At 48.1% G+C, this 143,820-nt stretch overlaps 1 protein-coding gene across 1 annotated transcript; it reads right to left on the reverse strand.

Moving 5' to 3' along the window:
• Nucleotides 1-4,153: 4,153 nt before the first annotated feature.
• SYNDIG1 (synapse differentiation inducing 1) lies at nucleotides 4,154-77,797 on the reverse strand. The gene is made up of 4 exons (XM_054195555.1): nucleotides 77,687-77,797; nucleotides 63,418-63,987; nucleotides 51,299-51,436; nucleotides 4,154-4,455 (listed from the first exon to the last, which is right to left on the reverse strand). Exons 2-4 carry the CDS (start codon nucleotides 63,895-63,897, stop codon nucleotides 4,297-4,299), a joined length of 777 nt encoding a protein of 258 aa, XP_054051530.1. The 5' UTR covers nucleotides 63,898-63,987; nucleotides 77,687-77,797; the 3' UTR covers nucleotides 4,154-4,296.
• Between the last annotated feature and the right edge of the window lie 66,023 nt (nucleotides 77,798-143,820).

Genomic DNA, 143,820 nt, shown 5'->3' on the forward strand with positions numbered 1-143,820 from the left:
TTATGCTGCCAGAGATGCTGCAGCGGGCCATGCCAACATCACTTAAGAGTGATGGAAGAGGCAGGTCCTTGTCCAGCTCCTGGCTGACCCACAGTGCTGGGTAAATACCCATGTGGCAGATATTCAGCAAACTGGACACATACTAAGGCATGAAAGCTATCAACGGGAACTTTATCCCCACTTTAGGCTGCAGTGAGGCCCAGGTCTACCTGCCCAGGACGCAAGCCCCCTTTAGGTCCCCTGCTCACCCCCCTGTCCTGCCACGCCAAGTGCCAGCCCCATGTCGCGTGGTGGGTTGCTCCAGCGTGCGTAGCATAGAGGTACATCCTCAATTTTCTGCCAGGTGATGCTCTCAGAGGTGCTCTTGCTAGGCAGGTGTTTCCCACAGCACTGCTCCTGTTTACTGTCCCTTGGGGGTCCCTGGAGACATGCAGGCCTCCATTCCCCAGTTTGGGATGCTATTTTTAAGTGTAGGTGCAACAGCCTCCGTGGCATTTTTAAGGCTGCCCATCTGGGAAAGTTTCTTCTAGCTCCAGAGATGGCTTTTACCTCTCAGGTCAATATTCAGCCTGCAGAGCCATCATCAAAAACCATAAGGCAGACCCCTGAACCACAAGATTGGTTTTAAAATGACATTATTATTATTGTTGGGCATGTATAAGGACCTTAGTCTCTGTATTTGCTTTCTAACTTTTTGACCTGCAGGTTAAATTCAGAGCGGGGCTGGGAAATATTAGGTCTTTTTTTTTTTTTTTTTTTTAAAATGAAAAATCTGAGTTTATTATTCAATACCAAAGCTCAGGCTTTAAGAGAGAGTGCTAATTACCCACAAATCATGCTGACATAAGGGAAGAGCACGTTACGCATGGCAGCCCGCTTCCTTGACTGCGTGATTCTTTGGGCTGATCTGTGTGCCAGCGACAAAGCACAAGAGCCCGTGGTGAAAGCCAGGTCCTAAGTGGAATGTCTTACCTTGCCCAGATTTGAGCTCACGGAGCACCTGAGTGTTGCAAAAGTGAGTGGGTGTGCTCACTGCACATCTCGCATGCTGCGAGGGCCTTCACACAGGGGTAGGGTGGTGGTGTCCTCGGAGTGCTAACTTGAATCCCAACCATCGTTCTCCTTTCTTGTGATGAAACTCACCCAAACACACTTAAATCTGCGTTATTTAGCAAATGGATTGTTCACGTGTGGTGCTCAGCTTTGGGGTCTTGGCCCCTAAAGACTCCCGAGGTGGCGATGGATAACAGGAGCGCGTTTTTCCCAGTCTGGATGTCACCCATGGGCTGAGTGACACAAGCTCTGCTGGCAAAGCATGGGGCCTTTGCTGCGAGTTGATCCATCCCGTTGACACCTAGCTCCCAAGGACCTCCAGCCATGGATATCGCCGAGCCACCTGACTAGCACAGGAGTCACCACGTGGAAGGGCTACGTCTCTGCCCCCTAACAGTGGGAGACCTTGGCCTGGCTGCTGAGGAGCACGAGGCAGAGGGAGATACCCGCATGTGAACGCAGAGGACCAGCCAGCTCTCCTGAAGCTCTCAGGACCCTGAAGGGCTCCTGTGCGGCACCTCAGATGAGACAGCCACGGCGGTGCTGCTGGGAGTGCAGCTGAGGGCACTGTGTCCCATGCTGCTGCACCTCCTTTCACCCCCAGTCTTTGTGCTTATTTTAGAATAAATACAAATGGGGAAAGGCCCAGATGGAAATATCTTAATTTAAGTTAAACGAATAATCAGTGTTTCCACTTCTTGTCTTTGCTTGGGGCTTTCCTAGCCTTAGGTACAGGCTTTCCTAGCCTCAGGCAAGGTTTTCTCTGAGACAAGGTGTTACTACGTAGTGAACTGAGGCAAAATAAGCACTGGACTGAGCTATGTGTTTGACATTAGTCCAGGCTTAGCGTACACGACATTGTTGTCATCCAAGTCTAGCAACACTTCACCCTTAAAAACAGCCAAGAAAGAAACTTCCCGTTCTTCCTGAAAGGGAAGAATAGTTTGAACTGGGACAAACGTGAACGAAAGTGGACACAGCCACCTGATTTCCAGGGGGAAGCGAGGCAAGAACTGCAACACGCATCCCAGGTTGGTTTATAAAGACATGACGCACTGCTTTGGAGAGCCCGCTGTAAGCACCGTAGCTGGAAACCCTGTGCATCCTCCTGGAAGAATAAGGAGGCAGCAAATTGTGCCCTTGTCCCTCACCTGCCCAAATCCAGATACTGCCCACTGGGGCAAATACAGAGTGGGGACTCTAACTTGCCCACTCACTGCTGCCTTGCTTCAAAGGGAAGGGGCCTCCATAGCAGCTGCTAGGAAAAAAGTTGAAGGAGAAGAACTACAGAGTCGACTTTACCTTAATAGGGTAACCTGGCCAAAGACCTGTATTTACTGGGCCCTCAGCTTTAGCGGTGGCTGAGAACTGATGAAGATGACTATGGGTTGCGGGTCTCTAGGCTTGCTTTGAAGCCCAACAAATCAATGCAAAAAAAAAAATTGTCAGTGACTGCAACAGGTTTTGGGGTCCAGCTACAGTATGGGATGGTCCATGTGGGTCCTTCTCCAGGCAGCTGAACTCAGGGTCCTGGGGCAATTTTCTGTCAGTCTAACGCTTCACATCTGTCCAAAGAAAGTGTCACACGGAGCATCAGCAGCTGTATACCACGTGTTTTAATAAACCATATAACTAGCAGAAAAATAGTTTTGGATGTGTTTGTCCTCCTCCCCGCCTCAACCCCGCCAAAATAAAAAAAAAAGCAAGTTAAAACCAAAATAATGCCAACCCCAAAACAGAAGAAAAAAAAATGTCCCAGAGCAAAGCTGACACACAATACAGAGTTGGAAAAAAAGGTCTTTGATGACATTCGTGGCTAAAGAAATTGTGTTTGTAAAACACAAGGTGGTGAATAATAAAATGCTTATTGTTTTGAGCAGTTTCTCTCTCTCTCTGTGTATATATATGTAGATACATATATATCTATGCTGATACACCCTTGGTGGGATGAAATGGTACATCTGTAAGGCAAAAAAAATGAAAGGGTGACGGTGGGGAAGGAGTAAAGAAGAAAATAAATGTATCGTTTCAGTCAGCGAAGTAAGGACAATGCTCCATTCCCTTACAACATACCATTGCACTGCTCATCGAGGGACACGCTTGTCTCTCCATGGCTATGCTGTGTCCCTGCTCCATGGATGAGCTGTGAGCTTGTAATCCGAGTGGTCTCCTTCACTGCTCCGTGTATGAGCAGTACCTCAGAAATGTATGAAGCATTCCTTCCCCTGGTTAATTCCCATGCTTTCCCACGATTTTTAATTTAAAATTGATTAGTATTTCAGTTTGCGTTTCTTTTTTTTTCCCCCCAGGTTTCTTGCATTGACTGCTACGCGGGTCTCCACGGTAAGGCGGAGCAACGCCGATGAGCAAAACGCCACAGGAATGTGCCATTGTCACGATGTGACTGGATGGAGGAATTCTTTTTACAGCGGATCCCATGCTACTTCGACCTCACACTCAGTCTGCGGAGCCAAGTCATGCAGTAACCTCAGCTGTTCTGCACTGGGTGGGCCTGTGGGTCACATCTTAATCCAAAAACAAGGATAGGAAAGAAAAAATATTTTTTATTTCCTTTTCTCCTTCCATGGAAACCTGCCCACACAAGAAGAGTAGGCAATACCATTCTGCGCTGAGGTCTCTGTTTCACTCTCAGGCAAATGAGTCCTGCATTCGAAAAAAAGAAAACATATTCTTCCTTCTGTTGTTATATTGCTCTTTCAGAGAACCAGCCACTGTCCGTGCTTTCCCAGATCTCAGTGCCGTGCTTAACGAGCAAACTAAGCACAAGCTCATGCTGGCTGAAAAATTCAGGTGACCAAGAAAGTATTAAGAGAACAGCTCAGTTTGCCAGCTCCTTGTAAACACCGTATTGCAAAGAAGGCAAAGGCAAAACACCCCTCTCCACACCTCCCCCAGCTGCCTTCCTTCTGGTTTTGGTTTTGTTTTTTTTCTCTCTCTCTCACTTTCCTTTTTCTTTCTCTCTTTCACTCTTTCTCTCCTTCTTTCTTTCTTGTACGGGGGTTCGTGAAGAGAAGCAAGACTTGTGCATCACAAACGATGGAACTATCCCCACCCCAGCCAGCTTCCCACCCTACGATAACGCACAAGCCCATCTTATCCTGTACCTGCCCCCAGAAGGTGTTTGTTTGTCTCTTGATCTTTTTGGAAAATCATGCAGTCTGATCTGCTGGGGAGTTCTGCAGTGCAGGCGCCGGGTGGCTGGTTCTCCCCCTTTCCTGAGGCTCATAAGTGATTGTTTTTGGACAGATAGGCAATGAGAGCCACAGCCACCCCAACGTAGATGCCAGTTCCGATTGTGATGGACAGGACAGCCAGGAAGAGTGCTCGCCGGGAGCTGGAGCTTGCATGGTGGAAGTCCCCCTTGGCTACTGCTTTGTTTGTCTGCAAGATACACAACAATAACAACAACACAACATGTTTATTTGTTTCACCTGGAAATGAAGATGTGATGCTCATTTCTTGGCTGAAACATGATCCTGGGATATGACAGTAAATTGGAAATCAGATAATTTTTTAGTTGAATGAGGTTATTTGCACAATTAGGATGAAGATGAAACCAGCAGTATGTCAAGTGGTACTTTTAAGTGCCTTTAAGCCTATACATATCCTAGGATTTAATGCTATGCATCGTGATGACTTCTGAGATGGCTCAGCCTCCCCTGAGAAGGCGGATAGATGGGCTGCGAGACAAGGGTCTGCAGTGCCCCCTCCAGACACAGCTACAGTCCCGCTTCTGTGAGGTGGCTGGATTCCAACCTGGCTGGGAAAGGTAACAAGGGAAAAGCCCTTTAAATGTCCCACTTGCACAAAAATGTTCTTCCAAGTCAGGTGAAATGTTCGATCTGCTCTTACCTGGACAAGGACAAGAGACGCTGAATTTTCCCTTCCATTGCGGTCCTTTTGAGCATACTAGCTAGGTGGAATGACTGGTCCAGGTTCACCACCTCAGAGAGGCCAGACACCACCAGTTACCTTGCACCCACCTCAGGCCCAAGCTTTAGTGCAGGACAAACACCTAGGAAACCAGAGCTAGTAGAGACTCTCTCAGCCTTGATTCAGATGAACACTTATGCATACGAGTAGGGCAGTTCCCTTGATTATCAGAGGGGTGACCCACATGCTTAGTGAGGCACCTGGTGTTGGACCCATGGTCTTCTCTCTTGCGGGGTGGTGCATTCAGATGGATGTGTCAGCTGGAGGAGGAGCTTCCATTTTGATGGTGTTAACAATGGCTTTTGTGTCTCTTGCTATGGTTCTTAGTAGCTCAAAAGACTAATCCAAAGCTCTGGTAATTGTATCACATCTTCTACATAGTTTTGAGTACCCAAGCAGGTGCCTTGAATTCAACATGATCACCTGGAGTTCCCAACGTTATATACAAGGCATTTAGGCTTGAGCACAATGAACCTCCTGAAGTTACAGCTTGTTAGTACAGCTGTCAATGATGAACACAGAAAGCAGATTCACAGCTGAGTGGGGATTGTCTCCTGTGATGATCCCACAGTCACACTGGCATCAGCAGGATGGCCACTGCAGAAAGCTGCACCTGGAGTTTGAGAAGTATTCAAATATCAGTTCTTCTAACACACCTTCCAGGCACCTTTGCTCCCAGGAGGCAAGACAAAACAAAATGGCTGTTCAAAACAGGCCAAGGAAAGCTAAAATTGGACAGGACTGATGTCCCCATTGACAAGACCACTCAATGCCATTACAGTGGATCTCAGTCTTGCAGCGTGATGAAAGGAGGACATCATTGTTATAGACCATGGTGTGATATCAGCAGGGTCACCTGGCAGCCAGTAACAGATCTGTCACCTACAAGAAAGGTATATGCTTCTCGTAGAGGCATATGAGCTCCATAAGTTCTGAGACAGCCTTTGTTCCCTCGTTGCGAGCGAGGAATTCGTAATGCTTTAATTGTATTTCTCCACAAATGCTCAATTTGCTGGGACACTTTCGCTTCAGTGTCATCTATTGCTCTATTTTTGTCTTTTTTTTTTTTTTTTACTGTCTTGCTACTCAGAGCAATTTACAGAAGCCAAATGACAAGCTTCCATGCTGAAAAAAAGGCTTCTGGCCTTTCTGTCAATGACTTTATTAGGAGAACCGTCTCTTCTCATTCATCAACCTAATTTTTTAAGCATAATGCCTTCTAAATGTTTCAGGCAGAAACAATGTCAAACAATACATATTAGAAGAGAGAGAGACTAGGCTGCAGGCAGGAGGAAAATGATCATTTCAAAGCAGCAATATATAAACAACTCCCAGGTTTACATCTACTGTCATGCCCTTTAGTTTAGAGGGGGAAGGCATCCGACTCACGTTGCAAAGGATGTTCAGCCAGACCTCTCACCAGAGTGACCAGGGATTTAATGAGCTTCTTGTCTGGGACCTCCAAACACTCAAAAGAAAAGCCCTTTCCAGAAAAATGCCAGGGGCTTTGTGCATCGTGGACATATTTGTTGGGGTCGCTTGAAAGTCTTGGCATGGAAAGCGGAGAAAGCTTTAGAAAGAGTTGGTCGTTCAGCGCTCTTCAAGGATTTTCTTTAAGCATCTGCTACCCATCACAGCGTTAATAAAAGGCTTGAGCTGAGAGGCTCCTGTTCACCGAAGTTAAGTCGGACTTGGCAAGCAAAGGTAAATGCACAGCACTGAAGCTATCTGAGCTTTTGGATAAACTGAGGTAAACAGTTTCAACCCCAAAATGGAGGGAAAGTTTGAAAATGCTGGAGCATTTCAATTTGACATTTCTGAAATGTCGTGTTATGTTATGGAAAATCCTGCAACATTCTGGGTTGACCTCTTTTAAGTGAAACTTTGCACAGCTTCAAACCAGGTTTTTTTTCACTGAAAAATAGATGGAAACTCAAAGGGAAAAGAAACCATTAACCAAAATGTCAAATGATCTGAAAACTTGACAGCATGTCTTGATTGGATTCAATAAAAGAAGTCGGATCTACCCAAAATGATGTGTTGAGTGACCCAAAGGGATTCAGAAGGCTGATCTGTCAAGCACTAATAGGCTTTTTTCTGATAGGATCTTCAACCTAGCGAAAAATGTGCTCACAAAGACCAGCTTTTTTTCTTGATGAGCTCTTCGACGACAGCCCTGATCTTTGTGAAGGGATTGGAACCTATGGTGAAAATCCAGCTTCTCACTAAAATGTTCAGCCCAGCCCAAACCAGGTGTCTTGTATTAGTCACGTGCTGACATAGAGTTGCTGAATTTTGCAGTATTATGATATATGATATGATATAGGTTGATTTTGCTTGGGGAACAGGCCTCCGCTGTCACAGAAGTTCTAGTTTCCAACAAATTACCTAACCTGAGTGTGGTTTGCTTTTTTTTTTTTTTTTAACCTAATGCATATTTTGTGATCTGGCAAAATCAAATCCCTCCTCTATCAAATTCTGAATGTAGAATGCATTGGTAAGAGCACATAGGAAGGACAATCCTATATTCCTCCTTTATTCCATTCAGAAAGGTTTCCATTGAGACGGAGAAATCATCAACACAGGAACCATCCTCCATCAGCGTAAGACTAGTCTGAAAGGATTTGCTTATCACTAGGAAAATTCTTTGTTGCCCTTCCCCAATTAGCAAAACCATCCCATTACTCCCCAATGTCACTGTATGCAAATTACAGCATTTCTGCAGGTTTAAGCTAAACAGATCTCGAAAATTGTTACTGCACAAAATGCAGTTGAGGCCAATTTTAAAAGGTTAGCATCTGGCAACTAACAAGCAGTTTTCCTTTAATTTTTTTTTTTTTAAACGGGGAGCAGATCTTTGGTATCTCTGTGAAGTTTGAGGGAGTCCCTTGGTTTTGGTACCCATCCAACAGCTTATGACCCAGCCCACTTGACACCTGACCACGGAGAAGTGACAACCTGTTTGGGGGCTTCCATGCTAGGGACGCCTGTGTTCTAGCAAACTCCAGGTGGGAAATGAGGACAAGAAATGTCTTGTGTAGTTCAGAGAGCCCAGTCGGACCCAGTCTCACCAGCTTTTCCTTGATGTTGTAGAAAAGGTGAAAATAACGGTCATTAAACCTAAAAAGAAACCAAGACATCTAAATGCAGACAGTGGTCAGGCTGTTCACTTGCCTTCACAGCGTCTGTACCTCATGTACTGTTAGCTGAACGACAAAACTTGTCTACTTAGAAGGACTGGCCACCTAAGCATACAATCGAACACTGCAGACAGACAAGCAGATGCAGCGATTCAAGTTTCCGGAGCCCAAATCGGTGCAAGTACAGAGAACGATATCTGTTGTGGACCCCTCTTGGGAATTGCTGCCAGCCACAACACTGGCACCTCAGGCATCGAAACAAACTGAGTCTTCCTTTTCGATACATGTTTTTGGGTCAAATGATAAATGCTTTCACAATTCCACTGTGGTTAAAATTAATCATAGAATCGCAGAATGGTTCGGGTTGGAAGGCACCTTAAAGATCATCTAGTTCCAAGCCCCCTGCCATGGGCAGGGACACCTCCCACCAGACCAGGCTGCTCAAAGCCCCATCCAGCCTGGCCTTGAACACCTCCAGGGATGGGGCATCCACAACTTCCCTGGGCAACCTGTTCCTCAGAAAAAAGGAAAAAAAGAATCCATTTTAGCTATTTTTTTTTTAATAATGTATTTCAGGTAAAAATATTGAGTAAGGAAAACACCCCATCGAATTTTGGCTAAAAATGAGGTCAGATTTATGTTGTGCTGGTCTGCACACTAGTGCAAGGCTGGTGCTGTCTCCACTTTCCCTAAACAGCCCCATCCTGGGTGGCCACAGTGCCTGTGGTGGACGTGCTCTGTGCAGCCCTGGGTGCCACAGGCGCCCCAATCTACGCAGAAGCCTCGCCTGCGACGACAAACCTCTGCATCCATCCAGGTTGTTTCTGCTCAGTCAGAGGTGGGGATGGGGTAACGTGCGCCACCAGGGCCCCGGCCAAGCCCCTGGGGCTGATGTGACAAATGGTACAAAGACACCGCTTGTCCAGCCGTTCATACCCAGCCTGGAAACGGATTTCGGTGAGCTCCTCTTCGCAGACTCGGCTCTGGACTCACTGAAGCGATATTTGCTTGTGTTACTTCTTTGCCCTGAAAAGCAAAGCCCCAGCTATGAATGTCACTGGGCTGAATACTTAGCTGGTATTGACTAGCCCGTCGTGCTTGACTCTGGAGGGTAATGCAGCCAGGACTGGGGCAAGAATGAAGATCCAAAGGCCCTACTAACAAAGGGCTTAATTCACTACAGCCTCTTCAAGCTAAGTGCCTTAACTTAAGTAGTAAGTAATACAAACAGCTATTCTAACGGGCTTAAAAGTGGCTGCGGTAGTAAGCACTCTCCCTAATCAAAATTATATTATATCCGTGGAGTTTTACGGTACCTCTATCCATTCACTTCTTCCCTTCCCTGGCAAGACTGTGACTGGCAGCCAGATGATTGATGAACCAATTTAATGCAGTCTTTGGGCAGCAGCGGGACCAACAGGTCCGATAAACAGAGCGGGGGACAAGTGCAAGACATGGGATGAATGATGAGTGGGGGATAATTCATCACACAGCACCAGGCAAGTTCCCTCACTGCACAGCCAGATGAGAGACTTTTCTTGCAAAGGGTTTGTATCCCTGGACTGCCCCTGCCTCTTGTTTCCCCCTTGGTCTGTGTCTTCTGGATGCCCAGGTATGACTATCAACTTGCCAGCCACTGGCGCAGGTTGTGACGAAGGCTGGGTAGTCCAAAATGAAAACAGGGGCTCGAGCTAATACCAGCCCCCACCAATCCTCTCTGTAGAGGCTTTGGAAGTAAGCCAGGGGAGTGGGGAGGGTCAGGGGAAGAAGGGGTAAGGAGATCTGGAAGGTTTATCTTACTTTGTTTAACTAACAAAATGAATGTCCTGTTGTTTAGAAACATTTTCGAGGAACTTCCCTGGAGTTTCCATTTGAGCTTCTGCAAAACATATTCATCATGTCTCTGGGCTGCATGTTTTATAGGCTGAGAGAAGATGAATACTGTACCTCCACAGCTGCAAGGCCAAAGAATTCTGCTACATCCCATAGTGACTCATATATCATATGGACAAAATACTTTCTGGTACGCTGTAGCTGGAAACAGGAAACACATTGATCACAATTATTAATCCTGTCTCATCTCTCTGAGGCTGGAGAGCAGGAACGGCTCCATGTAGGAGGAGAAGAGGGTGTCCTGACCCCTTTGGTCGGGTGATGGGAGGATTTCTTTTCCCTTCATGGGAAGAAATGGCCAGCAGGGAACAGGGATGCACAGGCTCCATGCAGCCACTGGCCAGACCCTGAGTCTTACTTCTTCTAGTGCCATGCAAAAAGACGCTACAGAATGAGGAGCAACTCATAAAGAAAATGCTTTTGCTCCCGTATCTTCTCCTATATTTCTTCTAGTCAAAGGCTCTGGCTACTCTTTTTAACTTGCCCAACTTGCACTTCTGGTGATCTCAAATTTCTGGGCAATATCTTCCACCTTCAGGCTTACACCACTTATTTTCACTGATGGTGAGAAAAAGACTCTAAAGTCTTTGCTAAAGATAAAGATGGGAAAAGAGTGAAGTCAGGATTTGTCTCTGAACCATGAATGACAGCAGGGAGGTGCCAGTTGGCAGGGGAAAGCATGGGGCTGGTAGACATCCAGCGCAGGGGCTGGGATGTGGGAGGAGATTTTTCAGTCCTGAGGAGAGCATCAAAGGGACTATGGAGTCCCATCAAACAGCTCCACAGGCAGAAATGGTAATCTAAATAAGTGACAAATTGTGTTTTTCTCTGTCAGCATTTGCAAATTCCATTGTGCCCATACTGTAATAAAAACTTCAGCCTGTGGCAACTTGCCTTTCAGATACTGAAGAGCTCCTCTGGAGGTTTCCATCATTTTGGCCCAGGAAATGGACACGAAGCTCAACCAACCATTCCCTGTTTGGAACTTGCTGTGGAAGCAGTGGGGAGCAGGCATCACCTGAAAGGCAGGCACTCCTAAACAGATACACAAATCTCCGGCACTCAGTGCTGCACTTAATCTCTGCTGATGCTGAAGTTTCTTTTCCTCTTCAAAGGCAGGCATCCAACCTAGTCTAAACTAGCCTTCTGACTGCAGTGTCCAAAACCAATTGCTGGATCATCTTCAGGAAATTCCCGTCCACAGTCCAGCGTTGATAGCTAGAGACTAGATAACTTGCTTGGGATTGGTGTCTTTCCTTCAGTGAGGGATCTACACCGTCAACCCCACCCTGAGCATTTAGAAGATAAAATGTGTAAGATCTTGACCATATCCTGCTCTCTCACTGTCTGGTAGCACTGAGATCCAGTTGGGATGGCTGAGAAGGACCTCGAAACAGCAAACGCCTGGCTCACATGGAACTTCGCCTGTGGCAATGCTGAGATACTCTGAGTACTTGGGTAGCAGTGACAAAAGGATGATCCAGGGATGTCACCAGAGTTTCATTAGCACACGGGAAGGGGATAAACTGACATACGCAGCTGCTGCTGCAGCTTTTCTCCAGGCTTTGCCAGATGTCCTAAGTGCTGTGCTATGCCTCAGAGTGACAAAACAAAATCCGGGGTGAAAACTTGCCCCTGAAAGATTTCCCTCAAGAATGAATCCTCATTCTAGTAACTAGGCTGTTGCCCTCAGTGGCCAGAGCACAACACCGTGCAATGTGAGTGCACGACAGCGGACACTTGCTGCTTCCCGTTAGCAGCCCCCCTGACCTGCCTCACCCCTTCCTTTGCCATGACTGCTCAGCAAGGCAATGGAACAAACAACAGGCTCGTTGCAATGGAGACAAGAACGGCCACCTGCATGCGGGCGGTGACAAGGACAGCCTGCTGACCATCCTGTGTCTGAAGTAGTATCTTGCATTGCACTTCAAGGACAAGCGTAGTTTAACCAAACGTTCCTCCAGCAAGCCCTTCAAGTGGCGTTTCCTTCTTTGAGAGCATCACCTTCTTCGCTCTGCCACAGTATAGGAGCTTCCAGCCTGTCCAAAATCCCACCAAACTCCTGAATGGGGATGTGTCAGATGAAAACAAGTGGCCCGAGTAAAGGGATTTCTACTGCCACCAAATTAAATGATGCTGTGTTCGTGGACGGAGATATACTGGGAACAATATTTGTTCCTGGGAACCCATGAAAGGCTCAGGAGAAGAGAATGTGAATGGGGAGAAGAGGGTGTAAATGGAGACCAGCAGGAGTCTGCCTCTTCTGCGCCATCGATTTTCATAACAACTGGGTTTGAGCCATCGGATCATTTTGGTATCAATGTTTTCTGCTGGAATTTGAAAATATGATGTAGGCGAGGACATGATGCAGCCCCTGGCTGGTGCTGCCTGTGGCGTTTGATTGTGTATTCAAGTGCAGATAAAACTATAAATGTCCGTGTGAGATTTCGGCACTTGGAAAAACAAGAGCATAATAATGAGAACAGCAGGCGTAAAAGGCCTGAATGAGCAGAATGCAGAGAGATGTTTTTAGACAAGCTCCACAGCAACAGCAGTTCATTCGATTGCGCTTGAGAGAATGAGACCTCAGCCTGTGATACGAGGGCAATTCTGTTTTCATGGCGTATACAGGAATTTGGATGTTTATGGTAAAGAAGATGATTTCCCCCCCTTCTGCTTTGCTTCTAGCCCTGAAGCAGATGTTGCCATTTTGTGATGAAAGGGAAGAAAATTTGGGAAAGGTGACATGCAGTGAAGCCTTGTTTACACACACACGGACATGAGCCCACACAGACTTATACATGGCCGACGTGTCTTTGTGTCCACACACACAGACATATACATGATCTGCGTAGAGGCTGGATGCAGCTACCTACATACCGCTTAAGTTCATCAACCAATTTTTAGTGACCAATTCAGTCCTTCCTTTATTTTTCCTGTTTAGATGGCTGTTTGTTTATTCTTTGTTTGAAGACACAGAGTTTAAAATGTGAGCATTACTCAGGAAGGGAAATCTGGAAGTGATTCCTAGTTTTCAGGTTCCATTTTGTGAGCGGCGAGCAGTTGCCCTCAGCTCAGGGGACATCACAAGGTACTTTTTGCCCATAGTGCCCCTACCCCTGTCGCAAGATCTGGATTGGGACTGACTGGACAGTGCCACAGATGAGTTTGTATTTTGAGAGTGTCAGAGTCTCCTGATATGGCATCTGGTGCGTGGTCAGCAACAGAGGTCACCAAGAGGCTGTAGAGTCTCAGTTCTTGGACATATTCAAAACCCCACTGGACATGGTCCTGAGCAACCTGCTCTACCTGACACCGTTTGAGCAGGGAGGATGGTCTAAATGATCTCCAGAGGTCACTTCCAACCTCAACCATTCTGTGATGCTATGATTTTGTGAAGACTTCACAGTTGTACAAAGCTGTGCAATGTGTTATTCAGCTGTCAATTTCCTTATACACAAATACGCCTGGAGAAGTTCCTCTCTGTTTCACAGGCAAAAGCAGGGCTTTTAAAGCCCTGTGATGACTTCGTTAGGGCTCCGCTGAAGGACCTGCTGGAGGTAGGTTCCTGAATTTGGAAAAAGCTGCATTCATACCTTTCTACCTCTGTCTTGTTATATAAGGTTGGTGTACAGAGTGGATTCCCTCTGTCCACTTTCAACCCCACTGCTCCTTGACCCTCCAGCTCCATTTGTATCAAGGTGCAGTGAGTGGTCCCAACCTGGGTAGTAGTGGATCTCAGACCTTACCTTTGGGACCTTTTCCGTCCATGAGGATGGCCACATGACTCCACACCAAGCCATGTGGGTATGTGTCTCATGTGGAGCAGTGGCATCAATCCCCAGCTCCAAGTTGGGGGCTCATCATTTTGGCTCAATTTTCTATGCCTTGGGGGGTATGAACAGGCCATTATCCAGTATCTTTCCAATTTGAAATGTCCATAGTACTAATCGAGAGGGACATTGTGATGCACCAGCTCTGTGACATTTGTGGTGACCTGTCTTTTTTTTGCTTTGGTTGCTTCTGTCTACCTCTGGTCCTGTTCCTCATTTGCGATGGGAAGAAGGCCATGTACTTTACATTCACTGTAGTGGCCCTAGTCTCTCTTCCCTCCAACATGAGTCACACAGCAGGGGAAAGGGTAGAAGATGTTCCATCTTCTATTGGATAGAGAAGATATTCTCCATCCCTCATGCCTAGCCCATGCTGTAAGACAGACATCCTACCCAGACACCCACCAGCATCTACTAATGCCAGCAACACCTCTGCACAGGCCAAAGAAACTGTAGGGCATGCCCATCTCTTGACTCAACTCCATACCCAGCAGAGGAGCACTCAACAAGATCTCATTTTTTACTACAGGGCAAGTTCATCGCCTGATCTGAAACAATTCATTTGTATTTGTCACCATTTCTGTTGGCATGGAAATGGAAGGTCTAACCTTGTATTAAGCTGTCAACACCCTGAAATGACTATTCTGTCTTTCCTATGACTCAGCGTCTGCAAGACAAGAACTCCATGTTCTCCAGCAATAACACATCGCAGTGTTGCCATGCCAGCAGATACCAGTCCCTAATTTCTTGTGTATAGAAGTCCTCTCTCCTGCAACTACAGTACTCCCAGGCACACGGTCCTCTGTTTCAATTGTGCAATGGCTTGCATGTGTGGGGAGTCTATCAAAGGGCTTTATCTCAGCCCTTGCTCTTCCCCTGTAGACTTCTTCCCCTTTGATCTCCTGTAACTCAGTTCTGCTTCGCTTGTTGCTCCTCTGCTCCTGGTTCACTGTCTCTTTCTTCTACCCAAACAGCCACCCTGCTTTTGCATTTTGTGGACATTATCTCCACCCTTTAAAATGTGTGCAAGCTGTCTAAAGGGTGGAAGGTGTGGTTTGTTGCACTCTTATGCTCAGTGTTTCAGCAGGAAAAGAGCTCTCTGCAAGAGCTGGGGCGTGGGTGTAGAGAAGACATCCAGGCAGCAGCACTACCTTCCCAGGGGCGGACAGCTGGAAGGAGCCCAGCAGCAGCCAGAGTGAGCTGGAAAGGCTTTGCTCATCCTTCTGCTGCACGGTGAGCAGGGCAGAACATTGGTGAGAGATCAGGGGAGCTTTCCAGAAGAGCTGCTGCTGAGGAGTGACTCACCTGCCTGAGCACTGACAGCAGCCTCTCCCAACCCAACTGGTCTGCTGGCGACACAAAAAAACCAGCGAGACCCCAGACCTGCGGTGTCTTAAGCAGAAGAGTAAGTAAAGAAGCCCTGCAGGTCTTGAAGCACAGAGCTGCTGGTTTCACCTCTGTGATGGCAAGAACATCCTGCTAACGTGCCTTCATCGTGCCTGAGTCAGCTCTTGTTCCTGCCCTCAGGAAGAAAGCAAAGAGCCTTGAGATGCGTATCCCCAAGGATTCTCTAGCTTTGGTACTCTCCATTCTTCCAGCATCTTACTAACGCCTGCAATAACCACCCCATAATATTGTTTTCTCGCTGCAGGCTTGCTCCCTGAATCTCCTAGTGCCATATCAAGAGAAAGGAGCAGGCTGGAGGAGTGCTGCAGCAATTCTTACATTGGCGTGCTGGGACCATTTTATTTTTGATTCATTGGGCCCCCAGTCAGAATATGTGCTGCTTTGATGATAACGGGTGGAAGGAAGAGGCCATCTCAAAGGTCTCTTCTCCCTTTAACAAACTGCTCCACGGGGGTAGGGTTCTTCCTCAGTGGAAACCCGTAAGCATACAAACATAAGTCCTGATTGTCCAACAGGGAGAGCACAGATTGCTAATAAGGATACTTCTTAGCGGCTCTGAGGGGTCATCAACAACCTGGCCAAGTTTTCTAATATCAAATTATTCCAGAGTGTACAAACAAGAACGCGAAGTCTGCTTCTTTTCTCTTTCCTTCTCCTCCATTCTGTTGCCTACCTACAACGAATACCTCCGCTCCGCGCGATTTAATTGGCGTTGCTGTGTCTGCCAAAAGTAATGAAAAACGAAAACCAAAAGCCAGTTGGCTTGGCCAGCAGCAGGCGAGTCGAGCTCGACCAGCGGCTGCTGCAGAGGGCAGGTCCCCGTCAGCGGGAGGGGGGTGTATGTGTGTGCCTGTCCCCGTCCGCCCCTCCTGAGCCCAGCGGGACCGCTGCGGAGGGGCAGGGAGTGCACAAGCACATTCGCCGCGGGAGGACGTGACCCGTACGCCACGCGCTTTCTGTGAAGAGGGTTAAAAGCCTCGGCAGGACGCCCTGGTTGAACAGAGGAGTCGTTCTGTGAAATGCAAACCTCGGGAGTCAGGGCGGGCTCCCTTTGATTGGAAAGGATTTTTTTCTTCTTGCTCTCCAGTCCCCTCCCTTGAAGGCGCTAGGAGCAGAGTGTGCCACTCTGGGCATCTGTCAGGATGACAGCCACGGTGGAGAAAACCCCTTTCACATGTAAGTCCTTTTAGTTTGGCCATCTCGTGTCCAGGACTACTCCATGCCATACAGGTGGGCAGGGGAATGTTGTAAGCCTGCCTTTGCTTTTCCTGCAAAACCCAGTTGAAAACCCATCGCGCCTGTTAAATGCGCCACTTTTCGTGGGAGGGATGAGGGTGCCACACTACTGCAGCGTGAGATGCCATCTGCCAGCTGAGCTGCTGATGGCACACGAGCTGGTGCCCTTTGCCTGTCCCAGCTTGCAGTAGGGAATGCCGAGGGACAGCAGTGAGCCGATGGGCTCTGCCTGGGCCTGGGGTGGGCTAGGGACCAGTGGGCCTCGGCATCTGACAGCCACATGGCTTGAATTGACTCGCACCAGGGTTTTCCCAAGAGCTCAGCCAGCCGGGGACAGAGGGACAGTGCGGGCAAAGCCAGGCTGTCGTTAAAACCTGCCTCCTAGGTGGGTCCCCGAGGAAGAGTGAAAAAGACGTCATCTGCCCCTGGGGACCAAGTCTTCAGAACTCGCTCAGAGCGATATCACCCATCTGGTGAGGGGAGGTGAGGAGCAACAGACCCGTCTCGTTCACGCAGCAGCAGTTTTACCCGAAAGGATACGGGAGAGGATGGGCCAGCTCCAGAGGTGGGAGCAAGAGAGCAGGGTGAAAGTCTGGATGCAGATACAGACCGGGTGGATGGTTAAACATCTTCCACACTGCAACAGCGGAGCTGCAAAAGGAGGGCTGCGCTATCCTGGGCCGGTATCTCTGTTGCCAGAGAAGAATCTCAGAAGAATCTGAAGAATCTCAGAAGAATCTGATTCAGAATCTGAATCTCAGAAGAATCTCAATCTCAGAAGATTTCAGCAGGAAGTCATTCACACGGGGAAGGGGTTTGGTAATTAATTATTTCAGAGCTTGCTCGCTCTCCTCTCCTCCCTCTCCTTCTCTCTTCTCTCTCTCTTTCATCTCTCTGCCCCGCTGGGCTAATACATGCTTCTTGATGGAAGTACATCCTTTTCGAAAACATTCCAATAAAATATTCATGAACAACCGTTATTTGCTCAGTGCTAAATGACTTCATGATAGCTGTGCAGTCAGAGGTCTAAAGCAACTGTCTACCAAGGTGACCGGTGCTCCCCCACTGTCTCCTTTTGCTCCCTCTCTGTGTCTGTCTTGCTTTTTCTAAGCTGTAAACCCTTGGGAACGGGCGCATGCATTTTTCTTATAATTTCCAAGGTGTTAGCTTTGATTTGTAGAGCACCTAGCACAATAGGGATCCTTGTCCTGGACAAGTGCTGGTGGCAGTAAAAAAGATACTGATGTTATCAAGAGCATGCTGGCCACACTAAGTTAGTTGCCCACGCTTTTCTCCTCCACTAGAAAACAGGACAAGGCCAAGCTCCAACCCTTTTTGGAGCAGGATACAAATGTTATTACAGGGTGCTCTCCAAGCCTTTGTTCCCTTTCAGTTCAGAGACGAGGTTCTCATAGTAGCAAGGATGCTAACTGCAAAAACGCTCTGAGTATGAGGTAGGATACATTGCGCTTTTGCTTACGTTTCGCTCTCCCGGTACAGAAAAGCTGCCTGCAGATGGAGGAAATATTTCTTTCTAGTGTAATTGCAGGTAGAGCTAGTCCTGCTCAGTGGAGTTACCTTGTGGTTCCTGGTGCAAACAGCAGCACCATATGCAAAACTTCCAGAGATGGGAAATCACTCTCACAGGGCGCAGCTCCACCGCTCCTGATGGGAGTGGGTGCTGCATCGCTTCGTCCCTGCCTCCCTCAGCAAATGTCTCTGTGACATTTCAAAACTCCAGCTGAGACAGATTTAAGACGTGCTCTGTGGTGTCTGCATGCTGGAGGGTGAACAGCAGTTGAGAGAATTTTCCACTTGAAGGAACCCTTTCAGGGGATGTGGGCAAATATGTCCCACAGGCTGGTACTGGGTAAAATGAGGGACTTAAGTGTCCAGAGACATCTGCGGTGATGAGGAAGGACTGGAGTACCAGGAAACAGGAGATTTTGAAGCCATAAGGCCTCCTAACATCTCTGGAAGTGGTTGTGGAACAGCCACGACTGTTTGCAATTTTGGCAGCAGGACAGATTGCTAGTGGTGTGCACACCACTAGAGATGCCTTGGTCTGTGTTGGACTCCGGAGTGGGCTGGACGTGACTCCTACCTCTCCACTGTGCTGCTTCCCCTCTTGGGCAGGATGGCAGATTAAAATTTCCCTTCTGCAGTTCAGTGTTAGGTAACCTGGCAAAGAGCCCTGGGCAGGGGAATCACAGAATGGTTCAGGTTGGAAGGTTAAAGATCCTCTAGTTCCAACCCCCCTGCCATGGGCAGGGACACCTCCCACTAGACCAGGCTGCTCAAAGCCCCATCCAGCCTGGCCTTGAACACTTCCAGGGATGGGGCAACCACAACTTCCCTGGGCAACCTGTTCCAGTGCCTCACCACCCTCACAGGAAAGAACTTCTTCCTGATATCCAATCTAAATTGACCCTCTTTCAGCTTGAAACCATTACCCCATGTCCTATCATTACACTCCTTGATAAAGAGTCCCTCCCCATCCTTCCTGTAGACCCCCTTTAGGTACTGGAAGGCCGCTATAAGGTCTCCCCGGAGCCTTCACTTCTCCAGGAAAGGAGACCGGTGACAGCAGCCTCCAGAAAAAAATATTCTGCAGAGCTGTCTCTTCAGTGCCTAACACAAAGGGGTCCTAAGCCCAGTGGCGAGATATCAGTGAGGTCAGGTCCTCACTGCCAGCAGATGACTTTCATGTGCCCGTCCTTGGCCCAGGTACACAAGGATGATGAGGGGCCACCAGCTGATTTGATGGGAAATGAACACTCACAGTCAAGCAGGGGCTGCCCTGCTCGCTCCCGAGGAGGGAGACACGTGTCTGCGAATGTGGTTTCCCTGCACAGTGCAGGAAGAACTGGATAATGGAGCACAGCATTGTGCTTCGGGGCACATCTTTGCAAGGAAGGAAATTTGGTCTGTCTCCCAGCGCTGTGTCCTCAGTCAGAGCCACCAAAATCCCTCGCTCAAGTTCTTTGGTGCTTTTAACTCAGGCTGGCTGCTGGAGCTGCCGAACTATCCATGGGAGGCTGCTAACAACATTGCTATTGTTTCTTCTCCTGAGAAGGTCCGGGGGGGACAATATGTTCCCCAGGTGGGAAAGACACACCTGGAGGTTCACCTAAGTGGAGCACAAAGGACTGGAGGAAGTGCTCTTCAGGCTCCTGGATAGGAGACTCGGCCCCAGACAAGGCCAGGGATGTAGCGATCAAGGTTCGTACAATAATGTGTTCTGGTGGATGAAAAACTGGAGGAGATATGGGGCGTGCAGGACCTTCACAGGGAATGAGAGAACACACGCATGGGTTTGTGGATCAGGCAGGCAGCACAGGGACATTGCTGAGGTGTTCACTGAGTGATGAGTGATGACCAGGGCACTTTTAACCCCACATATGTACCAAAGCAGCGGAGCTGTTTTCTGGCACATGGAGGTGGGCACTTCCCTGGCCATCACCACTTTTGGGCTGGACAGTGTGTGAACTGTGAACCAGCTGAGACACAGGCAGTTACATCGCTCCACAGAAAGAAAAACATCAGTATTGAAAATAGGAGAAGCTATATCACCAGGCTGGAATGAGTCCCCTTTCAAATGAGCCCTTCGCTAGGGAGAAAGAGTGGTTTTATTATTTGCAAGCTTATGGCTTGAAGTAAAGCACCAGGTCACGACAGCAATTTCCTGTGTGTTTCAGTTGCCATCACTGCTGTTGGAGCAATTAGGCTGAGTCACTTCAGTGCTCTTTAAAAATCGTCTTGCTTTCTCTTTAACTTCATGTGAGGGAGATCTAAGGTTCTGGCCCTTGCCCACCGTGAGGAAAGTAATGAAAGGGATATCTACAGCAATTTGAGCCTACCTTACTCTCTGCTTTCAGATTCCCAGTGCTTTTGGAGAGCCTTAAATTATTTCCAGAGTAAAACACTGTCTTTCTGAAACACTGGAGTGCTAGGGCAAGGGCATATCTTCTCAGACAGTTCTTTGCTTTGTTTCTCCCTCTCTCTTTGGTCCCGAAAGGTTTCGATTTTGCAGAAATGCCATTGGGAGGGTAAAGCAAGGGAGCTGTGCTTATTTGAGTGGAACAGGGCTGATTTACATCCACCATTGCGTTGCCTCCCTGCTTTTCATGCAGCAGCAACTGGCAGCCCTATGGCATCATGGCCCTGCACACAAGTCGGATGGAGGGGTGAATTTACATCACCAGTCTCACAGCCTTGGAGGGATGGTTGCTTTTTGATACTTGCCAGCAACAGGGCTTGTGAGGTCTACTGAGTGTCTCCAAGCGGGGTCCTGAGCTCAGGCCCTTTCGCCAAGAAGTCCTGTTCAGTTCTGGCTTTCCTGGGGTCTGATATGAAGCTAGGTGAAATGGATGGGACGCTTCCCAGTAGATTGAGAAACTTGGAACAGGATCCTTGGAGAAGCTCTTCAAATCTGAATCCTTAGAGAAAACCTTTAGATCTGAATTCCTTTGTAGGTTTGTGCCCGTTTGGGGGCCAGCTCTTTTGATATCTCCCAGCTTTGGTCTGGAAAATCACTGTTTAATCTGGCTGGGGTGGCAGAAAGGAGCTGGCTGAGCATACATAGCTCAGCCATGTATGCTCATATCATACAAATGATAATCCTCTTGAATCTGTCCACGTGTGACTTCTTACAGCCTGGGATTATATGTTGATGAGAATGCCTTTGGTCTTCAGCTCTAATGGCAATTTCTTCCATCTTCAGTTCAGCTGGTCCTTTCTATCACTGGATTTCCTACTTCAGCAACTGCAAAGGCAGACTGACTAAGTCCATTGCAGACAAGAGTATCGCTCAATATTCCCCTTTCTGCAAAAGAAGCGCTTTCCTTTCAAGGTAGCAAGAGCAGTGTGAAGCTTATCCATGATTGAGCCTTGCTGATTATTCCAACAGGATATACCACTTCATGTCACAAGGATATTCACCTAGGGGTAGCATTTCTCATGCCCAACTTCTTTCTTTACTTCCATTAATGTTATACTGTGATTTATTGTTGTGTTTCCAATTTCCAATAAAAATTCTGAAGTTTTCAAATGCCTTGCCGAAAGAACAGAGATGTCTGGGAGAACACGGCTAGGGGGGGCTAGGGAGAACACCTGACACATTCACATGAACACCTCTACCGGGCTGGAAGGGTTCATTCACAAGGAAATCTCTTACTGAGCCCCAGAGAGCTCTTTTTTCTGTAGCGTACGGGCATATGAGGTAGGACATGCACGTGGTATTGCCACGGATAGGAAGCAAGGCGGAGGGATGCCTGCAGCAATGCAGCACAAAAGCTGAAATGCATAGTCCACATGCATCATGGACTATGTGCCACAAGGTCCTGTTAGCACTTAGAAAACAAATATATATTTAAAAGGGAATGTAATAGCTATAGAAAATTGGACATGGGCACTGCTGAAATGATTGAAATCCAAGCAAACAAGGGTATGAAGATGTGTGTAAACCCAAAAGAGGTAGGTGACAGTAGTGACATTTATGGCCCAGGGTCCCCCCCACTGGCATCCCTGTCCCTCTTGCACTAGGTACTCCGCAGAGCAGAGAGATTCTCCTTCCTTGGAGCCCTCCCTATCAACAGCCATCAGTTTAATTTTGCTGCAGTAAAGCCAGGAGGGAGCTCATGCCTGAACTTCCGAGGGCAGGAGCCATTCACATTTGGAAGAAGGCTCTGGGGTTATCCAGATCTGTTGCAAACCTTTTTTTCTTTGGGATGCTAGCACACCCAACGTGGCCTGATGGCAGATGAAAGGTGACCCAGGTTTAGTAAGATAATTAGAGAAGCTAATTTTCAAACAATGTGCACTGAAATGTGCCACTCTTGACGTTGGATAAAACATCCGTAGTCACATTCTGCACCGATGCAAGTCTGTGAGCTTATAACGAGATTTAAGTTAAACAGGGAAACTTGTTGTATAAGAAAAGAAGCTATTCTCTCAGGGCTGCCATCCTAAAGCTGAATGGAAAAACATCATTTGCCACGCGTTGGAGGATGGGGATGGACTGTTTATTGAAACCTACTGAACAGCCAAAGTATGGCCACTAATACCTGGCAATATTTACATATATGTTGTGGTTTAACCCCAGCCAGCAGCTACGCCGAATATTCGCAAAATCAGGACTTGTTCATATGTTTTATTAACTGACTGTTACCACCATTCTGTGGCTGGCTGAAAGTGAGGACCGTTTCTGCAGCTTGGACGTATAGACTGACCACCGCGTAGAAACCAGTTTTAAAAGCAGCAATTTTTTAAGAAGAGAAGAGAGCTCACGATTCAAATTATGGCGAGTGGATGGAATGTCAATAATTTGTTTTATCTTTTCTTTCCCCCCAGTTTTTACAAAATATGTGCATTTGTATAGTTGTGGCTTTCAAGGGTAGAAGGCATTTTTAACCAGTGCTGAGCTTCCAGCGGCAGAATAACTGCGTCTCATAGAGTACTGAATTCAGGCCAGTTACACACCAGAGTAATGCTAGGAATATTCCCAGGGTCTGTGTCTTAATTAAGGGTCTCAGTTTTTATATTTACTGGCACCACATTGAAATGAATAATGTATCTATGGAAAGAAAGAACAGTTTAGATCCCTCTAAGTGTCTTGAAGTGAGTGGATGCGTGACAGATGTATCAGCAGCATAAAACAGTGTCACCGTAAATAGTGGGCAATAGCTTTAGTAATACGGCTGCTTAATAATACGTATTGGTTTCCTTCTTGAAAAGGATATAGTTATTCAAGTTGCAACCGCTGCTAAAATTTTTCATTATTCTAATTGGCTTATTAATTCCGGGCAAGTTCTTTTCTAGCTTATGAAGGGCCAGAGCACAACATGTACTTTTCTTTACATGCTACAGGAGCACAGGTGCAAGAAGCAAGAAAGCTCTTGGAAGGGTTCCCCAGGGTCGAAGCATACATAATCTGCCAGCTTTCAATGTTCCTGCCATTAAAAATAATGCTAAATAACCACAGTAATAACGTATTTTTTGCATGCCGGGTGCTGCAAGATTGCTGAGGAATATAAAGGAAGTGGCATTTTGGGAAGATGCACGCCCTCCTCCTCTCTCACCGAGTCAGGCTTTTCATCAGCTTCTGAGCGCGGGGCCGCATGACAGCTACGAAGTCATGCGTCGGCAGCACAGCCTACCCAAGGGGAGCCAGCCTGAGCAGCCGGGACATATGCCTGCAAACCAAAATCATGTGAAGGCCCTCCAAGGAAATTCAGGGATGCATAGGCTAGAAATCAAGGCTGATATCCTGATGTGAGAAGCAGAGTCTTTTTCTGTTACCAGCGGTTCTGCTTCTGAAATCGGATGGACGAGTCAATATGGTGGATGGCTGGCAGTTAATGCGTTGGATAATGGGCTTGAACCCAAAGATGTTTTTTCTGCCGCACCGGGATACCTGTCTAGCAGTAGTAGAAAGGTGGGTGACTGAAGAGCAGCCTATTCACGTCAGTGTGGAAAATCTGTTAGACTGAGATCTCTTCCCTGAGCAGACCCGGGTTTATCTGTCACCATACGCCAAACCGGGATATCACTCCCTGCAAGTAAAGAGTGGAAAGGAGAGATTGGGAATCTTGCCGACAGACATCCCGCTAACTTGTTGGTTGTCTCGTGCTGTTGACTCCGCTCTTCTGGGACAAACAGGGACTGAAGCGGAGCCTCCGGGAGGAGAAGAGCCACCAAGAAGGAGAAGTCAAGGATGTTCCCTGAAGACGGAGCATGCATTTATAGCAATCATTCAGGAGGTCAGTGACACTTCCCCTTCACACGCAGATGGTTAGGATAGCATTGATATTTTCATTTTACACATAGCTGCTTATCTGGGAGTTGAACAGTGTCAAATGCAGAGAGGACAGAGGTGCTAATTGCTTATGCCAGTCAATATTTTAGCAAAGGAGAGAGAAAGTGAAAGAGAAGGGGGGTGAGAGAGAGGGAGAAACAAATCAGTTTACAAACCGTAGCATTGGGGAAGTACTCTGTAATTGCAGGAGACTGAAAAAAATAAAAAAGCCCTGCTGCAATTAAGGGCCCAGAATAAATAGCAGGAGAACACAAGCAGCTCTCTTTGGCACCCCTTAACTTCTCTGGAATTTGAAATGTATTGTCATTTGTATGTCGTATCCAAAAATCTCCTACCAGCCAATTCAACAGTATGGGAAGGTCTTCACTCACGCAGTGGACTAGCAAGGGTGCTTTGATCCAGAAAAGCACTGAGCATTTGGTCAACTCTGACTTCTACCCTGCCCTACAGCAACCTTCTCAAACCCATGGGAGTGCTACCACTGAGTCTGTCTCACCAACCCCCGTGGCAGAGGGTGTCATTCTTCCCTTGCCTCGAAGGCATCTGAAGACAGAGGACAGAAAAGCAGAGTCACGTGTGGAGCTGGGTAAGAGCACACAGGCAAGAAGAGGGAAAATGCAGTGATGACAAACTGCTCTAAGAACCTTCCACTGACCAGCAAGAGACTCAGGCACCATCAAATAAGGGCAACAGGGGCCAGAACCCCAATGGTCTGCACCTGTAATAGTATTAGAAAGTCCTTGTTAATACTCTGGCAGTGCAACTTGGCTGCTCACAGTTGAAGATAGAAAAGTCCTTGGTGTGGTTTTGGTTGTGCCAGATATCATTGTCCCAGATGACGCCTCTGCATGGTGAAGGAGTTAGAGCAGAACGAGACCCCTCACAATGTTCATCTTTGACACACTGACCTTGATGGCAGGTAAGAGAGCAGAACGGGCATAGACAATTCCTGCCCACAGACTTCAGCGCCAGAGAACAGCCCTGGGCACATCCAATTTATTAGCAAGGATGTAGTCAGTGCGGTCTAATCCACTGCTTCCCACTTCACTGGATCATGGGCCAGCGTTTCTGAGAAAACGTCACGCCAGGCTCAACAGTTTGGTCATCACTGGCCTTGTGGGCAGAGTGACCTGGGAGACCCAGGACGCGGTTTGCACTCCAGCTTCAGCAACCACTTCACAGTTTTAAGCCTAACTCCCTTCAGCTCTTCCTGCACTTGACTCTTGAGGCTGTGCCAAGGGACACGTCCAACCTTTGCTTGACTTGACTGCTAGGGGACACCTTGGGTGCATGCAAACCTACGTGCACTTGGACACACGCACATATGTATATATATGTAAAATATCTGACGTAAATAAAATCACTGTAAATCAGACGTCAGGACTGGAAAGAGTTCAAAACCCTTTGAACCAAGTTTTGAGTGAGGATCACTCTTGTTTTTAGGGAAGAAATTACAGTTTTCCTGCCATTGTCAGCTGATCTCTGTGCTGAGCGTGGGGGTGGCATTCGTGTTTCGCAAACGGGCCTGGGCTATTTGCATGGAGCTGCAGCTCTTCTCACTGCTGTTAAGCTGCCTTTGAAACTTTCTGAAACAGTTTTTTTACACCCACCCACACAGAGAATGACACACTCCCAGGGCTGTTCGGGGAACTTAGCAACACACTTCTGCTGGGAAGCCACACAGGCGGCAGCAGCCTGATGGGGGACACCTCTTGATGCCTGCACCAGCTCTTCCCGCAAACTTCCCCGAGACAACTGCAAGGATGATAACGCGCCTTGTCAGGGCCTCAAAACCCAGGACCTATCCTGTACGCAGCGCACAGAGGGAGCAAAATCTCAGGTTGCACAGTGGAACCTTGGGTCCCAGCCTTGAGATGGGTGGCCTGCTCTTGCTCTGGTTGGTGTTTGGACACAAATGGGTGGAAATGGCAGCTCCTCAGAGCCAGGGTACTTGGTGACAAGGCACAGCTACAGCTGGGAGAGGATACAAATGTGGTAAAGGACCAGCCCAAACTGCACTGGAGTTTGTCCATGTCTTTGGTGCGCAATGCTACCTCTGCTTGCTGCAGGGGATGGTGGAGGGTTTCTTGAGCTCCTTTCATACACACAGAGATTAGGAGATGCTTCTGCAGGAGGTGAAGCACTTTCCCCAGGCTCTCCTCTGGCATCCCCTCCCCCAGTCTGTACAGCTGGCGGGGTGAGTGCCTGCCTCTTCCAAGCTGCAGCTCCCCATGACCTCTGCTGGTGCTCCCCTAGCTTCCCCACTGCTACAAACAGAGACCTGAAGAGTCCCAAGGACAAGACACCTCCAGGTAAGTTTGATTCTGTGGTTCCATCTTATGAAACAAAGCCCAAATGGTGTTCAGGCTGCTTTTTCGGTACCCAAGAACCCGAGTGAGGAATGTAGTGCTCTCATTTCATACGTGTTGATCTGAACCCTTGGAAATCCCATCTCTAACGCTGCCAGGCTTGGAGGAGAGACCACTCTTTGAGATACAAAGAAGCTGGAGACCACTGCTTTCTCCATCAGCAGTACTGCTGTCCCTCAGCCGGTCTGAACCAGGAAAAACTAAGAGCCTGCATAACATGAAAGAACAGAGACAACAAGTGAGGCAAGGCTCCCCGATACCTGGTCTCCAGCAGTGGGAAACAACTGATGCCCCCTGGGAAGTGTAAAAGGGCAGGGCAAAGACATCGCGCTATTTCCCTTAAACAGTCCTCTAGCCTTCAAGGGAGGTTGCCATGGAACAGGAGTGATTTAGAGATCTCAGATCCCTTCGTTCATTTTGTTCCTTTGTTCATTTCTTTCTGCAGGGAAGATCTCAGCAGAACCACCAGCCTGGCCAATATAGTCACTGACGGATCTTAAATATTAATAAACATATCTGCCTTCTGTAATTTGAAGCAGCGTTCCAGATAGGGGTGCTGCACCAGCAGCTGTTCGCTTGCACGATCTGGTTGAAGAGGACGCGCATGTCAAAAGGGGGACGTGCAGAATGCAGGATTTGCAAAAGAGGAGGATGAAAATAGCTGCGGCTGCTAGCGGAGCTCGCGCTAAAAGTGCTCCTGTTGTAAGTGGATAAGTTGCAATGGAGGAAATAGCTGTCAGCTGGCATAGATCTGTAGCCCCAACAGCCCAGAAATACAGAGCCCTGAGGGGGAATTCGTCATAGCCCTTTCTTCACCAGTAAACTTGCAAGGCAGAAGCTTAGATTTACAGAAGCAAACAGCAGGGCCCGGCTGGGAATTTTCTCTCAACGTGTTTCATGTTTGTTTGCCTGTATATGGAATTTGACAGAGCACGACTGCTGTCTGTGAAGATTTTCCTGAGGACGTGTAAAAAAGTGCCGAGAAAAAGGAAAATGCTTGAGTTCCAATACTCTGCTGCAGTGCTGCTCCAAGACAGCTGCAGTTTGCCTGCCAAATGTCTCCCTCTCATCTGAGGACCAGCGTCCCCACTGGGTCTGCCTCTCCACCATGATGCACCATGGCCAGGAAGCCCCGGGATGCTCCCGCAGGGAATCCTGTCAACACTCAAGAACATGAATATAAGGCAGGAGAGTAATTCCGTATGGAGACATGTAGCTGTTTAGCTGCAAACGTGGGTTTTCTTTTGTTTTGCTTTTGCCTCGTGCATTCTCACCGAAGTGACTTTTCTTGTTGTTGAACTCTTTTTTTGCAGGGAGCTAGAAGAAACAAAAAAAAAAAAAAAAAGAAAAAAAATCTCTGCTTTTGGACGAGCTGTCCAACCCTTTTTGATGGCCGTAAATATATCAACACAGCCTGCTGGTATGAATTGATAACTATTCTTAGTCATTCAGCATGGGTTTACTGAATATTAAGAAACCCACACAACAAACAGTTTTCCTCCTGCTGGAGGAAACTACTTTTTATTTTCAGAGTATAGGGGGCTAATATAATAAAGCACCAAATGAGTAAACGCTGCTCCAAAAATACACAGTCTTGAACTCAGCAATCCTACAAAAGCGGTTAGCTCACCCTCTAGGAAAGTCACCAAAATAGTACATTATGTACAGTTTCCATATGACATCAGACCAAGCGAACACGAGCAAGTTAGAAATGCGACAATGGCCAATTTGGTGAGATTACCTTCACCAATCAAAGGACACAAAACCTGCAGGAAGAAGCGAGACACAGAGTCCCAGGCGAAGATGAACACTGTACTCGAAAGCAAGGGAATCAAAGAAAGTCTGACTGTGTAGATGGCACAAAGAGCAGCTCACAGATAACAAGAATAATTCAGGGGGAACCAGCCCGGAGTCCTGATCAGAAACAGAGTGTACGCCTTAAGTTGAAAACTAAACCCTGTAGTCTTAAATGCACTTTTTTTTATGGCAGATGGAGAACTGTCACCCGGCAAGGCAGGGTCTCCAGAACTGCAAGCTGATTTTTAATAATCAGACCCACCTCTTTTCCGTCTCTTCATGGAAAGCGTCAGAAGTTCAGAACTGGAATTTCGTCCTAAGGAACACTTTTGAAGTCTGGGAATACCTGTCAGGATGGAAAATTACTATTTTGCTCCAGTTGATGGAGAAACTCCTCCCACTACTGGTGGGAGGAGGCGGGCACCAGGTCTTTACTGCAAACTCTCCCCTGGTCCTTGAAGAAACGGGCTGCTTTTCAGTCCCACCCCCCTGCCTCTGTGGCTTGAAAGAGTGCTGGCATTATGCTTTCTAACAAAGTTGCGTGCCAATCTTTACAGGAGTAGCAGCCCGCCCCAGGATTTGTAAATAGGCCAGTTTGGAAAAGGCTGCAAGTGCACCAGTTATCAAGTAGCCAGTAAACTAATTCAAGACCGAGAGAGATTGCTGCTGTGTGAAATTAAACATTATTACGCTTTTTTTTTTCTTTTTTCTGAAATTAGTTACAGAGCACAGAGCAGAGGCGTGTTAATAAATCAGTTCCACTGTATAGCAAACCAGCATCGGAGAGGATTTTAGCAAAACCACTGATAAGCTTGTAGAAATCTTAAGCTCTGCCTTCTTGACTGTTCGTCTAACTCTTCTCCATCCTCTGCCCAGGAAAAGTGATACTGCAGTTCCCCCTCTTTACCTCTAGAAAGCTTTTCCTGAAGCTGAACCCAGACCCACCTGGCTGCAACCTAGGACTGAGGGTTTTTAGCCATCCTGGACTGGATGTGGAGAAGAGTTTGTTTCCTCCTTGTTTGCACCTGCCTTTCACACACTTGGAGAGCGTTCCTGCATTTCTCCCTGTTCACTCCTTCTCCAGACTTTTTCTCCGCTCTGATCTACAGCAGCAAGGAGTCTTAGCTGGCATTCAGGAGCTGGTAATACTGCCACACACTGAAAATGTCGGCAACAGCAAGAAGGAAGGGCTGGCACAGGCAGAGATAATAATATGTACTATGCTGAATTTTATGTCAGGACCAGAAGGCTCTTTATTACATGATTTTCTTCTTTACAGCTCCCAACAGAGCAGCAAATGCGTATATTAGACTGTAAACCTCTACAATGCAATCTATGTAAATCACAAATATAAAGCCATGTAATGTTCCCTCACGGTGATCCAACATCAGCATCATCAGCACTGTCGAGGCCAAAGGGGACCCATTATTGCCTCTACTGGCATGTCTTTGCTAGCAGAGATAACAGAAAGGACTTCTCCCTTGCTGTGGTTGCACACCGCAACCCAAGTGGCCCAGACAGCCGCTGTTGGCTAAGGGACCAGCAGCTCATTTTGTCACAGAGATGCTGGCATGAAAGCCACAGCTAACCCACAGGGGCTGTGCAAACAAATCCCTGCAAAGTCATCCCGAGAAGTTCCTCTGTTGTCTCCCGCTGGAGGTACCTGGGAGCTGGAGGCCAAGCTGAGCCAAGCCCTGGAGAGTGGGGACCCCAAATGCTTGCATAACAGCTGGTCAGTGGCTACTGCTTGGAAATTTCCACGTGGTCAGGAGAAAATGGAAGGTATTCAGTGAAAGGGATTTTCTGGGATGGGATGGGATGGGACATAGCCAGTGGAAGGGACCAGGGATACCTCTGGGCACAGCCATTCCCAATCGAAGGAGACCTACTCAAGAAATTTTACATGGCGAACAAAGGAAGCGCCAAGCCAAGTGTTACCCTTGACTTGAGGGAGAATCATGGCGAAATGGGTTTAACGACCCCAGAGGACATGCCTTTCCTCCTACCTGGAGTTTTGCACCAGAAATGAGTTCCCTGCTCCTAACCTGTGCACAAACTGACCAGCGCTCCTATGTCAACACCACCATGGAGCAGCAGACGGTGGAGCTTTTCACTGCGCCACTGGCTTTCCCTCCGAGGTGGTAGATCATCATAACCTAATCTTGAGTTTGAGGGAGGGGGACCCTAAGCTGACCTTCAGCCCATTTCTTGCCCACTTTCCCACCTGGGGCTTGAAAGAAGGTATGAAGGAGGCAAAACAGCGGTACACGTAACCATTGCATGGGAATGCTTGCAATCCAGGACACAGGTGGCATTTTTCCAATGTTAGGGGTGTTTGTGCCTCTTGCAGCGCCTGCAGGGAAGCTGCCCGCAGACAAGCTTCCGTTTCACGCTCGCCTCTGAGGAAGAGGATTCACCTACTGTGAAGGATGCTGTTTGAACGCGTTTCACTAGAGGAAAACCGGCTTGTGAACCCATCGGCAGCCCTGGCTGCCGAAATGATCAGTGGCACATAATTTCACGTTAAGAGGCATTTGCCTCCTGGGGACCGTGTTAATGGAGTCCGACTGGGTGTTGATTTGGTTATCCTTCGCGGCTAGGTATACAGAGATCATTTTCCACCAGCAGGCAGGCTGTATGCTAATGATCCTCCCCCGCAGGGGCTCAGAGGCAGCAAGCTCTCACAGAGATCCCTGCCACGGAGAGCTAACGGGAGAAGCCAGGGCGTCCCTGTGGGGCAGGCGCAGCGGCAGTGTGGCTGTCCCCACCGCTCGTGTTACAGAGGGAAGGCTTAGCCCATGCCCACCTGCTGCTGGGGCCACAGCAGAAGTGATCCTGGGAGCTGGGGGGATGAACTCGTCAAGCGTCCCGAGAGCAGAATAGATGCAGCTCTTCCGAGATGTATTAGGCTTTCGCGTGCTGTCCTGTGGATAATGGTTTCCAGTGGGTTCTCATGACGTTAGAGGACACGCGTGGCCCGACAACAAGGGAGTTGAAAAGGCAACCGCCCAAATGGACGCACTGGCAGTTGCTGGTGTATTCTGATGTACAGATGCTGTATTGACAGCTTCTGCAAAAATGCTCTCGGGGCCAGAAGACCTAGGCTTGCAGTCAGTAGGGACAGCAGAGATGTCAGGACAGCCGTAATGAGTGCGTGAGGAGGAGAGGCAGGGAGTGCGGCTGGCTTGTGTGTGATTTCAGCTCCTACCCCCGAGGCACTGGTGCGATGCATCTGCTGAATAAATACACCCCTCGCCCGTACCGCGCTTAGGAGGCCCAGACGTGAACCGGTATGCCACAACCCCGTAGCCCTGAAGGATGGTCCCTGCCCCACAGGAAGGCAGTGATTTGACGTGCGCCTCTCAGCCTTGTCTCTGGGGCATCAGGGTCCAGGTATGCCAGGTTCTGTACAAAGGTGTGATAACAGACCCTTTCTCCTCCACCAGCTTTAGTTTCAAGGCCTGCCTCTCGCACGCTGGATTTCCAGCAGATCGCCTTTCTTTCTAGCAGCTGTATTTTTGACTCTTCAACCTGAGGCCTTTCCAGTCACAGATTCCCCCTGTTCCGGGATGCTCTGGAGCTTTCTTGTTCCCGGTGAGTCGAACCGGTAGCTCATGAAAACCAGTAGCTCCGAAAATTAAACCACTAAATCTAAAAGGAAGTCACCAAAAGCGACACATGACAAAACATTTGTGGGAAGCGATGTAAACAAGAAGACACGGAGGGGGAATGGGTAGGGGTGGAAACAAGCTCTTTCCCTGTGGAAAGGGTCTTCCACCCCGGAAAGGTGAAACCAGTTTCGGCCCCATTTGACGCCACATGGCATTGACTTTATTCGCATTGACATCACGGTCTGTGGTCTCAGACCCAGGGTGATACACACAACTGACTAAAGAATATCTTCATACTCCCCATTCTTTAAGGGAACATTGTGTCTGTCTCTAACGTGGTTTTCTTATTTACCATTCTAAATAACAACCCGGTGGTGGCAGACAGATGGGCAAGATGAACTTAAAGGTCTTTGCCATGCCTAATGTCTATGATTTTATGAGTCATTTCAGTCAGAAAAAGAGGAGATGAAATGTTTGAATGGAGCTGAAAAGACATGACATCATGGTTCTGTTTCCTTCCTTTGGAATTAGTAATAAACTGAATTATGCTCAGCCACTTATCATTAACAAAAAATCTTTAACTTGCTTTCTCCAAAATATGTTTCCCCTCTCTCCTAAATCAATTCACCGGAGAAAAGAGGCTTGCTCTTGTATACGCAAAGCAGAACAATTTGGTCTTTGAGCAAGTAATAGGATTTCAGGCATCACAAACGAATCAGCAATGTCTCAGCCATATGTACACCCAAACAGCAACTGAAATATTTAACTGCGGCCTTTAGCAGCACTTTCTGTTCTGGCTGCTTAGTTGAACATCCTGTCCTGCTGGGCTGGCGAAAATGCCCTGGTGAGATCCGCTTGGCATGGCTATTTATGCCTTTCAGAGTGCTGCTCTCGCTACCTTATTTCATTTTAAGGTGAGAAGTCAGGATTTTCCTCAGCGGACTTTATGGCACAGTGAAACATAATTTCACATGAAGTGGTATTCACCCGCAAAGGGGCCTGAGCTGTTCAGGAGCCTTTCAGGGACAGGGGCTCACCCCGCTCCCAGCACGTGCCTCTCCTTTCTCCACCTCCTTGGAGCACAGGAGCCCTTCCTCCCAGCACAGCCTGCTCCCTCCAGACACCTCCAAACCTCAGCCCTGCTCCAGGTGTTCGCTGCAGAAAGGGAGGATCACAACCTGCCAAGAGTGGTGGAAGGAGGAGCGTTGACCATCTTCTGCTTCTCCCACGCTCTGACGCTGGTTGGAGCACTGCCTGGGTTACAAGAAGGGCTTTGAGACAAAGACACAGCAGCAGGCGATGGCAACCAGCTGTGACCTGCGGTTTCACCTGGAAATGCTTGCTGTGACACTACAGGGATACTGGAGAACAATTCACCTCCTCTTGAAAGCCTACCCCTTCACTCCTGACAGCTCAGTGACCCTTGAAACTTTACATAAGGAGAGGGGCGATGGTGCCTTCCACCATAAGCACAGGTTGCGTTAGTTGATTTGCCCCTTTTGCAGTGATTAAAATGCTGGCAATGAGGAAAGAGCTTTGCAGATCGTGTCAAGGTTGCTGCTTTGATTTTTCCTCTCTGCTTGTCTCCCAAAACAGGCTCCATGGTTCTGCTACACACGTGGTGCAGAGAATAAATATAAATAGTTACTATATATAAACACAATATTTGCTTCTGTAGCTGCAGGGCTGATAAACCAACCCCAGAGATGTCATACCTAAGCATTACCTCTTGCCTAGACTTCTTGTCTACCTTACGTTGTCAGAGCTTCCTCATCAAATTGGACAGAAATCCTTTCCCCACACATGGCCAGATTTCCCTTTTTCTCCTTAAGAGAAGTCTCCCTTTGTCCTTGCTGCTTTGCAGCACTCACACCAACGCCATTCACTCCCTTCCAGCGCTGCCCCTTGTCCATTAGTTGTTGCACAGCCTGGCCCCATCTCCTCCAGGTTTCCTACCACAAACTCTCCCACTCAAGCTAAAAGGGCAGTTTGTTCTCGGGTGTTCACAAGCTCAGGCTAAAGGTAAAAAAGCAGACACCGAGACACCAAACTCTGCAAGGCATCATGTTAATCTACCTCTGTGACCGAGATCAAGTATGAGGATATGCCAAAATGGCAATAGAGCAAGCAGATCTCTTGCCTACAAGGAGTGATGGCCATTTGCTCCTGTTGCTGAATAACTCTTCCGAACTATTCATGGCCAAGCAGGTTTCAGGTCTTATGATGTGTATCATCTTGTACAAGCCCAGACATTACAACTCACCTTACCTGTACCCTCTACACACAGGAATGCCTTCCCAAATCAGTGGTCCATGTCTCCAGGAGACCTCAAGCTCCATATATAATTTCTTCAGTCTCTGCAAATGTGGAAGTGTGAGTACCTGTTGTCGGGGCTTTGAGTGCAGCAACGGGCTCTGCAATCGGGTGCTGTGGGACCGGTCCCTGTGATGACAAGGACATTGCCCTGCCTTATTTGTCACCCCTGGCTCCCTCTACCCCTTCCCTTGTGGAGTGGCCCTGATCTTGCTGCTCCCTGATGCCTCTGAGCAAGGCAGACACTGAGAAACTATTTTCATGGGATGAATGGAAATTTGTGTGGAAAAAAGGGTGTTATATAGACTACTGAAGTTTTATCCTGACATTCGTTTACGCCTACAGTGTCAGTTTGAGGTTATTCTCTGTACCGAGCCTAGTATAATTCCCTGCTCCATCTGCTCACCCTAAAATGGAAGCTCTGGGATCCCTAACTTGGATACCTGGGAAAGATATGAACCAGACAACATTTCCGTCTCTGTTCTGCAAAATAAATACCCGGCAGGGTATCTAGTCATCACCGCTTGTAGTAGCACCACTGCCTTCCATCTCCCGGTTCTCTCCTGAGTAATCACACAGTCACCCAGTGCAAAAGCGGTTGTCCCCAGCAACCCACGCAGCGGTACAGAGCCACGTCCCCTGCGGGAGCAGGGAAACCACGCGTCCTCCTGACCGTTACAACAAACGTCCCCAGACCGGACACCTAATAGGACAAGCAGCTCGCGTATTTGCCAGGGTTTACGCATGGTGGCATTTCTTCATTTTACCCCGACCCTCATCATGGCAATTGGTAGGAAGAATAATCTTACTTGCTTTGCTAACAGCTGCGAGCACATACGGTGAAGATTCCAGGTTGGTGAGGTATGGGCTGGTAGATTAAAAGAGAAGCTGAACATACTGGAAGGGTGATTTAATGCCGACAATGCTGTCACCACCCTGTGCTCCTACTGGAGATAGCAGATGATGCGCATTCTGCCAAAGAGATTTCACAGAGGTTGTGGTTTTCCTTTGCACACAGCTATGACAGCAATCTCTCAGCTTAATTAGCAATTGCCGAAATATGTCACACGTGGTAGGAGGTAAATTATTTTGGCCTTATCAAATCATTTCCAACATGCTGTTTCCTTTGTGGTCACAAAAATATTACAGCCTCAAATCCGCAAGGGAGCTGTTACAGAGAGGGGGGAAAGTTTTTGTGATAATAGCAGGGCTCTGTAACAAAAGAGTGAATGCAGGGCAAGAGGAACCTCTGCTGCTCCAGGTTTCACTGTGACGTTGCTCACTGGGAGATAGTCTAGATCTGGCTGACTCCCCAAAATGAGTGGAATCAGCTATTTCCCGCAAATCACGTTATGGCAAACAGTAAGTCAACATAATCTTCACACATATCCTATTTCAAAACCAAAACAGAGCCTCCCCAGCTCCAACCGCGGATGCACGTCTGATCTGCGACATTGAGAGAAGTTCAGATTCCCACCGCTTGACCCTTTTTTTCCTAAAGGCATCCTGAATTTATAGGCTTGATGCCAAACCTTTAACATCTAAAGCCAGAAACCTCAGATATGACTCTGGTGGCTGCATCAGCAAGCCTGGCCTCTACAGAGGAGACGGACGTTTCTCTTCCTTCCCACTGTTCACCCTCTTGGATTTTTTAAGAACTGGCTTGGACTTGTGGTTGTTGCGCTCCCACGAAAGACCTGTTCGAATGCCTTCATTGCCTTTGCTGTGCAGGAACCTTCCTGAATCCCTGCTGAACACCAGACTGACTCTTTCCTCCCTCTTTTCTAGAGGGCCCTCTCTGATGTGCCAGGTCACCAGAGACAACAAAAATTTTCATCTTCAGTGGGTTTGCTTTCGCTGCTTTTTGCCCGCGAAGCGGCTAATGAATACAAGGTTGCTTTTTCAACGCTGATGAGTAACTCGGCAGCTTGAATCCCACTGGCTTTCAATGGGATCTGTGTTGCCGTGTTTCTGTGGGGTTTAAAGATAAGCAGGGAGGTCCCTGGCACCAAAGGACACGTGCTGGTCTCAGCACTGCAAAGCGGCACGCTGCCATCGATGTGCCCTGCCATGCCTACTCCTCAGAGGGCTCCTCAGCTCCACCGGCTTGGTCTGCTCATTTGCCTTCCTGTGTGCAGTACATGGCGGAAGGCGGATTTATTTCCCCTCTGACACAGCCACACTCTGGTGTTCCCCTTCCAGCTCTTCCAGCGCTGTCATTTATACAGTTCTCACCCACCAACCCCAGCGGCATTCGGGATGGCACAAGAGGAAAGTTAAGTTCAAGTTACAGATTGGCAGGGGTATAACTACGCCCAGCAGGACACAGTTTTCTCTTTCAAGCTAATTGTAGCAGAGCATGCCAATATATTTGTGCTTCCTGCAGGACAGATTACTCCCTTCTACGCATTCTGTTATATCTGGGAAGATCTTTCCTGGTACAAAGGACATTGATACTAAGCCTGCATTCCAGGGATAGGGCTGCCTGAAGTGTGCTGCTTTAATGAAAACAGTATAACTTCTGCTTGTAATTAATCCCTAATGGGTTTTGGAGATTGGATCGTTCATTTATCCTGGGCCACAATAAATGGGAAATTTCCAATTCAAGGAGCGCCGGACCCAAGGGGCAGAGAGGGCAACACCAAAGTGTGCAGAGCCTGCTGGCAAGGATAGCAGCAGAGAGACCAACCGTAGCATGGCCAGAGTGTTTTAGGCACGGTCCACTTCCAAAGCCGTCCTGTAGATGCCCCTCCTTTTTTCTTCTGCAAATGAAGAGGAAGCAAGATGGAGGCTCGACCCTTTTTGAGGCAAAGCTGTACCACAAGCCGCCTCCGTTGCCAAATCTAGCAGAGGCACAGGCAGCCTTCAAAGGTACTTACTGCTGCTTTACGTACTGACACATAAAGAAACACAACTGAAACCTGTGCCATTATTAAATGCATTAGAGGTCGGATCACCATACAAATTTCAGGAGAGTACAGGTACTTCCAAGAGTGAGCAGGTGCTGTTGTTGTGGTATTCCTACCACAGCTTGTTCCCGCTACCAGAAAGACCGATGTTCCCTCTCAGCCTGTTGGCACAACTGCTTGATGAGGTAAGGAAACCTACAGCAGTAATGAACATTGGAGAAATTTTACTCAGCTCCCTTTTCTTGAAGGCTGGAAGTGGTCATCTGACCAAGCATGAGGAGTCCTGGGTACTCAGTGGTTATGGAGTCAAGCGACGCTAGAGAAAGGCATCATCCGCAGAGACCTGCATCATCAGGAGGTGCAGGAATGCTCTTATAACCTTTCCAAAACGAAGGCCTTTCTGCTCCTGAGACCCCAGTCGCCTCAATGAAGGGGAGCTTCTGTAAAGCCCCGGTTAAACATGGTGTGGATGGAGCAAGGGCTGAGTTGGGTCGTGTGTTCACACAGGAGTACAGGAACCCCGAACTGAGACACTCATCCCATGCCACAACGCAAAGTTACTCCTTGAGTTTACCTTGGATTTTGCTTAAATGCCACTTTGTTCTTCTCTGTTTTCAACATTTCTGCTAAGCAACTTGAAGAAACGTACAGAGAACATGGCAGTTCATGATGAAAAACCAGGCAAACAATGTTACCAGCTCCCCAGGCTGAATCCAACACCCTGAAATACTTTGAGATTCCTTGCTGTTAATAAAGAAATGAAGGGGAACTAATGTTGCTCATTCCTTTTCCAGAGTGCTTACATGGCGCTGGAAACCTCTATAATGATCTGTTTTCCAATCAGCAGATATATAAAGTGTGTATTATGGTTTTGTTGTTATTACACAACACAGAAGTTATTAGAAATGGGGGAGGGAGTCATAAGGCATCACTTCTGTGACACAATTAGAATCAGAATATCTGAAGTCTTGAAACAAGGTTGAAAGGGGGAAAAAATGCTAAAGTGCTTTAGCGTTTTAGCATCACAGAACAGAGTGAGATACGGAATACGAGCCAATGGCCATGTGATTTAAATATTCGTTTTCATTATGGGAATACTGAAAGCCCTGGGAAATGAAGAAATTTGCTTTCACCACAATTTAGGAATATCCACTGACTGTCGCAGAACAAGGCGATCTTCACCTGGAAGGAAGGAAAGCTTCCAAATAGAAGTGAGGCATCTGGAAGACACATCAGGAAAGACCCAGATGATGATCAGGGTGAGTCCAGCTCAAGCTGCACGAGCCTGTCGCAGCTGTGGTTCAAACTGAGACCGGGTGGATGCACTACAACTTTAGCAAATAAAATTTGGACAGTCTTTGGACCAATGCTGTGGCAAGGTCCCATAAGGTCACTGAAGTTATTGCTTTACAATAGCTTCTGTGTAAGTGCAAGCTCCTAATTAATTGCTTAATTAGTTGTAGTCTGTAGAAACCTGCTTAGAACAATGCCATCTGTGCGACAAGGTCAAGGAATGGGGACACATTTGACACAATTACTGAGTGTGGTGTCTTGAATGGAATCCAGAAATCCCAGGCTGGGACAATTACTATTTAAATTAGTTCAAAGGCCCACATGTCTCTGGACATCAAATCCCATTTCCTGGGGTATCACACCTGGGAGGATTTGGAAGTTACTCTGTCTGCCATTATCAGGCCAAGGAGCACCTTCAGCTTTTGTAGCACGTCCTCACCGTAGCGAAGCGCTGGGGGCAGCTACCAGGCTCTGAACTGTGGACAGGGAATTCTCCACCAACTTTTGGTCCCCATTGCAAAGAGAGGACATGATTCCTTCCAGAGATCCCCCATCAGATCACTGAGCAACAAAAAGTCCAAATCCCAGTGAAAGGTGGCACCCTGAACAGATCTGGGAAGAAAAGATTTGGTCTTTCCTGCTCCCACCATCACATTTCTACGCCTCTTGCAAGAGAGAGTAGCTGTAAGGAGAGGTCCCTCATGGTGACAGACCTCACGATGCTGGGGTGGACACTAACATCCACTGGCCGTCTTCGGCTCTGGGGCCTGAAGATTCTGGGCAAGAGCTGGTTTGAATTGCATCCTTTCTGCTGGACTTGATGGCAAAGTACTCACTCCAAGGAAGGCAGGATGAAGAACAGGGTTGAGCAGGGATTGCCAAATCCATCTCTGCTTTCTGGTGCTGTAACCCCTCTTCTTTCATCTCTGGCCTTGCCCATCCTCTTGGAGGAAGCCGAGTCCCTCTGTGAACATGCATGGACTTGGATTCACCCAAGCAACCCTGACTCTTTCACGCTTCTTGGAAATAATACAAGAAATGTCATTCATAATTCATTGCTCATCGTGCCCCATAATGAGTGTATTTTAATACTAAACTGGCAAGGGGGAAGGGAGAAGAAAGATTTTCACTATATGAAAAAGTGAGTGGGTTTTTTCGCCCCAAGCACATAAAATACTGCATTAGTTTTATTACCAACAGTACATTAAGATTATGTGTCTTGATAGGTACATTTTAATGCCCTGCCTACCTCTGTGGATACAGCTGGAGGCAAAGCATCCGGCAAACGCTATTGTTCAGATTAGGAAACAGCGTTTGGGAACAATGCAATAATATTAGATAATTAACTAATCTTTCACTTCTTAGAGAAAGATTTCAACCATTTCAGGCATAAGTGAAACAAGGGCTGCAAACAGTGTGCCACTGGTAAGAGGTAGGGTTGAGACTGCTACAGATGGAGGCCAGAGCTATTGGAGGAGGAGAGTACCTGTATGTCTGTATGCCCTCGGCAGCCCCAATTTCTAGTGGCTGCCTCAGGGAGACTGTTCCTGCTGGGCTCAATATTTTGTCCCGAGCCATGGGAACAAAGTGCAATCTCTCCATCTGCTTTAATGGGACAGGCTTGTTTCTTGTCGGTCTTGCCGCCTCTCAAGCTTTTTGGCCGGCACAGAGCTTAGCTTTACAGAGGTCCCCCTGGGCGCTGCCACTACCAACAGAAAACCTATCTTTTACCACGCTGCCTTCCAGGGGTCCCACGGTATGCCTTCTTTATATGTTTTAGTTTTCGCTCCACGAGACCCTTGCGCTCAGTGGGGAAGTCTGTCGGCTCACTGCCGGGACAGCCCTAGCAGCCGTTTGCTCCGGAGGAAAAGCTCAGCACGTAACCGCCCGGGGGGGGGTGCACGCTGCTCAGGCACAACGGCGGAAAACAGAGAGCCTTCTCCCTTCCGATCTCAGATATCGTACCCGTTTACACTACAGCTGCGTTCCTTTCCCAGGTTCTGCCTTGCAGTGGGTCCTGAGACGCATCTGTTTTGATACAGCGGGTAATCCGGTATTTATTTTAGGCTGAAGGGTATCGTCATTGCTGGAGAAAATGCAGTGCCCCGTTCTAGGCGCAAGCTGCACAGCTGCAGGTAGGTCCCAGTCCCTTCCTTTTCAGCTGGTTCTTGTCGTTCATCCCAAATACGTAAAAACTTCATTTCTTTTCTGCTGCTGGGAAGTCAGACAATTCAATGAGGAGTTGCAATTGTTTGGCAGGCATCTTTGGGTGCCTAGATCACTAGACTCAAGCCTTCACTTCAAAGTATTTTTCTGCAGCCCGTTTGAAAGAGATCTGTAGATTTTAATCAGAAGTGATCAATTCACTTTTTGTTGTGCGTCCAAACAAAGCAGTAATTGAGTAGCCCTCACCAGAACAGCTGCTGAGAGATAGCACGCCGTATATTCACGATTCGAATATAGCCCTGGGTCTCTGGTGCATGATGTTGATCGCTGAGATGAAGAAAAAAAAAATACCTGGGTATTCTGCAGGCCGATAAAAGGTTAACCTTAAGTCTCTGCTGTTGAAAACATCCATTCATTTGCTGCTGCATACATTAAACTTCAGATGTGTGTGCCGCCTCTCATTTGTTTTTGTTTCGGTTGCTGTCACAGCGTGAGATGAAAGAAAGGTCTGGTACATAAACAGCACCCAAAGAACTACTCTAGAGACACACGCTGTTCTCCTTGCCACAGGGGAATTCAAGGGAGGTCATTTACCACCTTGGATGTGAGGAGCCAGGCTTTTGAATCAGACACTGAGGCAGCATCCAAAGCTTTTCGGCTTTTCTGACAACTGCAGCAGACACCAGGATGGCCAGGTCGGGGGCACCACGTGCCATTCCCAGATCTGCAATGGGCCTCTTCTTTTTTCATGCCTCTCTCAGCAAGGCGACCTGCTAGGGAGGTGCAAAATCATGTGCCCTGGTTTTGCCCTTGGACTGGGAGCATGCTCCTTCTGTGTCCTCTCCTGGAATATAATACCGCCTGGACATTCCACCTTTGCAGATCTGAAAAATCAAGTACTTAGCTGGGGCACGTGAGGATTTCTGACAAAAGCCCCTCCATATGCCTGCTAACAATTCTAACTCCGTGCATCCTTGCCGTCTAAGCTAAAAAACACCAAAAAAACCACTGCCTAAGACTAAAAAGTTGTTTAAACTTAGTGAGAACCGCCAAAATGTCAGGGGGCCCGAGCCCCCTGATCAATTGATGTGGAAGATATCCTGCCCTTCAGATGCCCACACCAGACTGGCCTCCGGGTGATTTTGTGACTACTGCAGACACGCCAAGCTTAGTGGCAGCCGCGCAAATAACCTGTTGAAGGCCCATCATTCTGCGCTGAAACAATCCTCGCTGTCTCGTAAACCTGTGAAATAATGAGCCAATAGATGAGCAACAAAAAGTAACAGCAGGATGAAAAGAGGAGGCCAGGAAGGAATAACGTTTTATACCCTTGGAGCATGGCAGTATCGATACGTCCCTGGGCTCTGGCTGGCTCAGCATGATGCGCAAGGCATAAATGTCTGGCACAGAACGATTCATGTACAAAGTTTGCCATTGTTCAGGATGTTCTTGCTAATAAAAGAGACCCCTCACCTCCTCAAACATTTTGAATTGGTCTCTCTTCCGTCCCAAAACTTCCTTGTAATGAAACACCTGCATAATGTATTAAACTCTCCAGGGAATGTTATTTGCGAGCTACCTTTCCAATTATTTAAAATTAGCTTAAGGACTAAAGCAATCAGGCCATTCATTAATCTAATCCCTTTTTGTAGCTGTAGTTCGTGAATTGGAAATGCGACCACAAGATCAAAAAGACAAAGAGGAATGAAGAGGAAATTATACAAGACACTTATAAAGTCCCCTGGCCCAAGACCTCACCCATGAACTCAGCAGCTGCTGACACACAACGTACTCTAAATGTCCGTTTTCTTGCATGCACAAACACCTCTGTTCTCAGGAGGTGTCTACCCTGAAGGGAAAAGTCGGCAGGAGGAAAGCCTACAGGCGCTCCAACCGCCGGCTGGGAGCCAGCTCCCACCTGGGAAGCAGAGAATTAGAGGTGCTGGTAGGTAATGAACCCCCCCTTCAGAGCGGCTCTCATGGCCTGAGGCAGACCCTGAGGAATCAAAGGGCTGCGAGACATCCTCTGCCACTCCTCCGGGACTGGGCTTTCCCTCTCCTCTGAAAGCAGCAGAAGTTGCAGACCCTAAATACACCAAACCACGTGACAAGCTTATTGCAAAGTCAAGGGATATCACCCAAATGTCCCTAACCGGGGGCCAGGGACATCCATTTCGGAGATGCTCTTCCAAGAACAAGAGACCCAGCGCTCTCACACAGCGACGTGTGTTCCTGGCTATCTCAGCAGGTAGTTTCTCTCTGTACCACGTTGAGAACAGCAGCCATGTTATTTTATGCCGGCACAGGCTGTGCTGTTCAGCATTTGCCTCCATCCTCTGCCCGGCAAATCTGCCATCTGCCTGACGGGAGCAAGGGGAGGAGTGTGGACAGGCAGCCAGCAGCCACCTTCCGCAGACCAGCCCTCGTGAGTGCAGCCCTGGCCGTGCCCTGGCCGTGCCCGTGCTCCGCACGCCCCATGGGGTCAGCTGGCCTGGGGCATTCTCCTCCCGGCTTTTGCCTTTCACTCTGAGCCCACACAGAGACACTCGCTGACAAGGGAGAGCTCCAGCCCCACACAAAGCTGCCCGAGTTAGGAAAGAGGTTATCATACCAACCTATTCGGTGCCCATAGCTGGAACCACCTGCCTCATGGACACGTTCACGTGAGCCACAGTGGCAGAGGAAGTCCCTTGCGGTATTCATGCAATCTTACATTTAATCCTTCTTAACAGGGGAAATCTCTAACACGCCTTTCTTCAAGCAAGACCTGCCTGGAGGAGGAGTCAGCTGGCCCTACCCAAGCAATCGCACGCCACGCTGCGCTCCCAAATTAACTCTGGTCATCACAGCCTCTCTCCCGGTCTCAGTTTCCCCATCCTCGATGCACTTTGTTCCTCCTCATAAAGGCTGAGGGATCCTCAGTCTCGCTACTGGGCAGACTGGGTGCCTGAGCCCAGGTATTGGAGGGATCGACGTTGCACAGATGTCTATATATGTGCTTATGTGTGCATAGACAGGTAGGGAGGGAGGTAGGTAGGTAGATAGGTGGATGGATGGATGGATGGATGGATGGATGGACGGACAGGTATTCAAGGGGACATCCATCCTGCCCAGAGAGAGAGAGAGGAGGAGGATGAGGCTGCTGGTGATGTCTACATTTGTTGTGTGCTCTTTCTGTGACCTGTATGGCCATCCATGCATATATGTAAATGTGTGATACACGTGGTGTATGCATGTGCTCTGTCTGTGTGTGCCTGCCGGGAGGGCACCTTCAGCCTTGCTGCTGGTTGGACCTGGGGGCACGGAGTGGCAGCAGCTTCGGCCCTCTCGGGCTGCTGGATCTGCCATGACATATTTTCCTGTAACATACTCTACCTCTGTGTCTAATGAAAGGGCATGGTCAGCAGTTTACTGGGCTTGTGTCTGTTGCTGATGGACCGACTCATGCTGCTTAGCCCAGGGGGACCAGTGTGCCCAGCACTGCTCCCTGCCCTGGCGCAGACCCACCTCCAGGTTAGCATCAGCCGTGTCTACAGACCTGCCAAGGGCAGGATGCCAGGGGCACACACAGGCAGCCCCTGCCCCAACCCCAACGTGGACAAAGGGGTGAAAGCCACCAGCTAAAAGCAATCAGTGCAGGCCATGCTCCTCAGACCTAGACTCGAGTACCGATGCAAGTCAAAGCACAAGATATGTACGTCTGAAGAGCCATATGCAAGTACAAGACAGCTGTCTTGTGGTAGCTAAAATTATGGTGTCATTCGATGATCTTGAAGTGCTTATCCTTGCAAGCGCTGTGTTTTAACAGGAGTGCACACATACGCACTCATACAGAGAGACAGTTTGCAAGCAGAGCTGTACGAGCAGTTTGCAAGCAATGTTTGCCCCACGTTTCCGCATACAAAACCTTGTTTTCAGTGGTTTCAACCTCTTGCCAAATTTCAGGCCTGAAATCTAACAAGCCAGTCCTCCACAGCTATTCTTGTGTTATGAATGTGGCTGGAAGAACTCAGCTCTTTCTTAAGGTGATCCCTGAGGGAAAGTCCCAGAGCGTACAGCTCATCCCGGCGAGAAGTTAAGTCCTGTGACACAAGGGTCTGAGAGCCATAGGCACGTAGGGGTGAAGTCATGGACTGCCACAGCATCGGTCAGAGGACCTGTCCCTCTGTGTGAGTCCCTGGCTTGGTCCTCTCCTTGGTAAGACAGAGTTGGCTAACCAGATCTTCCACACAGAAGTTGAGTAAAGGGGGAACAATTCCCACCAGCTGAAGAGCCGGCATGCCAAGAAATAGTATATATTAACTAAACAGAATCTATATTCATCAGCTATTAAGACTGAAACAGACTCAGAGGAACCCAGAAGTCATGGTGTCCGCCATCTACCTTGCAACCGGGACACAGGCTGGTGAGCGACGGACCTCCCAGGGCCGGGGTTCTCACGCAAGGACAGCGGCCATACCGTCAGCCCTTGGCCACCTCAGCAAGACATTGGCGCAGAGCTCTGCTGGGATGAGTTCTGCCATAGAAGTTCCTTAGCAGCTCCACGTGAGGAGGAACTAATTTTGACTTATCTTGACTCATTCCTGACACCAGGGAGTTTAATTGTCTGGAGGTTTTGTTCATAACCTTTTACAGCTCAGAGCCTACGAAACATCATCAGAAGGGTGCCTGTATGTGCCTCCTCTCACAGAGCCAGACCAAGACCGCAGAGGTTTGCTTTTTAAGTGATCAGCCCAGACCGCTCAAGGCTTTGCGTAGCCCCAGGACACAGCCGGTACCCTGCAGCCCAGCTGCGTGACCCGAAGCACCAGCCCAGCTTCAACTCAGGGATTGTGTGATTTGGTATCCTGGTCCCAGACAGCAAAAAAAAAAAAAAAAAAAGGACTTATTCATATTATATTTAAGGAGGTTAAAGCTTATCTTCTTTTGACAGTCAAGCCTTCTGTCCAAGTGCTACTTAGTCCAAGAAACGATGCAATGCTGAAAAATCCAAAACCTCTCTTGAAAATGCAAAAGCCCCCTGTCTGCTCTGGTGGCATTGCTTTAGCAAGGCTGACCAGCACATCCTGCAAGCATACAGCTTGGCCTGTTACTGCACATATAACAAGTACAAAAAGATAGTCCAGGTTTTTGTTTTCGCTTGTGCCTTTTCATCTCAAACACAAAGGATTGCAGCATCACCCGTGCAAACCTGCGCTCATGGCTGTGGGTGTCAACCCTTTTATAGCCTATCATATTCTGTTTTCTGATGGAGAAATGTGGGGCAGGGAGGAAAAAACCAGGGTGGGCTGGTAGAGCGGGGAAAGATCTTACCAGCCCCACCAGCCAGTTTGGCAGAGTGTGGCACGTCACGCCGCTGTCCCGTCTCACGGTTTTCCCAGTTGACGTGGGGACTATGAGCCACATTTCTAAGGAATAAACAACAGGTAACACCTGGCTCTTATTTCCCTGTCCTTTTCAGCAGCGTCTAGATGTCAAAATCTGGCGCGGAAAGTGAACAAAGAAAGTGAAACAAAGAAAGTGAAATACGTTCGCGTGTGCTGAGCACCTGATCTCTGGTCTCTGATAAAGGTTAAGTTCATGCTGTCTTCTCCCTCCCAGCGGGGAAACAAACTTTATCTCTCTCTTCAACCCAGCGACCACTGAAATGTGTCAAAATACACTTTTTTTTCAAAGCCCCTACCTCTGAAACCTGGATAGAAAGCAACCAAACGGTTCGGAAGTTATCACGAGGAAGGACAAGCTACCCCTTCGCCTGGCCGCGTATGCCTGGCGTCTGTATGAAAAACTGGAGAAAATCCTTCTACCCGGCGCGCAGTCCCTACTTTTCTTCAAAGATAATCCGAGCGATGGTATTTGGAGCTGCGCCCACTCAGGCAATCCACGGGCCGGGGAAATAATGACAGAGGTGCCCGTGCCTCGATCGCCATGAGAGGGAGGTAATTAGGGCACGGAGCGAGCGCAGCGGACGGGATGCGATTGCTCCTGGCGGGGAGGAAAGCGGGTTCGGAGGCTTTTTTAAGCACCTAAGCATGCCGAGAAGTGTCCAGTGGGATTTTTCAGGTGCACGTCTATGCCAGCCCGACACAGCTCCGTGGAGGTTGCACAGAAGATGGATAAAGGTGCTGTAAATACTCCTGTTTCTGTCCAACCCAGCTCGCGTCTCTCGGACGCTTTGGTGGGGACTTACCCGGGGGTGAAGGGCTCCACAAGACCACCCGCGTCCCACGGGAGAGCGGGTACAAAGTGAAGCTCCTTCACACCAGCACAGACTTAGGTGTCTGAAAATTAATTTCTTTTTACGTGAGGGAAAGAAATGTGTGCCGCGGTATTGCTCTCCTTCCTAAAAATAAATGCAGGGAGAAAAAGAGGATTCAGACAAAAAGACCTTGCAGGATAATCAACCCCCACCAAGCAGAAATCCTGACAGGCCCTGATAAATTGTCTGATAGGTTTAACAGTTTTGACAAGACATAGAGATTTTTTTTTTTAACTTATTTCTCTGACTTAGGAAGCTTCGGACTTGCCTGCAACCTGCAAAGCTAAAAGCTTCTGTAAAAATGTAAACTGAAGTACCTGCACGACTCCAGAGGGTGGAGATTTACAAGTAAATAAACACAATGAGGGTTTTTTTTGATCAGACCCCATTTGTGGAGGAGAATTTTATGGTGAAAGGCATAAAACATTTACATTTTCCTCTGCAAAGGCTTCCCTGCAAACTGTAGAAAACCCCCTCTGACTGAGCCCTTCGGACTCGGCTATAAGCTGTTACGAAAGCAATTAATCCCCAAAATTGCCAGCGTAAAAACTTGCCCCCTGTGTAGAAAAGTGCAAAATTAGCCAACAAACACTGTCTGCTGTTAAAAAATCGGCGTACTCAGAGATGTTACCCCTCCTGAGAAGTTACCCTAAAGCGGCGGCCTCCGGACATGTCACCTGAATGGCTCATGTCCGCAAAGCCCCCCGCAGCTCATCTGTGACGCCTCAGGTGAGACGGGGACCTGGACACGACTTGGAGTGACGCCAGCGTGACCAGGAGGACGCTTTGTGCCTGTGAGGCAAACGGGAGTCGCATCCCGATCTCGCGGTGCGAAGAAGCAGGCGCGATGGGAGATGGGGATACGTGGCGGGAGAACACGGCCCCGTCCCTGGCAGGATGGGAAGATCACTGGGCGATGCCTTGCTCGTGAAAATCGGGTATCTCAATGGAAAGGAGCTGCTTCTGCTCTCACGGAGTGAATTTCTGAATCCACTGCCCCTCCCTGCTGGCTCAGCTGAACCTGATGCACATCTTCGTTTCCACCACGCCGGCGGACCCTGCACAGCTGCATCGTTCGATACAGATGGCCTCCAAGAAGCCCTAAGTCAGCAGCACATTGGCAAGAGCTTTGGTGGAAAAACAAAGTCCCACACAGAGCAGAAGCGGCCCCTGCAAGGAAGCATGCTGCTTTTACGGAAAAAAATAATCTTTCTATTTGTAAAGAGCATCTCTGAAACCTTACAACCTTGATCCTTGTATAATTCTTTTTGCACCATGACATAGACATACGCAGCGCAAACGCGCTGCCAGGTGCTGCAGGAATAAACTGAGGGCGCCTGTCCCTTCGCGCTGAGCTGCACTGAAAATATATCTCCTGCAAATCTGGCCTTCCTCTGTAAATGCATTGCACACATAAAGGAGACCAGTTGGGTTTTTTTTTTTAAAAAGTTCACCACCAGTGCTAAATTCTGGCACAAAGAAGCACTCCACCACCTTTGAAGTTCCTACGTGGTACAATTTTTTCCCAGACTGGGCCTTTTTAGTAGAACTACACAGGAGACTTTTGGAAACGTGACATTTTCAAGAGCTCAACTAACTGCAAAAAAAGTTTTGAATACCAAGTGCCGAGTTTTGATATTTAGTTGGAGTTCTGACTTTTGATGAAGGATGGGGAATGTTAGACTGTTAGGGAAGGGGGAACGGGGAAGGTGAGAATGTTAGAGTACCTTTTTGTATTAACATATCTCAAGTTTTAATCAGGAGTTTAAGATAGAAAACCTATATAAATAGAAATCACATGCTAATAGGACGCAATGTTTTACTACCTCACATATAAAACGTAATTCTAAATGGTTTATGCTCCAAAGTATGAGTCGACACCACTGTCGGTATTAGCTAGGCGCGGATTTCGGTGGTTCATATCAGTTATTTTAGCCAGTTCCCAGCCAGAGAAGGTTTTGGCCTCAATTTGAGCGTAATTGCTCCACTGGAAAATGCCAATTTGTTGGACGTGGAGTTTCGTAGAAGTGCCAGTTTCAGTGAAGGCTGGTGGTTTCTCGGGGCAGTGGTGGACCTGCTGGAGGGGAAGGCAGGCCGAGAAGGTACCTGCCCGGGAAGTCGGGGAGCGGACAGACTGACGCGCCTGTGCTGGACTGGGATGAGCAGGGACTTGAACATCTTTCTGTAAGAGACTTGGGAAAGGAATTCTCAGCTGAGTCAGCTGCTGGAGAGAGTTAAGAGGAGAGACGGGAGGAAAGGAGCATGCAGGGGTGGCATTATTAGTACCATTTTTTAGTCGGGGGTGGGGGGGGGGGGGGAAGAAAAAAATTCTGCTTCCAATGCAAAAAAGAAAAGCAGAATTCAAAATTCCTCAGAAACGCAGTCCTTCCTCCAGCTGGATTTAGCCACAGCTTGCCTTGGTGAACCCAAGAGGTCAATTAACGAAGATTAATTTACTGCCTCTCAACCTAATAAAAGCGAAGCACCTGCCTGACCTTCCTTGCTGGCGGCTCCCACTTTTAGGCAGCACGTTCAGCAGTTCCCCATCGTTATGCTAAACCAAACCAACACCTGAGTTTCCATTTTCCAGGGCCTAAAGCCTTCAGCAAAATATCATCATCTTTTGCTGCCTTTGTGTCACCTTTTCCACCTTCCTTAGGCTCCTGTCAAGGCAGTAGGGTCTTACGGATTCATGCCGGTCCCTCGGATCAGTTCGCAGCTACTGTGGATGCCCTGTCCTTCCTACGCCGGCTCCCAGCACACTTAGCTTCTCAGCTGTACTGCTTTTTTACTACTTAATTATGTTGTTTGTTTTGCCTTTATTGGACTGTGCTGTGCTTTCATTGCGTAGATAAAACCGGCCAGCAAACCCCAGGCCTCCTGAAGGAACGCTACCCCACGGGAAATTAATGAACGCACTGTTTTCCCCAGCACAGAGGAAACACGCTGCTAATGGTGACAAACTTCAACCCCTCCTTGGCTGCAGCACTGGTGAAAAGTCCTGCCTAGTCTGTGTGTAGGAAGACACGTGGCCATTGAACCTGCTGATGAATAGCTCTGCCGGAAGGACCCAATGGCAGGATACTAAAGCGCATGCAGCTCCCACCCAGTGCTTTACTTTTTGCTGTCATCATCATCATCAGGCAAATCCCTTGACCCAAACTTGAGAAATCAACAGCACTCTAACAAGGAAACCTGTGATTTGCCACTGGACGGACTTTAATTGTCTCAGAGGCTTCCGAGTTCAATGACAGACACTTCATTTAAGGCAAAAAATAGTAGTGCTGTACCTTTTCCTTTCATATTGAAGACTAGGATTCTTCAGATCCGAAGTGCCTGCTCTGGCTTGACAAATAGCCAGCGCTGGCAGGTGTTCAGAGCAGGCAGATTAGAAAGACAGGCGAGAGGGTGAATGATTCTGGTGCTGTGGAATACAGACTGTAGTTTGCAATAGGGATTGCTACCACCAGTATATAGAAATATAAGTGAACTTCTCCTTGCAGTCGCTGATGAGACTTCCAGTGTGACTCCTTTTCTGTCACGTTACTCTATCTGTCATGCTGGGAAACTCAATAATTACTCTGCAGGCACTTACGAAGGCATACTTGTCGAAACAAATGATAGGGCACGAGGTAATTGTTAGGCACAGGCTGGAAACCAGAAAACCCGTCTCATGAAGGAAACAAACCAAAGCACTGTCACTTTTCTGGTAAGAAATATTTCCATATTGAAATTGGACAGGAAGAACAGACTAAGCAATTTTTCAGGGGGAAAGGAAATGGTTCCTGGAAAGCAGAGTTGCTTCTGCAGAACAGAAATGATTTTTCTGCTCCTGGAAGGCTATTGGTCTGCTTTTATGGATGATCAGCTTAGGAAGCAATAGATCAGTTTTTCCCAGTGGGAAATCCAAATGTTTGAGATAGCAGGGGTGTTTTCCACTCAAAAGTCATGTCCACTGAAAACCCCTAGCTGGACATTCCGTAAACTGGTATGGAACCTGACCAGTGTCAACTAAAACCTAAAAGAGTTTGTAAGACTCCTCCCTCAGCAAAGTGTCTCACAAGACAACCACCACTATCACAGAGACATATCAAAGTGGGCAACACACTACCCTGTTTAACCACCTCCCACTACCCTGGAGAGCATCTTGCACACATTTGGGTCTTGGTGAACTTTCCTTTCCAGTGTGGGGTGATGGCTGGTCCGTGGATGCAAAGCTCTGAATTAGCAGGAGATGTTTTAACATTACCTCATGAGACAGGTAAAAGGCAGCAATTCCCAAAGGCCAGAAGCAACAGAGCATGGAGAACACAGTGAGGCCGAGATGATCTCTTGGTGGCATCATCAGGAAATTGTCTTCACTTTCGGTGTCACTTGAGTAATCGCTCTGGAATAGCAAGGGAGAGAGAGAAATGTAGAGGTGCTGGTTAATGATATCACTCTTTCTCCTCTGCCATGGGCCAAGGTGGTGATTGTCCACCCATAAAACTCCACCCAGTCATGCCAGGGCAATCCCTCAACATCAATACTCCAGCACTCATGGTAGAAGGCTTCTGGTGACCCACCCTGGGGTCTCTACCATGCAGAGGTCTCTATGTGGGACTAGCTCTGAGGGCACTTGTACCCTATTCATCAGGACCCGTGCACCCATTCCGATATGATGTGGCCCCACAGCGACGGGAACACAGGAGTTAGCCTGCCCTCCTGCAGCGTCCACACCAGCCAGTGGTGTCCTCCAGGAGGACTTCAGGATTGGGACTGTGGCCATGGCACATCTCCATCTCTGCCCCGCTGAAAGGCTCACCAGGGCACTAACCCCCTGTTTTAGCAGCACCCCGAGGGGAGGCTGAGACCTTATGTCTGCACCGAAATCAAACAGGAGAGCAGTGGGAGCACAGCTCAGAGGCAGGGTTATCTCTGCAAGTCGCAGGTTGGGACTGCAACCAACGCCTGGGGAAGCCACCGCAGCCAATGTCACAAACTCAGCACTCTTTCTCTCCTACTGCATGCTCAGCTCTGGCTATCAGGTGTCCTCCATACAAACACCAGGAGAATCTCCATCCACTGACTATGTCACAGACTCCATCACTTTTGCGGGAACTTGAAAGTGAGAAATGAGAAATGACAAGAGATTTTGGAAATCACTGCAGGGAGCTGCAAAGGGCCCATTTTACACGTTCATCTTTCATGAATGAAAGAAAGTGACTCTCCAGCCAGATGAACCAGGGTCAACCTGAGTGAGCTGGCACTTCGGAAACGTAATGTCACACATCTATGCAGAAGGACCTGTAAACATTAGGTGCTCTGCATCTCCCAACTCAAATGCCAGTCTTCTGAAAGGTCACTGCTCAGGTGGCCAGGAGAATGTCAGCCAGACACTACCCAATGGGGATAAGGTGACAAATGTGCAAACCAAGGAACTAAGGCAGCAAAAGCTGAGAGAGAAAAAAAGTATGAGTTGCTCCAGCAGCAATGGGATGCTGCCATATTTACAGTGTGTAGGCAGAAGCACCTGAAACTGAAAGAAGGTAGATTTAGGTCAGATATTAGGAAGAAATTCTTTACTGTGAGGGCGGTGAGACACTGGAACAAGTTGCCCAGGGAAGTTGTGGGTGCCCCATCCCTCAAAGTGTCCAAGGCCAGACCAAAACCATTCAACCCAAGCCATTCTATGATTCTATGATTCTATGATACTCTGTTCATCAGCAGAGCAAAGATCCCGAATCCAGTTACTCCAGGCTTTTTGTTGAGTTGGTAAAGACACAATTGAGTTACCCTCTTTGAAAACAGCTCTTCTGCCAGTCAGACAACATCATTGTCTTCATGATGCTAGAAAAATCTTAGGATGAAATAAGGCAAAATACATCCTGATGCAGCTGCAACCACCTAAGTGACAAGAGACAGGAGGATCATGGGTTCCCAAGGAACAGCAGCAGCTGACAGTCTCTTCAGGACGCTGGGGGATTCACTCCTCGTCAGACATGGCATCTGGTTCCAGAGGTTTCCACTGCAATTGCACAGCCACTCCTAACCACAATGCACAGCCAATATTTACAGAAGGCAGCGCCTTTCCACTGCAAGTCAGGCTCTGTCTTGGAGACGCATCTCTGAGCTTTAACGTGAAAGATATGGAATCTCAGCAAGCTCCACAGTCCTTCCCCTTGCCGAGTGAGCTGCGCTCTCTGCAGCCCGTGTGAGGTGCTGCTGCGAGAACAGATACCTGTGCGAATGGCCCTGCAGCAGAACTGACACATCTCTGAAACTGTTGGGCACACAGTGGGGATTTCCTGCCTCGAATGGGTCCTTTGTCGCAAAAGTGGTTATTACAATGGCAACAACCCTCCACATCCTCACTGACTACTGCTGTGTGCCCCTTGCCGACACACTTGGAGGTCGGCTGAGAAGGCAGCGCAGGATAAAGCAATCTCAGTCTCAGTTCATCCGCAACCTTTTATGAGGAAGAGGGTCCCTTCCCTTCCCTTCCCTTCCCTTCCCTTCCCTTCCCTTCCCTTCCCTTCCCTTCCCTTCCCTTCCCTTCCCTTCCCTTCCCTTCCCTTCCCTTCCCTTCCCTTCCCTTCCCTTCCCTTCCCTTCCCTTCCCCCCAGTTAATATGGGAAAATGACATGAAGACAACGGCCTGTTTCCCCAGAGGACTAGGTGACACCATCAGAGGGAAGGCTTTCACTGGGTGAACCATCTGGGACACCCCCCCACAAGCTCTTTGTCTTATTTACGCATGTTTTTTCAACGGCGCACGTCTCCGCAGCCCTAAAATGCATTAGGCACAAGCGATGTGGGCAGGACATAAACTGGATTTCTGCAGAAACTGTGGACGTGACAAGGGATGAAGAGGAGAAATTAACTTTGTTGGGAGAAAGGAGGTGTCTACTTCCCAGACACAGAGCGCGTGGGATTTCGCAGCAGCTGGAATTTGAGTGCTGGACAATTGAACAGGAAACCTTGACCTCGGTGTTCAAGGGGGCTGCTTCTGACACTAACCAAATGACCTCCACAAGCAGTCAGCCTTGATTGTAACCACAAACGTGGCCACCCTGGAGACAGACAGGGTGAAGCTGAAACGTCGATGAATTTCAGTCCGTGAAATTCAACTAGCTGCTTCAGTCAATAGTAATGCTTCCTCAGCAAACGGGTGCAGAGGGGAGGGGAGAGACAAGAGGATATTTAAGAAGGGATACTGCATCACGTAGACACCTCATTCCTGAAAGGACCATGGCTTGGGAGAAGGAATCACCTGGCACAGAGCAAGGCTGGCTGTAGACAGAGCTGCGTGCAGGGTGCGTGCCCTGGACGGTGTTTCACGAGGCAGCGACCCTGAGAAAACCACCGGGCCAGAGTGTCCAGTCGAGAGCAAGCTGAAAATAAACCTCTTCCGTGATGGACCACAGGAGGAGAGAACACGATCCACAGAGAGGGAAGGAAGGGTACGGTACTACAGACACGTACGTACTGGGTCCAGTTCTGGTACTGCTACTTCCCCAGTATGGTGGTGAAATCAGGAATCAAAAGGCAGGTACGTACGTCGCGCCACAAAAAATCAGCTACACGGGAAGAAAGCAGAGAATCCAACTTCACTTGTAAGATAAATTTAAGATGCAATTTCATCACAGTCCGTAAGTGCCTGCATGAGTAGATAATTTCCGATCAGAGACAGGCTCTTTCATTTGGCAGAAAAGCAGAAGAGACCCCAGCAACTGAAAGCAGAACAGATGAAGAGCAGACACAAGGTGCAAATTTTTAACAGCGATGGTGATGACACTTTTCTGCAGTTGTAATGGATTTTCTATTGCACAAAGCCCTTTCTTAAATTGAGGCTTGCTATCCCTAAAAGCTATGTGCTTTACCGCATTATGAGTGAACAGAGGCTCTGCAGACAGCCTGCCGCGGGCTGCCTGTGACATACTGGAGGCTGGACTTGATGGTCACATCGTCCCTTCCAGTATCAAAATGGTAGGCACACTGGAGAAGTCAGACAACGTCTGCCGTGAACCACAGCTGCCAGCAACCTCTGATGGATATTCAGGAAACAGCCCTTTTGGCATTACTCCTTTTTTTTTTTTTCCTTCAAAGCAACCAATCCAGCAACACGCAGGCGCTGCACACGAACCTAATTTCTGGTGTGGCCCTGTGGGACCAGCTTCAAATCCAGATGCTCCAGTGGTCTGTTTTTGACAAAGACGGACGCATGGTGCAGCTGTCAGATAATACGTGCTCTGCTTCCCTCCACACAGTGCCTGTTTCAGTAATGCAGTTAAACACGATGCCCTATTCTGACCGAGCACTCTGCAGCCCTTTCCTCTTCTGCCAGCAGCCTGAGTTCCCCCAAAACGCAGCAGATGGCGAGGGCAGCGCGCCGGATGGTCGCTCTCCCGCCAAGGGCTGTAGTTCATCACCGCTCTGCCTTGACACACTTACTCCTCACTGCGCCGCATCTGGCTGATGCTTACTTAAGAGGTGATGTCTCTAAAACCTGTTGCTGCCACGGATTCTTTGCCCTGGCGACGTATTATTTATTTAATTTTTTTTTTTTGGCCTATTCATTTCTTTTTACCATTTTGAGTTTTGCAATCGCTCCCCTTCAGTTTTAAAGGTATTTAAATGATCCATAATCCACTAACCCTGACCTGGACCAAGCTCCTCTTGTTTCCCCAACTCCCAGGCTAAATTGCCTTGTCAGTCGAGCAGCCAGCCCTCTAGAATGGGCTCACAGAGGTCTCTCCTTGCTTGGGAAGCTTTTCATATATAACCTTGCAAAATCAAAACGCACCAGGGGAAAAAAACCCTGGATGCAGCTGTCCAAGCCCATTCTTCCCCCCTGTCCCCCTGAATTTTGATCACCTCCCTTGTGACGTTTTCAGCCCCAGTTACTCATCAGTAACTCGCATTCAACACCTTGTCACTGGAAGGGGATTACTGCAGACAGCAATTAACACATCCATAGTAAAACGGGCCAGCTGCCACAGTCTCCTAAATCACGCTCTTTCTCTGGGAGAGCAGTAATCACAGCCATAAAGTAAATATCCCTAATCTCTGTGTGAGCGACAGGGGCTCCCAGCAACCCTGGGCAGTCATGGGGAAGGCACATGTGGGTCGCGGCACGCTCGTGCCTTTGCAGGTGGGCCAGCGGCCACCACAGAGAAGCGGCTCGCGGCAGCTTACGCTGTCAGCTGGTGAGATGGGCGAAGCTGCCGTGAATGCAGTGCACTTCATCGATATTATTCTTCGTGGCACGGGGGCACCACTTTAGGGCCTCCACTCAGGTAGAGGAAGATCTCCACAGTCTGCAGACACAGGTGCCTGCCAGGAGGAGAGCAGGTGGTCCCTGCAGAGCAGATGGTCTCAGCACTGCCTGTTGAGGAAGACTAGGGAGAGGCCCCTCTTCAATGAGTCACTTCAGCAGGAAGAGTAGCAGTACACAGCCAAAACTGGGGGGGGGGGTGACCCTTCATGATTGTCCTCTTTTGGCGTTAGAGCCGACACAGCTTCCTTTGTGGTCCAGTCCTCAAAGTGTGCCCCATCCCCACCTTCCGCAAACGACAGCATGGAGCTCATCCAGAGCTCACGCCGCTGACGGGCTGGAGCCCCGGGACCTCCCTGCGTAGTGTCAGTCTGACAACCCAGGGAGGTGATGATGAGAAAGGGAATCGCTCTGGGCCCTGGCTGCTATTAACAAGATTCATAGAAGGACGCTTGGAGGCTGCTGAAGGTGATTTCCCAGCCATGCGCCCTTCACCTAGGGCTGGCTAATAAAGGTTAATATCCCTTGGCAGGGCTCAGTGTCTCCAGACTCCAGTGGCTTCTCCTTTAAGGGGGGAAAATAAATCAAATGCAAATGAAGTGTAATCACTCTTTAAACCTGTTAATAATGTGCCTGTGAAGGAATCCAGGGACATAAAGCGTGTCCTCTGGGGTCCATAGGTCCAGTAGTCCATTGAGCTCTGTGCTCTGCCTTTGACAGCAGCAGCAGGACACGACATAAACCTGGACACTTTGCAGCCCACCCCCTGTGCTCCCCCAGCACCCACAATGGTTTTGTAAGACATAGTAGAAAGAAAAGCTTTGCCAGTTCCTTTTAATGTCTGCTTACGGATTCCTCATCCATGAATCTGCCTAATCCCTTTCGAGCTTGCTGATCCACCACAACCTCTTCTGGCAGCAAGTCACCAAGCGTTCACCACTCCGTGTGTGAAGAACGATTTTCTGTTATCTGTGTCAAGTCAATCTCTTGCTAGCTCCCTCAAGTGTCCCTTGCTTCTAACATTTCAGGTTTGGCAAACAGCAGGTCTGCATTCAGCTCGCCCTTTACCTTCACAGTCTTGTGCAACTGGCTCGTACACCACCCCTTGGCCACCTTCTCTACAAAACAGAGAGTCACAACTTTCTTCACCGTTCCTCGTAAGGAGGCTGCTACTTCCTCTTGATCATTTTCTTTGCCCTTTTCTATCTCCACTAGGTCCTCAAGAAGTGGGGACCACAATCGTCCAACCTGTTTGAGAAAGTGGGTTGCACTGAGCTTCAATACAGCGGCAAAATGCTGCCAGTGCTCTGTCTTGTTCTCAAAACTGTTCTTCAAGATATGCAACATTTTTGTGACTGATTGGCTTGCCCTGCACGCTGGTCTGTGGGACTTCACAGCACTGACAATGATTTCTCTGCAGTCTCTTTCCTGAGTTGTAGCTCAGTTACAAGCTCAGCATTGAGTTTACGTGGATTAGATTATTTTTCCATAAATGTACTAGTTTCCATTTATTTACATTGAAACGCATCTGACACCATTCTGCCAGACAGTTTTGTGCAGTCTTTCCAGAGCTGTTTTCCACTGGCATGCCATCTGAGTACCCAAGAGAAATTAACAATACACAAATTTGGACGAGTCTAAGTTTCCAGACACAGGTGCCCAAATGCCTCCATCTCTCCCTGTGACCTTACCCCATGTCCCTGTATTCTTCTGAGCATGTGCCACAGGACACAAGAAACCAAAATGGCATTCCCAGATCCACAACACATCCCCAGGAGAGCTTGGGCAAGACATTTATTGCACCATTTTCTTCAGTTCCTCAGGTGCAGAATGGAGAAAATACCGTTTTCCCACCTCACAAGAGCACTGCAACGACCATTGAATTCATTAGTGAAAACAAGGTGTGAGACCCTGAAGGGAAATGGCCATAAAAGCAAATACCATGCAAGACCTGCCTCAGATGTCATCCATGCTACAGCCGCCCCTGTCTGTGCCAGATTGCCTCTTTGCTGATGCCACAGAGCTCTCTGGAAGGGGAACCCCACCATGTTCAGCTCCTCAGGAGGTGTCCAAACATGCTTTCAGGATACTACTTCCAGGGGAAGCTCTGGACAGAGCAGCTCAGCTCTTCAGGCTGAGAGAGTTGGGGTTGTTCAGCCTGGAGAAGAGAAGACTCCGGGGAGACTTTATAGTGGCCTTCCGCTACCTAAAAGGGGGCTACAGGAGAGATGGGGAGGGGCTGTTTGCAAGGGCATGCGGTGATAGGATGAGTTTTAAACTGAAAGAGAGGAGATTTAGATTAGATATCAGGAAGAAATTCTTCACTGTGAGGGTGGTGAGGCACTGGAAGAGGTTGCCCAGAGAAGCTGTGGATGCCCCATCCCTAGAAGTGTTCAAGGCCAGGCTGGATGGGGCTTTGAGCAGCCTGGTCTAGTGGGAGGTGTCCCTGCCCATGGCAGGGGGGTTGGAACTAGATGATCTTTAAGGTCTCTTCCAATTTTACCCATCCTGTGATTCTCAGCACATGGCAGGACAGTCCGAGCCTGTGCAAGCTGGGCACATGGAGAAAAAGCACGCATGTTGTGGGGCTCGACGTGCACAAACCCCCTCCAGAGACTTCTCTTTACATTGCAGAAAAGACATGGCCTGGAGGTGCTTGGGAACGTTGAGAAGAGGAATTAGGTGGAACAGGACATGGCTTAGGATCCACCTTCTGTCTCCACACTTTTATGCTCGCGTCAAAGGGATGACTTTCACAGCAGCATCCAGCAATTGGTAGGGAAAAAAAAAGAAGGAAGGTTTAGCTTGAAAGCACTACATTTCCTTTTTTCTTTCACTCCCCAGAACATTCTGTTTATTTCATTTTCAGAGACTGTTTCAGACATGGCTGGGAAAGAGAAAAAGGGGTTTAAGAGAGAGCTCAGATGTATTCTTTTATGCGACACATATGAATAATTTAATTTGCTGCCATCAATAGCTTGCGTTTCTGTAAATAAGCCATCTATCTAGGGGTTAGGAGGAAAACTAGCAGGAGTGTAATATGACAAATGATGTTGCTGGATAAAAGATGGCACTGCATTTACACATGAACTCTAACGGGAGGGTGTTGCAGCTAGCGCCTCATGTAATATTTCACTGCCGTCGCATTTGACAAGTCGTCTGTCCATTAGTTCTGGCGTAAAGAACTCATATGATATTTATAAGCATTCCAGAGATACCTAAATAGGGAATCATTTCATTTCAGGGATGGGCACCGAAAAGAGAAGTTTAAAGCTTTGACAGAACGTACAGCCTTCTGCTTTCGTGCCTGGTAATTGCTGGAGCAAAGTGGGGCTGTATATGCTAATGAGAGCTGTTTCGGAAATGTTTTCGCCTCCAGACAATTATGATTTTCATAGGCAGTCTGAATAACATTGCATCAGGACCTGAAAAAAAACCAAACCACTAGTAAAAAATAAAAAATAAAGAAGTTAAACATGGCCACGTAGTTACAGCGATGTGCAGGACCCTCGCTTAGGTTGTCTCCTGCTCCTCTGCTAGATCTTCCAGGTTCTTCAGAGTCCCTGGGCTTGGGGAGGGAAGAAGGTGCCTCCTTCTAGACATTGGTGAGTTGGATAGACCCATCCTGAAGGGGAGGAGAGCAGCAGCCCCTACAGTTTGGCTGGGTCAGCTCTTCAAACCAAACCCAAATTGCCGTCAGTCAAAATAGATGGTGTTCTTCAGAAACTCTATCCACAGCAAAGTTTTCTGCAGGAAAACAACCACCTTTCTGGCTATCAAGAGCCAAATTCTCTTCAAAAACGAAACCCTGGCAGAAACACACTGACCAGCAGGGTCCATAAAAGCTGCTTCTCTCTGAGTGTGTCCCTGGACTTCCGCAAGGACTGCATGGACAGGACTGCTACAAAGGGGTGCGTTAGATTTTTCTGCATTTCTAAGAAACTAAATATCCAGTCATGAAACCCCCTAGGCAGGTGCTTTGCAATGACACAGGCAGTACCAGGGCGATGTGGGAGAGGCCAGAAAGGAAACAACTCACAACCCCGAGGTTGTTCTGTCTCCCAGAAGGCATTTTACAGAGATGCCCCAGTTGGGAATCCTCTTGCTTTGCCCTGTGGAGAACAGGCGGTAGCCCCCAGTTTTCAAGAGACAACAGCTCTTCTGCGCAGAGCTCCCCTCTTTGCTATGTTTGCAAAAAGGGGCTATTTTTAGAGTTTTTCTCCCAGAAAGAAGTGCCAAAGCAGATAACGTTCCGACAAAAACCCCTTACAAGAACTGAGCCCTGATCTGCTCTCATACTATGCAGCTCCCATCCCTTGATGAGCTGTGGCATGACAGTCAATGTGGCAACGTACTCAGCAACGTGCTGTGCACCCTCGATGGCAGAAGCAAATCCTTCACGGTTCTCACAGTGGGGAAGCAAAACCTTGCACCTCTGCTGCGTCATCCTCTCTCACTGTTCTCCTTTTAACTTCTGCTCCCTTTCCACCCCACTTCGGGTCTATTAGTAATTTAAAAAAAGCATTTGCTTCTTGTCAGTAACCAGTGGGGGGAAAAAAAAAAGCTTTCCAGCAGGCCAGACTCGTGCTGTGTGATTCAGGTGCTGTTGTTCTCATTTGGACAGATAGGCAGGTTTTTGTGTAGTTAATAATCTGGCGTGGTTCATTCCCCTACTCACTGCCTGCTGTCCTCAACTACTTTTCTTCCATTCCCAGAGTCTCAACACGTGAAGCTATGTCTCCAGTGAACTGTACTAGCCAAGCCCAGGAGGCCCTCATGCGTCTGGCCACATAGATACAGCATCTGTTCAGATGGGAACCAGAAGAGCACAAGGCAGCAGTCACCTTTTTTTGCTGGTCTTGTGCCATCAAACGCATCTCTCCCCTCCTCTCCTCCCCGTTTTTCTGCGCGCTACCGGATGCACCCACAGAGTCTGGACCTTCTGGGATGCTGCCAGTTACTCCCTATGCTGACATTCCTTGTGCTAACTGCAGTTGCTCAGCGGGTTGGTTCTTTGGGTCTGGTTCGTGGAGGAGCGTGAAAATCACAGCGCTGCAAAGGGCTGGCCAAGTAGCGCAACGATGGAGACTGATACTGGGCTAGAAACAGAGGCTCCTAGCAATTCTGGCAATGCATGTGTTTCCAGGCAGGCCGGCCATTCCCCAGACCTTGCCTCATGGTCTCCTCCCTTTCTCCATACACCTCTCTGTTTATTGGCGCAGCAGCACCCGGCGGGTCGAGGCGAGGCTGGGAATCCGTGGCGCCAGACACGGTACACCCATTTAAAAAAGGACACGTATGACCTTAGGAGGCTACAGTCCAGAGAAACAGGAGAGAAAGAAGGAGGAGCCACGGAAAACGATGCACAACACTGTCACACCATGGTACCAAAAGTTGCGAAGACTCTCTCTTTTCTCCCCTTGAGGTCTGGGAAGGGGAAGGATGAAGTCATTGTTCCAGACCTTCAGTTTTACAGGTGGTTTTCTAGAAACACAGGTTCCCTATGAAAAATTGATCAAGCTCCTGTGCTACCACTTTGAAGAGACATCCTGATCCAGGACCCAATATTGCAAAGCCACCTTAAAAAGCCCACCAAGGAAAAGGAAAATGTTTTTGGTATAAAACATTTTCCCTTGTCCTGCATAATTTCTTGGCCTTTTTAAATCTATCCTCCAACTGTTGGCTAAAGAAGGTCTTGCTGGATTTGGATTGACAAGAGGGAGACTTTTTTTTTTTTTTTGTGCTGCCTAAATGTGAGGGCAGATGTGTCAATAACGCTGTTAGGCAATTGCATGCCTGCTGCAGTCACTTGCGTCGCTACTGCATGAGAGAAACTAGGGCAAAAAGGCAGCAACCGGGGATTTTGTTTTGATTAAGAAAACGAGACCTTCCCACAGCCAATTTTGAAATGCTGTAGAAGGGTGTGATTTGAGCTAACACACTCACATGCCTCGGAGAGAAACTTTTTGTCTCCCTGCAGAGGCATTCGATACAGCATTACTGGCACACACTGGGAAAAACACCTCTCTCTCCCTGCCTTATCAACACAGAGAGAAAAGAGAAGAAAAGAGAAGTTGGGCTGCCCCTGCGCTGATCACAGGGTGAGACACGGGTATTAGAGGAAGCGAAAATAGAAGTTTAAGGACTTGTTAGGTCTCAGTGGAGAAAACTCCTGCAACAGAGAAACAAAAGAAAATAGTCTCTTGATCTCATTTTGGAGATTGGAGTTGAAGCTATGCCTTTGCTCCGGACAGCCACACGGTCTTTGCCAGGTTAGGAGTCTGCGTCCGACACTGGAGACAGTTTTGGGATCAGCAGCATTACGCACCCCCTCCATTTCCACACGCACTGGCAAACTGTGCGGCATTTGGGCGGCTGGTTTCAGCCAAAACCAAAAAGATTTTTGAAAGTAAAAAATGCATTATTTGAGAAAGAATGAGGTTGCTTTCCATAGTCTTCCCGATTTGGAGAACAAAATGTATCTTACTTTACTGTGAGCAATCAATGAAGCACGGGAATCTAAAAGAAAACATTGCATTTGGGATCTAATGAAGTGTTTCGCTCCATGAGGAAAAAAAAAATATCTTTTATTTCAGAGACATGGGATTCATTGCAGCTTGAAACCCAAAGACTTCTGATTTTACGTTCATTTGGAGACAGAAATGTTTTGTGTTTAAGCCAGTATGCAAAACAATGTGCTTTATGCCCAGTGCAAGTCGGGAGGAAGTAAGAGATGATGTTGGCCTGCTGAGTAAGACAAGCTCCATGTTCATGGGCAGATGGTCCTGGCCCCGACCTCACAGAGCATTTAAGCACATGGGTCTTCAGTTTCTGACCAGCCCGTTCAGAGGCAGGAGGGAAATGCTGATCTCCATTAGGGCCAGTGGGAATTTTGCCATTAGTATCCACAGAGTTGGGACTTTGACCAACAAATAAAGATGAGCGATCGCTCACTGTCCCGGATGGAGAAGAAAGCGATACAGCTGATCCCACGCAGACCAGCCTCCCACGCAGCTGATCCCCTGCAGGCCAGCTCTTGGAGGCTGTACACTTAACCCCAAATATGCCCTCCTCCTCCCAGCCTTCCCCACATATCCCAAATGACATCTGACCTCTAGCTCCTGGAAATCCTCCTCTTCCTCCACATCATAGGAGAGGGTGTGAATCTTGATGTCATCTGCTGAGAGATCGATGAACTTGCTGTCCGGGTACTCCAGGCTGTCTTTGGTGGGAGAACGGTCCTCGATGAAGGTGGTTTCACAGCATTCCGAGCCGATGCTCTCGCCCCACGAGCGCAGCACGTTCTCCGAGTAGAGGATGATGTTGGGCCGGTAGTGAGACTCCACCGTCTGCTGCAGCATGTTGGGGTCCAGGAGCTGCTGCACGGGGTCGTTCCTGCCCTTCTCCAGGCAGCTGGGAGAGGAAAGGCTGCCTGCTCGGTGGCTCTGGTACTGGGGGGTCGGGTACACAGAGACCAGACCATCTCGGCTCTCTGCCACTAAGTTCCTTGTATTAATTAAACCATTCCTTTTCCCAGCTTCAGCGATCTTGTTGTGCATTAGCACGCTGTTCTGCTCAACCAAGCTATCCATACTGGGAGGTGTCTGAGGGAGTGGGACGAGCGGTCTTTATTTTGTTGTACCTTAGAGACTGGTCACACCGGGGCAGTGGCTCCCATCTTCCTGATAAGGAAAGGAAACAGATACCAGGGTGAGGACAAAGGCAATGAATAACATATCAGGGCACACAAATCCGCTTGTCTTCGGTATCACCTCATGACGAAATCCAGACCTACATAGGCACACACCCTGCCTTAGCTCTCCAAATGCATAGCCACTTGGAGAGGCAAAAAACCCCACCCCAAATCCATGGGTTGAACAGGAGCAGATGAACAGAGGACTTCCTGAGATGTCTTGGTAATGGTGGGCCCTGTCAAAGAAGGGCTGTGATGCCTTCTCCATCCTCCCACAGGTACACCACTGTCATCCTGAGGACAATGTGCCTTTCCTCTAAATACTCTGGTAAGAGAGATGGGAGGGAAAAACAAGGATAAAAGATAAAAGTACCATTTTCAGTTCTCAGAAACCTGCAATCGCGAAGGGCAGGCAGCTGGGACATTCAGCTGTCAGTCTCTGCAGCCACCCTTCACCTTGGCGAGTGCCTCACTACCCTTTGAAAACCCAGCTGAAGGAAAAGAAGCAGGCAGCACCCTTCAAATCGACTGAAAAACCACCACCTGAAGGCGAGATCAGATCTGACCCAGAGGAATTATAACTCGTCTAGACGGGGCCTCAAATCCCCTCCGTTGCTCTGGGTGCTCTACCTCTCCCAATGCCTCTGAGGCTGCCCCGGGGCGACAGATTGAAGGGCTGCGATGGGGCTTGTCAGCGTGACCATCCCCATGCAGATTCACCTGGAAGACATGGAGGCACAGTCGCTTGAGGACCAGGAGCCGGTTGTCTCCTTTTGCAGAGGAACAACAGCCGCCCCCTGTCTCACCAGCCCGCCAGCCTGGTTCACTTTTGTGTGGGCTGCACTACGGCGTGGGGAAGCAAAGAGACAGTTCAGCAGGCTAAAAGTACTTTTTTTCCGGCCCAAACACGTTCTCACCAGGACACCAGTTTTGCTCAGGTGCAGACAAAGGAAAATGCCTTTTGAAATACCGGTGTATCTGCCTCAGCAACAGTGAGCTCAGGGGTTTGTTTCTGGGCCCGACCATAGAAACCACAGAAATGCTCCTGGCTTCAAACAGCTTCACTGTAGATCCTCTATGGCCAAATTCTGAAGGTAAGATTACCTGTCCCCACTGCGCGGTCTGGAGGAAAACAAGAATTACCCACACGAACACACACACGCGTTGTTTTTACTTGATGCTTTCTATTTCCCTTTCATATCAGAGATCATCTTAACGCAGCGATGGCTAGCAAAAGCCTGATTTTATTTCCTCTAAATAACTCCACTGCTCAGACATCTGCGGTCTGCCCTTTGGCTGGCAAGAAACATTTAAACCATTGCTAAGAGCTGGTCGTCTGTTCTTATGCTACAAACGAAGCAAGAATCTTGTTTAACATACAAGAGAGCTTAACTAAGTACGCTGCAATGCTTGCATTCACAGCACTTGGTTTAACATGCAGAAAACCCAGTTTATTGTGTTACCAAATCATTCAGTGCTCGTCCTAAGTGAACTGTCAGGAAAGCTGCACAAGTCAAAATACACCACCGTGGGATCCTGTGGAATTTACATGAGACAGCTCTCAGCCCCAAACCTGGGGAACGTGCTGGCAGAATTAAACCAATCTGCAGATTAGCTTGGAAGCTCCGACTCAGTTTCACCCCAGGATTAGTCCCAAAGCCCTCAGCCCCTTTGCAGCAGATAAGACTGAGAGCGGGTGCCCTGCCTTTCCAAGGAAAACTCATTTCCATATGCAGCTAAGCCTGTGCTCAGTGAAGAGGACCATGCCCTCTTCCCGCTCCCGGTGGGGTAACATCAGCCTGTCTCAGCACAGACATATTGGTGCGAGGTGGAGATGCTTTTGGAGAAGCAAGCGACCTTCAGCAGGTGAGAGCGGGTGGGGAGGCCAACGTGTCGCACATTTGCCTTAGGACCGGTGCTTCCATCTGCCGCTCCCCACTGAGCACTGGCAACCTGCAGGACCTCCTGACAGCTGCTAAACTGTCCCAGTTTGGCTGTTTAGGAGCTTCAGAGGCTGGGTGGGACTCAGCCACAACCTCAGCTGGGGAACACCCGGTGCTTTACCCAGGTCGGGTGGGACCACTTGCTTAGGAGATTATTCTGCTATGTCTCCAGTTTGCCCACAAGCCTTCCCCTTCTTCCTCCCGCACCTACCAAAGAAACTAAACGAAAGTACATCACCGCAGGCAAAAGCTGAGAAAAACCCAGCAATTACAGAGCACGTTGTCAGTTCCCTCTGAGCTGGCTTGAAAAAAGTGCAAGGCTCCCTGACATGTGACACCAATCATCAACCCCACTGAAGTCTGAGAGACTTCACGCAAAACTGTAACCTGGCTCAGAAGCATTCTTAGCCCTGCCATTTGTCCAAGCAAACTGAGGTGGTCAGCAAAAATATGCCACAGATGTAGTAGAAATTGGAAGAAGATGTGCAAATCAAACTGATCCCCTCTCAGAAGAATGGATGAAGAGGTCAGTAGTTGGCCATTGCGTCAATGGCTGCAGCAAAGCTTGGGTTAGGCCTTCCACCTGCATGCTGGCACATCATTCCAACAAATGGCTGTTGTCTGGCTTGAGCAGCACTCAGGAAAATGCCATTTTAAGGCAGCTTTACCTCATGCCTTCGAGCCATGCTGTCAGATTCCCTTCACGTTGTCTCTGCACTCGCCTATCATCTGCTTGCAATGGGTGCAAATGAGGCTCTACGGGCATAGTGACACCAGACGTAGGTGGTTTGCAGACCGCTACATGTTCCTCATGCAATTTTAGGTGGCCATCTTGAAAGGTATGGATTATGAGGAAGGGTGACTCCCATCTCTTTAAAGTTGAGGTGCATGGGGACTCTCCAAAATCATAGGAAATGAAAACTGTCCCTCAGTTCCTCTCACGCTCCTCAGGAACAGGAGAAGAATAGTAAGCAGAGGCCACAGGGGAAAATGCTTTAGTATGCCTAAGTGACCTGAGACCAAGGAGCACTTCAGAATGTCACTGGGAAGTCGGTGTTGTCAGGAGTCAGGACTGCCCCAGGCAAGAGTGACATCCCTTGCTCCTAAATGTTCATCAGCCTACGTGATGCAGGAGACAAGCCCCTTTTGCAAAAGGCTGATCAAAAGGGAGCCCAAGGCTCAACAACATTTGAAAAAGTGATTTGGTTCCAAAGTCTCTGGAGTGCCGACAGGTAAGGTTCTGCAAAAGACCTAAACAGGGACGGCTCATGATGGCTCGGGTATGGTATGGCTGATATCACTATCATCGCAAGGAACTGAGAACAACTACGTTACGGGCTCAAGCATCCTCCCTAATCACCCCAAAATTTGAGTTTTTAGGGTTAGCCTAGTGTTAGCACACCCCATAGCCTGGCTTCAGCCAGTGCCTTCTCCCAGACAACACCTACACTGCAGTAAGTGCGTGCCATGCATGCTCCTGAAAAGCCCAAAGGGGAAAATCACCTCACTTGGTCAGGTAAGAGAGCTTAGTGGCATGGACACAGTAGATGTTGGACCATTCAACCTACGCGCGACAGGATGGATGCTGGCATGTCTCACTTACTAGATAGGAGGGAGCCCGTGGTGCTGCTCAGTCCTACCGTGGATCTCAGCATCTATCTGGCCGGTGCTTAGCTGCCATGCATTTAAACCAGCCTTGTAAACCAATCTTGCAGATTCTGAGTGACACTTTCCCCTTGGGATGGGGGAGGCGGGGGAAAGAAAACATCCAGAATGAGGCAAGGACAAGAGAGGGAGCATCTTTCCCACACAGAGCTCCTCCAGCAATAGGGCTAATGCATTGCTCAAGACATCCTCTCCGGAGTCCCACATAGCAGTGCAGCTCGCGCGCCTCGGGGAAGGTCAGCAGAGAGAGACACGGATGGCAGCAGGCAATCAAGGAAAATTGTTTAACCCTAGCGTCATTTCAATCTGTAGCTGGCTGGCAGCCTTACCAGAGCCTGACCCAATGTTCTCGGCCGTGCAAGTGTATTGTTTAGTGGTAAGGAGCTGGTGAGACTCTTATGCCTTTTCATTATAATATCTTAACAGGAAAAACAATAATAATAATAATAATAATAATAATAATAATAAGGTGGCATTGATTTTTCTTTTCCGGGTGAAATTCCTGAGTGGCTGGCCATTAGGTTTAAATCAATAGCACCTTGATTGCTGGTGCATTTTGATGCGTAGCTGAAACAAGGTCAATTGCTGTCTAGGGAAACTGAGAAACAGTTGAGGTACCCAGAGATTCTTCATCAATAAAAAGGCAGGATTAAGAGTGTCGGCAGCCACAAATGAGATTTCACATCCTCATGGATAAGAAAGAACCTCCCCCGGGCTTTTCTCTTCCCAACCACCGGCTGAAGGAAGTCAAATCAGATTTCCAAAGGCCTTTGTAACCTGCTGCTACCCCAGTGTTGGTAGGAGAATTAGAGGCAAAGGCTGGACTTGATTTCACCTACTGCAGACACCCAAGGATGCTTCTTGGGGGAAATTAATTGCAGTTACGCAAAGTGCGCGAGACTGGTGGGCTCAGTCTCTCTTTGGAGTAACAATACACCTGTAAAATACAGGGGAGACCCTCTCAGCTTAACCTACAGATGAGTGAAGCAGGTGAAACAAGTCCCCCAGTTCAGACAGAGAAGCAACGGACAGTGTCAGGTGTCCAGGAGTGATGCTTAGGGGCCATCACTTGTGGATGTGATGTGCTTATGGCACTTAAAAGGCAGCAAGTGCTTATGCCGTGGCTCAGAGCCTGTATCCTGCCTGCAGGGACTCCTCGGAGGTGGACTCAGTCACCATCTTTTCATTAAGGGCTTTCCCTGACTTGACCCGGGCCAGGCTCATGTGTCTGTGACTCGCGGGCAGGTCCTAAACTGAAGATTGCCCCAGTTTCCAGGTCAAACTGCAGCCCAGAGGATCCCGGATGGCAGCACGACTGAGCAGATGACCTCTGATAGACCACCTGAGGCAACTGGAGGATGCCTTCTCTGCAGGGAGCCAACACTCACAGCGAAAAAGAGCCACTCTCATTACCGGGGAGCGCAGTGAGGTTTCAGAATGATGCTGACAGGAAAATGAAACTCATCAGAGCCCTTTAAATAAGAGAGCTGTTCAGTCTGCTCCAAGACGCAGAGTTAATTTAACTGCTTTGATTCAGGTTTCATTTGTCTTCGCACAGTTTGAATTTCTCCCCACAAATCACTCACTGGTACTCAGGCTAACCAGAAATAATTCTGCATTTTCAGACTTGAGGCTGGAACTAAAAGGGAAAAACAAGTTCAAGCTATTGACAAGTAGTAGATCAAACTTCAATCTAATTTTTACCTTGGGGATTAGGCATTTTTACCCAGGTCTCTGGTATTAAAAGTGAAGCCATTAATTATTACAACCTTCAGTCTTTCCAATTTCTTGCATTTCTTTTTTTTTTTTTCTTTTCTCTCTCTTTCTTATTTTAATAAGAAGCTGCAACCAGTGCCAAGATATTTAGTCTGCAATGCTGTGGTTTATTAAGCTATCACTTGTGTTACAGCAGAGCCCAGCTACGGTAGCTGCAATGAGAGCTACGCTCTGCTGGTGTTCTGCAGACTCCCGCTATGATGACAGTGGCTGACAAGCTAATTAAGCGAAGGGTGTGAGACAGAGATAGGCAAGCCGTAGAGAGGGCAAGGAGAGGAGAGCTAAACGCTGTGCCCCGGGCTCTGGCAGACAAGGAGCAGAAGACAGCTCTGCTACTGGCCACCGTCCCGAAACTCCTTCGCTCTTCCGTGGCCCAGCAAGCCCCTCCACGGGGCTCTCCCCGTTGCGCAGCTCTAGCACAGCCTCAGGGTGTTTCAGCCTTCTGGAGGCGCTTGACAGGTACCAAAAGCCCTATGTGAACAAGCAATTCCGTTACCTCTGAAATACCAGGCTACAGTTGAAAAGCCCCAGCCCTTTCCTCACAACAGATCAGAAGGACGTTCATCCAGGCAGACCAGACATCCCCGTCCCCAAAGGCCTGGTTTGTTGTCAGGAAAACTTGGAGATGAAGGCAAGCCATGGGGAGGCTGAAGGCAGAGTCCTCATCTGCTGTCAAGCCTTACAGCCGCACCCATTGTCATTCCCTGCAGATCTTGCAGAGGATCAGCCAGGAGAAAGGGCTCAAAGAGCTCATGTGCATCTACATGGGGGTCTTGGATATAAGGGGGAATCTTTTCCCCATGAAGACCGTCAATCATTGGAAAAGGTCACCCAGGGAGGTTGTGCAGTCTCCACCCTGGGAGGTTTTTAAGACCCAACTGGATGAAGCTTCTGGTGTGCAACCTGGTGTGACCCCATAGTTGACCCTGCTTTGAGCATGGGATTGCGCTAGAGACCTCCTGAGGTTCCTTCAACTTGAGTTACCCTATAATCCAAATCTCTCTGCTCCTAACAGATTCCCACCTGTCTCCCATTCTCCCAACAAGACATCCACTGCTCCCACGTTCTTCTGCCAACCCCTCAGTGACCCTAAACCTAATGCCAGCATCGCAAGAAAGGGCAATAACCACACTTTGAAGGGTTGTTCCACTAGCAGAAGCTGAAGCAGCCTCATGACTACCAGATTCAACAAAGCGTCGCTGGGTTTGGTTCTGGTTCCCCCATTGCCAGCACACAGAAAGCAGGGGGGAGAAAGCTTTCTTGAAGAACAGGCATGCCAAATGGTGAGAGCTGCAGCTTGACAGAAACCACATTGTGAGAGGTTTGGAGGCTGCAGGTTTCCCTGGCGCAAGCTTCCAGGTACGAGGGACTTTTTAATCCATAATGCGGTAGGCTTCGACATAGTTTAAGGTATTTCAAACATCTAGAAATTGCAACAACACATACGGACCCTTTGCTTGAGAGAAAGCACAGGCAATGTGCGCATCTGGAGAGCTGATTACAAAGTGAAATATTCAAGGAAAGGAAGGAAAAAACATTTCCCGCTTGTATTTTTCTTCTTTGATTTAGCTGGGCTCATTGAAATAGGTTTTGTTTTAAGGGAGCGTTGCTATTTCAGCAGCTGAAATTCCTTTAGACCTATTAAGTAAACTACAGGGAGTTTCGTAAGGCAATGCAACGAACTCATGCTGGGAGAATTAGGAATGCATGCGTTAGTGATAGTTAAATGTTTCATTGCTAACAGTGGAAGGAAAAAGACCTCCATGCTATTTTAGTATTACCAATATGCAGCAAATCCTCCGTGAGACGTGGGCCCGTCCTGCCTTGAAAAGGAGGGACTCAGAGTACAGTGAAATGCCCAAGGTCACGTCAGACACAGTAGCAGAGCTGGAAATAAAATCCAGGTCTCTTGATTGCCTGTCCAGAGGTATATTTAAATGTGGAAACAATTACCATATGCATATTAGATCTGCCTGAATAATTGATTGCTTGATTCAGTAGCTGAACCAAGAACTGGGTGGGGGGAGAAAGGAGGAATTACCTTGTGTTGACCTAAAACATAAAATGTTATCCCTGCAACAAAATATTTGCTTTTGAGCAGATGGAAGCATCTTGCCTGAGCCAAAATGAAAAGTAATGTTTCATTTATTCATTCTTAATTGAAAGAACTGGCTTTAAGTTTGCCTCAAGTTGCCTCCAATAAAAAAAAAATGACACATTCAGGCTTTTCTAGCAACCCTCCTTCCCGACTAATTTTGGCAGCCTCGACTCTTTGTTGAGCTCACAACTTTTTTTCATTTGACAACAAAATTTCACTTTCCATCTACTGAATATCTGACCTGAATAACAGCACCTGGCTGTAATGTAAATAACCCTGGCTGTTGTGGAAGGCGCCACTATAAAAACACCTTGCACAACTTAACGGCAATTAATTTGCAAAGTGAAAGCAGTCAAAAATAAGGCTCCGTGCCTTTTTAAGCGAGAAATTCATTTCACCAATGCAACCGGGGAAAGCTCAGTGTTGGAAAGCTGTTATCAGCTACCTAACTGCATCTGGACGCATGAGTGCTACAAATCAGCCTTGACCAAGTGGCTGACGAGCTCAGTGCCAACCCATGAAACAGCTGGATCCTGTCCTAATTCTGCATCTCCACATGATCAAAGTCTTTGGTGCATGTGCCCGACACACGCTTCTCTCATGCCTTCTCCTCCTCTCCTGGCTGCAAATGCGTACCCTCCACGCTGAGCCTGGCTATCCAGCAGCACGTGCAGCAAAGGATGCCTTCGCACCAGCTTGTGTCACCGGGTTCTTTGCAGCGCTGCTGTTCAGAGGGTCCTCAATACCTCAGAACAGGACCATTGGACAACCCCAAGTGTATCCAGCCTTTTCACAGCCCTCTGAGCCCCCCGCCCCCATTTCAAACTGGGGAGATTGAGTCAGCTCTGGAGCCCCCAGCATAAGAAGGACACAGACCTGTTGCAGTGGGTCCAGAGGAGGGCCACGAAGATGATGCAAGGGCTGGAGCACCTCTGCTATGAGGACAGGCTGAGAGAGTTGGGGTTGTTCAGCCTGGAGAAGAGAAGGCTCCAGGGAGACCTTATAGCAGCCTTCTAGCACCTAAAGGGGGCCTACAGGAAGGATGGGGAGGGACTCTTTGTAAGGGAGTGTAGTGATATGATGAGGGGTAGCGGTTTTAAACTGGAGGAAGGGAGATCTAGATTAGATATTAGGACGAAATTCTTTACTGTGAGGGTGGTGAGACGCTGGAACAGGTTGCCGGGGGAAGTTGTGGCTGCCCCATCCCTGGAGGTGTTCAAGGCCAGGCTGGATGGGGCTTTGAGCAGCCTGGTCTAGTGGGAGGTGTCCCTGCCCAGGGCAGGGGGGTTGCAACTACATGATCTTCAAGGTCCCTTCCAACTCTATGATTCTATGAGGAGTGATTCTTGCTTTAAAAGACGTGTCTCTCCCAAGAGAAGGCCAAGCTGACATTTCTTCTCCCTCCGTCCATCCCAAAAAGCTGTTCTGTAAAACTCTGATTATGTCCAGTGCGATAAAACTAACCCTCATGACATAATAAATAGAGAGACACATAATGAAATAGCTCAGGTCACTACCTTCAGCAGCGTGGTCAGGCTGAAGGATCTGTTTGCCAAATCGAAGAGCAGAAAATTGTGCTGCCGTTCACCTTCCAAGTAAGCGAATACAGCTGTTCTCTGGGGTGTATAATTGCATCCTTAATTGTTCTGAGTGCCCTCACTGAGAAAAAACTTCATCCAAAGTGAGTCCCACGACGCTCCTGCATGGAGCGAAGAGCACTGCTAGCCTCTGCCCAAGCACTGCTCCAGCTTCTGGGGAAAACTTGACTCAGACCCACACTCATCATTGCCAGGTTTGGGGCCAGAACTGTTGCTTTTGTGGGTTTAACCACGACCCATGCTTTTCAGAGTGAAAACTTACACACAGCTGAACTGCTTGTCTGTTTACTTGATAGACTAGCTGCATCCTCAGGTGACAAGATGCGATGCCTCAGTTCTCTTGGTCCCTACGCCACAGAGTCGGGATAGTTCCGGAGAGTCGATCTAAGATTTAAAGGTCTGGAAAAGACTGTGTTACGACCAGAAAAAACCTCTCCCTGATTTTAGTGATGCCTGATGTTGTAACAGAATTAAAATTCTCCAGCCTAGAAGAAGCCACCTGATGCTTTGCCCTGTAGAAACCTGCAGCAAAGCGAAGTCCCTGCTGCACACAGCAGAGCATCTAAATGAACCCCAGGAGGCTCACCCTGGAATATCAACATCACAGCATCACCTGGTCCTCTTGGTCTGCTTGCAGGCTGACTCCAGTGCTTCCCTTTGACCTAAAATCCCCAGTTAACTGTGTTTCTAACCAGTCTGGCCAAGAGACAGAAACACCCAGATGTGGCTCCAGGACTGGTCCTACTAACTCCCTCAAGTCTCATTCCCGATGGGCAGCCAAGCCTCCATAGAGCCTGGTCCTTGCGTACACCCCGCTCATCTGGCTCCACTCGTGTTTCCACCTTGTATGCAGGAAGCAAGGCAGGACAAGACACCTGTCTCACACTTGTTCTGCATTGTCATACACCAACGCTAAGCTCTAGGCTGGGATTTGAGATATTCCTGAGGGCAGGAATGATAAATAAAGACAGGACAGAACAGGAAAACAGCCTAGTGGTGCAGACCTGGTGCAAAATGAAGGTTTCCCTATCTCCTGCCCCAAGCAAAGCACCCCAGGGTCGTAAGTCACTTTGCTAGAAAAATGCTTCTGTGCTACTGTAAAATTTCTAGTGCCAGTTCATCAGGGCGAGGATGATTAGATTAAGCAGCCACTGCTGGGGCAATAAAATCAGCCTTGCTCCATCAGCCCCTAGAAGAATTGCAGAGCCAGGAATACGCTGTGGGACAAAAGCTTCACAGAATAAGTGATTTCGACATAGCGAGACTGGTAGCTGGACGCAGATAGGGTGGGCAGGGAAACACTGAAAAGTAGCATCAGTGGGTGTAGATTGACTTTTACAGACCTTTCTTAACCCGATGTTCATCCCTCCCTGTAGAAATCAGAGTTGAAATGAATAATGGGGCCCATTAGACTCAGAGCATTGCCAGAGCCAGAAGAAAAATCCTATATCCTCTTCCTTCTGGGAGGAGAAGGGATGTAGAAGCTAAGAAGTTTCTACAGGGGAGGCACGGGCATTTGGCTGGCAGCACAGCAGCTCAGCATTGCCTCTGTGACCTTGCACACCACATGCAGTGGGGAGAAGGGAGAGGATTTTGTTGCAGAGAGCACAAGAACAGGAGCTGGAAGGCGGGCGGGTGGCGTGGGGACGCTGGGAGAGGACTGGGTCAGCCATTGCACGCAGAGGGCAGCTGCCGCGGGAGACGTCCTGAAGAAGCAAGCTGAGCACAGCTGTCCTGCAGGACCTGGCACCGGGCAGGACGTCTCATGGGACCTAGGATGGGCAGGTCCCCCCTCAAGGAGCTGAATTCTTTGATTATGCCGTGATTGTCTTCCGAGCAAATCACCCAGTTGCAAGCACCATTTCAGAGATCTTCCTTCTCCCTGGGGATTTTTAAGGGGTCTGAACACTCAATCAAAGCACATAAACCCCATTAAACCTCTGCTCAAATTATGCCAACTGGATGTGAGCAGTCAGTTCATTCTTCTCGTGCCTCAGTGAACTAAAGTTTCAGAGCTTAAGGAGAGAAATACTTTAAAGCACGGATTTGAATGGATGATTAATGAGGGAACTTCACACACTCAGGTTTTATTTAGTCACATACACACAGATACATACCTACAGGGATGCCATGTATAAAACTGGGAGTGCTAAAGGCATGCATGGACTCACACCTCTCCTGTGCTGCACCACTATTTTAAAATGCGGTTTTTGCCGGTGCAATGAAAATAACCAGAGTTTGTCACGCTTCCGATATTATGACACCAAATTCAAAGCACAAAATCTTTTGATTCTTAGGTGCCACAGGTTGGACCAGCTCCACATGAATCCTCAGGGTCACAGACATTTACATCTGCCGAGGAGCGTTTTGCTGTGATCTCATTGCTCAAAGTAGTTTCCCAACTTTTACTAGAGGAAGAGTATTCAGGAACATTTGTTTTGGTAGCCAGAGGATGTGTATTCAGCCATGAGCAGATACACACTCACACACTTACACACAGACACTAGTCATTCACATTTGTCAGAGCAAAGTCCCCGAACACGCAGAGTATTTTCCTCCTGTTTAAATCTCCGCAGTTCTATTCCGTTTTTTCCCAACGGCACTGTACAAACAATAACCTGTCCAAAGTCGACTCTTCACAGTGAAGAAAACAAAATTTGTAAGTCCCACTATGTGATCTGCAATCTTAATGACCACATAGGCAGTATTAAAAACTCTCCTGGACAGAAGCGTTTATAGCTTTCTGCAGATATGAATTTACAGTAGAGAGAAAGACAAAAAAACTTATCCAGCTGTGTCACACCTTTTCTCTAATACTATCCTTAGAAGCAAAAGCATTTTAAATCCAGAAAGCAGCGTTCATCAAGTTAAATGTGTTGTGGTGGTGCCTGTATACACCAGTACTGCATTACATCTGCATTTGTATAACGAAGAGCCTTCCTGTGCGTGTGAGATTTATTCCAGAGCGTATGGCACCAGTGGTGTGAGATGTCTGCTTGCCCACTTAATAAAAGGAAACTTCATTTAATTCCTACAAATGTATTCATCCTACGTACACCCTGGCACGACCTGTAGTTACCCAACTGCCAATAAAATGTCACCTTGGCCAGTAAAATCAGAAGTGGCTTATTCTTTGGAGCGAGGTAATTTGAAACTAATATGAGAGCATCTAAATGCAGCTACTTTGAAGATGATAGCTCATTAACTATAATTAAGAGCAAGTCATTTAAATACATGAATGTAGAAAAGTGCATTCTCTGCTCTGACTGCGTTTTATAATACACAATAATCCCCCTGAAAGTACCAGTTAACTCATCTTCTTGGGTTTAAGAATATCAAAGCATCTTTTAATTGTTGTTAATGCCCTGTTTATGCGGGATTAATGTCTAATTATTTGTGATTTGAATATTTAATCTCCCTGGAAAGTTTAGATCTTTTTTTGGCTTCTTTCTCTCTCACTACACGCCGAGGCTGCAGCCTCCCCCTCCAGTTATTTTGAAGACACAGTTCAACAGATTGCTCTCCAGAGCAACTCCTGCCACTAGGTAGCTCCATGTTCTTACGGGGCGACAAAACCCACCACCACCACCACCACCGCCGCCGCCGCCAGTCCCCCATAGACCTTTGCACCTCTCCTCCTGCAGCCGTGCTCTGGACCAGCGAGCGCTGCCAGTCCTGTTCCAGAACTCCTGCAGTGCCAATTCCAGAAAGGTCTCACTGCATTCCCCAGCCTCTTCCTACCGAAGGGTTCCCCCTTGGTGCCTTGCGGGATGCTTTAGTGATACCCGACCCAGAAGGATGGGGCACGCATGGGGGGCTTACCCAAGGTCACCCCTCTCTGCCACTGAATAGCAGGGATCACTCCTGTCCCCTCGCCTTAACCATCCCTCTCTCCAACTTGGCTGTCGCTGCCCACAAACTAAAGGATGGGAAGGAAAAGAAATTCAATCCGGCGCCTCTTGAGCAGGCTGCTGAGGAGAGAGGGCGGCTGTGGCTCCCTGCCGCCTCTCGCCCGGCTCGGGCTCTGCCCCGGAGCCGGCCCGTGGCCGTGGAGCCCCGCACAGCCCCGCTCCCCCCCATCCCGGCGGGATGGCGGGGTGCGGGGAGGGAAAGATGCTCGGCCACAGTGAGCCGGAGGGGATTTCTCCTGGGGAAGGGAAAGGAAAAGCAGGACCCCGCGGTCCAGTTTCTCTTCCAGCGCTCCCAATCCAAACCTTGCCACGGCACTGGAAAACCCTGATTCCTCCCCTGACCCCCGCCAGGCGGGCCGTGCAAGACCGGGCGTGCTAATTTCGGCTCTCGGCGGGGCACCGGGGAAGCACCGCTGCGCCGCGGGCGTCCCCCACGCCCCCCCTCCCGCCACCTCTCCCCGGCTGCCTGGCGCGGGCAGCATCCCGGGGGCGGCCCCAAGTCCCTGCGCTCCCCGGGCTCCCTCCGGAGACCCTCTTGCCGCGGCGGCTGCGGGAGCCGCGGTACCGCCCCCCCCCGCCCCGCTCCGTGCCCGGCGGCCCCGCTCCGGAGGCTGCGGGGGGAATTTGGTGCATCGCTCCATGAGAGGATGGGGTGGGATGGGATGGGATAGGGGGGAGGGAGGGGGGGGTCACTCACCTCCTTGCAAGGTGACCCGCAGCGCGATGCTCCCGCCGGGGGCTGCAGGAGGGGCGGCGCGGCTCCCGGGCCGGCGGCGGCTCAGCGCCCGGCCGCGGCGCACGGCAGCATCCCGGCGGCGGGGGACCGGGGAGGGCGAGGGGCCGGGGAGGGCGAGGGGCCGGCGGGGCTGCGCCTCCTGCACCGCCCGGCTGCACTGTGCGCTCAACTCGCGGGGAGGAGGAGGAGGAGGAGGAGGAGGAAGAGGAGGAGGGAGAGAGGGAGGGAGGCAGGCGGAGGGAGGCAGGAGAACCAGCCCTGCGTGGCGGCGCGGCCAACTTTCCTCCTGCAGCAGGAGCAGCCTCACATCCCCCGGCGTGTACCCCCTCTCCCCGCGGGGGGGACACGGCAAAACCCTCCCCTCTCTGCCCCCCATCTCCACCTCCTCCTCCTCCTCCTCCCTGGGCCTTCCTCCCAGACAGGGTCTCTCCGCTGCTCCCCACACACCGGAGCTCAGCGCCCCTCCCCGGGGCACCGGCTCCCCTCTCCCCCCGCCAACCCCGGCTCCCCGGCTGCCCCCCCCACCGTGCCCTGCCGCAGCGGCACCCGGTACCGCTCCCCCGGCCACACCGGCACCTGCCAGCACGGAGCCTGATGCACCAGCTCCCCGAGGCGATGGGGAAGCTCCAGCAGGTCTGAAGAACTTTATTTTATTTATGTATGTGCTTTATTTTTTTAGCGTAGTGAACGGGCACGCCGGGCTGCATGCTGCAGCGTTGAGGGGGTGTTCCTTGCTTTCCTAATAACTGTGCACAATACGGGTAAGCAGGGTTCATTCATCCCTCTTCCCACCCCCAGCAGGCCTGCTAGCCAAGTCATTTGCCTAAAAGCTTCTCTGTCACCGCTTCTTTCTAGATGCTTCAACATCGATGGCTCAAGATGCCGTTGGAAGATCGCACGCCCGGTTTAGATCACTGTTTTCCTTCGCCACTGCAGGGAGGGAGGGAGGCACGAGGCCTCATAGCCCCAGCGCGTTTTCGTTGCCTCCACCTCTCTACTTGGGTCCAGGCTATGTTCTCTCCCTGCTTGCTTCCTGCTTGTTGTTATTCATACTCCCAAAATAACCCATGCCAGGCCTTTGCTGAAGGAGAATGTTCAAGATTTAAAACACACATTAACCAACTTGAGCCCGTCTGGGGGATTTTCAGCAGAAAATCCCTCCAGCCCCATTTTTTCCCATCTTTCACAACATTTTAGTTCTCTTTCAAACTCTAACTTTTTTTTTCAGTATATCTTAGCGATACTCACAGAAGATTTTTCTCTCTGTCTAAATATCTGTTCCGTTGTTCATTCCTGACTTGCTTCAGACTTCAGGGAGGTTTTGTGTCTTACAGAAAACAATCTCTTCCTTAATGTAATAGGCACTGGGAGAGAGTAAATACGTAGTCAACAGAAAAAAATAGCCCCAAAATTATGATCACCCTGATTCTCCAAAGTGCTTTTCACCTTTCCTTTTTTGGGAACGGAAGCCCGTAAAACACCTTCATTATGCCTTTATGGAGTAAAGACTTTTAGGAAAAAGACTCTCTTTCTGTTCTTCTTGTACAGGAACGGAACTGTAGGGAGGCTGGCTTGCAACCAAATGCCTTCTAGCTGCTACAGCGCAAATTCTTATCTTCAGGCATTGCTGCTACTGAGGGGAGATATCAGCTGGCTTGGATGGCTGGTGAATTCCTGGCAAAATACAGTTTCTTAGTGACCACAAGTATTTGTGAAACAGGATGAAATGGGGCAAGATTTCCAAAAGGATTTGTTGCATTTTTTCTTGGAAGAAAGAAATGGCATTTATACAGAATGGAGCGAGGAAGGGATTTCTGGGTCATCAAGTCAAATTTTCTGGCTTCCAGGCAGCCACATTCTGTGATCCTATTTGCTTCTTTCTGACACTTCCGAAATGAAGCGTTTTCCACGCTGTCATCAAGGTGAGGTTCAGTGACATCAGGGAAGTAATCATTTTCTCTAACACTGTTCCTCCACTTTTCCCACTCTCCCAGCACCAAATTAAGCACATTCTTCATTCAGTCGGGGAAGCCCATGGGCCTTTGTGTCCATCAGGAAGTCAGGCCTAATTTGGTTTACTTGAGTTTTGCAGTAGAACCAAGAAAATCTAAGTAGCAGAGCAATCACAATCCAACAACCCCAGTGGTTGTAATTTTGCGACAGACCAGGACATACTCGCCCTCTGTTGTCTCTTCTCTTGCCAAAAAACACCCAGGAAGGAGTTTACCAGTGCTCTAAGTAGCGTTAATCATGCCACTTCCCTATTTGCATGAAGCTTGCCATAAATTGGCCTATCCTTTATGCTGAGAAGCGAATGGCTGATCTGATTTCGGTATTTGCAGCTCTCACTGTGCAGCCGGTACCCTGCAGGCTGCCAATGAGTCTTGCATTGCCCTTGCCACCTTTGGAGAAGGTTTTTCAAAAACCAATAGAAAGGTTGCTTGGTTTTTTTTGCGAGGTGAATTGCAGCAGACTAGTTTGTGATTTGGGGGGTTCCTCTTCAGGTATAGCGGCATCACTGAGAGACCCCTTCAACACTGGGTAAACATGCCCAATACATCCTTAATGCATGGTGCCAACACATTTCACAGCTTCTTGGTAAGAGCTGGGGGTGGGAAGAAATTGGGGAGATTCATGCTATGTGTCTAGCAACGGTAAAGAACCATTTCTTTCCGCTTCTAAAGGCACTTTTCGTCCCTCCGGGGCTGATGCAGATGCACCTCAGTAGGAAGGCTTGCGCGTAGACAGAAGCGCAAAGCTCTGTGGTGACAGAGAGCAGCATGGAGAGATGTTTGAAAGGGGCAAGGCAGGGGAGGAAGGGCAAGTCCACCTCCCTTGGGTCTGATGACTGTTGGAGGCTTACTGCAGCAGCTTGCTGTTCAGAGTTTACGCCAGCAACCTGCTAGGACAAACCACGCAGCAGCCAGAGACCCCGTCTTGCTTTGAGAACAGGGATCTGAGTAATTGCTCCCCAGGGCCTCTGAGCGGGACTCAGCTGTGGCCTGAACTCCTGAGAAGCTACCATTCAAAGACCTGATGAATAATAAAGAACAAGAATAATCCTTGCAAAGAGGAAGGGTGGAAGACAAAGCCACCTAGAGCAGAGGGAGAGATGGGAGGGATGCAGGGCAGCCCAGGGTGGCCTGAGAGCCTCCGTGGGTCCTGTGGTCTCCTGCTGTCTGTGAGGAGCTAGGGATTTGGGAGCCATCAAGGCAGGAAGTAAAGAGGAAAGGCCACCTGGAAGCAGAAATTACCAGAGATGTACAGACAGCTTTTCCTACAACGTGGGGTTTTGCAGAAGGTGAGGAGGGATGAGACTTCACAGGTATATATCATTATAGCTTCAGGGAAACCATTTCACCACTTGTTGCTTTAATCAGGGCTGTTACAAGGACTTATACTGGCCAAGCATTTGACCACTGACTTGTGTGGAAGCCCTCTGAGTAACAGCACCTGCCTGGAGAGCCACGCGGTCCTGATCGACTGCCTGCTCTTTGCTCTTCTGGATGCTCTGCACCACCATTAGCAGTGACTCTGTGAGAGCCCTTGGAGGCAGAGCTGCTCTGAAAGCCTCCTGGCCAAAACCTCCTGGGAGGCATCACAGAGTGGGAGCAGGAGAGAGTCCCTGTCCGGAAACCACATGCCAAATGCTGCAGTAAGTGAGGGCGAGCTTTGTGGTGGTCACAAGGACTCGGGGAGCATCATTAGCTGGACATCTGTTGATGTGCTAACATGCTCATGGTGGGAGAAATGTTAGGCTGCGGTCCTCAGCTGTCCAAACAAAGTCTGAGGGTCTCTGGTGTGGTGTATGCTCTGTCAGGCCCAGGACACCCTGAGTAGGAAAGTGTAAAGACAAAGAAGTGCATCCCTGGGCTCTAGGAAGAGCAGCAGCACCACCTATCACCAGAGAAGGAAGAAGGAGGGAGGACAGACAAACTGCTGCTCCTTCTGTGTTGCCAGTACAAGATTGGAGCCCAGACCTCCTCGATGACCAAAGAGAAACTTTGTTCTTCCAGCGGAAGAACCTGGCTTAAATCTTTCCCAGCAAACTTTCTGCTAAAGGCTCCTGCTGGCTCTGTGGATAGTTCCTTATTTGTCTATGAGCTAGCGTCCTTCACTGCAGGGGAAATAAAACGTCACTTAATGCCTCTAAAGCAACAGCTGGGTGGTAGATGGCAGTCTACCCCAAGGTCACCTCAAGCTCAACAGGAACAGGACCCAGTTAAGGTGGCAACGCTTGTTGACTCAAGTGAGGTAGCCCAGTCAATGTGCTCAGCCTTAACAACTTGGGAGTGTGGTTGTGGGGTGATCTTGCTGTGGTGCAGAGCTAGCAGAAGGAGATGGACAGGATGGAAAGGAGAAGCTTTGGGGAAAGAAGGTCTGAGAGCTGGTATTTCCAGTGATAACGAGCCAGAAAAAAAACCCCAACCAAACAGGTCTACAAGACTGCAAGAATTGATCATCGTTTAGAGGACACAACTGGGCTGTGGGACCCTGGGCTCCAAAGTGTGCAGGGCTTTTGGCTTGCAGGTCAGCACATAAGGGTTCTGTCTGTCGAAAATCCTGGCACCATAAGTACTGGTGTGGTCTGAACCACATTTCTCTTGATTATAATTCAGAGTGATGGTACAGAGCAACTGGGAAGTAGCCCAAAATCTGTAATCTCTTCCTGCCAAAGGCAAGAAGAATCTTTCCATTTAATTGGATCAGACCCCAAAGGCATAACCAGGAGTGCTTTTAACTTTCTGAGAAAGAAAAAAGGGTTAGCTGAGATGGTTGATCTGCGTGGGTGCTGAAGTTTGTGTTGATTTATTTGCTGGTAGTTCTGAAACCGGAATAAAAATAAAAGCTTGGGTTGACCCAAGCTGAGCGTTTTTTTCTCATTCTGTATTTATGGCAAAAGGAAAAGTAAAATATATGATTTTTTGGCTGAGGGAACCACGTAGCTTAGCTCAAAATCAAATGTTTCATTGCTTTGAACTCTTCCTTACCCTTATAAACTGGATATGCACGCTTACTTGCAACAGAGGAAGGATCTAAATGCAATCCACTGCCATTCTTGGCCTAACCTAGGTATCATCTGCTAGGAGGATGAAGTAAACAGGTGTAGGACTTTGCATCTGGTACTAAATTTGGAAGGACCATCTTTTTACATACCCAAGTCCTCAGCCCAGTCCCTGGAAGGGGTTGTCTGTATCTCCTTTGCTCTAGACGAGCTACATGAATTCAGCTGAAGTGGCCCAGTTTCTCATATGTCCAGGAGCTGAGAGACTCAGGAGCTCAGAAAAAAATTCGCGTTGCTTTTATTTTGCCATCTGTGCCTCGTCTCACTGCATGCAGTTCTCATGTTTGAACTTTTGGGGATTCTTCCAGGAAGCCTTACGGTGAGCGCTGGCACCGACGCTTCCCTATTCATAAGGCAGCCCCTTGACCAGTACGGATGGCTCCGAGGGAGAGGGAACCGCATCCTTTCTGTGCTGCCTTGCATTGCCGGCTGGCCGAGGTAGCCAGGAAAGGCATAGGTTAATGCTAATTGGGATGCGGCCATCTGTCAGACAGGAAACGTGCCAAAGCCACATGGTGATTTTTTATAAGGGAAGGAACCAGTCGTTGGTGACAATATTTAGGTGCTACAGACCATGAACAGAGTCAGACGGATATCTGAGATGATAAAGGTTCCCCCTGGATATGATCTCCTGAGTTGTTAAGCATCTCACATTAAATGCCTTTTCATCCACTGTGAAACTCCAGTATAACTGCTTTGTTTAAGTCAGGCACTTCTCTGGAGCAGAGTACCATGAAAACTGACCTATTATTTGTCTTATGGTATTGCTCAGGCTCCAAGTTTGTAGGGACATGTATATAAACATGGTGGGAAACAGCCCGTTCCCCAAAGATGTGATACTTTAAGTGGGCAGGACAGGAAAAGCTGGGGGTGGAGGAAGGCACCTAATCCCACTGCAGGTCTTGGACCCTGATTTATATGGGCATGTTGACGCCTAACTGGGCAGATTGCAAGTTAAATTAAACTCACTGAGTCGGTTCAGCCCCTTAAAGAGAGATGCCCAGGCTTGTGGTGAAGCCCTGTGTCATCCAGGCAGTGTCAATGGACTCGGCACGAGACATCTGGGAGAGCTGTACCTCCCTGGAGCAGTGGCTGAAGGCAGGAGGATGCCCCAATAGTTAGGGAGCTGATCTGAGCCCTGCGGGTCTGATTTCCACCTTGGCAATTGAGATTTTAGGAGAATGCCAGGCCCTTTTCTTGCTGCCTGCAGCCTACAGAGTGTGGGTGAATCCTCATAGCTTAGAAGCCTCAACAGCAGCTGTGCATGAAGGACAGGATGACTTCCAAATTCTCCATCATCCTGCAGATTTAAACTAGTCAGTGCCTGTCCTGTAACATTAGGAAAGTGCTTTGGAGCTGGCAAGAAACAAACGAAAAAGCCTTTTCCTTTCTGCACTAACAGGCCATGAAAATAAAGAGAAGTTCAGATTCCCACCCCCAGTCTCCTGCTGCAGCTCCCGTGGCAAGGACACAGCCCCAGCGCTCCTCAGGATGTCTGCCAAGAGCTCGCAGAGGACGAGACCTGTTAAGGCGTGCAGGCAGACGACAGGACCTGGCCTCATGTTTGGCTACCTGGACGGATGACGGGACGCCGCTGCACAGACAAGAGAAGATGCTGAACATGAGAAATAACGGAGTGAGAAGCTGAGGGAAGTTACGGATAACTCCATGAGAAACCATCGGGTTTCACAGGCAGGGAGGAGAAAGACACTGATTTGAAAACTTGTAGAAGGGCAAACTTGAGGAGACAGGCCAAAATGATAGGACATTATGGTTAGTAAGTAGTGTAGATGGGGAGAATTAATCCATCTGGCTGATAAATACCTAGTTACCAGGAATGCTCATTGAATTAACTGATGCCACCGTAAAATGCAGAGGGGAGCATAAGTTTGTCATTCTTATTAATTTCATTGTGCTTACCTACCTTTTATATATTATGAGGGGTTTTTCTCCCCTGGAGTAGCTGTTAAAGGGAGAGGACGGGTTTTCCACAAAGGAAATGTCTTAACCAATACCCTGGAGGTGCTCTGGTGAATCCCTGCTTGCCCTGTGCAATGCAGGAAGCATCGGAGGGACTCATCCACACGCTGTTTTCAGAGCGCCGTGGCTCACCGCCAGGCTCACGTGGCACCCTGCTCTGACTATGGAGATGCTTCTGAGATGGGCATACTCCGCTTGTCCTAACCTAGACAGAGCTTTCAGGCTTAAGGCACATGGGGGTGGGTAGGGACATGGACAGGGAAGCTCTTCAGGAAGCCTGGAGCCTTAAAGACCTCTATCATTTCAGGGAAAAAAGACACGATCTTGAAAAAAGGCAACTTTTTGTCTCGTGTCCTTCCTGTCCACGGGAAGAGGTCTGGATCCCAAACTCCTTGTCCTTTTCACTTTGCTCATCGCTGTCCCCCAAAATCAGATGTCTTTTTTCCCACGACAGTGAGGGGATCACCTACAGCTTATGGTTCTCTGCTGGTCTCCTTGTATATACTCTTATAGGCAAGCAGAGTTTTGAGATCCTTGCTCACAAAAGATCTATAGTGGAAAAGGAAGACATTTTCCATGTAAAGACAATATTCAAGGTAGTCAGGGACAGATCAGGCCTTTGGTGTTCAAGGAAAATCTCCCAACTGAAATCAATGAAGGGTTGTGCTTCCAAATTAATTGCATGCTTCTGTCCTTAGCATCTGGGCATGGAATCAAAAGTGATGAACCAACAAAGCAGCACTGAGCTGTTCCTGCGAACAGTCACCATCAATAATGAGAAATGCTAGGAGAAGTACTCTTTGAAATTCAAATCACAAGGAGCATCATTTAAAAAGGAACTCGGGAGAAGCAGAAATACCATGCACCACACATTAATTGTCATGCATGTGACAAAATCCTCTGTATTGCTGTTACTTAGCAGCATCAAATTTATTCCCATATTATTAATGCTATACCTGGGATGAAGTAATTAAACTGGCAGCCCATTTCTTCTGAGCTAGAGGCCAGGCCTTCAGCTGGTGTAAATCAGAATAGCTCCACTGCGGAGACTTGGATTTACAACCAGTTGGGGAGCGGAGCCATTGTTTCTAAAAAGGAAGAGCTGGAAACGAAGTCAAAACCACTCTATGCTGTCCCTTCTGCCCCAGAGTAAGGGTAAGTGGGGCTGAAGTCCCTGCTGACCTGGAACCGCTCCCAAAGCGCACTGCAAGCAATCTGGAAACTCCTCCCAGTAGATTCAATAAATTAAATTTGGAAGGTTAAATATTTAATGACATGCTAGTGATTTCTTCCAAATGGGCGCACTTAGTCGCTGCTATATCATATTCCTTTCATAACCAAATTCATGAGAAATGCTTACAGACGTGTTTTGACAGAAATGCTGTATTACGTGTGCAGGAAAAGAGCTGATGCAGAGTTGATCACCCTGTCCTCCCCTTCCAAGGCTTCTAGCCACAGCTGCCTTTTGCCCACCTTTCAGCCCGGCTCCCAATGTGCTTGTACCTCCGTGACAGCGGGATGACTCCACCTGCATCCACAGCACCTTTCACATCGCGTCCCCAAATAACAGGCCTGGCCTGTGGACGGGAGAAGCGGTCAGCGGGATGGGTGCACTGATGGCACAGAACACACGGGTGCACAGAACCCTTTCGAGTTCTGACTGCCCGGATGCCAGACACATCATTAATTCGGTGGGTGGCACCTTGCAGAGCACAAGAGATTTGGGAAAAGGGAAAATCTCACCTGGGCAACCTAAGGTCTGTTTGAAAAAAACACAGAACCTAAAGGAAGGAGCTTACTGGGAGAAGGACCACGTCTCTCGTATGCAGACTATGCCTTCCCGTGTTGTATATGAAGGGAATAAAACATGCCTTTATGTGGGCACATGCAAGAAAAGTGGGGGTACGCTGATTAAGCCCCAATGCAAGGGGGAGAAGAAGAAGGTGGGTTTTGGCATTTAATTAGTCTAATTTCTAACTACCGTAGCTGACATCAAAGGAAGATAAGAAGTGCCAAGTCTCCAAATGAACAGAGGGAAGGGGTTTTCTGTACAACAGGTTGCAGATCTGTGGAGCATCGCGCTGAAAAACACTGCGAATATACGGTGCAGGAGGAGATGGGATAGGTTTATGGAAGAGGTTCAGTGAAGGATATTAAATAGATAACGTCTGATTTGGAAAAGCCTGGAGCTGCAAAGGGCTGAGGGCTAGCATAGGGTTTAGGAGAAGTATCACCACGTTTGCCATGTTCTTGTAGCTTTCCCTCAGCATCTGCTTTTGGACACGTTTGGAGAAAGGCAGACTTCGGTCTAATCCAGGTCGGCTCTTCTTAAGATTCCGTGGCATCCCAAACCGTCAGAGGTACTAAGCATGCATCATCTTACTGTATGGGTGCAAAAAAACGTGTGTGCGTGTTCAACGGCCACCTCTTCCAGATGACTTTTTTTAGCTTTTTTGCATTTGTAAGGTAGGATTTTCTGAGGGCTATATACCCATCTTTAGTCGAGGCTGAGTTTTACAGGCACCATCTGGCCCTTAATTAAAAATGGTAAAATTTTCCATTAAAATGGCTTTTCAGCAGAAATTGTTTGAGAGTTTGGGGTTTTTTTGTGGTTTTGTGTTTGATTTGTTTTGTTTTTTTCTTTTCAGCAGGTGTTGGTTTTCCTTGAGAACTTCTGCTTTTAAAAGGAAGATTGAACCCTTCTCCACAATGTTTAGTTGTTTCAACTTTTCACTTCTTCATTAATGGAAAACTGCAGTGTTCAAGGTTCGGGGCATATTTTTAGAAGAAATATCACAACTTCTGATGAAGAACCCTTCCATATTTCAGGGCTCTTCTGTTCTGAATATTGTGTACAACGAGATATTGATGCAAATGAAAAAGACTTTATTCAATTTAAAGATGCGTTCCAGGTAGGGTTTTTTCTTAATAAAAAAAAAAAAAAAAAAAGAAGAAGAAAAAAAGAAGCCGCCTTGGATGTTTACACAAGGCTTCCTGTTGATCTGAGTGGCACTGGTGCCCAAATCTGATAGACGGCTTTGAAATTCATCCCCGGGCATTTTGGCCTAAATAAAACACCAGAAGTCTCTTAACCTTATCGCTTCTTAGTATACTGCTTATATATCGCTGCTGCTTCTGCTGACAAAATACCAATACATTACACCAGTTTTTATGGATGTTTTGTAAATTTTTCTTTGCTTGATTAGTGCAGATTCTTCCTTACAAAATAACTTAACTCCATTAAATGCCTCTTGCCTGCAAGCAGTCAATCTGCCAGCTTTATCCACCTCTTGTAATCTACCTGTTCTATTAATTACGGGAATCACTGTGACAGTAGCACTCCTCTTTCTTACATTTCTGTCTAACACTTAACAGAAGGGAGGCAGAAAGAGTTTGGGGATTTACAGCAGTCATTGCTTCATAAATAATGAATCATAATAATACACAAACACGGATTTTTATGGTTTTTTAGTCCAAAAATCTCCTTTGCTCTGGGGAAATGCAGAGCAGGGTCCCACAGGGAAACCTTCTACTGATCAGCAAGAGGAAAACTTACAGCTGACTACGCTGAGCGCACAAAATGCAGAAATCAGCACAGTCTGCTCGAGACGGTTGACGAAGCGGAGTCAGGGAATTGGTACTTACAACCGCAGCGCTGATCTCAGAGCCGGTCAGTCGAAGCTTCCTGGGGTGTGCTAGTGCTATCACTGCACGCTATTGTAATTCCCAGCTACAACACACCTACAGGTAAGTCAAGGAAGAAGACATTTGTGCTTCATGCAAAACAGCTTCAGCTGGGGTGAGCTGGCATGGCTGACGAGATTAGGCAGATTTTCATCATGCAATACCCTATGGCCCATGACCCAAACCTAACATTACTTTCTGAAAAGCGTAAAACATAAGAAAAATTGTCTTTATATTTACACAGAAATCAGGTATATGACTATATTCTCCTTGTTCCATATGCCAAAAGACTTGGATGTAGACTGCAGGGATTGTGATTTCGGGTGAGTTCAGTAGGGGTTTATCTTTTGTCTGTCTTTCTTCTCTGTCTGATCACGTCTTCTCCCGTCATTATCATGACTTTATGTCTTTTTGGAGGCACCTGCGGAATTTCAGTGGGATAATTTTCTGGGACGCACTGAAAATCAAAATGGCTCGGGTTTAGGCCTGGTTAAAAAGGTGGCATGCAAAAATCCTGAGGAAATCCTTATTTTTCATCTCTGTGAACATCTGAAGCTTCAAGGAAGATGTTCACTAAAAAGGCAAATTTAAAAAATGCTGAGGTGTTCACACTTTGATGGAGTGTGTGCCTTCGGTGTGTGAGAGAGGGCCTTTCTCCTCCCTCTGCTCCTTTGCTGCTAAAGAACATCACGCCTTGGCTTCTTCAAACACAGATTTTCCAAGTGTCTCAAGTACCAGCTGGAGTATTCTCCAAAAATCACTCGCTAGCACTCCATGCTGGTAAGGCCACTGTCCTACTCCCATTGAGGACAGTGGCAGAGCAGGATCATGAATTTCTTTAATTCCCGTGGACCTGGGGGGTCTGCAGATTGCTCCGCAAAGACCCTTGAGTATAGTTTGGTTCCAAATGAATCATCGGACGAGACGAATTGTTGGCTGCTTGATATAACCAAGGTAGAGAAAGGTAACCACAAGGCCTCTGCCACAGGTTAGAACATCTCTTTGGGCTGGTGCTGTGGGTGAGCTTCAGAGATTTGAAAGCAGGGCTGGATGCACCTCAGTGTGCGTCATCTGGAAACGTGAGCTGCTCTCTGATCGACACTTCAAACTCCTCAAGTCGCGCTGTCTGGTTTGCAAGCTGGTTTAAGTACAGTGGCGCTGCTTTATAACTGGCAAATGTTATTAGTAACTTCCGTGGTGTGTCTCCAGCCTAATCCAGTTTCTCCTCTGGCATTTTAATGTCTTGGATCCACATGATCACACTGGGAGGATAACGTCTGATAGATCTTCATGTGTGATGCTCAGCCACAATGTATGCTCTATATAGCTGCCACTGGGAGTGTGGCCATAGCAATTGTTCAGGGCCTGCCTGGCAAACATTTGCCCAGGAAACATTGCTTGAGGCTAATATGAGCATTTTCCCAAAGGGAACCTCAGCAAGTTCCGCATTAATTTTTCTTGTACACCAACTTTTGAACCTTGGTCTGAATTCAAGAAAAAGACCAAACGAGACACAGCTGTGGTCACAAAGCATTTGTGTGTGGATTCCAGAATGCTGTGCCAACTTGCCAGAGAAATCTACATCATTTGCATCTTTTATGAGATCATACTGACACTGATGTTCTTGGGCTACTTGATACCTGTCCTAAAACCCAGGCCACAGCCATAAAGAGTGTCCCCAAGTCAAGGACGCACCCTGCTTGTGTTCCTGTGATGATGAACCCAGAGGGAAATCTTCCCATCTTGCTGTTGTATCCATGTGAAGGTCATACATCACACGCAGCAGGTTATTGAAGCTGCTGCTGCCTCATTCACTGCCTCTGTGTCTGTGGAATCAAAAGCAAGTTTCCTATCTGTGAAGGCAGCATGTAAAGGGCAGCTGAGTCGCTGGTGTCTCACTGCCAATAGCTGTAGGACACACAGCACCCATCGCTGGTCAACCGGCAGTGAAACTGGATTGTTCTGGATGGTTTACGAGTCAGCAGCAGCTGAATTTTGGCCAGGAGAAACTGGGCATCGCTTTCCCGGGAGCAGACATGGCTGCAATTGGAGGACAGCTGCTGCAGTCGGAGAGCAGACCTTTGCCTTTGGCAGTGATCTCACAGCACCCCCCTTCCACTCCGCTGGGGTCTTGCCAGATGCAGATGCCTTGTGTGACTGTGGCTGATTCAACAGCGTAGGCTTGTGGCTCTGCTGAAACAGAGTCGCACTCCGTTGTTCAACAGAACTGAAGTTTCTGTAAGATAACCTGTCCCACCAGTGGATACATCTCCGTCACTTCTGCAGTGAAGGAGATCTGTTCTGTGCAAGATGTACCCAGCCCATCTGCAGGTGCCACTTCAACATGAGAGTGGAGATAACCGTCTGGCCTGTGGACTAATATGGAGCCACTGCCAACAAACGACAGAGGTAGCTATTGTCTACAAGTCAGCCGAAAGGCATGATGAACATGAATGCTATCAAGCAGCCTTTTGAAGAAAACTTCTGTGCTTCACTTAGCTTTTGCCTTTGTGGAAACTTGAGTTCGTCATTTGTCACTGTGGGTTTTTCTTCTAACACGTTGGTCAACCATAGCTATTTCATCGGGTTTTGGAGCCTCATGAGTTCCTCTGCAGAAGTTAACATTAGGACACAGCATTGCATTCTTGGATGTCACAGCACGAAGTACAAGGGAACCTGAATGGGATAGGTCTTACACCTTCTGAGTCCTCAACGTGACCAGGAATTTATATCAATGTTTGCTTCAAAAAGATCCGTCTATCTTTCAGGACCTTGAAAGATACAAGTTTTGTTGATGTCCCACTGGTGATCACTGTCCCACATGATCCTTCTCCATTGGGCTGTAATTCAGCAGCTGTCTCCACCAGGGCAAGTCTACCTTTCTGAGGCAGGAACACGTGGTAAGAAACCTGTGCAGGAAAGGCAGAAGGAGAGCAGATGCTCTGTGCAATTGATGCTCTTTCTTCAAGCTCTTGCCCAATGCTTTTACAGCGGGGCAAACATGGACCAGAAATTCCACCTCCTGGGAAGCAGCTCAGAGCAGGGGTGTCCGGGGTGAGTCATGGCCTCTGTGAGGTTATAAAAGCCGTACTTGCTTCCACTGGTTCTGTGAGGAGAACGTGCATTAGGCACCGAGTGCAACAGTGAATAAGTGTGTAAGTAAGAGCCAATATCTGATCCCACCGACCCTGCCTGTTTGCCAGGCGCTTTGCCTTTTCCATGACCCCTCTGATTCCCCCCCCATACCTCAGTCGTGGAGCCAACAGGAGTCAATGGCAAACCTGAGCCACCTCCTTGGCCTGCAGCTTGCCACAGGTGTTAGTGGAATTTGCAATAATGGGACCTCTGTGCGGGAGGTAAATGTGAATCACACCGGTTAAAGGGCAAAAGTTAATGCAACCTTCACCAAGGGAGGTAAGATAATTTACAACTGTATATTTCGATCTTTCCAGGTCTTGGCTGAAGTCAGAATTTCCAAGAATCATAGCATAGTTTAGGTTGGAAGGGACCTTTAAAGGTCATCTAGTCCAACCCCCCTGCAATTAGCAGGGACATCTTCAACTAGATCAGGTTGTTCAGAGCCCCGTCCAACCTGACGTTGAATGTTTCCAGGGATGAGGCATCTACCACCTCTCTGGGCAACCTGTGCCAGTGTCTCACCACGCTGATCGTAAAAAATTTCTTCCTTATATCTAGTCTGAATCTACCCTCTTTTAAGGTAGATTTCTTCAGAGCTTTATATTTCCTCAGTAAGGAAGTGTAAAACCCACCTCGGTGCTAACACAGACCTGACGTGTGCAGGTGGGCTTTGCAGGAGACCCAGGTCCAGCTGAGGTGGATGCTGCTGCATCCTGACAACGGACAGCAGGAATTAATCTGGCCCCTGGGAAGACCGTAGGATGCCGACACCAGTCTGCTCCAGGCTGAGAGGTGGTTTCCACTCAGACACTGAGAGCTGTAGCTCCCAGGGGACCCTATATTCGGGCCCGGCAAGCGTACAGGGACACAGAGGAGCAGCGGTTACAGCCTTGTAACCGCAGCCACAGCAATTCAGCGTGGATACGGACTTGTCCTCACTGCTGAACGAAGTCAAGCTGAATCCCGAGGCTGAGAGTCCAATTGGTCCCTGGAGTCAGGACAATCCCGTCTTGAGGATGTGAGGCTGCGTCAAAGTGGCGGCTCCCTCTCCCTCGCCCTTCCCACAGATCCCGTGTCTATCCCGGGAGGTCTGCCGAGCAGGGGCAAGCGGAAACATGCAGCCAAGTGCTAAATGTTTTATGCTATTGCCTGATAGATTTTAAACCGTGCTTACTTGGCAACACGCCTCCCGGGACGTGTTACGTAAGATTAGAGATTTATTTTTTTTTTCCTAAGGCGGCACCGTGGCTTTGTGAACCCGCTGCCTGCCGGGAGCAGCGTAAGAGCCTGTATTTAAAACCGGAGCTGCGGCAGCGCTTGCCCCACGTGCTGCCAGCTCTGCCTCTCCGTCCCCACGGCCCGTGGCGGGACGGCGGTGTGGCACGCACCGTCCGCGGCAATAAATCACCGCCCTGTGCTGTGGCCATGTCTCAACTGTTCGGCTGACATCCTTCCCCTCCAAGGCTGGGTCCAAGCACGGGGAAGGGACATCCACGTTATGTGTGGTTTTGTTAGTGGCCTCTTAACGTCTTCTCAGGTGTTTCCCCACCTCAGGGAGCCGGTGCTCACTTGCTCTAATCCGCCAGGTCCGTTACTGGGTGGGAAAAAGCATTGCAGGGCTCCTCTAGGGATGGAAGAGACCTGCTGTTGCAGGAGTCTCCAAAATCGCCTTCACATGTGCTAAGGAGTATTTAAAACCTGTGGAAAAAAGTCCCCATGGAGAACTAAAAACAAACATCCCTTGTCAATACCGCACAACTGGCAGTAAATTTTGCTTAGTTATCTACAATGGTTACACATCTTTTTTTTAATTAAACAGGGATGGAGAGAAATAAAACTATGTAACCATGATGAGATTGGTGGTTGCCTTGCCAGATTTTCAGGAGCAACCTCCGAGGAGGCTCAGAAAGGAGAAAGGATGGCATAGCAAACAAAGAATCATAGAATCATAGAATTGTTAGTGTTGGAAGGGACCTTAAAGATCATCTAGTTCCAACCCCCCTGCCATGGGCAGGGACACCTCCCACTAGATCAGGTTGCTCCGAGCCCCATCCAGCCGTGACTGAGTTGCAAACAGCAGCTGTGTTGCGTGAGATGGGAAGAGCTCACTTCTAGAAAATAATGTGGTTTTTAGGGTACTTCTTTACAGTCCATTCGAAATGTGAAGGACCAACCAACCATTACACCCAACAGCGTGTGCCAACCTCTCAGCTCTGATGGATGGCGGAGTCCACCAGTCAGGCCTCGGGGAACAGATGTTTGCTCTTCTCAGCATCCTGCCAGGAGAAGGGTCCTGGCCAGACAGAGGTGTTGGCAGGCTCCAGCCCCTTGCACAGCCGCAAGGAGGAAACACCCGCCGCTTCCCCAGCCCCTGCAGCCTACAGCCCTGTCTGAGCGATTCTTTCAGGTTTCTGTCTCCGGGAAGTCCCGTTTGTGGTAGGTAGAAACCTGGAGCTACTGAAGGCAGAGGAAGTTTTGGTGCTGACCTGCCTGTCTACCTTTTGCTATTATTAGTCTGCCCGTATGCTAAGGGCCAATTCAAACAACAAAAGTTTCCTGGTGGTGACGTGAGATTGCCTTTCATTTGTGTCACGTATCAGGGCTGGAGTTTGAAGTTCCCTGGCATACTTTCCGTTTGTAACTGGCTGTTATCTCTAAGGGGAGCTTAACTGGGAAGTTGCAGTCTGATGACGCTATCCACAGGGAGAAGAGGAAGGGCCAACTCATTTTCTCTTGGTGAGAGACGTTTGGCTGTTTGGGAGGTGCTGTGGAGCATAAGGAGGCTTCTTAAACTTTTCTCATTAGCTCATTTCAGTAATTGAGACTGGTGCTGGCTGCATGCTTAAGCAGATGATCAATCTCAGCTCTGCACGCCATCAAACCTCTTACAAAAGGGGAGAAGATGGGCTAAGTTGGAATAGTGAATCTGCCTAGAAACAAAAATGGGAGCTTCTGCTTCTTGCATATACTGAGACGTGGCTTGTGGGTGCGATGGGAAGACTTGATGACTAGATGTGACCTAGGTATGTTGACGTGAACGCCCCAACCCTCTCATGAATAGTGCAGCTAGCCAAAGAGTGCTTCTGGGTCCCCTTTCAGCCTTGCTCTACTAGGATTTGAGGCAGATGATGAGTCTCTTCTGCCTTACTGTCTCCAGGAGAGCAAGGGAAACTCCCTCCTGCCTGCCTCCACCTGCCCACGTGGGTCCCTTCAGGGTCTAAAAGGGAGCGAGATCAAGGTTGGAACTTTTATTTCTTCTTTCTTTCATCCCCACTCTGTGTTCTTTAAGCAATGAAGGGTTTCTTTCTCCAGTGCACCATTAGATTAAAGGTTAGCTTCATGGGACTGCAGTTATAAATCTGATGAAGAAGTAACACCCCGAATAAGGAGAACTGGGAGGGAGTCTTACCCATGTCAGGCAGTATTTTCTGAGTTGTCTCGGTATGGGAAGCAGGGCTGGGCAAAATGTATCTGTTGAAACTTTTTACAAGGCAGAAAAGTCATTTTTTGACAAGATGAAAATTCCCCCCCTCCCCATATTTGCGTTACTTTTTTTTTTCCCCATCATATGCTATATTCAGCAATCCATACTTTCAGTGAAGTTCTTTCCAAATCAGTTCCTTGTAACATCTGCTTTTTGTGGCCTTCATTCTTTCAGCTCTCTTGGTCCCCAGCTTGTGGCTGAGGGTCAAGGGACAGCAGAGCCTTCAGCACTTCTTCAGGAGGTGACCGCCCCTGTGCAAAAAAATGTTGCTTAGAAGCAACAGGGACCCCAGCATAAAAAGAGTTAATATTTAAAACAACTGGGTTGTACTGACAGGAAGATCTGGTGATGTCTGCTGCTCCCCAGGCCTGCCCTGAGTCACGGGGAGACAACCAAGGGTTATCCTGGCTGAGCGACGTGGCCCACCCTGGAGGGATGCGACTGGGGTGACCTGGCTGAGAGGCTGCTTGCATGAATAAACCAACCCTATCAGCCCTGCTGAGCTGGTCACTGACATCACCTGAGAGACAATAAGAAAACCCAGAGCCATTTTTCATATCCAAAGAAAGAACCCGGCCAAAATCAAAGGCCAGTGTAGGGTATTTCTGAATGCATTGAAAACATAATTTTATTACTCTATTTTTATTATTTATTTATGATATCACCAGAACCACTCGGAATCCACCCAAAAGTTCTAAAAGTACCAGAAGTGCTGAACGCTCTAGGGTACTGTGAATGCAAGAACCAGCCTCATCCCAGAGGAATGGAAGGGTCAAAATATGTTTCCTATAGTGCAGAGTGGAAGTAGTAAACACAGGAACAAGTGGGATATGTCAGAGGAAAGTCGACACAACATTGTGTTCTCAGATTTATTAATGTTCTTGGGAGGACTCTGGATAGCAGGGAGCCTTACCCAGTCTATGTTTCTTTAAAAATATATTAGGCAAGGTCCCTCTACAAAGATCCCTCATAAAACCTGTCAAGGAAAAACTGGGTCAAGCATGCTACAGACTCACAACCAGCTCAAGGCAGGGAGTAAGGGTCTGTTTTCACAGCGCAAGGAGATTACTGAAGATGTCTCCCCATCTTCTCATTGCCCTGTGCTACCTGCCATATCCACAAGGGAAGTGAGGAAGAACATGAGTAGGGGAATTGCCAAGACTGCAGATGATACGGAATTACCTAGGATGGCGATTGCCATTAAGTGAAGAGCGGCAGGGGGGTTTCTCGAGTGAGTGGTTTGCAAAATGGCAAAGGAAACTCGATGTCAACTGGAAAGAAATTATAACATGGGAAGGTAATCATAATATATGCTTACTGGCACTAATGTTGCACTGGCTATTAGCACTCACAATGCAGTTTTGGAGTTACTCTGAATAGTACGGTTACCGAAAATACAGGAGAGAGACATGGATATGTGCATTGCTTTCTCCATGACCTGGATTAGTGTACTTCAATCTGCTTCAGCCCCAAGTGTGGGTGGTGGGCTCTGTACCAGGGTCTGGGAGCAGGGTGGTGAGTTAAACTTGCACACTCTGCTCCAGCTGGGGAGAGAGGTGTACAAGTTATTGCTCAGGTGTTTGGCTTTTTTTTTTTTCCACCCAAGATGAAGAACCAACCCAGTCTATTGTGGGAGAAGATATTGAGAGCAGCGGATCAGACTGCACATCTCTGCTTTGCTGCCTTGCTTCTCTATGCCTCTCCACTTTCAGTAGGGATTTTATCAGCTGTCCCGTTCCTGTGCTCTTCACTGGTGAAGGTCCCCTACACCCGTCTTCTGCACCAATGTGCGGAGAATATAAGCTGTCTCATCCTTGCACTGCTGAGTCTTGGTCTCTTCAGCCTGCGCTGTCACCCCATATGTTTTAGTTCTACAAGTTCTTGTCTTGATCTTTGATATGTTATTGTCCTGGTTTCAGCCGGGAAAGAGTCCACTTTCTTTCTAGTGATTGCTGTGAAAGGAATGCCAACCACGCATACTGTTTTAGTTGTTGCTAGGAGATGTTTATGCTTTTCAAGGATTCTTTTCAGCTTCCCACAGAAGCTGAGAAAGAATATAGACAGAACAGAACAAGGGAATGGCCAATGGTATATTCTGTACCATAGTCATCATGCTCAGTATGTAAATGGGGATTGACTTCAGGGGGAGTCCATGATCACTGCTCTGGACGGTGCCAGTTCACCAGGTGGTGAGAGTGACTTGTGTCATTATTATTACTGTTGTCATTATTATTTTTATTTTCCTTTTCTGTTATTGTTCTATTAAACTGTCTTTATTTCAACCCACAAGTTGTTTTCCTTTTCTGTTTTCCCTCCTTTTCTTACTCTTCTTCCCGCCCAAGGCGGGTGAGCGAGTGCAGCACTAGTTTCCAGCTGGGGTTAAACCGCGACTTATGAAGGGAAGCCTTTCCAAAAAGGGAGGTACCCAGCCTGAGAAACACATTTCGTCCGTAAGACTGCACACTGAATGGCACTTGGTTTCGAGAAGTTGAGCCAAGAACGAGATAAAATTTGAGCATTAGAAAGAAGGACCAAAAATTAACGAAGAAATTGCTTTGCTTCCTCCTGCTGTTTTAATGTCTTCTGCTGACTTCTAACTCCCTTCTCGTCTGCATCCGGAGCCTCAGAGGAAACACAATGGCTAAGACACAGCTAACTTACACCAAGACAACAATGAGCTGAAAGTGCTAGTACCTTCCTCAACATCAGATGTCCCCCCTGTCCCTTAGTCTTGTATTTTGAAAGGCCTGTCATCTTACAATAAAGCCAAATTCCAATTTACACAATGTTTTAACTCCGCAGGAGCTAAAAATCCCAGGACACTGCAGTCTTGCCTTAATGGACATTTTTGCACCTGCTAAAATGGTTCAGATTTGCCCATCGTTTCTTACAAACCCATGTGCCCCATGGAGCAGGTTCTTCAAAAGGCACAGAAAAGCCCAGGATCAGGCAGCATCCTGCCTGTTATCAAAACCTTTCTTTTATGTGAGAGCCTCACATACACCTCATGGACAGTGACAAATGAAGCATCCCATCTTACCGTTTGGCTTTTATTTTCATTTAATTTACTTGTGATCCTAGAGCTTCTCTTTCATTTTGGGTCCTTAATCCTTGCAGAGCATCCTGAGTACATTGGTTTTGTCAGCAGGGCCTGCTCACGTAGCTCACGCTCCGCCAATCATCTTTGCCCTAAAGAATCTCATGTCCACAGACTGTTTCTTGTGGTATCAATAGAAAAAGAAAAACCTCCATCCTTCCTTTGAGAAGTTATTTGTGGTTTTCCACCTTCTTCTTAAGAATGAAAGAAAAAAAGAAAAGCAAAGAGAAGAAACAACAGATTTTCCTTGACATTCTCTTTTGCCAACGGTTCTTCACTGTGTACCTTACTTGTCTTTCTGATGCATCCCTCCAGCAGGATTATGCTGCTTCACCAAAGTTCTGTCCTGTCAGTTCTCTGCTGTTTATATAGTTATCATTAAATGTTCCTGTCATATCTGAACCTTGCTGGTTTTTTCTCTTCATCTTTCCCCAGCAATATGTAACCTGCTCTCGCTTGAGTACACGGTCATTAGCATACACAGCACGGCGGCTGCTGTTGTTATTCTCGTTATTACCATAATGGCTGGGTCCAGAAGAGAGAAGCAGCTTTAGGCGCTGTACAAACACAGACAATCCCTGACACAAAGAAAAAGCTCTAGCGTTGTTCAAAATAATTCTGAAATCGTTCCTGTGAGTACCCTGCTCTCCCTTTAAAATATTCATTTTTTCCTATCGGAAAGCTACGACCAAATGCGATGTGTTCATCCCTCCGATTTTTTTACAGAGTTGGCTATTTTGCATTAGCTGTTCTTCACCGCCTCGCTTTCCTGCTCGTTTTAGTAACTGCGTTGCAGCTACAGCAGGTGAATCCCCACAAGGCTTCACTTGCCAGAGGTTTTCTCCATGGTTTGGGGAATCCAGCCATACAATAAGTACGGCGACAACGACCCACAGGTTCCCAGCTTTTTGAGAAACCCAGCCTTCATTTCATAGTTGTCCAGTCATCTGTCCCCCTTGCCCACCCCCTGCGCAAAAAAAAAAAAAAAAAAAAAAAAATTAGCCCTGCTGCGTTGGCTTTTGTTTTATCAACATTTTGCTCTTGAGATCGTACCTTCGCCTCGGAAACGCGTTTACTCCCAGCCAGCCACCACTGGCCGGTGCTGCGCGGTAAATCAGCAAGTTGAAGCCGCGCACTGGTTTTGCTCGATCCGCTGTCAGCGGAGGGACACAGCACTGAGCCCCAGCGAGCAGGATAGAGTTTGCCTTTTGTCGTGGTGACAGAGCTCATCTGCATAGGAGATCAAAGGCAGTGGCTGAAACACAGAAACAGCTTGCAAACAATCAGGCTGTGCCCATTAATACGGATTGATTACATTGTTTTCTTTCTGCTTAATTCGTTCGGGAGACTGTCTATAGCGAGCCACCCTATAGAAACGTGGATGGGCTACTGTGGCATAGAGGAGCACGCTTTTGAGCCTTCGGTGGTAATATAACATTGGGCTGGCACCCAGGGCAGATGTGAAAGCAGCATCAACAGGCCTATAGCGTAAGCAATAAACCATGACGTATGGGTGGAGCATGATTTCTAAGCTTGGGGATCAGAGGGCAGAAGTGCAGTGAGAGGTGTCTGGCTCTCAGAGAAACAGGCACTGGACCATGATGTCCTGGTCCTTCTGTCAGCATGAGTTTGGTAGCTCCGTGCCTCTTCACATCCTGGCCTCACCCTCCCTCTGCAATACATCAAGCCACCTACAGAGCAAGCCAAGGAAGTCTTTCCACTGTAGGAGCAGGAGGAGAAGAGGCACTGCACCACAGGCAGCCCAGGAGGGAGGCAGGACACCGTCCCATCCTAACAGGGGGGCTGGAGAGCTGCATGGACAGCACACAACAAGGCATGCTTGTGAGACTGGTGAGTTTAGATTGGATATTAGGAAAATTTCTTCACCAAAAGGGTTGTCAAGCATTGGAACAGGCTGCCCAAGGAAGCGATTGAGTCACCATCCATGGAGGTGTTTAAAAGACGTGGAGAGATGGAGCTTAGGGACATGGTTTAGTGGTGGACTTGGCAGTGTTAGGTTTATGGTTGGACTTGGTGATCTTAAGGGGGTCTTTTCCAACCTAAATGGTTCTATGATAGTGTCCATTCAGGAAGGTCCACAGCCTGTTCTGCCCCCTGGCAACTCTTCTGGGAGGTTACTGCAGTAATACTGTTTGGGTTTATTGTCTTCCATTATAATATTTCTTCGAATGAGGGTGAAAGAAAGAGAAGGACATCAGGGTGGGGAAACCTTAGGACGTGGAGTTTCCAAAACCTGGGCTCTGTCCCTGGCTGGGGAGGTATTCTCTGGCCAAGACGCCACTTTTCACATCTGTAGAATAGCGATAATACTCACGGCTGGTAGTGGAAGGATTAATTGATTAATATGTAGAAGACGCTATATTAATGCAATGTTATCACCCCTGGAAAATAAAGAAAGGCTAAAAATAGTGCAGTACATTTTGACAGAGCTTTTGTTATTTTCTTTTTATGTTCAGTTCCTTTGAGTCTGTCTTTTTCCTTGTTGGGAAATCCTAATTAACATTTTCATTTCCATTTCATTACCGGGTCCAGGTTTTGGTGCTCTGTAGGCAGCCACTAATCGCTCAGTCCCTAAATGAGATGAAGGCTTCTTGGTGCGAGGAGCACTACTGGTGCAGGGGGAACAAACCCTGCCCTCAGTGCTCTGGGTGGAGGCAGCAGAGAGGAGCGGACCTGCCTATAGTCAGACCGAACACGAGCCAAGGGGAGTCCAGTTTGGTATCCCCTGTCACAAGGCATATGCCTGACTGGTGGAGAAAAGACACAAATATAGATGCAGACCCAATCTCACTTGGGACCTGCCATGGAAACAGCTAAAAGATCCCAGCCGAAAGCTATCTGTACTATAATTAGAACAAGGGCTGTGTGGGAAACAAACTTTTCCTGACTGTGGCAAGGCAGAGCTCTAGGATCTCCACCGTAAAGAAAGTCACAAGCTTTCTGAGACAGTTTTCCTGGTCTTGAACTGTTTTGGCTTTCTATGGAAGCAATCCTGAGGTTGAAAAAGTGCATTGAGCTCTTGTGCCCAAAACCTCTGGATGCCTACCTCCAGCGGCTCCCGTATCGGTGCGGCTAATGCAGGGGATCTATGGAGGCAGGGAAGGAGCGGACCGAGGAAATTCGACATCCAGGTGCTCCTCCGTGAAACACAACAACCACCAGCTGTAGAGGGTCAATACAAAACATCAAGCTCTGCACCCTGCCTCCGACAGTGCTGACATTTGGTGTTCATGAGAGGGTATAGACGGGGCAAATACAGAGCTGCACTTGCCCAATGCATTAATTTTATATAAAACATTTCTGAAGGTCTGTGTATAAAAGGCTGCAGTGGGAGAGGAGGTATTTGGGAAACAGGGCTAGAGGAAGTGATGGAGGGGGAACAGGAAAATAAGGAACACGAGGAAGAGAAGGAACGGAAACAGGAAGAGCAGGATAAACACCTCCTCCTCCTTCCAGCTTGATTTCCATGTCCCTTCTCCCTGCACTGCAGGTATGGGGCATGCCTAGCACCTTGCTAACACTGCCTGTGCCACTAACAGGCTCAAACTTAAAGTAACGGGCTTGAAATTTAGGAGGCTGAACACGCAGCTTGGCTCCCCTCCTCTAGGCAAGTCCAGCATGATGGGGCAGAGATGTCAGTTAAGTCTAAATAAATAAGGCTAGAGCAGAGGCTGAAGCACTGTGCAGTAGTCATCAGCACTAGCACTTCCCCTGTCGTGGCCCTGACGTATTCCCAAGCGGCAGGATGAGAGAGGGAAAGAGAATTTAGCAGTACGGACAGGGACTGCGCGGTGCCACTTGCCCTTTGGGCATGGCCCTGCTCATGGACTGTGAAGGTGTAGCTCGAGGGGCTCCCGGGAGCACCAAGATGGTAAGACTCGGAAGGCAATCTTTACTGCGGCATTTGAGACATCCTATCCCATATTTATGACAGCAAGTGCCTCCTGACTTCGAAGTGCCAAACGGAGCTTTGGGTAAGACCCGAGATAAAGGAGGTTCGGGGGCGTGAGGTTCCTTCTCTTCATTTTCTTCTCAACGCTGCAAAATGACAGTGTCGGTAATGAAAGCTGTTAGCACTTGCATGAGTGACCTGACTGTCTTCATCAGACAGACAACAACACAAAAGTTTTAACAATGCCATTAATAATTATACGTGGGCTGACTGATACGGGAGCCTCCCACCTCGCATGCTCTCTGCCGAAGGAGCTGTGCGAAGCAGGATCGTCTGCATATGAATTAATCATGGTGTGAATCTCCGCGGCTGAGCTTTGTTCTGCACGCGGTAGCGCACACCAGCTGCATATTGAAAGGCTAAAAACTTTGCTCCCGCCCCTCCAAACTCCTGCAACTTGCTTGGCGATAGGGGAGAATATTAATGCGGCGCTCAGCTGTCACCTGGTATTCCTGACACATCTGAGGGCTCGTACCGCAGTACAGAGCTCCTCGGGGAGCGGGCAGATGAACGGCTAGAAGAAAACGATCAGGGAATCTGTAATTCACATGTTTGCTCATGATTTGAAGGAGGGTTCTCATTTTTCTCGCTTTGTTCTCTGCGAGACATTTGTAAAGATACTGAATTCTTTCTGAAAAGGAAACCTGCTTTGACGTTTCTGAAAGCTCCCTCTTTCCCAGCTCGTTCTGTTTCCCGGCTGCTACAGGCAACCACAACTATGGTACAAGTCAACAAAACCCCACAGATCTATAGATGTCTCCAGTGACCTGAGCTTTAAGCCTAAAAGCCCTTTGGATTGGATACAAATGCTTTTGCCTCATCCCAAAATTGACTTCTGCAAGAACAGCAGAAGATGAAGTGGTTGTCCAAGCCCAGGTGCATCTTATAGTGATGATATAAATTAGTTTCTAGCACTCATCTGACTCTAATAACCACTGAAGCTCAAACTGAAGCTGAGCGCAGTCTACATGAATCAGACGGCGTATTTCTCAGCCCCTAACTCTGCAACGGCAAACAACAGTGCTTTGCTCGGGGCCTTCAGCTGTGTAACACCCGGTACCAAGTTAAACAAATTGAGCAGGAGAATGGTTTTTCCAGCCCAGGTCAGTCCTCCCGCCTCTCAGAATTTGGCTTGATTCCGATTTTTCCTCAGCTCAGGGCTGAAACCAGCTAAACCGCTCAGCTCTTCCAGAGCATAAATCCAGCAACGGGAGTGGAGAACAGCTCTGCAATTGCGGTGTCTGTTTGGAAAAGCAGCAATTATTCTGTTGGCTTTTCCTTTTTCTGCTTGTGCGTTTTATTTGTTGTTCATCTGGGTTTTGCATTAGTTTTCTAATTGCTTTCTATTAGCATAGCTGGGGATTTCCATCAGGTAGCATGTTGCAGCTGATGATCGCTATGTATGTCATAAATGCTGGCAGCTGGGTTTCTGGGGTTGTTGGTTTGCGTTATTTCACGTAGAGCTGCTGTTTCCCGGGTTTGACAGAGGAGTGGTAGGGGTGGTCCTGCTGCAAAGCCTGTGAGCTGTCTGAGTTAGCGGGTAGATAGGCGCATTAAGCATGTTGTCTCTTTGTATGACAGCAATAGCCCCGTGTCCTGAAGAGGACGTTACTTTCACTCTCGTTATTTGCACTACAGGTGGTTTCTCAGAGTGACAGCCAGTCGGCCTTTGAGCCACCGCCCTCAAAATAGAGCCTGGCTTTCCAAAACTGGAGCATGGGCTGGTTTCCGGACCGTAGTTTTCACCCTTTACCCCTCAGAGCTGGTCGTAACCCCTGTGGCAATGTTTCCTTTGACTTTGATTTGTGCAGGATCAAACCCCGAAACAAGATGAAGAAAAAAAAAAATGGAAAGAAAATAATGTTTAGCCCATCTTTGGCAGAGTAGAGCTTTCCAGCTCACCCCCCTCCCAATAGCCTGGGTGTTTTGAGAGGGGTGAACTGAAGTAGAACGGAGTCAATTGAAGGGAAGCGAACGTGGGTTTTACCAGCGTCTAGCAGTGGAAGCAACAGGCTCTGCATATTTATTGATTACAGTGCGCACTACATCCTGGGAGAGGGTATTCGGAGCTAATGGTGGGTGTATTTGTTATGTCTGGTTCAGAAATCAGAATGAATAAATGATAAGCAGTGGAATGCAATTGGACTGCTAACAAGTTATTTTGACTTGCTTAGATGCGAGAGAGGGAGAGAGGGAGGGAGCCAAGCTGGACTGTGAGCTCTGCACTCGAACAGAGAGGCTGAGGACTCGGTGAAGAGCACACTGGACCTTGTCACCAGACCTGTTAGCAGGTCACTGAGCAGCTGTCCGAATAGATGTCCTTGCAAGTCATGCATATAGTCTCAGACCTTCAGGGGGCACTGATATACGCAGAGGGTTGGCCTGGTGGGGATCTGGAGCTGAGTGGCCCGCGAGCATGTCCAACCATGGTGGCCTCACACCACGCCCAGTTATCCTTGATCGATACAAGTTGTGCATCAAAGTAAGAGGGCAAAAAAGGGGAAGGGAGACCCTTGCTTTTTAGAAATTACCTAGGCCATCCCATCTTAGCTCTCCCGAGTTCACCATTTCCTTGTAAATATATTTGTCCATGTTCTTACTGAGGGTGCTCCTGGAGCCATCCTCAAGACAGTGTTTGCCTCCTTGGTAGACAGTGAGTCTGCAGTCATGGTTTCAGTGGAGTCCAAAGGCAGGTGTTCGGTGCCCAAAGCGCCCCTCAGACCTGATGATATCCTACATGTCATAGCCATGTCTTGCTGGTGGCCCCTTTTGCAAACGTCCACAGCAGTCTTTCCAGTGCTTCTTGGTGGTCACCAACCCTGCTAAGCAGAAAAGTGCACTAGCTTGGCCACTGGTCAGGCCTTGATGAGTTAGCACCTGGAGAGTCTGTCATCATATCAGTGATGAACTTCCCACTGAGCTTTGGCCTCAGAAAGAAAGCTGAAAATCTTTACCCTTACCTTCTTCCATTCCGCTAGCGTGGGCACCTTTGGCATGTCTCCTCCCTGCCGGAACACCAGACTAAGATCTGTTGGACATTTTACTAACTTCTTATTCCGTGTAGACTTCCTGCAGCATTATTGTTTGTCAGTGTAATGAATAAGTAAGACTCTGGACTCATGGGAAGTGCCTCGGTAATTATTTTCACTAGTTTTTGTTTGTTTTGTTTTGGCATCTTTTCCCCAGGAAAATAAATTGTAAATCATCTGTCAACACAGGAAAGTTGGAAAGGGGTCCAAATTTTTTATTTTGCTTGTTTTCCTAATATGAAGAAAAAAAGTCCTTCCATTTGGATCACAGGCACTTTCATTCTGCTGTGGAAGGATTTGCTTGGGGAATAGAAAATATTATGTACCTACTGCTTGTGATAAATTTAATCCTCTCCCCAGCAGCAACATTAGGAGCCTAATTTGGATTTACAACAAAGCCTAGATAGCAATTATTTCACTGCAGCAGCATAAACAGCTCCCCATGTGAACAAGAATCAGGCCCAGTGTGTCTCCATGGATATCAGAGGACACTTGCGAGAACTAAGAATTTAATTCAATAACATCTTCATTTTCTAAAGGGTGTGTGGCGGTGTTCTTGTCACATCCAAAGTTGGAAGGACGACCCCCAAAACACTTCGTCCCCAAATGAGTGACTGAGAAGGGGAGTCGAGGTTTCTAGAGTCCTAAGACTCTTTCAGGGTGTAGGAGGCAGTGACTTTTCACAGTGTCTACTGAGGGTAAACAGGAAGAAAGTGGTTCTGTTGTGTCAGGGGGTATTTAAACCAGACATAGAGCATATGGGGGCATGAGAATTCATCAAAAGAGGAGGTCTCAGGGAACTTCAGTGGAGCTGGCAGGAGAAAGTTCTCATGGGATGGTCCAGATAGATTGGATTCTCCCTCAGAGCAGAGGGAAGGAGTAGATCATTTCTTGCAGTCTTCTGGAGCCTGACATTTCCCTTTTTCTGAGATTGTGTTTCTTAGGTAACTGCTGCAGCATCCTTCCTTATCCTCAACAAACCTTCCTTCACCCAAATCTGATCTGGTGTCCTTCACCCTCTGCAGGTCCCAGTGGTCTCCAGGTCTCCAGTCTGGGCTTCTGTCCCCCCACCCATCCTGCAGGAACTTTGAGACCTTCGCTCCTGTTGCCATGGATCTGTTCTCCTCTCTCTTCTCCATCATACGAGAAAGCCTCTCACCTCCAGAGAACAGGGACCATTGCTCAGGGGACAGGCCCAGGACTGCCTGATGAAGATGCTTGAACTAGAGGTAGTCTTGCCGTAGGCTGGGACTCAGTGTATCTCAGCTTAGCAAACAGGCAAGAACATCCAGTCCCATAAAGATGTCCTGTGTGACAGTTTTGCTATGTAAGAGTGGGATTCTGAGATGATATTTAATGATGAGACCTCAAATATCTTAAGAACACAAAATTTTGTTCCCAGTCCCAAAAACCTAATCTGGAGGTGCTCCAAATGCACTGCACAGACCTTACCTTCAATCAGGATCCCTGCCCCACACCCCACCTGCCTTTAGTGGATCCCTGAGGCAAGGCCTGTGGGGAAATTGCAGCTTCCAGGAGAAAATGAACCTTTTCGAAATGTACAGTGACATCGCCATGTGATCATAGAATCATAGAATCATTTAGGTTGGAAAGGTCCCTTGGGATCATCGAGTCCAACCATCAATTCCACTCTACAAAGTTCTTCCTTACACCATATCCCTTAACACCACATCTAAACGAGTCATAAACACATTCAAGGGTGGTGACTCCACCACCTCCCTGGGCAACCTATTCCGATGTGCCGGCTTCTTTCTAAATATGTGGAAAACCCCACAGGACAGCAGCTTGAAAACACAGTTGTGACCAAAAGCAGCACAGACAACCTAGGCCACATTTATGGGCTGACAACAGCATGCACCAGGACACCACCTGAGATCGGTCTTTGCAGCCTGTCAAACCAGCCATAAGCACCTCCTGCCTCCTAGGTAGGAGCAATATAACGCATGTTGACCTCCAGGCCACATGTAGGCAGGAGTGGAGACTTGCTCACAACTGGTAGTTGCTGCTGTTTGCAACAAGCCCCTCAGCTAGATGGCCAAGTGCTACAAAAGCTCTGCCCCTGTCCTTATGTGTCACCGCTGACTTGGGGAACCCCCCCTGCCCCACTGGTGAAAAACCAGCTTGTGCTTTTTTACCTCCCTGATCCTACCTGTGGCAGGCTCCAGTGACCACAGCGATATCCCTACTCGTTAGTCTGAGCTCAAGGATTCATATAGTTGAGTGAGAGCCATGGATTTTATTTCTTTTCGGCATTACATGGCTGCAGGCAACGGTTTGACACAAAAGCCCTAAGGAAAACGAGGAGGTACCAACATTTGTTCTGTCTTTCAAACTCCTGTCTTTCAGCTAATTGAATTTTGGAGAGCTGGCTTCTGGGTTTTCAGCTCCTGAGGGTAGTAACTTTGTGAAAGTCTCTGTGGCTTGTTTGTCAGCCGATGTCCTTCGGTGGAGCTCCCTCCACGGTAGAGCAATGAAAGGCAATGCCAAGGGACAACCTGACTCTGAGCCCCAGAGCATCCTGGAAGGCACCTTTCTTGTTGAGGAAAGGTCTTGGGAGAAAGGGATTGCACGCAGTGAGACAGAGATACCCAGAAAAGGCACTGCAAGGTCAGCATGGGCTTGGTGCTAAGTTGCAGACCTACAGAAGGCGGCAGACCTCTGTACTCGTCAGCAGTTTAATAAGGGATGATGGGCTGATGGTTTTACCTGCCATTATCATCAGACTTTTTTTTACTTGTAGCCTTTCTCTCTGGAAAATAAAATAATAAAAAAAAAAAAAAAACAACAAAAACAACCCACACCTCCCTGTCTCTGTTGTAATTGCTTCATATAGGATATTTTCTGCTTTGACTTTGTACCATTTTTTGCCGGTAACTCGCAGAAAGTGAGTCACTCTGAGCAAGCTGGAGACAGGCCAAGGGCAGGCCGGGGAAGGGGATGCGAATGCTGTTTTCCCTGCTGTGCGGCAGATCCCTCCGGCTGTGCCGCCGGCGGGTAAGCGCTGCTCTTGGCTCTCACGCGAGGCCATATGGTGGGAAGTAGGTGGGAAAAGCCTTCCCCATCCAAAGAGAAGTCCTCTTCTGTTGTGCGCGCTCAGGGGGTGGTTCCCGTGCGCGCTGCAGCTCTCCTCTCCTCCAAGGCGAGCCAGAGCGCCAGGGCTTGGCTGCAGGGATGCTCGAGGTGGGAGAAAAACAGTTCTCCCCTTAGAAGTTCTGTTTGAAAAGTCCCTGGGGCAAAAGGGGGCAGGTGGATGCCTGAAGGCTTGGGCTTATACGGCCACCAGTTTCTGCTGGTTTTACCGCATCCATCTTGTAGATGTGGGATTTTGGATAACGAGGTGAAGCCTCTGTGCTCAAAGAGCAATTAAGACTGGCTTTGCTATCTCTTGTGCAACCCAGCGGGGGTGAACACTTGTCTGGCTATCACAGGATGTATAAATAACGGGGTAGTCTTGGGGAGACAGGACAGCCCTGCTTTTTGTCAGCAGGGACAGTAAAATCAAGATAACAGAGACTTTGTGTAGTTCTTTGTTTCCTCGAGAGGCTACCATGCCCGGTGATGGACCTTTGCCTCATCACCTGTGAAATGCATATTGAAGTTGACACCCCTGTATATGCTAATGAAGATTTTAGAGATCACGCTAAAACACAAATGACTATAGCACTGGTCTCTCCACCCAAATCATACTACACGTCACCTAGGGGAGGGAAACCTTGTAATTTTGGGGGATAAAAGGATGGAGAAAATGACTGCTAGACTGGGAGAGGAGAAACTTGATACCTGACGGACCAGTCGATGGGCTGCGTTCTCTTCCTCCCCCCCGGGCAGGGACACCTCTCTGGGTAAGCGCTGCGTCTTTCACCCTCTGGGGAATGTCACCCCGTGTTGTTGTGCTATCCTTATTTTTGCTAGCAATATTAACCCTAATTAATTAGCACTATTGTAGTTAGTGAATTCATCAATGGCAATCTCGGATCTGCGTCCGTCGCTCTCAATAAAACAACCGATTTGGATTAATTGTGAATCTGATACAGTGAAAAGTCCCTTGCTGGGACTCTGGTAGTAAATCAGTGAAAGTCCTGGGACTCTGACAGACAAATACCGAAACTACAGTCCTTTTAACGTGACGGTAGGCCAGCAGATATAAACTCCCTGAACTCCGGAGAAAAAAGAGAGCTGCTGCGTTTTGCAGGAGAGACTGGATTTAGTCCTGCAGGGAGGCGGCGGCAGGCTGTGCGTCTCCGTAGCCCTGCTTTACGGCCAGCCATCTGCGGCAGGGCCCCGGGAGGGACGAGGCAGGGCACCCCGTCTCCTTCTGCGCTGGTGGCATTTTATGCTCGCGGTGCCCTGGGTCCCCGCGTGAGTCAGGGCAGGATGGAGCCCTCAGCTCGCTGGGAGCAGCCGGGCTGCGAGGAGGTGCCGGAGGCAGGATTTGTCAGGAGAGGTAATATTTTTTATGGGAGCAATTCACAGAGGTGGATAAAAGGGGCAAGCTTTAGAGCTCCCACGTCCTTCTCCGTGTCTGAAATAGGAGCAGCGAGAGACAAGCCGGGGAACTGAAATTCATAACTCTGGACACTAAACATCACGGGCTCTATACAGATATTGGGTTTATGGCACTTTATAATTCTTATCCCCTCCTCTCAGCTAACAGCTTCTTGCTCCACCAGCAATAAATTACCTGCCGCTCTCCTTTTCTCGCTCCCTCTCTCTTTCCCAGGAGACTGAATGACTTTTTTACCTCTCCTCATGCTAAAAACCTCCCTCCCTGACTTACTGGGTACCAACTACCTTTTCTCACCCAAGGTGTCACCACGTTAATTAATCAAATTAAACCCTGAGCCGTTGTTCTCAGCTTGTATTTAGGGCTGCAGCTCGCACGTCTATCCCAGACCCGAAGGCAGGTGTGTGTGCCTGAAAAGCATCTTGTTTCACACTGAATACATCGGTTGCTTTAATAAAAGGCACTCTGCTTAAATAAATTGACGTGGTGCCGCCAAATAAAGCGGGTCGATTCCTGCAGGCATGGTGAATTGGCAGTTGTTGTACTGGGAGCTTTTCTGGCACACAGAGCTGCTGCGTGGTGTTTGGGCTGCGGAGTTTTGGTAAGGGCGGTTTCTCTAACCCCCGAGTGGCTGTGGGTTAGTCCTGCATTGCCAACGGCACGTGCACGGGGGCTCGTTTCCAAAGTTGGGCACTTTGAACCACAAAATTTAACACCCGCCGCTGGATCCACCCCATTCTCACTTCAGGGCCTTAGTCACTGGGCACAGGCAAACGAAACATGGAGCATCCCTTGGCTCTTCCCACTGATGAGCCTGGGAATGGCAGAGGGAGCCTTAGGTCTGGGCCAGCCCCCAGCCTCTCTGGAAGCATCTCTCTCTCTCTTCGTTAGGCATCTAGCATTTAAATAGTGTGAATCTGGGCCTCACGATTACTAAAAATAGGGCTGGCTACATAGGCAAGAGAATGCCGGGGGGTTGTTAGAGCCTTTTCCATCAGAGCAACAGCAACAGTGATCTTTCCCAGACAGTAGCTCCCCAGCCCAGCCAAGCATCCCAGGCTGCCTCCTGCTCCTTGTGAAAATACAGATTTCACAAGACGTGGCAGCGAAATGTGATCCAGCATTCGCAAATTTGATCAAATACCTCAGATATGACACACCTCTGCGGCTTTGGCAGAAGCCTAACGGGCTGTGGCTGCTGATCAGCCGCTGCGGTGGGTGCCTGGCTCCCTGGGGGGCTCTGTCAGAGTTAGTGCCGAGGCTGGACGAGGTGAGGACCCTGCCAGACCTCTGAGCCCCTCAGCCTTTGACTCCATGGGCTCCCTCGGGGGCGCGAGGGGATGGGTGAGAAGAGCAGATAGAAATGAATCATTGTTAAATGATGAAAATGAACATTTTGGGGACCAAGAGGGGCTGGGCAGCCACACAACCGTTGCTACATCCCACGATACTGATACGAGCCCACGGGCAGCACCCAGCACATCTCCCGGTACATCCACGGCTGTCCTTTCCACGAGGGCTATAGCCATGAGCTGGCTTCAGCCAAACGAGGGGCTGGCCTCTGAGTTTTTCTTGGCCCTGGTGATACCTGTTTTGCCAAACGTGGTGAATGCTAGCTGAGGACAAACGGGGCAAGTTTGAGAAAGCCTTTTCGTGACACGATTTCTCCATCTCGTTAAAACAGCGGAGCTGAGTGCTCTGTAAGGAAAGACCTCTGGAGGACCAAGCAGTCCCTCCATTCCTCTTCTTATCTCTCTTACCCCTGGCTCTGCGCAGCTTTGGGTTCAGTTGTGTCCGGTTTGTGTCCAGTTCTGGAATACCCCTGCAAAAGTGTTTCAGGGAGATGTCAGCCGCAGCCGGTTTTGGACAAGTTCATCTGGCTGCCAGGGGATGCCAGCCAGGGGTGGCGACAGTAAGTGTGAATTTGGTGGAAAGATTAAGCCAGAAAATGGGGAAAGAAATAGGACAGCCAGAACTGTTAATTTAAACACTTCTTTTAAGAGATCTGTTTTGATTTTTCCCTTCAAAACAACCTTTTAAGGACAAATTTGGCTCTGTGTGTTTAAAATAAATAAAGAGCAATTAAAGTGAAGAGTCACCATCTCATTTCAGTTAAATCAAATATTTCTGCTCACTGAAAATATTTGAGGAAGCCTGAAGTTTCATTCCAGACAACCTAAAAAACATTTCTACAATTATTATTATTTTGGTTCAGCTACTGAACTGAAAAATGATTTATTTGCACAGCTCTGATTAAGGCAAAGAGAAACTTATTTAAGCACTTTGATTAATTATGCCTCTATTCCCAGCTGAGCAGAAGTGGGAATTCCAAGTCAAAGGAAAGTATTGCTTCTCTTTTCTTCATTATTTTGGTAAATGGCTTTGAATATGCATGTATTCCCTTCCACTAGGGCAGGGCTTCTGCACGCTGCTAGGAGCAGCTTCATGACATAAGAGTGGTTTACTTTTTGTCTGCACCGTGCCTGCTGTGGCAGGGGCTGAAGTAATTTGTTTCCAGGTCTCAGTGGCGTATTAATATTAAACAAAAAATAGCAGTGTTGCTTTTCCATATTCCCCACCTTGTTTTCCGTGCTTCTTACTCTCATTCCCAAATGTTTTACTGGTGACGTACGATCATGAGGTCTGGAAGAAGGGATGGGGGGAATAAAAGGAGGGTGCAAATTCGCATGCTGATAGCATTGCAGCTGAAAATTGCAATGTTTTGGTTAATAACTTCTGTGTTCCTGCTTGGAAACGTGCTCCCCTGCTTCTGTTCCCTCTGCCGTGGTTGCAGGTCCTACACCTTCTTTTCCCCTCTGCAAAAGGGGAGTGGGGAATTTCTCGGAGGAGGAGACCCCACAGGGGCTGGGGAGGCTGGACCAGGGGGAGCCCGTGAGGAAACCAAACTACGACACTTCGGAAGCACGAACGCAATGCAACCGGAATGGGGGAAAACCAGCAACTGCTGCCGAAAGTGAGCAGGGGTGGGGGGAGAAGAATAAAAATGGTGAACTCCGTCAATGTGGGTGGGAGGGCTCTGCCCAGCTGTTGGCACAGCTGGCCGTGCTGCCAGCAGTTCTGCCTGCAGCTACTGGAGTTCATCAGAGAAACAGGCGTCCATTTCCCCCACACGAGCGCTAAGGCTACGCTTGTCTCCTCTGCGTTCTTTAAAACGCATTCCATATGATAAATGGCCAATCGATACAGCCGCGACTTTCTATTTTTTTCGCTCAAAACATTGATCAATAGATGTTGCAGCTGTCTGCTGTCGAAGATGTGATTCACTGTGAATCTTACAAAAGCTGAACCGTTCCGAAGTCACTTCTATTCTCCTTAAATTGCATTTGAATTTGCCTTGAAACAGCTGCTCGATGCTGCCCAGGGCTCGACCATTTCTCACAATCAGAGTTTTCTCCCATAAGAAAGAAAAATGTCTTCAAGGCCCTGATCTCAGTGATGTCCCTGTGTGTGCGTAATTCCACATTTTTAGGGACTGGCTCCAGAAGAGCAGCCCGTTGTCACGGGTAGCCGAGAGAGAGCAGAGAGTTGTCATGGAGAGCAACACATTGTCGTGGCTTTTGTTTTCGGCACTGACTAGACAAAATGTTTTTGGCTGGGATGAAAGAGCATCGCCAGCTCCTTACACATGTCAGTGCCCCTGGGACCTTGTCGGGAGAGCAAATTCCCTGCTTACTGTCAAGCAAGCTGCTGCTTAAACGCATACAGGAGCAGGAATGCATAGTTTTCCTTAAGATTGTTGAAAATACATATCGATAAGTACTTTGTAAGGAAAATACAGCTTTATTTTCTGAACATGATTGATAGAGCGTGAGTGCAAGAAGGCTTAGCTCTCCTCGAAGAGAGATGTGCCGCCGCTTTGGCAACGCGGTGAAACTACGGCAACAAAATGCTGGCGGTGGCCATCGGCACACCCCGTGTGAGCAACTCGCACATCCTCCTGGTCCATCCTGTTCCCCTGCCAGCCAAATTGCTGTTGAAAGGCACCTGGCCGATAAGACATTTTGTGACGCTGAGCACCTTCAAACCCTTGTCTCACAAAGAGGCACCAAGAAAGCCACAGGCTCGCTGTGGCTCATTGCATCCCTCGCAGGGCTGTGGTCCCGGATTCCTGTCCTCTCTTCCAGCGAGGAAGGGAGGTGCTGTGTTCGTAGTTGAGGACACCAGGAAACAGGGCTCTGGGGATTCCCATGGGAAAAAGAGGATCTCACATTTACGCTAAAAAGCTCACCACTAGACCCAATACCCCTTCCTCCCCGTTCCCTCTGTGCAATCCAGACAGGGAGACACGTGAGGAAATAACGGCAGGATCAGATGGAGGGAGCGGCTGGGTATGAATGGACAAACACTTTAGACAGTTGAGGGAATGGGCCCATGCAGTACCTTTTTTTTAATACATTGTGGTCATGGACATTGTTGAAACAGTATATTTTAGCAATTCCCTTGTAAACCATGAAGTCTTCAACAGCTGCAGTGACGCTCTGACAGTTTGTAGCGTTTTGTACCGCTCAAGAGCAGGCTGACCCCCATCTGAGAGATGTACTTCATGTTTCTGCTGGCCTGCTTCACCTCTCAGGTCCAGGAAAGTAAATAGGCTGAAGTGTGAATAGACACGTAATTTTGAATTCTGTGCTGATCCCTCCGGGCCCTTGTCCTGGTGATGCACAGATGGGCTGACAGTCAATTTCACGTTCAGTACTGATCTCTGCAGACCCTCGTCACCTATCCAGCTAGACAAATAATTCCAATTTCTCTGCTGATCCCTCTGGGTAAACAGATATTTTCAGATTCTGGCCCAGTCCCTCTAGCAGGCCAGTAGATAAGCAACCAGAGGGACAATTCAGGTCCTGCTTTGAACTCTCATGTCCTTCCAAGTTTGGATTAACAAAAGGTTTCTTGTTTCCCTTTTTCACCCCTCCTGCCTGCCTCTTGCCTGGCTTCTGGTTTGCCACGCAGCCTCAGAAAGGCTGCATTGCAGCCGAAACCAGCAGTGAAACCTCAGGGCTGGACGGAGGTTCGTTCTCTGTGCTACCCGGCTGCGACTCGGTGCCACAAACACTTGGAATGACTCAGAAGAGGGACTATGAGCGGGGCACCTAGACACAGATGCCAGCACGTGGTTTACAAACCCCACTACTGAGCTCCCCAAGCCACGGGATACTCATCTCTGCTGGAGCAAGCAACAGGACGTGAAGGTGCAGATACCAGCTGACACTCAGCTGTGGTTGGCATGGTCTCCATTTGTCTAGGTCCACTGTTAAGCTCTGTTCAACCGACCAAGACAGTTGCCTTTTTAAGCTGCCCCTCCTCCCCATCTTGGATACCCCAGGGGTGAGGCTCACAGCTTTGTCCTTCTCTTGCTTACTACGGCCACCCCTGCAAAGGTGCTGAAGGCCACATCCATACTGATGCTGCTGGGACAGCAGTACTTGCCCTTTGTTGCTGTCACCAAGGTCAAACATGGGGCAGTAGAGGAGTAGGAGGTGATGGAGGTCTGGATAATAGGGATGAAGATCCTTGGAAACAATTCTGGATAATAGGGATGAAGATCCTTGGAAACAATTCTTCTTCCACAGGGGCAGTTAGAAGACAGTGCTGCATTTGTGATGAGGACCAGAAAAGGTGAATTAATGGCCTGGATGTGAGCAGATCCTGCCCTTCACCCCCTTCCTTTGCTTCGGTGCAGTGGAGAGACTCCCTGGCCCTCCCTCCTACCCCAGCCTGCCTCCACAGTCCCAGCTCACCTGAATCTACCTCTTTGCCCCCCAGACTCCTGGTAGGGCGTGTGGTACACCCACTTCTCCGGGGACTTCATTACTCTGGTTTGGAGCAGAGCCTGCAGGACAGCAGCGCAGCTACAGTTTGGGACTGATGCGTCCCAGCAGACTCATGGCTTTCAGGTACCACAATGGCCATCCTGTGCTGAGGATCGGTGACTCAAAGTCGGAGCCATCCTAGACCCTTGCGGTCATCTTGCGTGATCAGCATCTCCCTCAGCCCTCTCCGTCTCCTCAGTCTGGGCTGCTGGCACTGTGGGGAGCAGGCTCCAGTGCTCAAAGTATATTTCTTTCACAGTGATTTTAGCATCTGCTGCAAGCGATTTGCAAGCGCAGACATATTTCCTGCTCATTTCACACTGCTTCTTTGCCAGGACCTGGCAGAGCACCGAGGTGTCCTGAACCCCGGTCCTTCCCCTCTTTCGCTATTATGCATCAGTACAGGGAACCGAGGTCTCACAGTCTTCACAAGCCAGCTTGTCCATGAGACAGGAGATAAATCCTTGTACCCTGGCTCCCAGCTCATGCTGCCCATGGTGAGCTCTGTTACTTTTGGATTGCTGCTTAGCTGGAGAAATGTTTAGTGGTAGAGAGAGGATTGAGGGATGGAGGGAGCGGGGTTTAATGCTACTGCTCTCTGTCAGACACAGAAATCTCAAAAGGCTAGGGTGTTTTTTTTTTCATTCCTCTAAGGCTGGTTGCACAATTTCTGTTTAAAATGTTTTATTGAGATAGCACATGTACTTCTTTTCTAAGGGGATAAATCTGCATGACATTTTTGGCTAAGACCAATGACAAATGCAATGCCTCCCAGGAGCTGTGATTTGCTTCTACTGTCCCATTCTTCTCTCTTTTATGTTTTCATAAAGAGCATCTGATCCCTTTTAAAATAAACGCAATGAAAAACTTTTGCTGAAAAAAAAATCCACTTTATTTTGGCCTAGGACTGTGGGACTGCGACTGATGGAAACTGTAATTTGTCCTGATGCCCTTTCTTTTTTTCCTCCTGGGGAATTCACTGCTATATTACAAATCTACACACATATAACAGCAGCTCCTTTGGGAAGGAGAATAATAAGCAACAGGGAGCTGAACTACACACTGTTTTCCGGGATATTTCCTGAGATCCTGACTCAGAGGGTCTGGATTCAAGAGCCGTTGCAGCTTCTGGTTTTGGCCAGATCCTTCGGGTTATTTCAGAGATTCGGACAGGTTTTAGTGTCAGCATATACTGTCTATGGCTTCAGTTTGTTTATGAGTCCCTCCAAATAAGCACAGAGCTCTCCTAAACTTCCCTAAGTACTCATAATCCCATTAATAATAAGTCAGCGTCCTAACTAGTGAGATTAACTTAACCGGTTATGAACTACAAACTAAATATATAGAAAAGGTGAGGTCTTCTATGCATCTTCTGGATTTGTGGCATCCAAGGAACCTCCTTTTCATGCCTGATTGCCTAGCCAAAGGCTGGAAACACATTATTTGGTTAACAAAAGTTGAATTAGGTTTGTCATATCTTGACTCTAGGGACTGGGTCCTTACGAGAGAGTCTAACAGTCAGATGAGTTTATTACATGCCAGTGATGCAGGGAAATTCAATTAATTTGTTTGCTGTGCTTCCCAGAATGAGAAATAGGCATGCCATAATTGTGAACGATGCCATCACTCTGGTTCTGTGTCAGTAAACTAATGTAATCTGATGATGTTTTGGAGTCTCGTCATCCTTCCTCGCACACCCCTGGGTCCCCTGAGGCTCCAGGGAAGATGGGAGGACACTACACGAACACTCTCTCCCTGGCACAGTGTTAGAGACACCTGCTTTAACATAGCGACCACCTATGACCCTGCTGGGAACCATGGGGTAGGAGGCCCTACCTGGGGAAGAAGTCCTTGGCTGGCCTTCCCAATTGCTGCACTTCTATGGACACAGGATCCAAACGGGACATCTGCTAGGAGTCAGAGAAACTTCTCCATGCAAAAATGTTCTGAAGAATTACTTCAAAGCACTAAGCTTGGGGAAGCACTCAGCCTGAATGACTCCCTCTCCTTCTCCTCTAATGCAGTTTGTCAGGACCCATGGCATGAATCAATACACCTATGGCTCCTCAAGAGCTTTGTCCCCTGGCCTTGGCATCAGGCTTTGGGTCTGCACTGCTTGTATGAAGAGATGATCCCAATCCGTGTTGCCAGACAAACTGCAGGAACAAGTAAGGGAGCAGAGACTGGAAACTCAGGCAATTGCCACGTCCTTATTTGAGGATTTTGTTGGTCTCAGCAGGATCAGGCCCCATCTGGTAATATGGGACTGGCGTGTTACTGATGCGAGAAGGCAGAGAGCTGGGAAACTCAAAAGGAAAATTCCAAGGAGGAATCAGGTGGGCGCTGAAATAGTTATACTCTCTCTGCCAAATTGTCCTCAGGAAAAAATATCTAATAGCTTTTTCTCAGAGGAGTGGAAAACTCTGTCCTTATATTCATCCTGAAGGGGACGACAGAAATATCCTTAATAGCTCTGAGAATTGGCGGGTCATGACTTGAAGGTCTCTGGTAAAATTGAAGCAAGTCCATCGGCAGTCCATGAAGCGCCACACAAGCCGGAGGTCAGTCCAAGGCAAATCATCTCTTTCCCTTTTGTTCAAGTCTTTTTGACAAGAGAGAAAGAGGCTCAGCTACAGGAGAGAAAGTAGGAGAGAGGTAGACCAAGAAGTTGAAGGACAAAATGACAGGAGTGAGGGGGCTTTAGCAGGCATTCCCTTCATCGCAGGTCAGGCCTCAGAACATCTCAAGGCTGGTCAAATCCATGCAGGGACTTCAGCACAGTTATTCCAGTCCTGAGCACAGTGCTGAGCAGCAGTGCTGCTCCAGACGCAACCCAGAAAAGGCATCCACTGAGCCTGACACCTTTGCGGGTACCACCGAGGTTCATCCTGAAGCAAAAGACCAACACAGAGAAAAGAAAGAAAAACCAACACATTTGATTCACCTGTGGATATATGACCTAGGAACCAGAGGTACTTCTTGTTAAAAAAGCAACAAGGGGTAGTTGGCTAAACCTTTGTCCCTGTGTGGATACTGTTAGGTTATGTGATGAAGAGCTTTGTGTCTTCACACCCGGAAGGGAGCACAAGGGAGCAATGGCAGGAGTGGGAGCCCAAGTATAACCTGTCCCAGCTCCTCACAGTCCCTTCCCAGGAGCCATCAGTCTGTCAAAGCCCCATTTGCACAAGCCCGGCAAAGCACAGAGTCCCAAAGGTAGGGGGAAATCCAAATTACAGACTCGGAGAAGGCTCCTCCCAGGGCTGTCCTGGCAGACCCTCAGCCCTGTGGCCCAGGGGTGATGCCCATCCTGGGGAGTCCATGGCAGCATCTCTCCAGAGCACCCTTTGGACTGAGCAGGGTTACGAGACACATTATGGGCATTCAACTCCATTCATAGTTACTTTCGGCGAGGAGGAGTGCACAGGAATCTGAGTGCAGCAACTGCAGTCAGACCGTGGATGGGATGATCTGTGTGTCCATGGTGCAGCAACCGGATCAACTGTGGGTGTGCAAGTGAGTGATCCCTAGCGAAGTTCAAGCCAGACCAGCCAGTGAGTAGGTGAGGTGGCCTGGGAGCCCAGTGTGGGTCTCTGTCACTGACCATGGGAGAAGCTGGCCACGGGGGGACCAGAGGGTCTTGGCCAACTGCTGGAGAGACTGTGGGGCCCGGGGTTGATTAGGAGACCTGCTTGTGTGTACATATGTGTGAGGCAAGAGGGCAGAGCGAGGATCCAGTACTGGCTACTGGAGGGACTGTGAGTCTAAGCCCATCTGCGAGGAGCTCCACATCTCATGTACCTGTCTGTCTCTCTCCGTAAATATATATATATATATATAGTTTCCTGCTAACAGACCTTCATCCTGATGAGCTGGAGAGGGATGATTCCAGGGCATTGGTGCTGTTTGTGCTTGCATGGGCGCTGAGAATCTGTCTGCATGGTCAGCCACGTATGCACATATAGGTGTGCTGTACACATGTGCGTGCGTGTACATGCTGGCAGGAGATGCTCAGCCTCACCAACAGCTGGACCTGGAGAGGTCAACACCGTCCTCACTCTTCTGTCTCATTCCTGGATATCGGGGCTGGTAGAGAGAACAAGGCAGTCCACTGAAAAGCAGATGTGCTGTGGGAATCCAGGCAGCAGGGAAGGCTGTTGCTTTATCTTCATTTGCGGGGTGAAAAATCACAGAGGCTTACACAGAATTTCCATAACGTAAGCTCCGTGTGAGGAGCCGGGCTCTTGCCAAGGTGCTCTGTGCAGGGGAGTCCACCTTACTCCTCCTCCCTAAATCCCGAGCTCTACATGCAGAGCTCTCTCATCCTAGGGGACGTACAGAGAGAGGTTTTTGGAAGGAATGAAGAAATGTGTTACCCCATTCAGGGGCAGCAGTAGGATGCGTGGGTGTATTAGCTAAGGAAGGTGAGAGGACCACGTTTTGATCTGTACGACAACCTTTTCAGAAGCAAGCCAGGGAAGGGGATGCTTTGCAGCACTGTTAACACAGAAGAGCCAGGTGATTTATCACAAGCTTCTCAAACAGTATTTTTTAGTCCAAGCTGGTAGCCACTTCAGTATCTTACAATCACCTCCTCTGAGATTTCAGGTCACTTGTCCCTGTGGATCAGGCTGTTCCCATTGTCCCCCTGCCCTCCTCTTCTCCTCTCACAGGTACTGGCCCAGGAATTTCCTCCAGTGCCCTAGCTTTCCATCACATTTGCTATTTCATCTGGCCTTCATTCTCTTTCTCTATGCCACACATCACCGACCTTTCTCTGCTGAGCAGCGATCCCTTATCTTTGTCCCCGGCCCCAAGACACAATCCCTTCCCCACAAAAGTGAGCATACCCACTACAGTTCACAACTGTCCTCACTTTTTGGACTGTCCACAGCACTTGGACAGTCTGCATGCTGCAAAGCTTACACCACTGATTTTCCTCATTCTCATCCATAAAAGGGAACCTAGGGCTGTACCTCTGTACATCGGGGACTTGGTACTCCACTTTTTTTCTCCTGAAATAGGACTAAAACTACAGATTCTGGAGCATTTTTTTTCTTTATTGTTGGAGCAGAGTGTGAGATATGGTGGTTTAAGAAGAAGTGACAAGGAGTTAGGACCTCAGCGCTCTCTTTCTGCTATTCTGTTTTTCACAGAGGAAACAAAGCTGTGACTTATAGCTCAAACCTGCCATAAATACTGTCTTACGGGGAGCTCGACAGGACAGAGAGGTGGCCTGACAGGAGACTCTGCTCCCGTCAGGAGTTTAGCAGAGGCAAATGCAAAGTCCCGCACTCATGGTAGAATAATCGCAGGCAACAGGACAGGCAGGGGCTGACTGGTCAGAAAGCAGCTTTGCAGAAAAATCCCTGGAGATCCTGGTGGATGACGTGATGAACCTGTGAGAGCTGTATACCCTGGCAGCAGTGCAAGCCAGCCGCATCCTGGGCTGCATGATCATGGGCGCAGCCAGCAGGTGAGGGAAGGGATTCCTCCCCTCAACTTGGCACTGGTGAGATCACATCTGGATGCTGTGTCCCGTTTGGGCTCCCCAGTACATGACAGTCATGGACACACTGGAGTGAGTGGGTCGGAGGCGCCTGGCTGGTCAGGGGCTGGAGCAGAAAGGCTGAGGGAGGTGGGCTTGTTCAGCCTGGAGAAGAAGGGGCAAAGCGGGGGACTTTGTTGCTGTCTACCATTGTTTAATGGGAGGTAACGGGGAGGATGGAGCCAGATTCTTCTTGGTGATGCACAGACGCAAGCTGGAACATGGGAAAATCCTGATAGATATGAGGGAAAAAAGGTTTCACCGCAATGGTAGTCAATGGTAGGGCAGGGGAGTAAAGGGATGAGTAGGATCCTCATCCTTGTACATGTTCAAAACTTATCTGACCAAGGCTCAGAACAGTCTTCTCTAAACTGGCCCTACTTTGAGCTGTGGATGGGCTAGAGACCTCCAGAGCACCCTTCTAACCCAAATTATTCTGTGTGTTTACGGTTGTTTATGAGACCCTGGGCAGATTTCTTTCCTGACAGTATCCCCCTTGAGGAGTTCAACCCAGAATTACGGAGTGAGAGAACAGGGCCTGTCCTGATGACCATCAGAATTCCTGTTTTCTTCTTCTACCACCCTGTGGAACAGGGTTCACCATTTACACCACATGCCTTCTAAGTAGTTGTGGTGTAATTGACGATCTTAAAACACGTGCCTTCTCTCATGGACTCCAGATGAGAAGCCAGAAGCTCTGATCCCCAGCCTTTTCCTTCTTGAACTGCTATGTGAGCTCTGCCCTAAATCTTGTTACGGGTCCCAGAAGGTCTAAGCCCCATTCTCCACCTTGGTTCAGGTACACATTTACCACCATTTATTTCCAGGTGAGAGCACCCCACCGGAGGACTGACAGCTGAGCAAAGTTTTCCAAGGTGTTTCGTGATACCCTTCTGCCTGATAGATCCTCAGAAAAGACCCAGTTGTGTGAACTGCTGCTCATGGGTGTGGACTGATCAGAAGACTTCTTCTGCCCTTCAGTCTGGGACTCCACCTTCCTGTGGTCACTCAAGTACCCAATCTCGGTCTGACCCTTCGTCCTTCTGTAGAACCAGAGGGATCTGCTGGACATGACACCCCCTTTGTTGCTTACATCCTCCAGATTATCCTGCATAGGGCTGGGTACAGACACCTCTTAAAATATTCCCAGACACTTCAAAGTCATATATCACATCCCAAGCTTGTACAAACTTGTAGAATTGGCCTAAAACCGACTAGTTGCGGGGGGAGTGTTTTTGTTTGTTTTTCATAGACAACCTGTGGAGCCTGTCTTCTTGTCGTGTAGGATTTGAGCCTTCAGAAATCCTGTTTTCAGGCTTACCTCTTCAGCCACAGAAGGATGGAAGTTTATTTCTGGTTTAAGAAAGTTGAACTGCCCTGTCAGTTCTTGAAAGAAGATTGATAACAAAGCTGCATTGCTTTGAAATTCGCATAATCTACCCGCTGCGCTTTCCAGATTCGGCTATGCACACTCCATGGACGCTTAAAGTATTTGAGAGTGTGTGAAGATTTCTCTGAGATTTATTCTCCCAAAGGATGCAAAGGGTGAGAGTTAGAGAGTTGGGGACAATGGAGGTCCTGGAGGTCCTGGAGCTTTGTACGTTGGGTATAAAGTTCTTTGCAGAATAACTCAAATCTCAAAAGTGAAACTGAAAAGAATAGGGGAAAAAAAGCATTTGGCCGAAGAGAAACAATAAAAGAGGGAAAGACAGATGGGATAGAAAAGATTTCATCCAGAGCCACCTTCCACTCGGCCTCAGGCTCCCTGGCAGGGGGAGACAGCCCACTCCAGCTTGTACCTCAACAGCGTCACCTCAATATCAGACCTCTTCAGCCAGTGCGGAGCCTTTCTCACGACAATATTTGCATTCGTTATCAGTAGGTAACGTAGGATTTTTCAGGCTGGAAGAAATGTCATGGGGATGGGAGCAGAGAGTGACAGACGCCTGGCAGGCCATGAAAGTGTGAGTAGGGATTGCCTGATTTTACCTTAATTTTCAAATCGGAAATGAAGCTAAAAGGAGTCGGATTCAAAAGTTGACAAGACGTGAGCCTCATCCAATACGCGCGTGGTTGGTAAAGCTGGAGCTGCAGGATGTTGCAAAAGCCGCATTCTTGCATGATTTCAAGGGGAGACTAAGCAAGTGGATGGAAGAGAAACCCTTTCAGGGCAAGTAAATATGCAGAAAGCATATATAAGCCCATTTTAAGGGAGCCTGAGGTGGAGCCTCCATAACACTGTAACAGTTTGGAATACAATGGAAGAAAATCTTTGGGTGTTGTCTACTGATATAGGGCTCGCCTGCCAGGAGATGGGAAAAACGCGCAGTAAAATGTATGGTTCCTGGAAGACATGCCAACACTGGCCTCAGACAAGCCTTTTGTGGCTGTTAGGCCATACCGAAAATTTAACAGCAAAAGGTACTGGGAATGCAATAGTTAGACTAGTGGGAGAGGGGACTGAACTGCTGTGATCTAACCTATCCAAGAAATTAACTTACTGTAGACACTACAGCTGACTGTTCCAGGAATGCTGCCAGAAAGTAATGACAGCAAGTAGGGATTTTGTAAAAAAAAGCAAATTCTCTGTTATCTGAGAGAGGAAATGCAATCACTTTAGAAGAGAATGACAGAAGATCTTTTTATATCTAACCTCTAAAAGCCCTGAAGTATATTAGCTAAGGAAGATTTAATTGTGCGCAAGCAGCATTGCTGGTAGAGAGTTAAGAACTTTCACCTGGAGTTGGAAGAAGTTTTATAGCAGATTAAAGATAAAGGATTTAAAAAAAAAAAAAAAAACAAAAAACAAAAACCAACAACAACAAAAAAACACTATAAGAAAATACCTTTCTGACGCTGTCCTTCTGGGACAAATTTTAATACCATCATAACAGAAAAAAAGCCTGCCCAGAAACCTCCCGTCCTTTAATCAAATTACAAGAAATGGTATTAATTGCACAGAGTAAATAGATAAGAATGGGGATTGCCTAGACTGCTGAATTTAGAAGTTCAGGCTATATTTCATTGCTCGCCAGCAGAGAATAAACTATCGGTAGTGACAATCCAAAGAGCAGCACAGATGATTACATTTGCTTTAATTAGTTCCAAGGAATCTTGATTGAAATTAAAAACCAAAGTGCTGTGAACAAGCTGTTGTGCTAGCTTGGGAAGCAGAAGGGGTTTGATAGCGCTTTAGAACTGACAGGGCAGGGAGACCCTGCCAGCCGAGCAGGTTTGACAGCTTGGTTCAAACCAAAGGCAGGCTTTCCACAAGCTGTAATCCAAACAGTAATCCAACTGAACCTTGGGCATCACTTAAAAAGGGAAAACTGATATGAATTTGTTGACGCCGAGATACATCTTAAGGCCTTTGTTTCACTAGACGCACAGCCAAACGCTGGCATCCGTTCTCCAGAAGAGCACAAATTCTTGATTTGGGCCCGAAAGTCGTATTTGCTTCAAAAGAAGCTGAATCTGGCCACAATATAACCTGGGTTTGCTATTTAAAAAAAAAGAAATTAAAATCTGTTATTGATGAGGTAGAGAAACAATCTCTGTATGGGGAGGAACCACTTGCTTGGGAAATAAAATGAACACGGAACAGAGGCCAGAATGATGCTGGACTTTCCTCACAAAGCAAAGATCATCCTTAAAGGAAAACCATTGAAGGAGATGACGTGAGAACTAAGGGCAAACCAGCGCGGATTCAATTAGAGGTGCAAAATCACGACTCGGCGTGTTAAAAGCACTGACCGCACAGGCGTCGAGAGCAGCGACAATGATACGAGGCACCGCGAATGCGGCAACCACGGAGAACAGGGCGTAAATTGTGCGTGAGGTCTGGTGCTGGTGGCATTTGTGAATACGGTCTCAGATGTGAGTGCGAAGAGCAGCACTGCTGGTGACGGCGCGCAAGGAATATCGCAGAAGAGAAGTCCACCCAGGATGGAGAAAGCAAAGGCCAAGCCGGGAGCTCTGCAAACGCTGAGCTGTTTTTTGTCGTTTGAACGGGAAACGGGAGTAGGTAACTTAGTTGGAAAAAGAAACTTGGCATACGGTTTTCTCAGTAAAATAAAAGCTTAAGACCTTCATAAAGCACTGGAACAAGGTAGTCATGGTCTTTAATCACGGTATTCACTATCCAACAGGAGCGGTTATAGGAAATAAAAGATGTGCTTGATCTTGAAGCTGCCGCTGGAATGCAAATCCCTTGGCATTAAGGCCAGTTTCGAGTAAATAAAAATGGTGATGTCTTGAATGTTCCCATATCAATCCAGCCACATAAAGAACTGGGTCATTAGCTGTGATATTACAGAGGAGAGCTGAACGCCACTGTAGCATTCACTTATCAGGATAGCGATATCTCAGTTCATTTAACAGTGGGATGTGTACTTTTCATTATGCTGCTGTGGCAAAAGTGGAAGTGCTCATTAACTTCCCTGGGAATCAGATGCTCCTTCTGGATAAATATGCCCGTCACAGCTTTACCAGATCATTATGTTATAAGGGGATGAGCTGTCCTGGCAAATTTGCAGCAGATTACGTTTGAAATTAGAGTGGATATTCAAGAGAGATAAAAACTTTACAAGTGAAACCATTGTGGAAAGCAAGGCACAAGGGCTGAAGGGTCACGGGCTAAACCGGCGGGCGGGAGGGTGATCTGCGAGCAGGAGGGGTGACCCGCACGCCTTGGATCCATGACGAACCATTCACCAGACAAAGAAAGGAGGTGGCCTGGCAGGCACACGGCAAGGCCCAGAGACGACAGAAATGCAGAACAGCTCTCTCATCTGCAGCTGTTCTTCAGCTAAACGGGCAGCAGTCTACCCAGGCATCTGAATGTTACAACCCTCACGTACAGAGGAACAGAAATTACCTGCAGTTTATAAACACAGGTGGCCTACAAAATTAAGGTCTCCAAACAGCGGATGGTCTAAGAAAGAAGCCGTAGTCTGCATCTACACACAGCACCGGGGGAAAACGGAGAAAAACTGCTGAGAGGCAGCCATGCCTGGGTTCCGAGTAACACCGATAGCAACGGTTGAGGTTCCTGCTCTTAGAGGAGAGGGAGCTGCTGCCATCACGGAGCCATGGCTGAAGACGGTCACAGAACCGCTTCAGTATGTCATGAGATTTTGATAGCTGGATTACTTTATTAGGTCGGGGATGGTCCCCGTGCAGAAACCTGGAGGTAGCTAGAGGCAGCTGGAGGTACCAGAGGAGGGAGAGCGGGAAACGCAGCTCTCTGAGAGCGCCGTTCTTCCTTTGGTAAAGAAAGCATCAAGTCCCAGTGTATAATTTGGCTGACTCCTAGATTTTCTTATGTCTGGGGCTTCCCTGAAGTAACAGGGTCATTTCCCAAGAGGATGACTGTCAATTGGGAATGGATATATTGGATTTCAGAAAATAAAATCAAAAGGCGGGGTCAGGACTCCGGAGAGACTGCAACTCAAGACTTGGTTATTTTTTCACTATGCTATTAGGTGGCTTTTGGCAAGCTCACGACCTCCAGGTATAGCCACAAATCAGAATTAATTGGTTTTTTCCTCCCCTTTCCATTTATCACGCATGTAAATCTTCTGTTAAGAGACCAGGCTTACTTCTGCACCAAGCAAAAAATATGAAAATCATAATAACTGATAACTGGTGAAGAATCTAACCCCTGTAAGTGTTCTTGACATTGCTCAGAAAGCTGGAGCTGAAATGGGCTATAACTAGCAGAATGACATGATTAATTTTGTTTAGTGCAATCCTTTGTGCTTTGTAGGTATTGCAATGTGTGACCTGGTGCCTTCAAGTCTGCAGAGGTTAATGTCACAGTGCACTGCAATTAGCTGATGATTTTAAAAGGTAATTATCTAAGAAAATGGAAAAGGAGGTGGGAGAAATGGAAGTGTGAGTTATTTAGAATACCCTTCATCATAAAACAGCAGAATTAATTGAACCGGATCGAGACTGCTTTTAAAATAACTGTATAGTCCTTGTTGGCTTTGAAAAGAGGCAGGAAAGAATTTGGGAGCGTAGCTACTGGCCTCAGTTCTTTGGATGCGTGGACTTTAAACGTAAAGTTTGTTTCTTGGCAAGGGTCATCCGTATATGAAAAAGATCCTATTATTAAATTATTTTTTTTAAGTTGTTCCACAAAGACTTAAAACATTACGGGTTTGTTTCTTGGTTAAGATGCCTGCTCAAATGCGCTTATTGCAACTGAATAAAAATTGATGCATTGCCTCAAACTACCTATAAACGTGTTGGTTAAGAGCCGTAGGAAGAGATGGGAGGTGAGATCCTGCAAGCACTGCAGCACCAGACGAGTCCCTGCATGGATTTCTGGGGAAACGGGACTCTCTCATCCCAAGCTCTGCTGGGTTTTCGCAGCATCCCACCCCCTGCCGGGGCGAGTTGTCCCAGCTGGCTCCGGGCTGTGTCTCTGCCTGTGTTCAGCCCCAGAGCGGGGCGAGGGCGGCTGTTTCACACCGTTCTGTTCCCTGGGATGGACGGGTGTAGGTTAGTAAACCTGTGTACCCACACCATCCCGTTTTACAAGAACGAGTAAGCACCTCTTGGGCTGTGGTAGAAAACACAAACTGTTCCATGAACAGGGTGGCAGCTTGCTTATATTTTCCTTGGGTGAAACCCATTGATTTTGAAGGTGTGTCTTGTTTTTGTTTTTTGGGGTGGTTTTTTTTGGTGTTTTTTTTTACAACAATATGTCTAAGAAGGGAATATCTTCTGCTGGCTGAATCCCACTCGAGGATATGGATACGGAGGAACCCATCCTGCGCATCTCGTTTCTATGGAAACTAATGCACTTTGCACGGAGGAGGGGGCAAGGGAGGAACAGGGAGACGCAAAATAAAAACCAGAAGAAGTAGCTAAAAAGATAGGATAATTCTATACCTTTTGTTGTCATTTGTCTTTGAAGATTTTTGTATCTCACTGAGGGGCTGTATCACCTGTCACGGTAAGGCAGTCTCCCTAAATCCTGAGGCAAAGAAGAGTTCAATAATATGATGTCGGACTCGTGAGGTACTGCGCAGAGACCGTTTAGTGCTAATTGCCCTCGCTCCAGTGACTTCAGGAGCACCAGATTGGAGCCTATAATTTCTGACATGCCCCACAAGAATAAATGTTATTAAAATTCTGGGGTGGAGTCTGCTACCAAGTGCAACATCACTTCCCTTTCCTTGACTCTGTTGGGAATATTTGTGAAGCTGAGCACTTCTGCACCTGAGAAAGGGCACAAGGGCCTGGCGCTGTAAATACACGTTTTTGAATTCTCTGCATTTTGTGTAGAAATCCTGGTTTGCAGAGCAACTTTACCACCAGGTCCAAAGAGTCCGATTGGCCAAACCCCTCTTTTAGGTAATGAGCTAAGGTTCTAGACACCTGATTTTTGGATGACTGAGAACGCTGTAAGATGCAGGAAAGCTTCTTGGGATATCCAAAAGGCAGCCATAGATTAGATACCAATTGCTACATCTGGTCCTTCGGGGCATCCCAAATGCCTAAAGGCATTTACAAAACCTTTGCAAGTTTGTTCATAGATCACTTCTGAAAATACGACTCGGACATCTAATACCGCATTTCAAAAATCTTGCAGTCTCTCCAAGATAAACCAAGCAGCAGAAGAACAAAAAAAACCCCTCACGTTCTTCCCATCTCCTAGTTAGGTGCACACTGCAGCACATCATGCTTTGCTTACAGGTCTGTGTGATGAAATAAAGCAATCAAATGCAATGTATAATAATGATAGCTGTTTCCAGAACTGTCAGGGCTCCGCAGTGTCCAGGCCAAACACCCCCAAAAGCCTTTATTCAGCTATTTTTTTCCCATACACTGCACAGATTTATTACCTTTATTGACTTTCCAAATGTTTACACTTGGAACATTCATCTGTCAACGCCGCTTGCTGCATCTGCGATCAATCTCCGTGGTTTCAGTGCCACGGACAGCAATACGAACGCCTTGTTTTAAAGATCACCTAAACCTCGCATTAGTCATTGCTGCTAAGTAAGGGAAGCTGGAATAATCTACCCAGAGTGCATGTTCAAAATTGTGTGAGAGAACCTGATTAGTGTAAGTTGTTGTCACAGCACTTCAGCTTTCCTAGATAGACAAGCTTCTCTGCATCTTTGCTCAGGCACTGTAAATTGCTGACACAAAGGACAGATGCGACTTCGCTTTCCATTGCGCCTCCGACGAGGCTTGAAACTCTTCAGAAGAGGGAAACTGAGGCTCGATTTGCTGAGTACTCCCCCAGTTCACCTAACGATCCCGTCAGCGGTTTATCCTGTGGGAAAGTTTCCGATCTCTTGAAAAATTTCCCCCAGCCTTAGGACCCACAAAGCAGTCAATTGGCTTTTAACTGAGAGAAGGCAGGCCACCTTCTCACTGTGGACACCTTTGGAAATAACCAAGTGCAAGCGTGCATCCAGCTAGAGTGCGGACTCTGACCTGGATGTAAGGGCCAGCACTCACCCTCTTTCCAACGAGTTCACAACCTGTAAACCCACCCACAGGAAAATGTGCTCTGGTTTCCTTGTGACACGGTGCACTTAAGCGAAGGCTGCTTGTTTTGTAAAGACCCTGGGCTATTTTTGTTTTTCACTTGACTTCAGCCAGAAATCTCATGCATTTATACATCTCATTCCCCAAGTGCCTGAGCAGCTCACAACCTCCTACAAATCCCCTCTCAGACACCCTTTCAAGGGGTGGTAGCGTAAGCAACCTCGACTTATGGATGGCCCAGATTCAGGCCATTGAATTTCTGTCAGTGTGACGGGCATTGTGTTTCCTCCTGGCTGTTTCTAGGCCGTGACAAGTGCCCAATCTAAGGTAACAAGAAGCACAGGGGCTTGGGTGGATCTTGTGGTCCCTTCAGCCCTGAATCATGGCCCAGCTCCACCGCAGGGTTTATACCATTCACGTCCAGCTTCTGCAGCCTACCAGGTGACCTTTCAGCGTGCTGGACCGTGCACAAGGGCTTTGTGGCAGAGCAAGGAGTTGGACTGATACCCGGTGATGGATGGAAGGTGGCCAGCTGCTTTCCATTTCAACAGCAAGGTGCAACGTGGGCATGAACAGGCCAACCCTCTGCATCATGAGCCTGGCATCACCCTCCCTGCCAGCACGCGAAACGCTGACCTCCTGCTCTGCCCAGCCAGAGGTATATCATACCCTGGTTTTGCTGCCGTTTAGGGTTGTAGATTCAAGCTGCTTCTTGGGCACTAAACCCACTCCGCTGTGGATGAACGAATATCTTCAATCTGTCCATGCCCTATCGCATGGTCCACATCCGTCCGTTTTCCATCAACACTCCCACTCACTGCTTTTGTGGCACACTGATGATAACAGTTTCCATTGATAAAACACCTGCACTAGCTTTGAGGTTAGCATGTCTTTGCCGTTCCACCTACCCATCCACCTGCTCACTTATCCCCCTATACTGTTGAGCAGGATCTGTTATAATGCATTTGTCACATACATAAGGGTCCTCCAACCACAGCCATCCCACCAGGTGACTGGAAAATAGACAGCATCGTTTAAAAAGCAATGACATTACCAAGTAACACTTCCCTCCCCATTGCCTCCCTTGCCAAAGGATTTGTCACTCTGGCTCTTGTTCAGCTGGACCCCGCTTGGGTATTTTTGGTGTGAGGTGCTGTTCCAAGCTCTTTGTGAATATCCAGCATCCTCGTGCTGCTTCCTTCTCTAAGGAAGATGAGCAGAGAACCGCACTCACAGCAACGGCATTCCAAGAAAAGGTGGGTGCCAAAGCAGTAAAAATAGCTTTGGAAGAGCTTTTCCTGCCCACTCCGCTCCACCCAAGCTCTAGTTCATTTTTCACCTTCAGCTTTGCTGCCTTCTTGTACGTGGGCCAAAGAAAACTGACTTTATCTAATGCCAAGCTTCTTTCGGGAGAAGTTCTTTCTTTTTCTGGAAGAAGAAAATTCCTGCTTTGGTTCCATTGCCCATGTAGTCATGGAAAGAACTGACTGCTGTAACCAACTACCTAATCCCAGGCACTGTAGAAAAAGAGTCCAGAATTGTCTACTCGAGCCCCGGGCTGAGCCCCCTCTCTGATGTCATTGGACACAACTGACACTGCTGACGCTTTTCTCCCGGAGAAAAGACGTGCAGCCTGGATGACTTCTTCCCTGCACGCTGAGCCGGGCGCTTGCATGCAGCGAGGGCAGATTCACACTCAGACTGGAAGCTGCTGAGTTTGGTGGTACTTCCAGGATCCCATGAGTGATGTGGCCAGGAGGGAGGGTTCAGCTGTTGGCACCGATGCCGGAGCGCTCTATCAAGACACAGAGGAACCTCTCCCCAAGCCCCACGGCTGCATCCTGACACAGGTGTTCATAATGTTCGGCACAGAGATGCTTTTCCTGCCTGTAGGACTGATGCCTACTGCAGACAGACCCTTGGTGCCGTGAGAGTTCAAAGCTGGTTGTTTTCTGGAGCTCTAGGAGACCTTTTTATAGCAGATCAATCCAGACTTTCAGCTATTCGAACACTGGAAAATCAGAGCTGAAGCAGAACAGCCCCAAATTTACAAAAACTGGAAATTTAATTATCTTCCTGCTCCCTCCCCCATCAAAAAGAGTCTGTGAAACTAGCCATCAGGAGATACTATTAATGCCAAGAAAGTAATAGGAGACAATCCCACATTAGCTGCTTTTATGGCGAATGAGAAGGTGCTGAGTTGCAGCAGCGAAAATTTAGATAGCAGCTTTTTGGAAAGGTTAGAAATCCACATCTCCCAGCCTTAGAGCAGCCGCTAGTTGGTGGAAGTCAGGAAAAAATTTTGTTTTGGACAGGTTGCTATTTCCTAGGGGGTCTTATGCTTTCCCAGTAGCAAAAAGGTTATGAGCAGTTACTCAATCCTGTCCAGCAATTCTGCTTTTATTAGCATTTCGTACTCTGCACTGGTTTCCAAGTGCAGTCACCAATGTCCTGGGGACTCATACTGCTTAATCGTCTGGCATTATGCTAAAATTCCTATTTGGTCAAACAGGTACCTTATGCAAAACCAAAGATCATTTACGTTTCCAGTACCTTTTCTAATACTCTCACTGGTGCTACCGCTTTGAGCAGTTCCAGCTTCTTTGCCCCTCCTCAGCGGGTAACTCTGAGAAGAATAATGGCCCCTCATGGCCAGGATAAATACATTTTTCTTCAGCTGCCATTCACAGAATGCTCTCCCTGGCAGGCAGTTTTGAGAACAGTCATTTGGCCTGAACAAATGAATCTTTGCTTTAGATCCCGGGGGATATGTTTTCATGGATACTTTATTTTGCAGTGTAATTAATGCTATTAGTGTTAATGGGACTCATATCTTCAAATCCTTGCGTATCCTGCTGCCTCTGTCCCCCTGTGTGCCTTACCTGGAACACGTATTCAAGTGAAGCAAAGATCAGAAAGAGAAAAAACGTCAGACGGAAGCTGAGAAATCAAAGGCATTCAATCCGAGGGATACGCCTGCGCAGGGAAATCCCCACTCAGACGGGGGCCTCACTTGGGGTGACCTTGCTGGCAGCCCCACAGGTTTATTCCCAAATGTGGTTGTGCCCATCAGAGAAAAGCATTCTTCTAGAAGATGTGAACACGGAGACAAGGAGATGCTCAGCCCTTGACAGAGCCCTGTGCCCTGAATCCCTCTCCATATTTTTCACCGTGAAGCTTCCCTCACCTTGAGGTCCATGCGATGAGACAGCCCCGGCACTATGGCATGATCCTACCAGCTCTTGTAGGACCGGCCCCCAGCCATGAAACGCGGCAGTAGCACACCAGGACCAGTGCTAGCAGCGGGTGGCTGACGCCTTTGTGACTTTGCCTGTGCCATAGTCCTGGAAAGCAAGACTGACCACAGTTCATGCTGCAAGGTAGCTCGGGAAGAGAGGGCCTCTCCCAGCAGGAGGCGGATGGGACTTGCAGGGCAGGGCTTACCAGCAGTCACACCACTGTACCCTTAGCCCATCTTCAAAGGACCCCCAGATTACACTCCTTGCTGCCCAAAGGAAGAAGCCACGTGCTACAGGTCTCAAAAATGCAGGTCATTTCTGTGCACCAGTCAGAGCTTCTCTGGGATCCCACCACAGCCTGGCAGAGCTGAGTTGAGCGTGCAGAGCTCTGCCAGGACTGATAAGGCTTGCTGGGAGGTGTAGTGCGGTCACCCCTTCCTTGGCCTCCTGGGACCAGCACCAAGCTCTCCCTGCAGCCCCAGAACCTCCTGGTTGTGGTGCCACACTGCATCCCATTGATCTGCCTTGGGCCTCACCAGTTTTCCCATTCTTGCTGGCTTCACCAAGGGCTACCACAGCTGGGGCAGCAGAAAGCAGAAGCACTCAAAATCACAGCCCGCAGGGCATGCCTGGCATCCACATCGTGTGGATTCTTCCTGCTGCTTTTTTCCCTTGCCTGAGTCTCCTAGGCATCGCTGGGACGTGGCTTCAGAGGGGGTATGGTGAAGTCAAAGCCCACCATGTCACATCACTAATTATGCCCCCCACACACCCTTGTATTACAGTCCTCCCCCTTCTGGCGCTACTGGCGCCACGTGGGATGGCTAACAAGATGTGTGGGGAGGATTTGGGGTGAGAGGCTGAGCGCTTTCCACAAGCAGCTCCACCAGCCCTGCAGAGAGAGCACGGGGCAGCATCAGCAGATGGCCTGAAGTCCCTGCGTATCCAGCTGGACACAAGGCAGAGCTCATCCTGCCTAGGGGCAACAGGAGACACTAGTCCCCTCATCCGGACACGGTTTTTATGATTCCTGTGTCTCTTTGTCTCACCCTTGTTGTCCAGCTCCGACACATACCAACAGGAACCAGCTGCAGAGAACGTGAGACTGCAGGCAAGCAAAAACTCACTGACTTATATACAGGCTTATTTCTTATGCTCAATTAAGCAAAGAAGTTGTCCTTGATGAATAACAGACGTTCAGCTTAGTGGCTGAAACAAAAGACGCGCGGAATAATTAAGTTTATCTCGAATTTATTTTGCTCAATCTCAAACGGAAGGTTTCACTCGGCTTTGGGCTTACTTAACAGCTTTTCTACCAGCTTATTTCTTCTCTCTTCTTTCCCCCACCCCACCCGCCCCTCCCCCCAAAGGACAATTCTAAACTACAAATGCAATGCGGAAATTATCAGCGTTTGACGCAGTTGAAATGATAGTGTTAAATGAAAATGTTTTCACAACTTAAAACGTTTTCCCACATTTTCTGCTGACGTCAATTTATAAATAGATTTTTTTTTTCCCTACCAAAACTCCAATTTTTTGTGCAAATTTATTGTTTTTTAAAAACGAAACAAAAGCCCCTCTGCCAGCTCACTTGCTTCTAGTTCAGTGGGTGTGATTTTCATTATGAGTGTAGGGAATGTCACAACAAGTTTGTTCATTTGAGATTTCTTAAAATAAACATACAGGGAAGGCTGAAAACTAAGTAGGCACTTACATTAAAAAAGCACCAAGTTAAATACTGAGAAAAATTAGCTTGCTTAGCAAAAGGACATGCCTCATAAAGCCAGTACTGGATTTTTCCAGGGGGAAATATATTGGTACGTGAATAGGAACCCATGTGGGTAAACTTATTTATTTATGTGAACACAAGAGAAAACTGTTTCTCGATTAAAATCTCCCAATTTACATATTCAAATATTCACTAATCTAACATTTTACCTTCAGGAAACTCTTACCAAAGCATCGGAGCAAAAAGAGCATTACCAAGCTAGCTGCACTCTGCATTAACCTCTGCAGAAAATGTTTGTGTAAGACAAACATTGACTTGTGCCAGAGAGAAACCCAAGAGCACTCGCCAAGGCAGAGCATGCGATGGCTTGAAACCCTGGAGCTTACATGACAATTTTCATCATCGCCTGGAGCAAATCAGGAACCGATTCACCTCCAAAGCTCTCTCCACCAGGCTGCCAGTCCCAGAGATGGTTTTTTGGTGTAAACTGCTTTCCCTACTTCCCTCTTTCTTAAGGGGCCAGAAGGAACTCTGCAGCTCCTGGAAGGATGTGTAGCCTACATCTCCCCTCCGCGCCCCGCACCTTGCGTCTGGGTGACTACCATAGTATTTCCACCTCTATCTCTCACCGTCCCTGGTCATCAGAGAAGCAAGAGAAATGGTCCACCCTCCGGACAGGAGGGAGCCATAGGTGGGACATCAAGTCAGACGGGCTGACCAAGTGCACAGGCAGGTCAAGGTTGGGTTTTCAGCGCTTGCCTCTGGGTTTTGGTTTGGCAAAAGACAGTTTTGCCTTCCGAGAACCTCTTCTTTTCAAGCTCATATCTACTTTTTTTGTGTGTGTGCGCACAGAAAGTGGAAAAATAACTCATTTTTTTCTACCTCCGCACCCATCCCTTAGCAGGAGCGGAGCAGGTGCTTTCATGAGAAAGAAGTGGCTCACTGCCATCAGCACAGGTATTTCACAAGAGGGGCTCGCATAAAGAAGTTAATTTGCTACAGTCTTTAAAAAGCAGGCAACTTATCATAGCCAGCCGTGCAGTAAGCACTGGGCAGGGAAGATAAATTTCTTCTTTTTTTACAGAGTTAAATCTTGCTAATTAAGACCACATTGCTGCTTGCTAGAGAGAATATGCATTGATATCTAATATTTCCCACATGTACTTACCAGAAGTGAATGTCTCTGCCTGTCTGAAACACGGGCATTAACTTCCCCTGCTTCCCGAGGGCATCGGTTTTGAGAAACAAAGCTCTTATTAGCGCTACGTGAAGGGCCGCGCCTCTGTGGACCCCTTTTTTTTTGGGAGAAATATTCCTGCAGTGTTGTTATTTATGGGCATGCCCGGTCAGAGTTGTGCCCCCATCCCCATCTGAGAGCCGGGATTTCACGAGGGTGCAGGAAAGGTAAGCAGAAGATGCTGGCCTTGTTTCAAGACACTCAACTCATGTGTACCTGGGACTGCAGGTCCCCTGGGAGAGTATCAATGGCTGCAAACCGAGAAAGGCTGAAATCCTCTCTCCCGACTAGTCTACAAGGACAGGAGATGTTTTCCAATGCAGAGACTTAAAAAGGCTAAGGGTGAGACTGCAGCTTTCCTTCTGCACTCGCTGTCTGACATCTCCTTAATTGGTGACTCAGAAGAGCTTTGCATCTGAAGCTTTGGTTATGAGGGCCCTTTCTTATAATGCCTAGCAGGTGACCCAGTGCAGGAGGAAAGGACTTGGGAAAGGGAAGAAAAGGAAGAAAGGAAAACTGCTCTCACCTAAATGACTCACCGCACTGGATACCCTGATGCTGCTTACCACCCAGGAGGTGGAGCAAGATGAGACATACATCTCCCACGTGCCACTTTGCAGCTGGGCGGAGGACATATATAAAGAGGGGCTGGGTCCAGGGAGTTGGTAGGAAGGGAGGTGACCCCACCAGACTGAAGCAGCTGAGGAAACCGTGCTTCTGGGACTAGCATTCAGCTGGGAGATGACTTCTTGCATGGTCCCGTATTCTGGAGATTCCCCACGGAAATATGTCCTGCTCATGCTGGGCCCTACCTATCCCTAAGAGCACCTGAAAAGCAACTCCTCATTCTTGCGTTTCTCATGACGGCAGCACTGTTGCCCCTCTCGTCTGACAGCAGAAAACAATTGACCCAGCAGGGACGAGCAGTGAGATAAGGAGGTGGTCAGGCCAAAGGAGGTAAAGGAAGGCTCGGACAGCTGGGTGCCAGAAAATGCCAGAAATCTTTGTTACGTAAGTATCAATATGCTAATTGATCGAAGACTTTTGAATGCAAAACCATTAGCACGTGTCTGTGTTTGCAACTGAAGGGAAGTAAAAAACAGATCTCCCACCACACTGCAGGTTCTGGTGCTTCCAAACTCTGCTTTAATTCATAAATAGAACAAACTGTCAAAAAGGTTGAGATTTTACTGCAAAATCCCGCTTTCCCAAGTTCTCAGCCCAGCCCAGCGCTGGACAAACACATAATCCAGACTTCGCAATAATGTTGATCGAGGCTTACATCCAGTAATGCCAAACCCACAGCAAAGTAGGCAGCACACATTCGGCTTTAAAAATGTTGAAGCCAAAACACTAATGCTGCAAACGGCAAGGTCCATTAAAAATGAAAATGAATGTTAATATGTTTGTGTAAAGCCAAAATGGAATTTAACAGAGAAAGTTGTGAAGCAGCATTTTCTGTCACTGGAACAAATCATCAGGAGGACTGAAATGCACTGGCTTGACGTTATCAGAACAAGCTGGGCAAGGCGAAAAGATTTGTCTTGACACTTACTCGTGGGCGGATAATTTTACTGAACGGATTTTCTGAGGGGAAACTGTTTTTGACTTTTTTTGTGAGGGTTCTACTTAATGAGCCAGCAAGAAAGACCAGGGAAGGGCACTAGAGCAAGCCCTGAGCTGCTGAGCCTCCACCACACCACTGTTTCTGGCAGCAACACTGATATTATTGCTAGTCCTTTCCATTTGATTATGAGCCTTGTTGGTTTTCCATTTGGAGGGGATTGTCCTTAAATTTTCAGATTTTGGAGTTTTCACAGGCCAAGAGAGATCCAAGATGCTGCCGCAGACCAAGAAATCCATGATTTAAAGCAGATAAGCAGCTCCTTTCTCAAAACATTGCACAAATCACAGCTTTTTCCACAGGAGGTGAATTTTTTGGCAATGGTATGTGTGGTTTCCCATCCTCTGGCTGCTGCTAAGTTCTCTAATTATTAATAGCTTCGCTAATTACAGCGCTGGGCTGGACTCCCACGCAGTCAAATGGTTACCAGTCCTACAGCCCCAGGTCAGGGAAAGCAGCACCTTCCAAGGCACGGACTGATGTGTAGTTCTGCACAAAGTGGTCACGCGAGCTGCTGCACCCAGAGCAGGGAAATGTGGGCTCAGACCTGACTTCTGCCAGCAGGACGGTGCCGGATAAATCTCCTTTTCCTTCTCCAGGGAGAGCAGCGCGCTCACAGGTGAGCTGTGTGAGGCTGGTCACGTCCTCTAGCTGCAGATGTATGGCAGGTGCCGCAAGGTCAGTCCCTCAGAGGTGGCTGGCAAATGGAAAAAAAAGGCAGCCAGGCAGCAAGGAGAGATGAACATCTGGCTTTTAGTGGAAATGAAGAGGAATAAAGGATACTCGAGAAGGGCAGAGAAAAAAACCCGCAGGTGAGCCTGGGCAAATGATGAAATACATACTCTTCAAGCATGCAAGGTAAGGTCTGCGATTTGCAAGAAGTCTTCAGGTTGATGAGCCTTGCTCGGTGCAGCCGTGGTGAGGAGGGAACCAGGCCGTTGTGACTGTTCTGGGATATGCAGGTGAGGAACTGACACTCCTCTTCAGGAAGGTGGACCGTAACTCCTGGGTCTCAGACCCTTGCACCTACTTGGAGCTGCCCATATGCTTGTTTCTAAAATCCTGTGTACTCCACCATGGGAGAGACCAGTCCATCTGGGGCTTTACGCCTGAATAACGTGGCAGTGGCTTTTAGGCTTGGTCCACACATGCGGACTCCGAGTTTACTCTTCCAGTGTTACAATAGCCTAACTCCTGCACGGCACTGCTCACCCTGGAGAAGGTAGGAACCACTGCCACCACCGCACTGATGGAGAAGAGAAAAGCAGTTTTGCGTGAGTCAGCCCCAGAGCCCAGCACTGGGAAGGACACAGGGAGTCCTGTGGACACCAGTACTGCCTGCTGGGCTTCAGTGTTGCCCTGGGCTCCGGACTGTTCATGTGCAATGAGTAAAGCCAGAATGTAAATCCAGACCTCGTGTGGTTTAGAGCTGGAGTAATTAATAAAGCGAGGCTGTAATTGGAGTGTTTCTGCAGAGCTGAGGGTAGACAAATCTCTGCTGGACCCATTCTCCAAAACAAGTCTGCAGAGCATCTCTCAGGGGCCATTACCATTTGGCAGCCCGTTCCATAGGAAAGCAGGTGGGAACTGATCTCTGAAATCATGCCTCAGGAAATCTCCTCTCCGCTCCTCCAGAGAGCTCCACTCCCTGCTGCTTCTGTTCGGCATTTACCAACAGATTTTCCCAGGCAGCCTCCCACCTGCTCAGCTCTTTTTCACAAATCCGGCCCCTACAGGGAAACTCAGCTCTTTCAGAAAATCTGCTATGAAAGGAGCTGAATGAAAGCATGCTGACACCCATGGGAAGGCCCTTGCTGGTTCCAGCAAGCTTTGGCCCGTGCTGATTCATTTCTCTTCTCCATTCCCAGCGCACCAATGTGGTTCTAGAGATCAAGGTGAAACAGGGTCATGCACTTCACTGCTGCAGCACAAAGAATATACATGCAGTCCAAAGAATAATTGAAGTCACACTCTCGGTTCTTAACTTACTTTAATTGAGGATATCAAAGAAGAATAAATTTCATTATCAGACTCAGCAGGAAAAGCTAAGTTGGAGGGAGGTGGTTCTTTGTTCATTCACATGGCTATATATCACACATAATGTCTGGCAGAAAATAAAGTGTTTTAACTTGGAGGGAAATATTAATTTTAGTTGAAAAGAAACAGTGTCAAATATGCCCACCGTGACATTTTTTCAGCACTACGGCTTAGAATCTTAAGGTAAATATTCTAATTGTCAGCTTTAAAATAATTGCATCATTATGATTTCTGAGGAGGAGCATGTTTTCAACCACACACACAAAATAAAATCACCACATTTCAGAGAGAAACCCAACAGTCTGGATCCCATTGCATGCGGTGTAATGGGTGGGATGGTGCTGGACCAATTAAAATCTGCTAAAGAACTCACCATTGAACCCAGAGCTGGCCAAGCCTGTTCTTGTAGCGTTTTGGATCATTAAACACCTTGACGAACTCTAACACATGGCAAGGACACTGAGCTCAGAAAGGATAAATTCCTGAGAGCGTAGGGCTGGAAGAACGGTCTTACCTTAGGTGTGACACAGGGCTGTGGATCAATATGATCAAAATGATCTAGCGCCAAACAGCTAGAGTCCAAATTGTGTCTCTGAGTTGGTCATGAGGTCCCTTTGGTACTCTATTGCTGCCTCTTGAGTTGGGAAACCAGAGAAAGAAATTGCTTTGAGAGGAGGGCTAGAAAAAAAAAACAAACCACGAACCCAGCTGTCCCATCACAGGCTGGGGTGTCCCGGAGTGGTCTCCTCTGGGGCGGTGACTCAGCACAGATGCCCTGGGAGGACTGCAAGAAAGAGAGTGTGCATAGGGTGATTGATTCTGCTTCTGGTTCTCCTCTGGCAGCAAAGCAGGTCCTGTCCTCACCTTTCTTTTTCTAATGCTCTGGTATTTTCAGACTTCACAATTGCCAGTGGCAAGAAGCATCACGGTGAAACCACATGCTGTATGGGAAGACAGCAGAAACGTGGTTTCTTGATGTCCCTCCTTCTTTCCTCCCCTGACGCAAAGAGTATTTTTTAAAGCTGAAAGACCTGTGAACTCCTACTGAAAGCCAGAAACTCTGTTTTCCTCCTGCTCTCCTGATGCACCAGTGGTGCTGCTGCACTTCAAGGTAAGCTTCCAACACCTGCGAGAAATTAACTGCCTTCTTCCCACTTTTGACTTCTGTCTCATTTCGTTACTTCTTTACTTCTCCTTGCCGTATGTACAGGACTTGCAGGCTCTACCTAGACTGCCACCAGGTACCACACGTCAGTTAGGTGACTGGTTAGAGGTGTCAGAGTTGAAATGTTTAGGCAATTTGTATTCATTAGACCTCTGCAAAAGAGAAGGTAATTTGGGGGAAGACTGAAGCTGTGGACAATTCATTAGATGCACATCTTAAAGGAAAGTGTGCCAGACACGAGAATCTGATATGCTTCTGAATACCTGGCATTGATGTAACGTTACTGTGGAAAAATTATCTTTCACAGTTGCGTATTTTGGAAAATTTGTGTTTGACTGTGGCAAATTGCCAGCTGGTCTGGGTCATGTTGGATCTGAGGCTCACACAGAAGGGTTGGCATGGATGTCTTAGGAACTGAAAATCAAAGCCTTGTTTCCACCAAAGCATGCCATGAAATTTGGAATAAATCTTCTAATTGAAAATTAATTGGTGTTACACTGAGAAATGCAAAACAAGACAGTGTTAATTCGGACAGTTTCCTTTCCCGAATATCAAGGACAAATTAAGGTTCCCACCAGCGTTATGCAGTGAGGTGTATTTGCATCTGACATTGAGAAAAGACTGCCCACTCTGGGAGCTGTGTGTGCATCTTCCTCTTCAAGGACATTTTTCCACTTCTTGCAATAAGAAACTGAGAGTTCCATGAAAACGGAGACCTCTGAGGCATCCTAACCTCTCTCGTACATCACAGCACCTCCCTAATTCATGAGAGGGGTGATGCACGTCCACTACAGAGTACCCATGCCTTCTGGCAGACCAAGCCAAACTCATCGTCTCCAGGTGGCAAGAAGTCTGGCACTCTGAAACACACTCAGCTCCAACACCATCCCGTCAGAAACGTGACCTGGAACAAAACCATAAAGGCGTCACCGCAGGTTGATAGAGGTATCCTGCTTTGGTGGGATCGAAACTTCTCTTTGAGGTCAACTGGTTAGTCTGCGAGAAAGCGCAAGAAGTGCTTATGAAAATGAGAAGTTTCTGCTGATTTTTTTGTTTTGCTCCTCCTAGCCCCAACAAGCAGAGAGTAATCAGCCTCTTTTGTCTTTATTACCACCTTTTACCTCCTAAAAAAAACATTGCAAGTCTCTGCTCAGTCTCTTTTTTCCTGGAATAACCATATCTGCCCATACATGCTGCGTATTATGGATGTTCCCTCTTTCTTGCTCTTCCGCTCTGGCTTCTTTCCAGTGCCTCTGCATGGTTCTTGAAGCACAGCTTCAAAATCGGACACGATGCTTGAGTCAAGACCTTGCCAGCCCCAAGGTGACCAGAGCAAAAGCAAGGTCTTTCAAGTCGCACTCCTATTTCTACCTCTCCAAATCAGCTCTGGATTTTTCCTAGAGCATCCCCCACACCCAACGGCCTGTCTCTGTGTCCCCCCACCCGATGTCTTGCTACTTCTCAGTGTCATGTCCATATCCCTATTTTTAGGCCGATAAATTCTCCTGCCCTGCGCATCGTACCCAGTGGGTCTTTAACAAATGTCACCCGAGGGACCGCAGACATTTCTCTGATTCACCCAGGCCAGCCTGACCAAATCCTGTCCCCTCAGTGTCAGCCCCAGTCTCTCTAACTTAGTCTGGGCCATGTCAGTTAATCATTTCTGTGTTTAAGAAACCTATTAATTAGAATCAACCATTGCTAGTGCTTCCTGGTCACTTAACCCACGCTATGTATTAACTTGCTTTGCTGATGGCAGCATCAGAAGGCCTCACTCGTGTCAGCTGATACCCTCCCTGATATCCACCATTTTCCCCTTCCTCTACAAGCAGGTTACCCAGGCAAAGAAATGCTGTCGCTTTGCTCTGGCGTGACTTATTCTTGATGAATGCGAGTTGACTGCTCTTACCCCTCCAATTAGTCTTCGTTAAGGACTTGTGTAAGAAACGAGTGGATGTCTGTGTCATTCTTGGCATTGTAGCTTGGCTGATGGGTTTACGAGTCCCTGCCTCCTGCCTTTCGAAACAAGAACCATCTCCAGCGCTGTGGGCTTGCAGCCATGCCCCAGGAGGTCTCAGAGATAACAGGTTCAGAAAGGAGCACGCAGATATTTTTTTTTCTTGCAGCCTCCTTTCAAAAACAAACTTCCTTTGAAAATAATGCATTCAGAAGTAGCCGATTTTGATGAAATGGCATTTTGGGGCAGAAATATGTTCTGTCACACGCTTTTTAGTCAACTCTAACCCTAACTCATTCGAGGAATAACGCAATATTTTTCATTTTCTGTTTCGTTCTGTAAAGCTTAGGTGAGGAAGATGGCTTGTATTTCCTTCACTCGTCTTGTCTGGTACATTCATGTGCTGTTCTCGGGCCGTGAAAGAGTTTGGTCTCTTAAAATTCTTAACACAGGAATCTTAACTGATCTCGGTTGGAACTAAACTTGTGTGACTTCATCACTGTCTTTGCTGAGGGCGAGTTAGACTGGAAAATGTTTGAACCTGGCACAAATCAAGTGAATCAAGAGCCTTTCAATAGTTGGTGATAAAATCTGAATGCCTGGTCAATTGCAGAAAGTCTCAGCTGTCCTGCCTCCTTCCAAGGTCTCGCTATGAAATGATTAATTTAAAAAGTTCTCGTTAAATGACAGCCTTTAGGTCAAATGCTCAGCTTGTGTTAATTGATACATCTTGCTGGTGTTTATCGTCCAGACTCTCTTGCTAGTGATCTCTGGGGGACTAACCAGATCTTCAATCAAGCAAAGTGATCTTCAGTCAAGATCAGGGCTGTGTTGGTCCCTGGCAGTTTTTACAACCCCAAAGCACTTGGCTGTTGGTGGGGAGTGGACGGGCAATGACCTGCTGTCAACTACAGATTACCTTTGCACGTAGAGAGAGAGAAAGGGAGAGGCAGAGAAAGACCTGGAGGTGATGGACGTTCTCCTTTAACAATGGAAAGAGGGAACCTGCACCCAAAGGGAAGATGACACGCCACGACCAAAGCAATTCATGTTGTCCTCAGCCTGCAGACTGGCTCGAGTCAGCAAACTCTCAAGAACGCTGATGGCTGGAAGGACACCAAAGACCAGATGAACTGTCCTGGTGCACAAGGATGTAGGATGAGCACCAGGATAAAAAGTCAGTCTATAGCTGGAAGGGGAGCCCAAAGAGTGACAGAGGAGGGAGCAGGGGACTTGACTGCC

The sequence above is a fragment of the Rissa tridactyla genome, chromosome 3, assembly GCF_028500815.1.
Source record: "Rissa tridactyla isolate bRisTri1 chromosome 3, bRisTri1.patW.cur.20221130, whole genome shotgun sequence".
NCBI lineage: Eukaryota > Metazoa > Chordata > Aves > Charadriiformes > Laridae > Rissa > Rissa tridactyla.

Bases quoted from the DNA above. Each gene is read 5' to 3' on its own strand.
- SYNDIG1 (XM_054195555.1), bottom strand. From the start codon at position 63,897: ATGGATAGCTTGGTTGAGCAGAACAGCGTGCTAATGCACAACAAGATC. The intron at 51,437-63,417 runs GTCAGATGTCAT...TTGCTATTCCAG, and splicing joins AGGATTTCCAGGAGCTAGAG to AGCGATTACTCAAGTGACAC. The intron at 4,456-51,298 runs GTAATGTTAAAA...TGTATCTTGCAG, and splicing joins CCTTTTACCTGTCTCATGAG to ACAAACAAAGCAGTAGCCAA.